This window comes from Bos taurus, chromosome X (assembly GCF_002263795.3).
Source record: "Bos taurus isolate L1 Dominette 01449 registration number 42190680 breed Hereford chromosome X, ARS-UCD2.0, whole genome shotgun sequence".
Lineage (NCBI taxonomy): Eukaryota > Metazoa > Chordata > Mammalia > Artiodactyla > Bovidae > Bos > Bos taurus.
The window spans coordinates 64,958,161-65,102,339 of NC_037357.1; the positions used below are offsets into that span (position 1 = coordinate 64,958,161).

Here is a 144,179-nt window from a genome sequence, read left to right on the forward strand (position 1 = left end):
CAATGGATAAGGGGTATGGGAACTTGGCAGCAAGCATTGGCCCAATAATGAAGCCCTTTACCAGTACTATCTATTCTAATAATGTTTCATCCCTTAAAGGACTCTATGCTCATTAGGACTTTTAGAATGTTTTGGCTTCCCATGCCTTTCAAGGTTGGGGAGTTGTGAACAATCACGTGTGTTAATTGCAAGAGTATGGATAAACATGTCAGGAAAGCTAGAAAACCAACAGAGGGGTTTGAATTGAAACACTCCTATCATGGCCATTAACTAAAGCCCTTAGTTGATTTTTTCCAGAGAAAGGTGGTCGGGGATAGCCCCCTGTTAATGTCAGAAGAGTTGGTGAAAGACACAAAATAGTAAGACAGACAGATTCTGGTTTTGGGGTAGATGCTCGAGCAGATTCAGGGGGTCCCTCAAGGCCTGATCCACCTTTGCCTGTCAGGCCTCCTCCACATGACCTTTGTCATGGGTGGGATCTCCCGTGGTGGCTCCCAGCACATGAGTTTTTCAATATCCATAAAAGAATTTACCATGGTTTTGATTGAGTTTGCATTGAATCTATAGGTGAAGTGTGGAAATAGTATTTTGACAATATTGAGTCTTCCTGTCCATGAACATGGAAAATCTCTAATTTGTTTTTTTTTTTTATCTTTGATTTTCTTTATCAGAATATTAAAGATTTCCTCATAGATCATGTTTATATTATGTTAGGTTTTTACATAAATATTTTATTTTGGGGGGAGGTAGAATAAATGATACTGTGTTTTCAATCTCAAATTCCACTTGTTCATTGTTGGGATTTTGGAAATAAATTGTGTATATTAATGTTATATTATGTCACCTTGCTATAATTGATTATTAGCTCCAGGAATATTTTGCAATTTATTTAAGATTTTTCTGTTGAGATGATCCTGTCACATAATAATACAAATAGTTTTAAATATTCCTTTTCATTCTGTATAATATTTATTTCCTTTCCTTATCTTATTGCATTAGCAAGGACTTCTAATATAATGCTGATAAGTGTTGCCGTGTACCTGATCTTAATAGGAAAGATTCAACTTTTTCACTATTTATGTATGTGGTTAGCTTCAGGTTTTGTTGACAAGCTTTAAAAAGTTGAAAAAGTTTCCCCTATATCCTGGCTTACTGAAGGTGTTTAATTTTATCATAAATGGGTGTTGGAATGTGTCAAATGCTTTTTCTACATCTATTGATATAATAGGGCTTCCTTCGTGGCTCAGCTGGTAAAGAATCCACCTGAAATGCAGGAGACCTGGGTTTGATCCCTAGACTGGGAAGATCCCCTGGAGAAGGGAATCACTACCTACTCCTGTCTTTTGGCCAAGAGTCAGACACGACTGAGCAACTTTCACATTGATATAATTACATGATTTTTCTTTTGTTTAGCCTGTTAATGTGATAGTTTCTTTTTGAATGTTAAACCAGCCTTTGATTTTAGGGATAAATACTGCTTTACATTGGTATATAATTATTTTTATGTATTTTTTGGATTTAATTAGCAAATACATTGTTGAGGATTTTTGCATCTAACTTTATGAGAGAGATCAGTCTGAGGTTTCCTTTTCTTGTAAAGTTTCTTCCTTTTGTTTTAATTGACTTATTTTTAACTGAAATATAATTGCTTTACAGTATTGTGTTCATTTCTAGCAAATATCAACATGAATCAGGCATAGGTTTACCCATGTCCCCTCCCACTTGAACATCGCTCCCTCCTCCCTCCCCATCCCACTCTCCAGGTTGTCAGTGAGCCCTGGTTTGAGTTCCTTGAGTCATATAGCAAATTCCCATCATCTATCTAGTTTACACATGGTAATTTATGTCTCCATGTAACTCTCTCCATACCTCTCACCCTCTCCTTCTTCCCACCATTAACCGTGACCATAAGTCTGTTTTCAATGTCTGTGTCTCCATTGCTGCTCTGCAAACAAGTTCATCAATACCATTTTTCTAGATTCCATATATATGTATTGAAAGTGAAGTGAAAGTGTTAGTCGCTTAGTTGTGTCTGACTCTGTGACCCCAAGGACTGTAGCCTGCCAGGCTCTTCTGTCCATGAAATTCTCCAGGCAAGAATACTGGAGAGGGTTGTCATTCCCTTCTACAACGGATCTTTCTGACCCAGGGATCAATTGTGGGTCTCCTGAACTTCAGGCAGATTCTTTATGCTCTGAACCACTGGGGATAATTATTTTATATATTTAATTGTATTTTATATGATAAATATAATATCATAGTATATGATAATTATTTTTTTAATCTTTCTGACTAATTTCACTGTGTATAATAGGCTCTACATTCATCAACCTCATTAAGACTGACTCAAATACCTTCTTTTGTGGCTGATTAATTTTCCATTGTATACATGTACAACAGCTTCTTTATCCATTCATCTGTCAGTGGACACCTAGGTTGCTTCCATGTTCTAGATATTGTGAATAGAGTTGCAATAAAAATTGGGATATTGCAATAAACATTTTTGCAATAAACATTGCAAAAACATGTGTCTTTCACAGTTTTGGCTCCCTCATAGTTTATGCCTAGTAGTGAGAGGGAAACAGGCAAGAAACCTAGGGGTCCCCAAACTGAGGAAATAGGCTGCAAGTGTCACACGTTTTTAAAACTCTTTCTTAAGTGGAAGGAGGAAACAAACTACAAGTGTCAGACTTTTTTCTCTTTCTGTATACAAAATTAAAAGGAGGCTTCTTTTAAAATTCTGTGTTGCTGTAACGACATCTGGTTCCACCTGAACTTAACTTTTCTCAAACCTTGAGCTAACCAATGCATTTTTCTTATGGAAATATTTTTCTTAAGCTATGCTAATGATCTATGTATTTACTTTAGACTCTGTCTTTGTTCAAGTCAGTTTAGTAAAGTTCAGTTGCTCAGTCGTGTCCGACTCTTTGTGACCCCATGAATCGCAGCGTGCCAGGCCTCCCTGTCTATCACCAACTCCCGGAGTTCACCCAGACTCACGTCCATCGAGTCAGTGATGCCATCCAGCCATCTCATCCTCTGTCGTCCCCTTCTCCTCCTGCCCCCAATCCCTCCCAGCATCAGAGTCTTTTCCAATGAATCAATTCTTCACATGAGGTGGCCAAAGTACTGGAGTTTCAGCTTTATCATCATTCCTTCCAAAGAAATCCCAGGGCTAATCTCCTTCAGAATGGACTGGTTGGATCTCCTTGCAGTCCAAGGGACTCTCAAGAGTCTTCTCCAACACCACAGTTCAAAAGCATCAATTCTTTCTTTCTTTCTTTCTTTTTTTAATTTTAAGCATCAATTCTTCGGTGCTCAGCTTTCTTCAGTTCAACTCTCACATCCATACATGACCTCTGGAAAAACCATAGCCTTGACTAGACTGACCTTTGTTGGCAAAGTAATGTCTCTGCTTTTCTATATGCTATCTAGGTTGGTCATAACTTTCCTTCCAAGGAGTAAGCATCTTTTAATTTCATGGCTGCAGTCACCATCTGCAGTGACTTTGGAGCCCAAAAAAATAAAGTCTGACACTGTTTCCACTGTTTCCCCATCTATTTCCCGTGAAGTGATGGGACCAGATGCCATGGTCTTAGTTTTCTGAATGTTGAGCTTTAAGCCAACTTTTTCACTCTCCTCTTTCACTTTCATCAAGAGGCTTTTTAGTTCTTCTTCACTTTCTGCCATAAGAGTGGTGTCATTTGCATATCTGTGTTTATTGATATTTCTCCTGGCAATCTTGATTCCAGCTTGTGCTTCTTCCAGCCTAGCGTTTCTCATGATGTACTCTGCATGTAAGTTAAATAAGCAGGGTGACAATATACAGCCTTGACGAACTCCTTTTCCTATTTGGAACCAGTCTGTTGTTCCATGTCCAGTTCTAACTGTTGCTTCCTGACCTGCATATAGATTTCTCAAGAGGCAGGTCAGGTGGTCTGATATTCCCATCTCACGTTAGTTCCACCTAATACTCAGAACTGATAACAGCTCAACAAACCATTATGTTTTACTCATGGAAGTGTTCTCTTAAGCTATATTAATGAAACTATGTATTTGCTCAGAAACGTGCCTTTCTTCAAGTTTCATAGCAATTGTTTTTTAGCCCGGGATGACTCACCTTTTGCCAACGCTATCTGAAAATGCATGTTGTGGGTGAGGGGCCTGGTGCCATTCTCTCAGTTTTGAGGCATTCCTTTCTCTAATTAGCAGCTTGCTAATAGGTATATAACTTCTTGCTGTAAAGTAGCAAGGAGGCACTCTTTCTGCCCCCTTCTGATGTCTATGTCAGAAGATTTCTCTATCTCTTTTACACTTATTAAAACTTTATTACACGAAAGCTCTGGGAGATCAAGCCTTGTCATTGGTCCCGGATAGAATTCCTCTCCTCTGGAGGCCAAGAATCCTGGCGTCATTTATGGCTCATAAGGGTAACCTGTCAGTAGTGGGATTGCTGGGCCTTGTGTTGGATTTATTCCTAGTTTTTAAGGAATCTCATACTTCTCTTCAGAGTAGCATCAACTGCATTACCACCAACAGTGCAAGAGGGTTCCCTTTTCTCCACACCCTCTCCAGAATTTATTGTTTGTAGATTTTTTGATGATGGTCATTCTGACCAATGTGAGGTTATATCTCATTGTAGATTTGCTTTGCATTTCTCTAATAATGAGCAGTGTTGAGAATCTTTTCATGTTTTTGCTAGCCATCTGCATGTCTTCTTTGGAGAAATGTTTAGATTTTTTTTGGCCAATTTTTGATTGGGTTGTTTGTTTTATTGGTATTGATTTGTATGAGCTGCTTGTATATTTTTGAAATTAATCCTTTGTCAGTTGTTTCATTTACTATTATGTTTTCCAATTCTGAGGGTTGTATTTTCACCTTGTTTATAGTTTCTTTTGTTGTGAAAAACATTTTAAATTTAATTAGATTTCACTTTTATATTTTTGTTTTATTTCCATTACTCTAGGAGGTAAATCATAGAGGATCTTGCTTTGATTTATGTCATACAGTGTTCTGCTATGTTTTCTTGTAGGAGTTTTACAGTTTCTATCTTACATTTAGGTCTTTAATCTATTGTGAGCTTGTCTTTGTATGGTGTTTGGAAGTGTTCTAATTTCATTCTTTTACATATAGCTGTCCAGTTTTCCCAGCATCATTTATTGAAAGACTCTTTGCCCCATTGTATATTACTGTTTCCTTTGTCAAAAATAAGGTATCTATAGGTGTGTGGGTTTATCCCTGGGCTTTCTATCTTGTTTCATTGGTCTCTGTTTTGTGTGTGTGTGTGTGTGTGTGTGTGTGTGTGTGTGTGTGTGCCATTACCATGCCTTCTTGATGGCTATAGCTTTGTAGTATAATCTGAAATCAGGAAGGTTGATTCCTCCAGCTCATTCTTTCTCAAGACTGCTTTGGCTATTTGGGGTCTTTGTGTTACCATATGAATTGTGATTTTTTGTTCTATTTCTGTGGAAAATGCCATTTGTAATTGATAGGGGTTGCACTGAACCTGTAGTTTACATTTAGTGATATAGTTATTTTAACAATATTGATTCTTTCAACACAGGAATATGGAATATCTCTCCATCTGTTTATGTTGTCTTTGATTTAATTTAGCAGTGTCATATAGTTTTCTATATACAGCTTTTTTTTTTCTCCTTAAATAGGTATATCCCTAGGTATTTCATTCTTTTTATTGCAATGGTAAATGGGATTGATTCCTTAATTTGTCTTTCTGATATTTCACTGTTAGTGTATAGGAATGCAATTGATTTCTGTTTATTTATTTTGTATCCTGTCGCTTTTCTAAATTCGTGGATTACCTCTATTAATTTTTTGATGGTATCTTTAGGCTTTTCTATGTACAATATCATGTCATTTGACAAACAGTGGGAGTTTTATTTATTCCTTTTCTATTTGGATTCCTTTTATTTATTTTTCATCTCTGATTGCCATAGCTAACTTGTCCAAAACTATTTTGACTAATAGTGGTGAGATTGGGCATCCTTTCTTGTTCCTGATCTTGGAATACTTTCTATTCTTCACCACAGAAAATAATGTTTTCAGTGTTTATCATCTGTGTCCTTTATTATGTTGAGGTTTGTTCCCTCTATGCCGATTTTTGAAGATTTTTAGCATAAGTCAGTGTTTAATTTTGTGGAAAGCTTTTTCTGCATCTGTTGAGATTATCATAAGGTTTTCATCTTTCAATTTTAACTATGGTGTACCACACTGATTGATTTCCTTATACTGATGAATCCTTGCATCCCTGTGATAAACCTGACTTGATCATGGGGTATGATATTTTTAATGTGCTGCTGAATTCTATTTGCTAGAATTTTGTTGAGTATTTTTGCATGTATGTTCAATATTGATCAGTTTAGTTCAGACACTCAGTCATGTCCGACTCTTTGCAACCCCATGAACCACAGCATACCAAGCCTCCCTATTGGCCTATAATTTTCTTTTTCTGTGTTATCTTTGTCTGGTTTTGATACCAGTGTGATGGTGGCCTCAAAAATGAGTTTGGAAATGTTCTTCCCTCTGCAATTATTTGGAAGAGTTGTCAAAGGATAAGGATTAGTTATTCTCTAATGTTTGATAGAATTCACCCTGGCCCTGGGCTTTAATTTTGGGGGAGATTCTTGGTCACTCTTTTGATTTCAGTGCTTGTAATTGTCTTGTTCATAATTTCTATTGCTTCCTGGTTCAGTCTGGGAAGACTGAAATTTTCTAAGCACCTGTTCATTTTTGCCAGATTGTCCTTGTTATTGATTTATAGTTGCTTGTAATAGTCTCATGATCCTTTATATTTCTGCTTTGTCTGTTGTAACCTATTCTTTTTCATTTCTAATTTTGTTGATTTAATTATTCTCCCTTTTTTTCTTGATGAGTCTGGCTAATGGTTTGTCAATTTTTGTTTATATTCTCAAAGAACCAGCTTCTAGTTTTATTCATCTTTTCTATTGTTTCCTTCACTTCTTTTTCAATTAGTTCTACTCTGAGCTTCATGAGTTCTTTCCTTGTACTAGTTTTTTTTTTTTTTTAATTTAAATTCTTTATACTGTTGTTTTAGGTGTAAGTTAGGTTGTCTATTCAATGTTTTTCTTGTTTCTTGAACTAGGATTGTATTGCTATAAACTTCCCTCTTAGACTTCTTTTGCTGCCTCTCGTAGGTTTTCAGTTGTCATGTTTTCATTGTCATCTGTTTCTAGGAATTTTTTGATATCCTTTTTTGATTTCTTCAATAACATGTTGATTACTTAGAAATTTATTGTTTAGTATCCATGTGTTTGTGTTTTTTACAGCTTTTTTGCCTGTAATTGATATCTAGTCTCATAGTGTTGTGTCAGAAAAGATGGTTGATACAATTTCAATTTTTTGAAAATCCTGAGAATTGATTTGTGACCCAAAATGTTGTCTATCCTGGAAAATGTTCCATGTTCACTTGAGAAGAAAGTGTATTCTTCTGCATTTGGGTGGGAAGTTCTGAAGATATCAATTAGTTCCATTTGGTCTAATGTTTCATTGAAGGATTGTGTTTCCTTATTAATTTTAAATTTTGATGATCTGTCCATTGGTGTAACTCGGGTGTTAATGTGCCCTACTATTACTGTGTTGTTGTCAATTTCCCCTTTATGTCTGTTAGTATTTTCCTTATGTATTGATGTACTCCTATGCTGAATGCCAGATATTTACAATTGTTATGTCTTCTTCTTAGATTGACCCCTTGATCATTATGTAGTGTCATTCTTTTTCTCTTGTAATATTTTTGTTTTAAAGTTTATTTTTTCTGAAATGAGAATTGCCTCTCCAGCTTTCTTTTGTTTTCCGTTTGCATGGAATATCTTTTTTCCATCCTTTTACTTTCAGTCTGTATGTGTCTCTAGGTCTGAAAAGGGTCTCTTGGAGACAGCATATGTTGGGTGTTTTTTTTTTTTTCCATTAAGCCAGTCTGTGTCTTTTGGTTAGAGGGTTTAATCCATTTATATTTAAAATAATTATTGATAAGTATGTTCCTATTTGCATTTTCTTTATTGTTTTAGGCTTGTTTTTGTAGGTCTTTCCTTTCTCTTGTGTTTATTGCCTATATAAGTCCCTTTGATATTCATTGTAAACCTGGTTTGTTGGTACTAAATTCTCTTACCTTTTGTTTTTTTTGTAAAGCTGTTGTTTTTTCCATCAATTTTGAATGAGATCCCTGTTGGATAGTGTAGTCTTTGTTGTAGACTTTTTTCTCTCAGTTCTTTCAATATATCCTTCCATTCCCTTCTGGCCTACAAGGTTTCTGCTAAATATAAGCTGTTAATTCTATGGGTTTTCCCTTCTATTTACTTGTTACTTTTCCCTTGCTTCTTTTAATATTATTTATTTGTGTTTAGTCTCTGCTAGCTTGATTAATATGTGTCTCGATGTGTTTCTCCTTTGCTTTATCCTTTATGGGACTCTGGTATTCTTTGACTTGATTGACTATTTCCTTTCCTATCTTGGGGAGGTCTTCAACTATAATCATTTCACAAATTTTCTCACTGCATCTTTTTCTCTTCTTCCTCTGGCATCCCAATAACTTGAATGTTGTTGTGTTTAAAGTTGTTCCAGAAATCTCTGAGGTTATTCTCAATTATTTTCATTCTTTTTCCTTTATTCTGTTCTTCAGCAATTATTCCCACCTTTCTATCTTCCAGCTGACTTATTCATTCTTCTGCTTCTGTTAATCTGTTATTGGTTCCTTATACAGTATCTGTAATTTCAGTAATTGTGTTGTTCATATCTGCTTATTTTTTCTTTATTTCTTATATGTTCTTAGTAATTATTTTAATTCTGTTGATTGCTATTTGTATTTTCTCCATTCTATTTTTGAGGTTTTTGAAACATTTTACTATCATTATTCTGAATTCTTTTCCAGACAGTTTGCCTATTTCCTCTTCAATTTTTTTTTTTTTTTTGGTCTTCTGTATTTCTAGTTTGTTCTTTCATTTGTGCAATACGTCTTTGCCTTTTCTTTTTTTTTATTTATTGTGTTTGTGGTCTCCTTTCTTCAGGCTTTAAGACCAAATTCCTTCTTTGTTTTGCTTTCTGCCCTTGGTGGGTAAAATTGGTCTAGTGGTCTGTGTAGGCTTCTGTTGCATGTGACTTCTGCTTGTGCTCTGGTGGGAGGAGGTAACTTGTGGTTGTTGTTGTGTTTTTTCCCTCTGTTGGGCAGGACTGTGTGAGGTGGTCATCCTATTAGCTGATGATTGAGTCTGTGTTTTTGTCTTATTTGTTGCTTGGGGGCATTCATCCTTTCCTGGGTGCTGCTAACAGTTGAGTGATGATGTGTCTTATATATAGGTGGAGGTCTTCATGGGAATTCTCACTAATTAACACTCCCTAGGGTTAGGAAATTTCTAGCAGTCTAGAGTCTTGTTGTCTGCACTCCAACTCCAAAAGGTCAGGGCCCAATCTCTGGCCAGGGAACTAATTTTCCACAGGTAGTTTGTTATGGCATTATATGAGATTAAAACAAGCATACTAAAACAAGAAATAAAATTCAAGCTCTAGACAAATGAAAATTACAAAATCAGCAAAATACTAAAAAAAAAAAAAAAAAAAAAAGAATATAAAGAATATATACACACAAAACCAAAACACTCCAAAAAGAAAAAAAAAAAGTAGAGAAGATTGACCTGGTGAGCAAAGGAAAACAAAAATAATATCAACCAGTTAAAAACAAAGTTAACTAAAGAACAAACTAGAAAGAATACCAAGGTCATGTGCCAAATGGGAAATGAAAGCAAAGCAGACTAATAACATGTTGAAAAAACGAGAGAAAAGAAAGAATATAAAAGCAAAGTTAAATAGATGTAGATAAAGGAGATATATATATATATATATATATATATATATATATATATATATGAATAACTATAGCAGGAAAAGATTAAGAAAAGCAAACAAAAGAATATATGTAGAAAAATAATAATGTTTTTAAAAAATTATAAAGGAAAAAAAAAAACCCTCAAAACCACAAAAGGGCTATGTAGAGACCGACTTATTTAACGGAAACAAAAAATGTGATTAACAAAGAAAAGGAAAAATTTTCAAAATCGTAAATAGATTTAATAGTAGTAATAAAATCAACAACCACAGCAACAGGAGGGAAAAAAGAAAAAAAAAATCCAGAGGCAACTACTGAACAAGTTAAAATATAAGAATAATAAAAGTTTTTTGTGTATATCAGCTGTCAGCATCTTTTCTCTCTCTCTGAGTCATGGTCCACTTCACCTCCTTAGAAGGCCCTCCAATACTGATCTGGTCTCTGGACCTGTTGTTGGGGCAGCTCAGACTATTATTGTGTGTTCTTGCCTGTGTGTTCTCCTAGTGTCCACATCTGTCAGTGCTAGTGTGTTTTCTTTTGTGGGACCTCTCATTGTCTTTTTATATATTCCATAGACAAAAGTCTGCCTAGTTGATCATGTGGATTTAATGTGAAGCTTCTACCACTGGTGGGAAGGCTTTGGTTTTTCTTCTTTAGCCACACTGCCCCTGGGTTTCAGTTATGGTTTTATCTCCACCTCAGTGTGTCAGTCATCTACAGGGGTTTGCTCCTGAAGCTGTCCTGGAGGACTTGAGTCTGCCTCAGTGAGGACTGGGTGTAGAGGTGATTCTGCTGCTTGGATCTCAGGGCCCCTGGCAGTACCAAGTGCTTAAGGGAGCCAGTGGCTAGGACAGCAGTAAATATGGTGCTCTTAGGGCTTTTCCTAGCCTCTGGCTGATCTGTCCCATTGGGGATTACACGAGGCGGTTGCACAGGAGCGTGGATCATGAGGATCCTGGCAATGCTGGATGCCCAGGGGTGCTGGCAGCAATTGTTACAGGAGGTATGGTGCTATTAAGGTTTTTTCCTAGCTTCTGACAGGCTTCCCTTGTGCCTGAGATGGTAAAAGCATCTGCCTGCAATGCAGGAGACCTGGGTTGGGAAGATACCCTGGGGAAGGAAATGGCAACCCACTCCAGTATTTTTGCCTGAAAAATTCCATGGACGGAGGAGCCTGGTAGGCTACAGTCCATGGGGTCGCAAAGAGTTGGAAACTACTGAGCAACTTTACTTTCTTTCTTTCTAGCTTCTGACAGCTCTGGCCTAGTGAGGACTGAGCATGGATGTGGCACAGCTGCTTGCATCATGGGAACTCTGGGGGCACCAAGCGTTCAGGGACACCAACTGCCTCAGTGATAAGAGCTCTGATCCTATTAGAGTCTTTTCCTAACCTCTGGCAGCTGGCAATCAGAGGGTCTCTTTGGTCCTTCTCTGATGCTTGGCCCATTAAGGCATTTATACAACCCCCTAGTTGGGGTCTTTCTCTGTTTCTTGGTGCCTCAGGCATTTGACAGCCCACCCTGGCAGGGTTCCTTCTCTGTTATTTTGTGTGTCAGGTGATTAAAGGGCCACCCTCTCTGGGGTCTTTCAGCTGTCTGGTGCTGACATGTGAGGAGAGAGACTACAGAGATGGCTCAGTCCCCTGTGTGTGACTCAGCACTGTCGCCCTGCCTCCAGGTTTGCCTGGCTTTCCTTCACAAGCATTTTCCACTGTGATCTCCTCCTTCAGATTCCCTTGGGATGTCTCCCCACAGTCAACAGCAGACCTTGCCCTGGGATTACTCTCATTCCTCTATGCTTCAGTTCCCAGTCACTATGCTTTCTAGGGAACTTAGTCTCTGTTCAGGTACATAAGGCAAGGATACTCTGTGTGATTCTCATTCCATTCAGACTGTCACAGATCAGCTGCTTTACTCTCCAACAGCGTCAAATGCTTCACCTCTGTCCCAAACATTTACTTCAATGTGGGGATCTGATCCCTGCTTCAGTTCCCCCACTCCTTAGGTGCAGATCCAGTCCTACTCACTCTCCTCTTTTCTGTTATCCTTTCTTTGTCCTACCGAGTTTTGCATTGTTCTATATATTCATTTCTCGTTGCCAGGTACTCCTGCCTGCTCTCAGCTGTTGTTCTGCAAGATCCTCTGTATCTGGAAGCATATTCTTGATGTATCTGTGGGCAGAGATGTACTGCATGTCCACGTACCCCTCTGCCATTTGGGTCTCCTGCCTTCTTTTGATGTTTATGTAATAGTGCCCTCATAAAGGTCTTCCCAGGTGGCTCAGTGTTAAAGAATCTGCCTGCCAATCAGGAGACATGGGTTCAGTCCAGGGAGAAGAAAATGGCAATCCACTCCACAGCCTGGTGGACTATAGTCCATGGGGTTGCAAAAGAGTCAGACATGACTTAGCAACTAAAAACAAACAAGCTCTCAGAGAATGACTTAGGAAGTATTTCCTCTGCTTCAAATGTCTGAAAGATATTGTTAAGAATAAGTAAAATTTATTAAATGTCTGGTAGAACTCAGCTATGAACCCATCTGATCCTGGTGTTTTCTTCTTTGAAAAGTTATTACTTACTGATTCTATTTCACTAATAACATAGGCCTGTCCATTCAAAGACTCCAACTATGATATTGGATTCATCTGCTTCTTGTTCAGTTCAGTTCAGCCACACAGTCCTGTCTGAATCTCTGTGACCCCATGAACTGCAGCACAGCAGGTTCCCTGTCCATCACCAACTTCCAGAGCTTGCTCAAACTCATGTCAATCAAGTTGGTGATGCCATCCAACCATCTCATCCTCTGCCATGCCCTTCTCCTCCTGCCTTCAAGTTTTCCCAGCATCAAAGTATTTTCCAATGAATCAGTTCTTCACATTAGGTGGCCAAAGTATTGGAGTTTCAGTTTTACTTTTTAAAAAGCTAAGGGGACAAGGGAAATTCTGAAAGGGGAGAGAGTTGTGGTGAGCACTCCAGGCAGGAGCAAGGGCTTTGAACCTAATTGCTTTTCTCATCAAATGTTTCATGTCAGACACCTTTGTTCAATCTGTGTTCTTGACCCACATATCACAACAGAACTCTTTCCATTCAGAATTAAGGGACTTGAACTCTCCTTAGAGGCTGAAGTGTGTCACTAAGAGCAAGTTGGTACAATATTGAATGCCATATGTGTTGAAAGAAAGCTAAGTGTGAAAAACTATGAGAATAATGAAGAGGCAGTGGTTAAGTCTAATTCAATACAGGCATACCTCAGTGATATTGCAAGTCCAGATCCAGACCACAGCAATATAATGAATATCATAATAAAGTGAGTCACACAATTATTTTTTGGTTTTCCAGTGCTTATAAAAGTTATGTTTAGACTATACTGTAGTCTGTTAAGTGGACAATAGCATTTGTTTAAAAAAGTGTACATACCTTAATTTAGAAAACTTTATTGCTAAAAACTCTGAACCATCATTTAAGCCTTCAGTAACTCACAACCGTTTTATATATGGACAATTTAAAAAAGAATTGCTAGAATTACCAAAATATGACACAGAGACATGAAGAGAGCAAAAGCTATTGGATAAAATGGCACCAATAGACTTACTCAATTCAGGATTGCCACAATTATTTATTTTGTAAAATATGTCTGCAAAGTGCAACAAAATAAGGTATGCTTATAACTTTTAAAAGTTTTTATATAGAAGATAACAGAGTGATTGAAAAAATGAGTATGTGAGTGTTGCATTGCTTTAGTTCATATTGATTGCACACATTTTCTCATTCTGAATGTTTGAAAATATATATAAACTAGAAGGTGCATATTTCTATATAAGACATTTTCTGGTTCTCTTTCTGGAATTTCTCTTGGTTTCTTAGTGTCCTTCCTAGTTGGTTCCTGCACATAAATGCTTAGCTCTTCCTGAGACATGGTGTATGATACCTGTCCCTTCAAGTTCGTGTTGGACAGGCACATGTCTGCAACCTTCCAAAGAATTTTGAAGGCCCCTCACATCCCCTAAATACAGGATTAGGTATTTTGAAATAGAATAACAAGACAGACCTCTATCTCCTCTGCCTACATTTCCTCCAAATTAGTTTTAAACAGGGTGATGATATTTAGGAAGGAGGAGCCACCTAACAAGAAGCACAAAGTAATTATTCTCTTCAACGTTGGGAAGTAATGAATTTGCTTTGAATGCTGTGTGTTGAGAGCAGGTTATCATCAAGGAGTTAAACTACTTTCCAAGTTGTTTTTAATGAAATTCTTGCCCTTGGGTTTAACAAATCTCCCTCTCTAATTGATGTTTTTTCATTGACCACTTGTGATCAACAATTTTACTTAAAATGTATAAAGTCTGGTTCTATTATTGCCACTAGGAGGTTTTGGTTTTTAATTACAAGCCAGGAAATCTAGAACCACTAGATCTTATAAAGAAAAAACTACAGACATTTTATTGCAAACTATGTATTAATGTATTCATCAAGAACCACTGTGCTGTGCTGTTTGCAGCAAGAAATACCATGAATTTTTTTTCACTTTAGTTTTTATTGTCCTATTCCACTTGTTTTATAGTGAAATTAGTGATTACATTTATTCTAGAAAGTTTTATAAGCAATTATCTGAGGATATAGATCCATGCAAACAAACTGTTGGGTGTAAGGCAATATGATGAGGAGGGCTTGAGGAGGAAATATATCAGGGGTTAGAAAAGTTTTCCATTAAGGGCTAAATAGAAAATATTTTAAGCTTTGCAAGCCATTTGAGCTCTGTCACAACTACTCTTATGATGTGAAATCAGCCATGAGCAACACATAAACGATAAGCGTGACTATTTTATGAGAACAGTTTAACTTACTTATGGACAAGAAATTTAAGTTTTATATAAATCTTATATGTTACAAACATATTTTTTAAGTATCCAATATAAGCAAATGTAAAAAAAAAAATTATTAGTTCACAGAAAAAGGAAATGGAACAGATTTGGCCCATGGGTCATAGTTTGCTAAATTCTAATTCTCAGGACCCTCTTGCCACTGCTTGAAAAGTACCTGACAGAATGGAAGTGAGCATTTATCTTTGCCTCAAGATGTAACCATATATATATCAGTCTTACAAAGGCATCAGTGTTGGTAAAATGTTGAAAATTTTTTATTTATTCAAATGAGATTTTCTGCATGACACCTCCCAATAGTAACTGTTCCAACAAACACCTTCGTATGAGGGAATTCTACCCAATGTTTTAATACAATGCATTGTGCTAGAGGTAAGAATGTATCACCAGAATGAGACCAGACTCCAAAAACTCATGCATTTGAATTGTTTCTCCATAAATCTCCACGGCATGGGAAGAGTTTAAGTGTAGATATAAATCATAAAAGGAGGGCAGTTTCTATAGTGTGGATTAGATGATCACAAACCACCCAAACATATATTAACATACCAGACATTTTGTCACCTGGAAAGAATCTTTGTCAAGTTTAGAGTCCACCTTATACTAAAATCTGATAATGAAATAAACTACTTCCAGATACATCAGTTTCTCACACTGGAAAGAAAATATAAGTATGGGGAACTCACTGATTGATTTTTAAAGGTTATATACCTCAAAAAGACTACTGTGTCATGGAATAAATAAATGTCTTTGGTTCTGAGCAACTATTTTGAAATAAATATTTTTAGGGAGGTTAAGTTTTCCTGTAATGATTTTTTTTAGGATTCTAAGAATGGCCAGAGAAGGTGAGTCTAAATATTTCATTCATATAATTTATCTATTAAAATAATAATTTGAAAATAATAAACAGAAGGAAATGTAGTAACTGCTTCTGAATTTCAAAATGTTTTGAGAAAAATGTAAACATAGTACTTTTGTTTAATGAGATAATTTCATTAATATTATTGGTGGCTCAGTGGTAACAAATCTGCTAGCCAATGCAGGAGATGCCAGTTCAATGTCTGGGTCAAGAAGATCCACTGGAAGAGGAAATTTCAACCCACTCCAGTATTATTGCGTAGAGAAACCCATATACAGAGGAGTCTGGTGGGCTACAGTCCACAGGGTCACAAAGAGTCAGACATGACTTAGTGACTAAATAACAACAGCAACAGCAACAATTATATCTATTTACCTACTTATGCATACAGGTAGCTACTATAAAAGAGGAAAATTGTGAAAATTGTCTATCTTTTAGAACTGACAATTTGTGTAAAGTATAATCAAAAATTTGGCCAACATTCAATATGGATTATAACAGAAGAAAAGCATTTTTCTGTGGTATTTAAGATCAATTACTAAGTCATTCTTGATGAACAGTTTCAACGTTGCCTATAAGTGCCTCAATAGACTTTTCACCCAGTGATAAATATTTTCAGTTGGACAGACATTTTCATACCTCCACAAATAATATTTGACATAACATATATAAGATTCCTGCTGAATATTAATGAAAGTGAAAGTCACTCAGTCGTGACCTACTCTTTGTGACCCCATGGACAATACAGTTGGTGGAATTCTCCAGGCCAGAATACTGGAGTGGGTAGCATTTCCTTTCTCCAGGGAATCTTCCCAACCCAGGGATCGAACCTCAGTTTCCCACATTGCAGGCAAATTCTTTACGAGCTGAACCACAAGGGAAGCTCAAGAATATTAACTTTAAAATAAATACTAGTCACAAAGTGAAGTGAAGTGAAAGTCACTCAGTCATGTCCGACTCTTTGTGACCCCATGGATGCGTCCATGGAATTCTCCAGGCCAGAATACTAGAGTGGATATCCTTTTCTTTCTCTAGGGGATCTTCCCAACCCAGGGATCAAACCCAAGTCTCCTGCATTGCAGGCTGATTCTTTACCAGCTGAGCCACAAGGGAAGACCTCTGGAGTGGGTAGCCTATTCCTTCTCCAGGGTATCTTCCCGACCCAGGAATTGAACTGAGGTCTCTGGCATTGCAGGCAGATTCTTTACCAACTGACCTATCAGGGAAGACACTAGTTACAAAGTTGTGTCCAACACTTTGTGACCCCATGGACTATAGCTTGCCAGACTCCTCTGTCTGCCATTACCTCCCTGAGTTTGCTCAAATTCATGTCCATTGAGTCAGTGACATTATCTAAACATTTTATCCTCTGGCATCCCCTTGTCCTTTTGCCTTCAGTCTTTCCCAGGATCAAGGTATTTTCCAATGAGTCATCTCATTACATCAGGTGACCAAAGTACTGGAGCTTCAGCTTCAGCAACAATCCTTCCAATGGATATTCAGGACTGATTTCCTTTAGGATGGACTGGTTGGATCTCTTTTCTGCCCCAGGGAGTTTCAAGACTCTTCTCCAAAACTACAGTTCAAAAGAATCAATTCTTGAGTTCTCAGCTTTCTTTTTAGCCTAACTCTCACATCCACATATGACTACTGAAAAAAATCAAAGCTTTGAGAAGACAGAACTTTGTCGGCAAAGTAAGATCTCTGTTTTTTAATATGCTGTCTAGGTTTGTTATAGCTTTTCTTCCAAGGACCAAGCATCTTTTAATTTCATGGCTGCACTCACCACCTGCAGTGATTTTGGAGCCCAAGAAAATAAAGTCTGTCACTGTTTCCATTGTTTTCCCACCTATTTTCCATGAAGTGATGGGATCAGATGCCATGATCTTAGATTTTTTTTTATCTTGATTTTTAATTCAGCTCTTTTACATTCATGAGAGGCTCTTCAGTTCCTCTTTGACTTCTGCCATAAGGGTGGTGTCATTTGCGTATGTGTGGTTTTTGATATTTCTCCTAGCAATCTTGATTCCAGCTTATGTTTCATCCAGCCTGGCATTTCTCATGATGTACTCTGCATATCAGTTAAATAAGCAGGATAACAATATACATCCTTGATGAGCTACTTTCCCAATTTGGAACCAGTCCATTGTTCCATGTCCAGTTCTAATTGTTGCTTATTGACCTGCATACAGATTAATTAGGAGGCAGGTAAGGCGATCTGGTATTCTCATCTCTTTAAGAATTTCCCACAGTTTTTTGTGATCTACACAATCAACGGCATAGTCAATAAAGTAGAAGTAGATGTTTTTCTGGAGCTCTCTTGTTTTTTTCTATGATCAAATGGACAACAGCAATTTGATCTCTGGTTCCTCTGTCTTTTCTAAAACCAGCTTGAAAGTCTGGAAGTTCATGGTTCATGTACTTTTGAAGCCTGGCTAGGAGAATTTTGAGCATTACTTTGTTAGGGTGTGAGATGAGTGCAATTGTGCAGTAGTTTGAACATTCTTTGGCATTGCCGTTCTTTGGGATTGGAATGAAAACTGACTTTTTCCAATCCTCTGGCCACTGCTGAGTTTCCCAAATTTGCTGGCATATTGAATGCAGCACTTTTTAACAGTATCATCTTTTAGGATTTGCAATAGCTCAACTGGAATTTCATCACATTTCCTAGCTTTGTTCTTAGTGATGCTTCCTAAGACCCATTTGACTCAAATTCCAGGATGTCTGGCTCCAGGTGAGTGATCACAACATCATGGTTATCTCAGTCATGAAAATCTTTTTTGTATAGTTCTTCTGTGTATTCTTGCCACCTCTTCTTAATATCTTCTGCTTCTGTTAGATCCATACCATTTCTGTCCTTTATTGTGCCCATCTTTGCATGAAATGTTCCCTTGGTATCTCTAATTTTCTTGAAGAGAACTCTAGTCTTTCCCATTCTATTGTTTTCCTCTAATTCTTTGCATTCATCACTGAGGAAGACTTTATCTCTCCTTGCTATTCTTTGGAACTCTGCATTCAAATGGCTATATCTTTCCTTTCCCCTTTGCCTTTAGCTTTTCTTCTTTTCTCAGCTATTTTTAAGGGCTCCTCAGACAACCATTTTGCCTTTCTTTTTATTGGTGTTTATGTTTGCAGTATTTCTTCCTTAAATGTTTGGTGAAATTTATGAAGAGAGTCATCTGCAACTGAGGTTTTCTTTGTGGGAAGTTTTATAACTGAAAACACACTTGTTTATTAGATATAAATGTATTCAGGAAATCTGTTTCTTCTTGAGTTGACTTTGTAGTCTGTGTCTTTCAAATAATTTTTATTTTCATTTACATTATCATATTAATGGTGTAATATTCTTTATATTATTTTCTTATTATGTTTTTTTTTTAATTTTTACAATGCTCTGGTCTCTGCCTCACAACAGTTTTCTTTTTAATGTAGCCATTTCTGTTTTATTTTTGATAATGTTAATATTTTATATATTTATACTTCATTTGACATGATCTGTGTTTAAAGTTAATTATTTTAGACAGTACTAATGAAAGTGTTAGTCTCTTAGTCCTATCTGACTCTTTGCAACCCCATGGGCTGTAGCCTCCCCAGCTCCTCTCTCCACAGGATTCTCCAGGCAAGAATGCTAGAGTGGGTTGCCATTCCATTCTCCAGGGGATCTTTCAAATGCAAGATGGAACCTGGGTGTCCTGCACTACAGACGGTTTCTTTACTGAATGAGCCACCAGGTAAGCCAATCTTATTTTTGATCCAATATGACAATCTCTGCATTTTAATTAAGTGCTTAGACCACTTACTTTGAATGCAATTATTATCACTGGTTTTAATTCTATCTTGTTACATTTGTTTCATCTGTTTTTACTTGTCTGCTTTTGGATTAAGTTTGTTTTATACTTTTATCTTTTTGTAAAGTTATTAATTACTTTCATTTTGTCACTTTAATGTTTTAGTGTTTCAGTTCAATTCAGTTCATTCGCTCAGTCATGTTGGAATCTTTGCAATCCCATGGACTGAAGCACAACAGACTTCCCTGTCCATCATCAGTTTCTGGAGCCTACTCAAACTCAAATCCATTGCACCAGTGATGCCATCCAACCATCTCATTCTCTGCTGTCCCCTTCTCCTCCTGCCTTCAATCTTTCCCAGCATCAGGGTCTTTTTCAGTGGGTCGGTTCTTTGCACTGGATGGCCAAAGTATTCGAGTTTCAGCTTCAGCATCAGTCCTTCCAAAGAACATTCAGGCTTTATTTAGTATTTGCATTAGAGTCGAACTTTAAATCCATCACATGGCCAGGGAGGCCTGGCGTGCTTCAGTCCATGGGGTTGCAAAGAGTCAGACAGGACCGAGTGACTGAACTTAAATTAAATTCATCACAGTTTATTTAAGTCATATTATCAGACATTCTGGCCTTCACTATTTCCTAGAGTTAGCTCAAATTCATGTCCATTGAGTTGGTGATGCTATCTAACCATCTCATGCTCTGCCACCCTCTTCTCTTGTTGCCTTCAATCTTTCTCAGAATCAGGGTCTTTTGCAATGAGTCACCTCTTCCCATCAGGTGGCCAAAGTACTGGAGCTTCAACTTCAGCCTCAGTCCTTTCAATGAATTTTCAGGGTTTATTTCCTTTAGGATTGACTGGTTTGATCTCTTTCTTATGCAAGGGACTCTCAAGCATCTCACCCCAATTCAAAGGCATTGATTATTCCAAGCGCTCAGACTTCTTTATGGTCCAAATCTCACATCCATACATGACTACTGGAAAAACCACAGATTTTACTATATGGGCCTTTGTTGGCAAAGTGATGCCTCTTGTTTTTTAATGTACTGCCTAGGTTTCTTATAGATTTCTTTCCAAGGAGCAAGTATCTGTTCTTTTTTTAAAAAAAAAAAAATTTTTTTAAAATATTTTAATTGAAGGACAATTGCTTTACAGTACTAATTCCATTTCTGCCATACATCAAAATGAATTAGCCATAAGGAACAAATGCCTTTTAATTCCATTGAAGCAGTTACAATTTGAAGTCATCTCAGAGCCCATGAAAATAAAATCTATCATTGCTTCCACATTTCCCCTTCTATTTGCTATGAGGTGATGAGACTGGATGCCATGGTGTTAGTTTTTTGAATGTTGAGTTTCAAGCCAACGATTTCACTCTCCTATTTCATGCTAATCAGGAGGCTCTTTAGTTCATCTTCACTTTCTCCTATTAGAGTGATATCATCTGCATATCTGAGGTTTTTAATATTTCTCCTGCAATCTTGATTTCAGCATGTGTTTCACCAAGCCGGGCATTATGCAGCAAGCATGTACTCTACATAAAAGTTTAATAAAAAGGTTCAAAAAATAAAGCCTTGTCATTCTCCTTTCCCAATCTTGAACCATTCAGTTCCATGTAAGGTTCTAACTATTCCTCCTTGAAATGCACACAGGTTTCTCAGGAGGCAGGTAAGGTGGTCTGGTATTTCCATCATTTGAATAATTTTTAACAATCTGTTATGATTCACACAGTCAAAGGCTTTAACATAGTCAATGAAGCAGAAGTAGAATTTTGTTTTCTATATTTCCCTTGCTTTCTCTATGACCCAATGTATGCTGTCAGTTTGACTTCTGGTATACTGTAAGTAAAGTCTGATGCTGTAAAGAACAATATTGCATAGGGACCTAGAATATTAGGTCCATGAATCAAGGTAAATTGGAAGTGGTCACAGTAGATGGCAAGAATGAACATCAACATTGTAGGAATCAGTGAACTAAAATGGACTGGAATAGGCATATTTAATTCAGATGACAATTATATCTACTTCTGTGGGCAAGAATCCCTTAGAAGAAATGAAGAGTAGGCCTGATAGTCAACAAAAAGGTCCAAAATGAAGTACTTGGGTTCAATCTCAAAAACAACAGAATGATTTCTGTTCATTTCTGAGGCAAACCATTCATTATCACAGTAATCCAAGTCTATGCCCCAACCAGTAGTGCTGAAGAAGCTGAACGGTTCTATGAAGACCTACAAGACCTTCTAGAATTAACACCCCAAAAAGATGTCATTTTAATTATAGGGGCCTGGAATGCAAAAGTAACAAGTCAAGAGATACTTGGAGTAACAGGAAAATTAGGGTTTGGAGTACAAAATGAAGCGGGGCAAAGGGTAACAGAGTTTTGCCAAGAGAATGCAGAGAAAATTTGGGAAATTCAGTAGTGGTCACAAGATTGAAAAAGATCAGTTTTCATTCCAATCCCAAAGAAAGGCAATGCCAAAGAATGTTCAAACTAAGGCACAATTGCACTCATCTCACATGCTAGCAAAATAATGCTCAAAATTCTCCAAGCCAGGCTTCAACGGTATATGAATCATGAACTTCCTGATGTACAAGCTGGATTTGGAAAAGGCAGAAGAAAAAGAGATCAAATTGCCAACATCCTTTAGATAATATAAAATGCAAGAGAGTTCCAGAAAACATCTACTTCTGCTTTATTAACTATGCCAAATCCAATAACTGTGTGGATCACGACAAACTGTGCAAAATTCTTAAAGAAATGGGAATACCAGACCACCTTAACTGCTTCCTGAGAAATCTGTATGTAGATTAAGAAGCAACAGTTAGAATCAGACATGGAACAGACTGGTTCCAAATTGGGAAAGGAGTATGTCAAGGCTCTAACAGAGTACATCACGTGAAATGCCCCGTTGGATGAAGCACAAGTTGAAATCAAGATTTCTGGGAGAAGTATCAATAACCTCAGATATGCAACTGACACCACCCTTATGGTAGAAAGCGAAGAATTTAAAACAGCCTCTTGATGAAAGTGAAAGAGGAGAGTGAAAAAGCTGGCTTAAAACTCTACATTCAAAAAACTAATATCATGGCATCCAGTCTGATCACTTCATTGCAAATTGATGGAAAAACAATGGAAACAGTGACAGACTTTATTTTTGGGGGCTCCAAAATGACTGCAAATAGTGAGTGCAGCCATGAAATGAAAAGACTCTTGGTCCTTGAAAAAAAAGCTATGACCAACCTAGACAGCATATTAAAAAGCAGAGACATTACTTTGCCAACCAATTTTTTTCTAGTCAAAGCTATGTTTTTTCCAGTAGTCATGTATGGATGTGAGAGTTGGACCATAAAGAAAGTTAAGTGCTGAAGAATTGATGCTTTTGAACTGTGGTGTTGGAGAATAGTTTTGAGAATCCCTTACACAGAAAGGAGATCAAACTAGTCCATCCTAAAGGAAATCAGTCCTGAACATTCATTGAAAGGACTGATGCTATAGCTGAAACTCCAATAATTTGACCATCTGATGTGAATAACTAATTCATTAGAAAAGACCCTGATGCTGGGAAAGTTTGAAGGCAAGAGGAAGAAGGGGGCTACAGAGAAAAAGATGGAAGATGTTATCCCTATTTGATGGACTAAAGTTTGAGTAAACTCCCTGAGTTGCTGATAGACAGGGAAGCCTGGCCTGCTGCAGTTCATGGGGTTGCACAGTCAAACACGACTAAGTGACTGAAATGACTGATATTATAACAACATTTGCAAATTGTTCTTCTAATTAAATCCTCCCAGTATTTTTGTCTTTTTAATTCTACATATGATGATTTCAAAGACATTAATTTGCCTTAAATATTCAATTAAATTTAAAGAAACATAAGTCAAAGAACATTTTTAACCATGTAGTTATACTTCAAATACAGTTTGTTGCTTGTGTATTATATATTTCTGTTGGTTTTATTTCCTTCTGCCTAACACACTTTCTTTAATATTTCTTTAAGTCTGTTACTGATCAATTTTTCAGGTTATATATGACTGAAACCTTTTTATTTCATCCTTATTTGTGAAATATATTTTTTAATTAATTTAATTTTTTAGTGAAGGATAATTGTCTTAAGGAATTTTGGTGTTTTCTGTCAAACCTCAACATGAATCAGCCATAGGTATACACATATGCCCTCCCTTTTGAAACTCCCTATCATCTCCCTCCCCATCCCATCCCTCTAGGTTGATACAGAGCCCCTGTATAAACAATACAGAGCAAATTCCCATTGGCTATCTATTTTACATATGGTAATGTAAGTTTCCATGTTATTCTTTCCATACATCTCATATTCCTCCTCTCTTCCCTTGTCTATAAGCCTATTCTCTATGCCTGTTTCTGTATTGCTTCCCTGTAAATACATTATTCAGTACCATTTTTCTAGATTCCGTATGTATGCATTAGAATATGGTGTTTATCTTTCTCTTTCTGATTCATTTCAGTCTGTATAATAGATTCATCTACCTCATTAGAACTGAATCAAATGTGTTCCTTTTTATGGGTGAGTAATATTCCATTGTGTATATGTACCACAATTTCTTTATCCATTCATCTGTCAGTGGACATCTAGGTTGCTTCCATGTTCTAACTATTGTAAATAGTTCTGCAGTGAACATTGGGATATATGTGTCTCTTTCAATTTTGGTTTCCTCAGAGTATATGCCTAGGAGTGGGATTGCTGGGTCATATGGTGGTTTTATTCCTAGCTTTTTAAGGAATCTCCATACCATCTTCCATAGTGGCTGTATCAGTTTACATTCCCATACACAGTGCAAGAGCATTCTCTTTTCTCCACACCATTTCCAGCATTTATTGTTTGTAGACTTTTTGATGAGGGCCATTCTGACGAGTGTGAGGTCATATTTCATTGTAGATTTGATTTGGATTTCTCTAATAATGAGTGATGTTGAGCTCTTTTCATGTGTTTGTGAGCTATCTATATGTATTCTTTGGAGAAATGTCTGTTTAGGTCTTTTTCCCACTTTTTGACTGGGTTGTTTGTTTTTCTGGTATTGAGTTGTATGTGCTGCTTGCGTATTTTGGAAATTCATCTTTTGCCAGTTATTTCAGTTGCTATTATTTTCTCCCTTTCTGAGGGTTGTCTTTTCACCTTGCTTATAGTTTCCTTTGCTATGCAAAAGCTTTTAAGTTTAATCAGATCCCATTTGTTTACTTTTGTTTTTATTTTCATTATTCTAGGAGGTGGATTAGAGAGGATTTTGCTTTGATTTCTGTCATCGAGTGTTCTGCAAACATTTCCCTCTAAAAGTTTTATAGTTTCTGGTCTTACATTTAGGTCTTTAATCCATTCTGAGTTTATCTTTGTGTATGGTGTTAGGAAGTATTCTAGTTACATTCTTTTATATGTAGCTGGCCAGTTTTCCCAGCACCATTTATTGAAGAGGTTATCTTCTTTGCCCCATTGTATATTCTTGCCTCCTTTGTCAAAAATAAGGTAGCCATAGGTGCATGAGTTTATTTCTGGGCTTTCTATCTTGTTCCATTTGTCTCTGTTTCTGTTTCTGTGCCAGTACTATACTGTTTTGATGACTTTGTAGTACAATCTGAAGTCAGGATGGTTGATTCCTCCAGCTCCATTCTTTCTCAAGACTGCTTTGGCTATTTGTGTGTGTGTGTGTGTGTGTGTGTGTGTTTCCGTATGAAAATGCAAGTGATATCTGTATTGATTTTGTATCCTGAAATTTTGCTAAATTCTTTGATTAAGTCTAGTAATTTTCTGATGCTATCTTTAGGGTTTTCTATGTACAGTATCATGTCATCTGCAAACAGTGAGAGCTTTAGTTTTTTCTGATCTAGATTCATTTTATTTCTTTTTTTTCTCTGATTGCTGTAGCTAAGGCTTCCAGAACTATGTTGAATAATAGTGGTGAAAGTGGAAGCCCTCGTCTTGCTCCTAATCTTAAGGAGAATGCTTACAGTTTTTCACCATTGAGAATAATGTTTGCTGTAGGCTTATTATATATGGCCTTTACTATGTTGAGGTAAGTTCCTTCTGTTCCCATTTCTTGAAAAGTTTTAATCATAAATGGGTGCTGAGTTTTGTCAAAGGCTTTTCTGCATCTATTGAGATTATCATATGGTTTTAATCTTTCGATTTGTTAATATGGTGTATCACATTGATTGATTTGCATATATTGAAGAATCCTTGCATTTCTGGAATAAACCCAAGTTGATCATGGTGAATGAGCTTTTTGATGTGTTGCTGATTTCTGTTTTCTAAGATTTTGTTGAGGATTTTTGGGTCTATGTTCATCTGTGATATTGGGCCATAGATTTCTTTTTTTGTGTGTTGTCTTTGTCTGGTTTTGGTGTCAGGGTAATGGTGGTCTCGTAGAGTGAAATTGGAAGTGTTCATTTCTCTGCAATTTTTTGAAAGGATTTTCAGAGGATACATATTAGCTGTTCTCTAAATATTTGATAAAATTCTCCCTGAAGCCAGCTGGTCCTGGGCATTTGTTTTTCAGGGGATTTTTGATCACAGTTTCAATTTCAGTAATTGAAGAATTTGGGATTTTTTAATTGGGATTTTCATAATTTCTATTTCTTCCTGGTTTAGTCCTGGAAGATTGAACTTTTCTAAGAATCTCTCCATTTCTTCTAGGTTATCTATTTTACTGCCATATAGTTGTTCATAACAGTTTCTTATAATCCTTTGTATTTCTGCATTGTCTACTGTGACTTCTCCTTTTTCATTTCTAATTTTGTTGATTTGATTCTTCTCTCTTATTTTCTTGATGAGCCTGGCAAAAGGTTTGTCAATTTTGTTTATTTTCTCAAAAAGCCAGCTTTTAGTTTTATTAATCTTTAGTGTTGTTTCTATCATTTCTTTTTCATTTAATTCTGCTCAGATCTTTATGATTTCTGTCTTTCTACTTATTTTTTTTTCTTCTTCATTTTTCAATTGCTTTAGGTGTAAAGTTAGGTTATCTATTTGATGCTTTTCTTGTTTCTTGAGGTAGGATTGTATTGCTGTAAACTTCCCTCTTAGAACTGCTTTTGCTAAATCCCATGTTTTGAATTGTCATGTTTTCATTGCCATTTGTTTCTAGATTTTTTTAAATTTCCATTTTGATTTATTTAGTAACCTTTGGTTATTTAAAAACATATTGTTTAATCTCATTATGTTTGGTGTTTTTTTTTTTACATTTTTTTCCTTGTAATTCATATCTAGTTTCATAGTGTTGTGGTCAGAAAAGATGCTTGATAAGATTTCAATTTTCTTAAATTTACTGAGATTTGATTTGTGACCCAAAATATGGTCTATCCTGGAGAATGTTCCATGTGCACTTGAGAAGAAGATGTATTCTTCTGCATTTGGATGGACTATCCTGAAGATATCAATGAGATCCATCTCATCTAATGTATCCTTTAAGACTTGTGTTTCATTATTAAATTTATGTTTTGATGATCAGTCCATTGGTGTGAGTGGGGTTTTAAAGCCTCCTGCTATTATAGTATCCTGCTATTATAGTGTTACTGTCAATTTCTCCTTTTATGTCTGTAAGTGCTTGTCTTATGTATTGAGGTGCTCTTGTGTTGGGTGCATATATATTTACAATTGTTATGTCTTCCTCTTGGATTGTTCCCTTGATCATTATGTAGTGTCCTTCCTTATTTCTTGTAATCTTTTTTATTTTAAGGTCTATTTTTTCTGATATGAGGATTGCTACACCAGCTTTCTTTTGCTTCCCATTTGTGAGGAATATATTTTCCCATTTTCTCACTTTCAGTTTATATGTGTCTTGAGGTCTGAAGTGGGTTTCTTGTAGACAGCATATATATGGGTCTTGTTTTTGTATCCATTCAGCCAGTCTGTGTCTTTTGGTTGAAGCACTTCATCCATTTACATTTCAAGTAATTATTGATATATATGTTCCTATTGCCATTTTCTTAATTGTTTTGGGTTGATTTTGTATATATTTTTCCTTCTCTTGTATTTCTTGTCTATAGAAGTCCCTTTAACATTTGTTGTAAAGCTGGTTTGGTGGTACTGAATTCTCTTAACTTTTGCTTGTTTTAAAATTTTTTTATTTCTCCATCAATTTGAATGAGATCTTTGATGGGTACAATAATCATGGTTGTAGATTTTTCCCTTTCAGTACTTTAAATATATCCTGCCATTCCCTTCTGGGCTGCAGAGTTTCTGCTGAAAGATCAGCTGTTAAGTGTATGGGGTTTCCCTTGTATGTTACTTGATTCTTCTCCCCTACTGCTTTTAATATTCTTTCTTTGTGTTTAGTCTTTTTTAGTTTGATTAGTATGTGTGTTGGCATAATTCTCTTTGGTTTTATCCTGTATGGGACTCTTTGTGCCTCTTGAACTTGACTGACTATTTCCTTTTCCATGTTGGGGGATTTTTCAACTATAATCTCTTTAAAAATTTTCTCATACCCTTTCTTTTTATTTCCCTCTTCTGGCACCCATATAATTCAAATGTTGGTGCATTTGATATGGTCCCAGAGGTGTTTGAGACTGTCCTCAGCTCTTTTCATTCTTTTTGCTTTATTCTGCTCTTCAGAAGTTATTTCCATCAGTTTATTTTCCATCCTACTGATTCATTCTTCTGCTTCAGATATTCTGCTATTGATTTCCTCTGGAGTATTTTTTTTTAATTTCAGTAATTATGTTGTTTGTCTCTGTTTGTTTATTATTTAATTCTTTTAAGGCTTTGTTAATTGATTCTTGCATTTTCTCCATTTTGTTCTCAAGGTTTTTGATCATCTTTACTATCATTAATTTGAATTCTTTTTCAGGTAGTTTGCCTATTTCCTCTTCATTTATTTGGAGTTCTGTCTTTCTTTCTTTCTTTTTTCTTTTTTTATTTTTTGACTTCTGTGTTTCTAATTTGTTCCTTCATTTGTGCAGTATTTCTCTGTCTTTTAATTATTATTATTATTTGAGTTATTGTGTTTGAGGTTTCCTTTTCCCAGGTTTCAAGGAAAGCTGGATTCTTTCCTTGAAGAAAGTTGAATTGTTTCTTCCTCTTGGATTCTGCCCTCCTAAGGTTGGTCCAGTGGTTTGTGTGAGCTTCATATATGATGTTATTTGTTCTCAGTTTTTGCCTGTTTGTTTTTCCTATGATGGGCAAGGCTGAGTGAGGTGGTAAGCCTGTCTGCTGATGATTGGATTTATATTTTTGTTTAGTTTGTTGTTTAGATGAGGTTTCCTGCACAGGGTTCTACTGGCGGTTGGGTGGTGCCAGCTATTGTATTTAAGTGGTTTCCTATGTGTGAGTTATCACTATTTGTTACTCCCTAGGGTTTGTTCTCTGATAGTCTCGGGTCTTGGAGTCATTGTTCCCACTTCAAAGGCTCAGGACATAATCTCTGTTCAAGAATGAAGATTCCACAAGTGGTTTGTTATGGCATTAAGTGAGATTAAAACAAATGTCCAAAAAGGATAAACCAAAGATGAACTCCAGAGAAATGGCAGTTACAAAATCAGGCAAATAATAAAAAATTATGGAATATATACATATACACCCATGAGCAAAGTGAAAACAATCCAACAAAGATAAAGTGCAGTAGATTGACTCAGCAAACAAAGGAAAGCAAAATTATATTTATCAGTTAAGAACAAAACTAACTTAAGCACAAACTGGCAAACAAAGCTAAAACAAGTTGCCGCATAGGGAATAAAGCAATGAAGACAAAACTAACAAATGTGTTGAGAGGAAAGGAAAGAAAGTAAAGACAGAAGAAACAGATATGCAAAGCTAAATAGAGGTAGATTAAGAATATTTATATACATTAAAAATTAACTGTAAGGGGAAAAGAACAATAGGAAAGGCAAACAAAAGAATAAATGTAGAAAATATAATAGGTTTAAAAAATTAAAATTATAAAAAAGAGAAAAGAATAAAAAATTGAAGAAGAAAGGAAAACTCCACAGAATTGCAAAAACCCAATGTAGAGTTAAAGGTTTATAACAACAGTAGAAACTGTCTGAATATGCACATATACATCCATAAGGAAAATCAATACAGTGCAACAAAATAAATTGCAATAGATTCAGCTGGCAAACAAATGAAATAAAAAATTATATCTACAAGTACAAAACTAATTAAAGCACAAACTGGAAAACAAAACTAAAGCAAGGTGTCAACTGGGGAATAAATTAATGAAAATAAAATAAGAAATATATAGAGAGGAAAGCAGTGAAAGAAAAGAAATAAAAAACAGATATGCAAGATTAGGTAGAGGTAGATAAAGAAGATTTATATACATTAAAGATTAACTGTAAAGGGAAAAGAACAATAAGAATAGCAAAAGAATAAATGTAGGAAAAATAATAATAGGTTTAAAAATTAAACATTAAAATTTTTAAAAAAAGAAAAAAAAAAAAAAAAAGGAAAACTCCACAGAACTGCAAAAGCCCAACATAGAGGCAGAGGTTTATGACAACAATAAAAATGTGACTGAGAAAGAGAAAAAAAAGCTCAAAAGCTTAATTGGATTTCTTAGTGCCAATAAAATTGAAAACTACAACAGAGGACGGGGAAAAAGAAAAAGAAAAAATCCAAAAGAATCTGGGAAACAAGTCAAAAAATAAGAATAATGAATTTTGTCTTGAGTCACTGCTGTCTGAGTCCTTTCCCTTGCTGGGAGTCACAGTCCACCTTACCTCCCTAAGATGCCCTCCAATGCTGTGCTGATCTCTGGACCTACTGTGGGAACAGCTCACATTCTTTTTGTTTGTTTGTTTGTTTTAATTAGAGGCTAATTATTTTACAATGTTGTAGTGGTTTTTGCCATACATTCACATGAATCAGCCATGGGCATACATGTGTTCTTCATCCTGACCCTCCCTCTCACCTCCCTCCCCATCCCATCTCTCAGTGTCATCCCAGTGACCAGCCCTGAGCACCCTGCCTCATGCATCGAACCTGGACTGGTGATCTATTTCACATATGATAATATACATGTTTCAGTGCTATTCTCTCAAATCATCCCTGTAAGCTAAGGGAGTTAGAGAAGGCGAGGTTCAGAAAAAGAATGAGACCTGAACTTTACAGGAACAGATCACCTTTAATGAGGTGAGAAGGGGCAGCAGTCGGATTAGTGAGCTGCTGCACTTATCCAAGAAAAGAGTAAGTATACATAGGCATGTATGTGGAAAGTTACTGTCTTAAGGTGGCCTGTTCTTCTCCAAGGTTGTTTGGAGTAGTTATCTCTTAAATGGCTGGGGCAAGGAATTTTGGAGATCACCCAGAGGCTGGACCAGCTGAGAGCTGGGCGTAATCAATCTTAATGTCCATTTTTTTTTTTCCTTCGGGTGAGAGAGTTCTTTGTTTTGCATAGAATGGTGGGGAGGACCTGGAGGGGAGTTTTAACTCCAGGCTATTTTGAGCCATGTAACTTTCCTTCATTCCAGACCCTAAGGAATATATAGAAAAAGAGAAATAGAGATGGGTGCCATTAATGTTCAGGGCTTCTTTGTGCTGATAAACGAGTGTCAAGGATTTGTGGTCTGGGAAGAAGGAAGTCTAAGGCTTGTAGTGTTGATTTTTTATTTTAGCCGTTAGGGTCTCAAGCAAAAGAACAGTCTTGACCTGGTCTCGGGAAATGGCTCAGATTCGGTCTTGAAGGAATCTCTGGAAAAGATTAAACAAACAAGGTCCAAAGATGAGTAGGAGGATGATAAAAATGAATGGTCCGAGAAGGGGTAAAAGTTATAAAAGTTTTTTTTTTTTTTTTTTTTTTTGTAGTCACAGGGTGAAGCTATAATCTTCAGTGTGTTTGAGCATGGATTTTTGACACTCAAGACCCAGATATCTGTCAGAAGTTGTTCAAAGAATAACTGTAGCCGTGAAACTGACAGGCTCATCCATTGCCAGTTGGGGCAGGTGGAAACCGTGAGAACTTTAGAGTTGTAGGGCCTGTATGAGAAAATTGATAAGTATTAGTCTGGCAAGCATTTCCATCATTAGCTGTATAATCTTTTTTAACTGGGTGATGTGTGTCCAAGGGGTGATTTTTTTTTTTTTTTTTTTTTTTGCAGTAGTAGGGGTCAGCAGAATTACTGTGTAGGGGCTTTGTCAGTTGGAGGTTAGATCTGAGTGGGACTGAAGTGTCATATAGACTTTGTCTCTTATTTGAAGGGATTGGTATGGAAGATTGGGGTGTGGTCGAGAGAGTAAGGTATCTATGTCAAAGGGCATCTCGTATCTGGGCAAGTAAAGGAAAAGGCAGGTGGGAAGGCAGTTCAGGACTGTCTTGGGAGTGGGGAAGACCCAAAGGTATTATGGGCCTCTCATACATGGCCTTGAATGGACTGATATTTAAGATTTTTTTTTTTTTTTGGTAAGGTCTGGAACTTTAAGAGAGCTAAAGGGAGGAGTTTAGTTCAGTCTTGATGAAGTTCGATCATTAATTTGGTCAGAGTTTCTTTTAGGACTTGGTTGGCTCTCTCAACTTTTTTGGAAGACTGAGGATGATAAGGAATGTGAATCCTCCAAGGAACTGGAAGGACTCATGCAATATTTTGGGTGATTAGGGATGTGAACATGGGCCCATTATCAGATTGGAGGGACGAAGGCATTCCAGACCTTGGGAGGATTTCAGTAAGAATAAGCTGAGCCACAGTAGGGGCTCGTTTGTTACTAGTCAGGAAACCTTTAATTTATCTAGAAAATGTATCTACAAAGACTAGGAGAAATTTAACCCTTTTTACAGGTGGCATATGGGTGAAATCTACCTGCCAGTCTTGTGTGGAAAGATGTTTGTGAATTTGGTGGGTGGAGAGAGGAGGGGGGCGAATGTTAGAATTAGGACTTGTCCATTGACAAATGGTATAAATTTGGGTCAGATTATTTAAATAAGTCATAACGTCCTTAGTCAGTTTAATAAAGTTCTGAAGAAAAGTGTCAAGTACTTTTGCAGAGGGGTGGAAAAGGGAATGTAAATATGAAAGTGATGTGTGGATGTTAGGCTCACCAATTTGGGCTATAGTAAAGACATGACTAACAGAGGTGGCTTGCTGCTTTGTTTCGTGATCTGTTATATAGTTATAGAAAGAGATAGGACTATGTCGCTGATGTCTCCAGCAATGTATTACAGAAGCTTGTTTTGGGAACTAAGCCACATAGAGGAGTTCAGAAATAAAAGAAACATTAAGAATAGGTGTTCCCTTCTGAGTCAGCAATCTCCTCTCTTTTCAGATTATAATGTTAGAATGTAATATGTTATAGATATATTTGGAGTCAGTGTAGATGTTTATCCTTTGGTCTTTGGCTAGGGTCATAGCTTGTGTAAGAGTTATCAGTTCAGCCTGTTGTGAGGATGTGTGAGTTGGGAGTGTGGCTGACTTGATGAGGAGAGGGGGATAACTTTGTTGGGCTGTCCCTGAACTATAGCGTATTGAGCCCCAGATGGGGCTTGTTTTTGGACAGTGTCATCTGTCAACCAGGATGGGACTTTGGGGTCAGTAAGGGGCTGATCAGTTATATGTTCAAAGGGATTAAGTGTCATACCTAAGGTCTGAACACAGTCATGAAATAGGTATTTTGTTTCTGGATCTGCTGTAGGGAGTAAGCTAGCAGGATTAAGAAGTTTACAAAGCATAAAAGAAAGGGATGGATCAAGGAGGTGTGTGTGGAGGATTTGCAGTCGAGCAGGGGGCAGAGAAAGGAAAGCCCGATGAGAAAGTAAATCTTTGAAGGAATGAGGTGAGCGTACACTTAAAGGAGCATTTGGGTTAGTTTTTGGGCTTCAAGTATTAAGAGGATGGTTGCAGCTATGTAGGAGACAGTCTGTTGTAGAGGACGTGGGTAATAAGCTGGAAGGGTTAAGGAGAGAACAGGGGGAGAATGAGAGCTGAGGGTTGAGGAGAGAGGCATGTAGGACCTGTACCCTGGAAGAGGGAAGGGAGAGGAAAGCCCGATGTGACAGTAAGTCTCAGAAGATGTGTAGAGCACAGACTGTTAAATGGGCATGTCTAGAGAGTTTATTTGCTTCGGGTAAAAGAGCTGTGATAGCAGCCATGGCCTGTATGCAGGGAGGCCACCCCTTGGTCACCATGTCAAGCTGTTTTGACAGATAGGCTATGGGAGCCCATGTGTCTCTGGCCTGCTGACATAAAAGTCTCAGGGCCTGTCCTTGGTTGGGATGGGCAAAGAGAAAGAATGATCTGGTGTGATCTGGCAGTGGAGAGTTGGCACTTGGAGGAGGCTCTGGGTGAGCTGGCGAATAAGATTGACCAGCAAGGAAGGGTTAAAGAGGGGCTAATCCAGACATCTTTAAGTTGCTTCATAGAGTGGCTTTGCAATAAGGGAGAAGTTAGGGATCCAGATACGGAAAAAGTTTAGGAGGCCAAGGATAGACAGGAGTTCTCTTTTTGTTTTTGGAAGTGTATGGTTAATTAAGGCCTGGATTCTATCTAGGGGAATAGTTTTTTGTTGGTGGAATATAGAGAGTAGGTGACATCTATCTGTACTACTTGGGCCTTGGATCAGGACACCCAATAACCCCAGGATCCCAGGGCCCCAAGGAGTTTGGCAGTATGTTGGAGGCAGAGATTTTGGGTTGGGCTACAAAGGAGGAGGTCATCTATGTATTATTGGAGGAGATGACTAGGGGCTAGGTCGAGTGTCTGTAGGTCCTTTTGTAAAGCCTGTCCAAAAAAGTGGGGGCTGTCTTTGAACCCCTGGGGGAGAACTGTCCATGTTAGTTGTTGGAAAACATGAGTCTCTGGGTCTTGCCAGGAGAAGGTGAAAAGGGGTTGGGAGAGGGTGTGGAGAGGGATGGTGAAAAAGGCATCTTTGAGATCTAAAACCGTGAAATCGGTTGCAGTCAGGGGTATGGCAGACAGAAGGGTGTAAGGGTTAGGGATTACTGAGAATGTTGGTGTGATGGCCTCATTGATTTTTCTCAGATCCTGGACCAGTCTCCAAGAGTTTTGTCCCTTCTTTACCGTCAGAATAAGGGTATTGTGTGGTGAATGGGTCGGAATTAAGACAGAGGCCTGAAGTCGACCGTCTATGATACGTTTAGGTATCTTGTGGGCCTCCGGGGTGAGAGAGTATTGTTGTTGGGTCATTATAGTTGAGGGGTCCTTTAGGGTAATGTGGACATGAGGATGATGTTTGGCTATGGATGGGTGATCAGTGTCCCAGACTTGGGGGTCTAAGGTGGGTAGATCCAAGGGAAGGTCAGGGGTGAGGAATAGGAATGGTCTAGGTGTCATCTTTTCCAGTGAGTCAAATCTTCCAATGAGGTGGCCAAAGTACTGGAGTTTCAGCTTCAGCATCATTCCCTCCAAAGAAATCCCAGGGCTGATCTCCTTCAGAATGGACTGATTGGATCTCCTTGCAGTCCAAGGGACTCTCAAGAGTCTTCTCCAACACCACAGTTCAAAAGCATCAATTCTCCGGCACTCAGCCTTCTTCACAATCCAACTCTCACATCCATACATGACCACAAGAAAAACCATAGCCTTGACTAGACGGATCTTTGTTGGCAAAGTAATGTCTCTGCTTTTCAATATGCTATCTAGGTTGGTCATAACTTTCCTTCTAAGGAGTAAGCATCTTTTAATTTCATGGCTGCAGTCACCATCTACAGTGATTTTGGAGCCCAAAAAAATAAAGTCTGAAACTCTTTCCACTGTTTCCCCATCTATTTCCCATGAAGTGATGGGCCCAGATGCCATAATCTTTGTTTTATGGATGTTGAGCTTTAAGCCAACTTTTTCACTCTCCACTTTCACTTTCATCAAGAGGTTTTTTAGTTCCTCTTCACTTTCTGCCATAAGGATGGTGTCATCTGCATACCTGAGGTTATTGATATTTCTCCCAGCAATCTTGATTCCAGCTTGTGTTTCTTCCAGTCCAGCGTTTCTCCTGATGTACTCTGCATATAAATTAAATAAGCAGGGTGATAATATACAGCCTTGATGTACTCCTTTTCCTATTTGGAACCAGTCTGCTGTTCCATGTCCAGTTCTAACTGTTGTTTCCTGACTTGCATACAGATTTCTCAAGAGGCAAGTCAGGTGATCTGGTATTCCCATCTCTTTCAGAATTTTCCACAGTTTATTGTGATCCACACAGTCAAAGGATTTGGCATAGTCAATCAAACAGAAATAGATGTATTTCTGGAACTCTCTTGCCTTTTCCATGATCCAGCAGATATTGGAAATTTGATCTCTGGTTCCTCTGCCTTTTCTAAAACCAGCTTGAACATCAGGAAGTTCACAGTTCACGTATTGCTGAAGCCTGTCTTAGAGAATTTTGAGCATTACTTTACTGGCATGTGAGATGAGTGCAATTGTGCTGTAGTTTGAGCATTCTTTGGCATTGCCTTTCTTTGGGATTGGAATGAAAACTGACCTTTTCCAGTCCTGTGGCCATTGCTGAGTTTTCCAAATTTGCTGGCATATTGAGTGCAACACTTTCACAGCATCATCTTTCAGGATTTGAAATAGCTCAACTGGAGTTCCATCACCTCCACTAGCTTTGTTTGTAGTGATGCTTTCTAAGGACCACTTGACTTCACATTTCAGGATGTCTGGATCTAAGTGAGTGATCACACCATCGTGATTATCTGGGTCATGAAGATATTTTTTGTACAGTTCTTCTGTGTATTCTTGCCACCTCTTCTTAATGTCTTCTGCTTCTTTTAGCTGGGAGGGTTTGGGGGCAGGAGGAGAAAGGGAAGACAGTGGATGAGATGGCTGGATGGCATCATTGACTTGATGGATGTGAGTCTGGGTGAATTCCAGGAGTTGGTGATGGACAGGGAGGCCTGGCATGCTGCGATTCATGGGGTCGCAAAGAGTCGGACACGACTGAGTGACTGAACTGAACTGAGGTGTCATCTGCAAGCTGAGTACAGAGACTGTATAGAGGGGGGTTATGATAATAAAGACCCCCAATTTGGATAACAAATCTCTCACTAGGAATGTCATCGGGCACTGAGGTATTATGAGGAATGAGTGTAAGAGCGTCGATTTTCTAAATTGACAAAGTAATGGAGGGTTGCTTTTGGGCTTTAAGGGAACTCCAGAGACCCCCTTGATTGTGAGTTTTGAGTCTTGAGTTGGGCCAGAGTAGGAAGTTAAAAGAGAGAAAGCAGCTCCAGTGTCTACTATAAAAGAGGTTTTTTTTTTTCTTTCTTTCTTTTTTTTGGCTACTACCCTGTCTACCTTGTCTGGGACAAGGGCCAGGGGGCTGGAACCTGGGCCCCATCATTGGAACAACTCTCGTAGGGTTGGGATGGGGTTTTGGGGAGAAGTGGGATCTCTCCAGTGGCACCAGGGCATCCCTGTGGACATTTCACTCTCCAGTTCTGGGAGGTGGGGACTTCCCCAGGGGTGTCAGGGCATCCCTGGGGACAGTCTACCCTCCAGTGCCCCCACTGACCACAGGTTGGGCATATGTTTGTGGGGGGCCACAGGTCTGGGCATGTCTTTGTCCAGTGTCCTGACTGGTTGCATTAGAAGCAGGGTCTGGGGGTGGGGGGTGTTAAGTTTCAGTCTGGGATGCCTTGGCCCAGGCTGATCTTAATTGTTGCCACCAAAAAGGCATATTTAGCTTTTCTTTCATGGTCTTTTTTTCTCTTAGCCTCTTCCTCTCTATTATTGAACATCTTGAAGGCTAATTCTAGAAGGTCTCTTTGGGGGGGTCTCAGTGCCTTTTTCTAGCTGGCATAGTTTCAGGGGCTGACTGGCTTATGAACTGGACATGTAGGTACAGAAATCTGGCGGGGGTGGAAATATCTAAATCAGTGTATTTTTGTACTGCCTCAGTAAGCCGTGAAAGAAAAAGGGCAGAATTTTTATCTCTTTTTTGAATTATTTCTCTAATCTTATCATAGTTAATATGAATGTGAGAGCTTTTTAGCTTTTTTGGTTTAGTAAACAGGTGATCATATATTGTAAGTACTGGATGTTGGCATTGCCTGATTGATATGTCCACTGCGGCTCAGTTAAAAGGACTGCATCATCAACCACCGGATTAGTCTTATCTTGGTTGTGGAGCTGATCAGCATGAGTCTGGGCTCCCTTTCATATCCGTTTCTTTTCATCAGGGGTTAAAGTGGCATTTAGGATGTAATAAAGATCATTCTACGTTAAATGATATGTTTGTGTAAGGCAGAGGATTTTTTTTTTTTTTTGTATCTAGCAGGATTTTCTGAAAAGGATCCCCCCCCCACCTTTTTTTTTTTTTCCCAATTTGGCTCATATCAGAAATTGATAAAGGCACACGAACCCATGTAGGGCCCTCCAGTCCCGCTACCTCTCTGAGAGAAAATGTGTTTGCTTTAGGTCTTGGCCGATGAAAAGGGGGTGAAAATCTCTTTTGGGGTTTTGGAGTCATCATTTTCTGTTTTGGAAGAGGAAGGGCTAGAGGATGGTGATCTCGCCTTGTCTGGAAGCTTTTTTGGGGAGAGGCGGTAGGGAGGAGGCTCATCTGTCTGGTCAAAATTTGGGCTAAGGGTTTAGGGGGTCTTTTAGGGGCTTTAGATTTGGATTTGTTTGTAATGGAGGAGGAGAGAGAGTAGAGGAGGATTTGATAGGTAGAACAGTCTTTGTAGAGAGAAGGACATCTTTTAAGGTCTCAGAAGACTTGAATATAAGGGACCTTCGACCATTTGCCATTCCATTTGAGGAAGTTAGTGAGATCTGATAAAATACTGAAATCAAAAGTCCCTAACTCAGACCAGTGGTTTTGGTTGTCTAATTGGTATTGAGGCCAGATCTGTATACAGAGTTGTTTTAAGCAGTTAGCTTTGAGTTCAGTAAGTAAGAGTGGTTGAGATTTTTGAGAACACAGGCCAAAGGGGATTCCTTTGGTATAGATTGGCCAGACCCCATAGTTGAAAGGAAAGCAGAGGCTCCTATTGGGAGCTCAAGCCATCACCTGTAGGAGTGATGAGAAGAGAGCTCTGTGTCAAGGTGGAGTGACCCCCACTATCGCCTACAGAGTGGCCCTAGGCCAAGGGTCCCTGGGACCTAGAGAGGACTGAGTTCTAGAGTGCCTCTAGAACACCGTTCAGATCTTACCTGAATCTAGGGGCTGGCTTGAGTGGAGTGTTGCATGTAAAGTGGTCGAATGGCAAAAGGCCTCTATCCTGGAGTTGGCTGGTCTTGTGGAAAAGAAAGTGTAGAGAAAAGAGGAAGAGAGAGAGAGAGAGTCCAATATTCTTTGGGTTACATGGAAAACCAATAAAGCCCTTACATAAGACTTGTACTGCTCACGAAGGCACAGAGCATCCATCCTCTTGAGGAGGTCTTGAAAGCCCAGGCGAGAAAGTGAGCTCAGCAGGCTTCCATGCTCCAAAGAGCTGCCCATAGAGAATGAGAAGGAACCTGAACCTCCCGGGCTTTGCCAACAAAAATGTGAGGTAAGGCAGTTAGAGAAGCTGAGGTTCAGAAAAAGAATGAGACCGGCACGTTACAGGAACAGATCACCTTTAATGAGGCAAGAAGGGGCAGCAGTCAGATTAATGAGCTGCTGCATTTATTCAAGAAGAGAGTAAGTATATATAGGCATGTATGTGGAAAGTTACTTTCTTAAGGGGGCCTGTTCTTTTCCAAGGTTGTTTGGAGTAGTTATCTCTTAAATGACTGTGGCAAGGAATTTTGGAGATCAGCCAGAGGCTGGACCAGCTAGGAGCTGGGCATAATCAACCTTAATGTCCCTTTTTTGTTTTTCTTCGGTTGAGAGAGTTCTTTGTTTTGCATAGAATGGTGGGGAGGACCTGGAGGGGAGTTTTAACTCCAGGCTATTTTTAGCCATGTAACTTTCCTTCAGTCCCACCCTCGCCTTCTCCCAGAGTCCAACTCAGATTTTAATCCGGTCCTACTCCTGTGTGTTCTTGCCCCCAATGTCCACAGTTATCAGAGCTAGTGTGTTTTCTTTTGTGGGAGCTTTCAGTGGCCTTTTATATGTTCCATAGATACAGAGTCTGATTAGTTAATCACGTGGATTTAATATGCAGCTTGTACAGCTGGTGGGAAGGTTTTGTGTCTTCTTCCTTAGCCACACTGCCCCTGGGTTTAAATTGTGGTTTTATTTCTACCTCTACATGTGGGTCGTCCACTGGGGTTTAGCTTCTGAGGCTGCCCTGGAGGGCTTGGTTTTGCCCCTGTAAGGGCCAGGTGTGAAGCTGGTGCAGCTGCTTGGGTCACAGGGGTTCTGGCAGCACCAGGTACTCAGGGGGGTTTGCGGCTAGGGAAGCAGGAAATATAGTGCTCTAGAAGGGCAATCCACTCCAGTGTTCTCTCCTGGAGAATCCCAGGGATGGGGGAGCCTGGTAGGCTGCCGTTTATGGGGTCACACAGAGTCGGACATGACTGAAGTGACTTAGCAGCAGCAGCAGCAAAAGGGTACAGAAACCAGTCTTGGCCAATATGCTCCAGTATTCTTGCATGAAAAACCCCCTTTCTGACAGAGAATCCAGGCAGGCCACAATTTTACAGGGTCACAAAGAGTCAGACATGACTAAAGCAACCCTGTGTGCATAGACACAAAACTTTTTTTGCCTTTAAGCTCTGCTCCATTGAGAATTGAGAGTGAAGATGGCACAGCTCCTTGGCTTGCAGGTACCCTGGCAGCGCCAACTGTGCAGGGACACGGACTTCCTCGGCCACAAAAATTATGGCCCTATCAAAGTCTTTTTTCCAGCATCTTGTAGCTGGCAATCAGAAGGCCTATTTGGGAAGTCTTTCTCCATAGCTCCACCCCTTCAATCTCTTAGAGGGCTCCCTTGCCTGGGGGTCCTTCTCTGTTTTTCGGCATGTCAGGTACATAGAAGGCCCCCTGGCTGGGGTCCTTTTCTGTAGATTGTCACATCAGGCATTTAAAGGGTCACCCTGGGTGAGGTCTTACTCTGTACTTCAGTGCATCAGGCGTTTGATGGACCAGTCTCTATTGTTCAGCTGTGTATGCTGGTGTATGGGGCGAGAGAGGCTATGGTGATGGCTCCACCCACTATGTGTGACTCAGCAGTATTGCCTTGCTTCCATGGCTGCCTGACTTTCCTCCACAGGCATTTCCCACCACCATCTCCTCCCTTACATCCCCTCAATCCATCTCTGCACAGTCAACATCAGCCCTTTCCCTGAGATTGCTCCATGATCCCTAAACTCCAGTTCCCAGCTGCTGCACCTTCCAGGAGACCAGAGTTCCTGTCTAGGCTATGTATGGCTGCAGCAAGGACTGTCATATTCTCATTCCATTTAGGCTACCACAGATCACTCTCAGCCTTAAATGTTTCTCCTCTTACTCAGACAGTTGCCCTGCTTTGGGGATCTGACCCCTACTTCAATTCTCCCACTCGCTGAAGGCAGGTCCAGTCCTACTAACACTCTTGTTTTTCCCCCTAGTTTCTTCCTCCTACCAAGTTTTGCGTGGTTCTGTATATTATTTTCCACTGGTCAAGTACTCCTGTCTGCTCTCAGCTGGTGTTCTGCATGCACATCTGTATCTGAAGGTGTATTCCTGATGTATCCTTGGAGAGAGATGTATTCCATGTCCACCAAAATATTTATTTTTCTCTTTCTGACTTACTTCAGTCTGTATAATAGGTTCTAGGTAGATTCAACCACCTCATTAAAACTGACTCAAATGCATTCCTTTATATGGCTGAGTAATATTCCATTGTGTTTTTGTACCACAACTTCTTTATCCATTCATTTGTTGATGGACATCTAGGTTATTTCCATGTTCTAGCTATCATAAATTGTGCTGCAATGAAGAATGGGATACATGTGGCTCTTTCAACTTTGGTTTCCTTAGGGTATATGCCTAAGAGTAGGATTTTTGGGTCACATTGTTGTTTTATTTTTTAAGGAATCTCCATACTGTCTTCCATAGTGGCTGTATCAATTTACATTCCCACCAACAGTACACACCCTCTCCAGCATTTATCATTTCTAGACTTTTTGATGATGATCATTCTGACTGGTGTGAAATGATATCTCATTGTAGTTTTGATTTACATTTATCTAATAATGAGTGATGTTGAGCATCTTTTCATGTGTTTATTAGCCATCTGTATGTCTTTTATTTGTGATAGATATTTTTGCTGGGTAAATAATTCCAGGCTGATATTTTTCCTTGCAGTATTTACAAGACTTTGCTCAACACTCTTTTATCTCACACACTGTTTTGAGGTTTATTTTAAATTTAGATATAGTTGATGTACAATATTATGCGTTAAAGGTGTACAACATAGTGAATCACAATTTTAAAGGTTATACTATACTTAGAGTTATTATCAAATATTGTCTCTATTCCCCATGGTGTATAATATATCCTTGTAGCTTATTTATTTTATATATCATATTTTGGACATCTTTATCCCCTAATTCTATCTTTCCTCTTCACTCTTCCTTCTCTCACCTGATAACCAAAATTTTTTTTCTCTATATCTCTTTTTGATATATTCAGTGGATCATTTATTTTTTTAGATTCCACATATAAGTGATATCGTATAGCATTTGTCTTTCAGGACCTGGCTTATTTTACTTAGTATAATATCCTCTAAGTCCATCCATATTGTTTCAAAGGGTGCATTTTCTTTCTTTTATGACCTAGTAAAATTCCTTTGTATATAAACACCACATCATCTATCCTTTCGTCTGTTACTGGACATTTAGCTTGCTACCATAACTTGGCAATTGTAAGTAATGCCAGTATGAACATTGAGGCAGATGTATTTTTTTTCAAGTTGATATTACCATTTCTTGATTACATACATAGGAGTGGAATTTTTGGGTCATTTGGTATTTCTAATTTTAGTTCTGAGAAACCACCATACTATTTTCCACAAGCAGCTGCATTAATTCACATTCCCACCAATAAGGTAGGAGGGCTTTATTCCCTTCACATATTTGTTGATATTTGGCTTCTGTGGTCTTCTTGATGATATCTATTCTACAAGCTGTGAGGTAATATCTCATTGTGATTTTACATAGCATTTCTCTGACAATACATGATGCTGAGCATCTTTTCATATGCCTATTGGCCATATGTATGTCTTCTTTGGAAAATAATCTATCTAGTCCATCTTCCCATTTTTTAGAAATGTTTTTTTTTTTTTTTTTGAATTGTATGAGCTTTTCATACATTTTAGATATTAACCCCTTGTTGGTCATAGCATTAAAAAATGTTTTCTCCTATTCAGTAGGTTGATTTTTATTTTGGTTGTTGATTTTCTTTGCTGTACCAAAATAGTTGCCTTAATGGATTCTGTTTGTTTATTTTTGCTCTTGTTTATTTTACTTTAGGAGATAGACTTGAAAAATAGTCCTATGATTTATGTCAAAGGGTGTTCTGCCTGTGCTTTGCTCTAGTTTTTATGGCTTCTAGTTTTCTGAGTTTCCTTTTGTATATGGTAAGAGAAAATGTAAAAATTTCATTATTTTACATGAAGCCATACAGTTTTCACAGCATCAGTTATTTAAGAGAGTGTGTTTTGTCCATTGTAGATTCTTGCTTCCTGTATTGCACATTAATTGACCATAAATGCATGGTTTTATTTCTAGGTTTTCACATTTATTTTTTATTTCTTTTAAGTAAAGCATAGTTGGTTTACAATGTTTCAGGTGTATAGCAAAGTAATTAAGTTTTATACATATATATATACATATGTGTATATATATATATATAAAACAAAATGTGACCATGGAACAGCATTCTCCATTATAGGTTATTACATGATACTGACTGTGTGGATCACAATGAACTGTGGAAAATTCTGAAAGAGAATGGAATACCAGACCACCTGACCTGCCTCTTGAGAAACCTGTATATAGGTCAGGAAGCAACAGTTAGAAATGGACATGGAACAACAGACTGGTTCCAAATAGGAAAAGGAATATGTCAAGGCTGTATATTGTCACCCTGCTTATTTAACTTATATGCAGAGTACTGAGAGAGTCACTTCCTAGACAGGTTGATAAGAAGTCTAGGGGTCCCCAAGGGGAGAGGGGTCTGGAATTCTCAAGGAGAAAGAAAGGACAAACTTTTTTTGTCCTTCTACGTTCCTTAGGATTATATAACAACAATGTATCCTTCTTGAGGATAGTCTTTGGAAAAAAACTTCTGTCTAATCCTGTTATATTAAGGTGTAAATTATGGGAGTAGGTCGAGTGAGGTCTTTACAACCTCCAGACATTCTTTTGATTCACTGTAACAACTAATTAGAGAGTACATAACTCCATTGTGAACACTAGCAAGGGGGAACTCTTTCTGCCCCCTTCTGATGCCCATGTCAGAAGCTTTCTCTATCTCCTTTATACTTTAATAAAACTTTATTACATCAAAGCTTTGAGCCATCAAGCCTCGTCTCTGGCACCAGACTGAATTCTTCTCCTCCGGAGGGCAAGAATCCCAGCATCTTTGCATCATTCAGCAACAACTTTTCTGTGCATCATGAGAAATGCTGGGCTGGAAGAAGCACAAGCTGGAATCAAGATTGCCAGAAGAAATATAAAGAACCTTAGATATGCAGATGATACCACCCTTATGGCCGAAAGTGAAGAGGAACTAAAAAGCCTCTTGATGAAAGTGAAAGTGGAGAGTTAAAGAGTTGGCTTAAAGCTCAACATTCAGAATATTAAGATCATGGCATCACTTCATGGGAAATAGATGGGGAAACAGTGGTAACAGTGTCAGACTTTATTTTTTTGGGCTCCAAAATCACTGTAGATGGTGATTGCAGCCATGAAATTAAAAGATGGTTACTCCTTGGAAGGAAAGTTATGACCAACCTAGATAGCATATTGAAAGCAGAGACATTACTTTGCCAACAAAGGTCTGTCTAGTCAAGGCTATGGTTTTCCATTGGTCATGTATGGATGTGACAGTTGGACTGTGAAGAAAGCTGAGCACCGACGAACTGATACTTTTGAACTGTGGTGTTGGAGAAGACTCTTGAGAGTCCCTTGGACTGCAAGGAGATCCAACCAGTCCATCCTAAAGGAGATAAGTCCTGAGTGTTCATTGAAAGGACTGATGCTGTAGCTGAAACTCCAATACTTTGTCCACCTCATGCGAAGAGTTGACTCAGTGGAAAAGACCCTGATGCTGGGAAGGATTGGGGGCAGGAGTAGAAGGGGACGACAGAGGATGAGATGGTTTGATGGCATCACCGACTTAATGGACATGAGTTTGGGTAACCTCCGGGAGTTCGTGATGGACAGGGAAGTCTGGCGTGCTGCAATTCATAGGTTTGCAAAGAGGCAGACACGACTGAGTGACTGAACTGAACTGAACTGAATATAGTTAAATATAGTTCCCATTGCTATACAGTATATTCTTGTTGCTTATCTATTTTATATATAGTAGTTTGTATCTGTTAATCACACACACCTAATTTGTCCCTTGCCACTTTCTTCTCCCCATTGGTAACCACAAGTTTGTTTTCCTTATCAGTCAGTCAGTTTTTGTTTTGCATATGTCCAAATAAATTCATTTGTATTATTTTTAGATTATACATATAATAAATATAGTATTTACTTCACTTAGTATGATAATTTCTAGGTACATCCATGTTGCTGCAAATGGAATCACTTTAGTATTTTTATGGCTTAGTCATATTCCACTGTATATATGTACCACATCTTTATCCATTAATGTGTCAGTGGACATTTAGGTTGCTTCAGTGTCTTGGCTATTTAAAATAGAGCTGCAATGAACATTGTGGTACATGCATATTTTTGAATTGTGTTCGTTTCTATGTATATGCCCAGAGGTGGGATTTCATGGTCATACGTTATCTCTACTTTGAGTTACCTAGAAGTTACCTTTTAGAAACCTCCATACTGTTCTCCATACTGTCTGTACCAATTTACATTCCCATCAAGAGTGTAAGAGGGTTCCTTTTTTTTTTTCCAGCCCATCTCCAGCATCTATTCTGATTGCTGTGAGGTGATATCTCAATGTAGTTTTAATTAGCATCTTTCTAATAATTAGCAGTTTTGAGCACTTTTCCATGTGCTAGTTGACCATCTATATGTCTTCTTTGGGGAAATGTCTATAAAAGTCTTCATCCCATTTTTTGATTTTTTTTCTTTTTATTTGAAATTGTGCTGTATGCATTTTTTGTATATTTTGGAAATTAATTTCTTGCTCGTCACAAGTCACATAGTTTGAAAGTATTTCTCCCATTCCATATGTTGTCTTTTCATTTTCTCAGTGGTTTCCTTTGGTGTGGAAAATATTTTAAGTTTAATTAGGTACCACTTGTTTATTTTTGCTATTGTTACCATTACTCAAGTTCAGTTCAGTTCAGTCACTCAGTCATGTCCGACTCTATGTGATCCCATGAACCACAGCACGCCAGGCCTCCCTGTCCATCACCAACTCCTGGAGTCCACCCAAACCCATGTCCATCGAATCGGTGATGCCATCCAACCATCTCATCCTCTGTTGTTCCCTTCTCCTCCTGCCCTCAATCTTTCCTAGCATCAGGGTCTTTTCAAATGAGTCAGGTCTTCTCATCAGGTGGCCAAAGTATTGGAGTTTCAGGTTCAACATCAGTCCCTCCAATGAATACCCGGGACTGATCTCCTTTAGGATGGACCTGTTGGATCTCCTTGCAGTCCAAGGGACTCTCAAGAGTCTTCTCCAATGCCACAGTTCAAAAGCATACCATTACTCAAGAGGTAGATCCAAAAAAATTTCTGTAATTTATGTCAAATTTATGCCTGTTTTCCTCTAGGAGTTTTATAGTATCCAAATTGAATTTAATTCTTTAATCATTTTGAGTTTATTTTTGTTTATGGTGCTATATGCTGTTATGATACTATTCTTTTACATGTAGCTATTCGATTTTCCCAGAACCACTTAGTGAAGAGACTGTCTCTTCTCTATTTTAATTATTGCCTCCTTTCTTGTCTAATTAACCACAAGTGCATGGGCTCATTTTTGTGTTTTCCATTCTGTTCTCTCGATCTATGTGTCTGTTTTCATGCATGTACCATAATGTTTTGATTACTGTAGCTTTGTAGTATAGACTAAAGTCAGAGAACTTGATTTCTCCAACTTCATTTTCCTTTCTCAAGATTGCTTTGGCTATTTGGGGTCTTTTTTGTTTCTATGCAAATTTAATTTTTTTGGTTCTGATTCTATGAAAAATGTCATTGGCAACTTGACAGAGATTGCATTGTATCTGCCTGACATTTTAAGGAGATTGATTCTTCCAATCTAAGAACATGGTGTATCTTTTCATTTGTTTGTGTCATCTTCAATTTCTTTCAACATTTTTTTATAGCTTTTGGAGTACAAGTCTTTTTCCTCTTTAAGTGTGTTTATTCATAGGTGTTGAGAGAGTTAACTTAGGTTGATAAAGAGCCCAAGCTTGAGGCCCCTTTAAGGAGTAGGTAAATATTCTTTCTTTTTCACATTCTTTTGCCTTAGACAAGTAGGCTTCATAGGCCTCAGTATCTCTTATTCAGGACATGGTTTTTTTTTGTTGTTGTTGTTCTTTGGATATATATTATGGGAGAAGGTCTGGATAAACACTTCCACAGCCTTGAGCTCTGGGCTAACATCTTCCTTCTGGCTAATCTCATGCTGATGTGATCCCAAGATATATGTTATGGGAAAGGGTCTAGGCAAAATTTTCACAGCCTTGAGGTGTTTTTTGTTTGTTTGTTTGTTTGTTTGTTTTTTAATCTAGTCTCAGCAGCTAGTTGAGAAGTATCTAAGTCCCACTTAAGGTAGTGAGGCGGATACTCTTTCTACCGGCTTCTGATGTCTATGTCAGAAGCGTTCTCTGTCCTGTCACTTTAAATAAAATTTTGTACACAAAGCTCTGAGTGACTGAGACTGTCTTTGGTCCTGGAGTTAAATCTTCTCCTTCAGAGACCATGAGTCCGGCTACATCATTCACCATAAGCTATCAGTGTTTACTCTTTTGGATACAATGGTGAACAGGATTATTTCCTTAATTTCTTTTTCAGATAGTCTGTTTTTAATGTATAGAAATTCAATATTTCTGTATATAATTTTGTATCCTGAAACTTTACCAAATTCATTGATTAGCACTAGTATACTGCTGATTGTCTTTATGATTTCTATGTATAATGTATCATCTGCAAACAGTAAACAGTCTTACTGCTTCCTTTACAATTTGGATTCCTTTTATTTCTTTTTCTTGTCTGATTCTGGTGTCTAGGACTTTCAAAACTATGTTGAAAAAAAGTAGTGGGAATTACCATCTTTGTCTTGTTCCTGATCTTGGAAGAGATGCTTTTAGCTTTTCACTGTCAAATTAGATGTTACCTGTATTTGTCATATACAGTCTTTATTATTTTAAGATATATTTATCGTATGTCTACTTTCTGAAGTTTTTTTATCATAAAAGAATCTTGAATTTTGTCAAAAATTTTTCTATATAAAATGAGATGATCATATGGCTTTTATTTTTTAATATGTTAATTTGGTGTATCACACTGGTTTATGGATACTGATTATTCCTTGCATGCAAGAGATAACTTCCATTTGAAAATTATATATAATCCTTTTAATGTATTGGATATATTTTTGAATGTATTTAATGTATCTAATTGTTGGATTTGACTTGCTAATAGTTTGCTGAGGATTTTTGTATTCATATTCATTAGTGATATTGGCATATAATTTTGTTATTTTGCTAATATTTCTCTGTTTTCGGTACCAGTATGATGCTGGCTAGATAGAATGAATTCAAAGAGTTCAGAAATATTTTATTCTCTTTAAATTTTAGGAATGGTTTGAGAAGGATAGGTGTTAACTCTTCTTTAAATGTTTGGTGGAATTCATCTCTGAAGCCATCTGGTCCTGGACTTTTGTTTATTGGTAGTTTTAGATTTACTGATTTAATTTCATTACTGGTAATTTTTGTGCTCATGTTTTCTATTTCTACCTGATTCAGTCTTGGAAAAATTTACATTTCTAAAAATCAGTCCACTTCTATGCTGTCTTTTTTTTTTTTTTGGATATAGTAATTCATAGTAGACTCTTGATCTTTTCTATTTCTGTGGTGTTGGTTATAAACCCTCCTTTTTCATTTCTGATTTTATAAATGTGGATCCTTTCTCTTTTAAGTTTCTCATTGAGCCTGACTAAATGTTCATCCATTTTGATTCTTTTTTTCAAAAAAACATGTCTTCATTTCATTGATATTTTCTATTGATTATTTGGTCTCTATTTAATTTATTTTTGCTCTGATCTTTATTATTCATCTCCTTCTACTATTTTTTTATTTTGTATCTTTTTCTTTTTCTTGTTCTTTTATGCATAAGGGTAGAATGTTTATTTGAGGGTTTCTTTTTTCCCCCTGTTTCCTGAGGTAAGCTTGCATTGTTAAAAACATCCCTTTAAAACTGCTTTTTCTATGTACCAAAGATTTTGGATTGTTGTGTTTTCATTTTTATATTTCTCTAAGACTTGTTTTTGAGGGGAGTGGCTTCCCTTGTGGCACAGTTGGTAAAGAATCTGCTTGCAATGCAGCAGACCTGCGTTCAATCCTTGGATTGGGAAGGTCCCCTGGAGAAGGGAAATATTATCAACTTCAGTATTCTGGCCTAGAGAATTCCATGGACTGTATACTCCATGGAATTGCAAAGAGTAGGACACAACTGAGTGACTTTCACTTTCAGGATTTTTTTAATTTCCTCTTTGATTTCTTCCATAATCTGTTTATTGTTCAGTACCATATTATTTAATCTTTATGTGTTTGTGTTTTTTTGCAGCTTTTTTCTAGTAGTTTATTTCTAGTTTTATAGCATTGTGGTTGAAAGAGATGCTTGACATAATTTCAGTTTTCTTAAATCTACCAAAGTGATGGCCTGGAATATGATCTATCCTGGTGAATATTTTATGCACACTTGAAAATAATGTGTATACTGCTCTTTCAGATAGAACACTCTATAAATCTATTAAGTTAATTTGGTCTAATGTGTTATTTAAGGTCAATGTTTCCTTATTGGTTTTTCTGTCTGGATGATCTGTCGATTGATATGAGTGGATTGTTAGTCTTTTATGATTATTGTGTTACTGTTAACTTTCTACTTTAAGTTTGTAAATATTTTTTATGTATTTATTGATTGGTGCTCCTCTTTTGGGTGCTATACATTTACAGTTATTATAAATTATTGGATTGATCTTTGATCATTATATAATCACTTTAGTCTCTTTAACAGCCTTTATTGTAAAGTCTATTTTGCCTAATATAAATATTGCTTCTCTAGTTTTTTCTGACTTCCATTTGCATGGAAAATCTTTTTTCCATTCCATCCCTTTCAATCTGTGTTTGTCTTTAGATTTGTAGTGAGACTATTGTAGGCAGTACTTATACATATCTTTTTTTAAAAATCCATTCAGTCACTCTGTCTTTTGATTGAGCATTTAGTTCACTTATATTTACAGTTGTTGTTGATATGTATGTCTTATTGCCATATCATTACTTGTTTGGGGGTTGTTTTCATAGATTTTTTTTTTTCCTTTTTTCTTCTTTTGCTCACTTTTGTTATTTGATGACTGTCTTTAGTGCTGTATTTGAATTCCTCTTTTTTGCTTGTGTATAAAGTAAAGATGCTTGGTTTTAGTTACTATGAGGCATGTATATTTGTGATTATTTAAAGTTGTTGATATCTTAATTTCAAATGCATTTTAACAACTCTTCATTTGTACTCTCCTCTCATCACAGTTATAGTTTTTGATATCATGTTTTATATATAGTTTTTTGTGTCCCTTAATTGCTTATTGTGGATACAAATGATTTTATTATTTTTGTCTTTTAAACTTCAAGTTTTGTGTGTGAATTATTTCTTCTTTACTGTATGTTTGCCTTTACAAGTGAATTCTTTTTATTTTGTATTTTATTTCTAGTTGTCGCCTTTTATTTTTTGCTTAGAGAATTTTGTTTAATATTTATTGTAAATTGGTTTTGGTAGTGCTGAACTCTTTTAGCTTTTGGTTTTTTGTAAAGCTTTTGATCTCTCTATTAAATCCAAATGATAGTCTTGCTGGTAGAATATTCTTGGATGTAGCTTTTGCCCTTTGATCAGTTTAAATATATTGTACCACTCTCTTCTCACTTGCAGAATTTTTGCTAAAATGTCAGCTGATAGCTTTATGGCAGTTCCCTGGTATGTTATTTGTTACTTTTCCCTTCCGGCTTTTAATATTCTCTCCTGAACTTTATTTTTTTCCATTTTAATTACAATGTGTCTTGATAAGTTCCTCTTTTATTTACTACTGCATGGGACTTTTTGTGTTTTTTAGACTTGGGTTACTCTTTTCATGTGTTAGAAAAGTTTTCAGTTATTATGTATTCAAATATGTTATTAATCCCTTTTTTTTGTCACTTCTCCTTCTGGGATCCATATAATGTAAATATTAGTGTGCATGATGTTGTCCCAGAAATTTTTTAACTGTCTTCATTCTTTTTCATTCTTTCTTTTTTCTTTTTTTGTTCAGCATCAGTGATTTCCACTATTCTGTGTTCCAGGTTACAGATTTATTCCTCTGTATCATTTAGTCTACTGCTGATTCCATCTAATGTATTTTTCATTGCAGTTATATTTATCATCTTTGGTTGTTTGTATTTTCTAACTATTTTTTAACAACTTCTAACTTCTTGCTCTGTACACCCATTCTTCTCTCTTTGATACTCTTCACAATCACTACCTTTAACTCCTTCTTGGATGGATTGCCTATCTCCAGACACTTAACTGGAATATGTTCCTCTGTTGCATCATTTTGCCTAAGCTGCTGTTTTCTTTTTTTTAATGCATCTAGTTGGTTAGAAATATTTCCTGACCTTGGAGAAGTGATCTGTTGTAGGATATGTCTTGTGCACCCCAGCAGCACACTCACCTGTCATCATCTGAGTTATATGTGTTAGGGATTCTCCCTGTGAGGGCTGTGGGAGGTCCTTCTGTTTTAGTGAACTCACTCTGTGGAGGTCTGAGTTGTTCTCTGTTCCAGTTGCTTGCCAGGCCCTGACTTGTATGGAGGCTGAAATCTACCTGTTAGTAGGACTGGGAAAAGTCAGCTGACTGCAGAACCCATGGTCTTTGGAGATTATACCAGCTCACTAGTAGGCAGAGTCATGGTCCAGAATATTCTAAGGCTGTTGATTATGCACTTGTGAGTGCAGCCTCATGCTGGGGTTAGTGATAGTTTACTGGTGGATAGAGTTGTATTCTGGAATCTGGCTATAAGACCCAGAGATCCAAGAGTGGGTGTTGGATCAATGTACTGGAGGTTCCTGGAACATTTAAGGACATGGTCTGTGGTGTCTTGAAGCGTGCTATAGACAGGGTCAGAGTTCAGATAGTCCCAGGTAGACTGCATCTGCAAGCTATTGGATTGTGGCTTTCTTGATATCTGATATCTGTCCTTCCATGGAAAGACTGGTCCAAAGGCAAAAGTAGCCTCCTTGCAAGGACCCAGAGAATTCTGGAGCTGGTGTCCATCCACTAGTTGTTGTAACTGGATCCTGGTCTCTCCAGTGGGTAGGGTCATGCCCAGGCATGGTTGTGGGCTCTGTAGGTCTTAAGGCAACCTATCTACAGATGGGTGGGATTGTGTCTCTGGTCAGTTTGTTGTCTGACTTGATGCATCCCAGCACTGGCACCTACAGTCTATTGGGTAGGTCCATGTCTTGGTGCTAATGAGCAAGAGGGAGGATTCCACAATGGTGCTTGTCAGCACTAGTGTCCACATGGTAGAAAGATATCCCTAAAATGACTTCCACTAGTGTGTATATTATGATGGTGAGCTGCAGCTGCCTCCTGTCTTTCTGAAGACTCTCCAATAACAGTAAGTAGATCTTACCTAGACTTCTCTCAAATTACTGCTTGTACTCTGGGTTCCAGGGCATGTGAGATTTTATATGCTCACTTTAAGAGTTAAATCCGTATTTCCCCTACTCTTCTGGGTCTCTCAATATAAGTGCTGCACACATTCAAAGCTAAAATAAATAAATTTATATTAAAAAAAAAAAAAAAAGCTAGATGCCCTGGTGGCTCATCTTCCCTGTGCAAGACATCCAGGGCTCAGATCTCTCAATCCTTTGGAAGAGCCTCTGTAATGCAATCATTTTCCAGTTTGTGTTCTGTCCATGCTTTCTTCCTGGAAGAAAAGCTATGATCAACCTAGACAGCATATTCAAAAGAAGAGACATTACTCTGCTGACAGAAGTCCATCTAGTCAAAGAAAGTGAAAAAGTGAAAGTGAGATTGCTCAGTTGTGTTCATCTCTTTGTGACCTCGTGGATTGTAGCCTACCAGGCTACTACATCCATGGGATTTTCCAGGCAAGAATACTGGGGTGGGGTGTCATTTCTTTTTCCAGGGGGTCTTCCCAACCCAGGGATCAAACCCAGGTTTCCCACATTGTAGGCAGACGCTTTACCGTCTGAGCCACCAGGGAAGTCCAGTAGTCATGTATGGATGTGAGAGTTGGACTATAAAGAAAGTTGAGTCCTGAAAATAGATGCTTTTGAACTATGATGTTGGAGAACACTCTTGAGAGTTCCCTGGACTGCAAGGAGATCAAACGTGTCAATCCTAAAGGAAATCAGTCCTGAATAGTCATTGGATGGACTGAAGCTGAAGCTGAAACTCCAATACTTTGGCCATCTGATATGAAAAACTGACTCCTCATAAAAGACCGTGATGCTGGGAAACATTGAAGGCAGGGGAAGAAGTGGACGACAGAGGATGAGATGGCTGGATGGCATCAGCGACTTGATGGACATGAGTTTGAGCAAGCTCCGGGAGTTGGTGATGGACAGGGAAGCCTGGCATGCTGCAGTCCATGGAGTCACAAAGAGTCAGACACAATTAAGCAACTGAATTGTCTGACTGAAGTGCTGTCCACCCAGTAGTACAGGACTTGACTATAATGTGAGTTCACCTTCCTACCCATTTTCTTGTAATCCCTTATTTATGTATTTAGCTGTAAAATATATTTGTGGTGGTTTCCTATATTTTTTCAGTGGTTGTTCTCCAAGTAGTTGTGATTTTTGTATGTCTGTGAGAGAAGGTAAACACAGGATCTTTATACTTTGCCATCTCTATTCATTCACATACAGTTTTTGATGAACAATTTGTTGTCATCTTATCTTTGTCCCTCTGTATGTAACTGATCTTCTCTACAACTAGTTAATGACGCTTCATAGTACTTCACCTGATGTCCCCTGAATTATAAGCCTTTCCACTCTTAATTAGTGGTAACAGAAACTATTTTAAGACTTGGGTGAGCTCCATGCAGAATTTTCTCTAATTCTTTTAAGTGTTTTTTTTTTTTTCTTGGCCTTGGGTAGTTTCCTTACACATGTTCATTGGTCAGTATTCAACTGAATACTTAACAAATAATGTCTATAGATCTCTAGATTTCTCTTTATGTACATGCCTATTTTCTCAATACTGTGAACTCTAGATATTTTGGCTTACAGATATTCCCCAATCCTTACCTTCATCTCAGATGAATTGTCAGTCTTGGTCTGGTTTTTCCTCCCTGTGTAGTATACTGGCAACTTTCTCCAGAAAGTAATCCAGGGCATTCATGGTATTATTTTGTTTGGTTTTGTAGTGTTTATAGGTATAAAGATTACCATGCTACTCCATCTTGGTGATATTTTTTATAAATTATCTTCTGCTTTCTTAAGATATTGAAAAACTAGACTGATAGTTGGTATCTAATATCAACAGAAGGGCAACTAAAATTTTTCCACATAAACCTTGGTGAACCATGGAGAGAAATAAAGATTTAGATTGTTAAAACAAAACTTATTAAAATTAAAATTTGAACTTTCAAAAGTTTTCCTTATATTTTGTGAAATATTTCACTGAATGAACAGTATCTCACTTGATAAGCACTAATAATCATAAAAATTCACAGGAGAATAGAGACTTCCAAAAGATGATATTATTCAGCACAGTGTTAATTAACTGACTCTATGGGTCATAGAATTTTCTTAGTCAATATTGTCAAATAGTTGTTGCTGAGAAGGTATTAAAGACACTTTGCTAATATTTCTTTATAAAGGTTAGAGTATTTTATTTTTCACTCTGAAATTACTTCCAGTATACAGCAAGCTACTATACTCATAGTGTCAATTGTGTAAAATTATATATAAAAGATACTGAAATCACTGACTATCTCTGGGGCACACTGTGCCATTCACATAAGTTTGTTTCAATACAAGGCAAATTAAGGCTTTCTTTTAACTAGAAATAACATTGACATCCACTCTTATTTAGGCATGCAGATAATATGAAAAAATTATCTTCTTAGTGACTAAGTTTTGTTAAACTGAATTTAAAACTTACCCCAACAAATTTGACATTTTGTTCTGCTGTGAAGAAAGCATGTAAAATGAGTCCATGTTTTAAAACAGCAAGGTAGCTTCCAGTGCAACAATTAACTAGTAACATATGCCACTGCTGCCAAAGAGAATTTTTAATACTGTTAAACATTAATGTAACATTTTTGCTTCTGTCACAATAAGGCAACCATGTGTGTTTGAAGCTGCTGGGAAACTAGGCATATGTTTACAAAGGAGAAGAAACAAAGAAAAGCAAATAGGCAAGTAATTCACATTTATAAAACTGGTATCTAAAGTCTAAATCTTAAAAAAATATTTAAGCAGTTTGATGGCTATATGAAAAGTTTTGATCTGGAAGTTCAGCAACTGTTTTTTAACTTTTTTAACTTTTACATAAATAAGTAGTTTTTGATTGTATTATAAGACATGTATTCATCTATCTAAATATGGAGTAAAAGAATGCAATTTTATCTAGAAACTTTGTTAATACTTTATAAAAAGAGGCTTACAGTGTTTGCTTAGAGCTGACCTTCACATATTCAGAAGGAAGCAGTGTGAGTGCTTCAAAAACTGCTTAAATTCAAGTGTAGTAGAACTACATTTTAGAGACTTCTTAGGAAACTCAATGATAAAATATATGAAGGAAAAAAAAAAATGTTAGTTTTAGGGAGGTTAATCTGTTTCCCAGTCACAAATGTTTACTTGACCCCTAGCATGGTGAAACAGTAGCTTTTGAATTGTTACCAATTTGTGTATGTAATTATAAGCCATTGCCTTATCCATTTGTGGCAATATGAATGAACCTTGAGGGCATTATGCTATGTGAAATAAGTCATACAGATAAAGAGAGATATTGTATAATCTCATTATTATGTAGAATCTTAAAAAGTTGAATTTGTATTAACAGTAGAATAGCAGTTGCCAGGGACTGGAATTTGGGGGTCATGGTCACAGATACTGGTGGTTGTTGTTATTGTTCAGTCAAATAGTCGTGTCCAACTCTTTGAAACCCTATGGACTGCAGCACACCAGGCTTTCCTGTCCTTCACCATCTCCTGGAGCTTGCTTAAACTCATGACTATTGAGTCAGTGATGCAATCCAACCACTTTATCCTCTGTTGTCCCCTTCAGAGTGTGGACACTGTTTAGAGGACACAGATTTTAGTTATAAAATAAGTCAGTTCTAGAGATATAATTAATATAATTATGATCTTGATTAATACTTATACATCTAAATCAAATCCCTTATGATTATACAGTGGAAGTGAGAAATATATTTAAGGGACAAGATCTGATAGAGTGCCTGATGAACTATGGATGGAGGTTCGTGACATTGTACAGGAGACAGGGAGCAAGACCATCCCCAAGAAAAAGAAATGAAAAAAAGCAAAATGACTCTCCAAGGAGGCCTTACAAATATCTGTGAAAAGAAGAGAAGCAAAAAGCAATGGAGAAAATAAAATATATACCCAATTGAATGCAGAGTTCCAAAGAATAGAAAGGAGAGACAAGAAAGCCTTCCTCAGTGATTAATGCAAAGAAATAGAGGAAAACAACAGAATGGAAAAGACTAGAGAGCTCTTCAAGAACATGAGAGATATCAAGGGAACGTTTCATGCAAAGATGGACTCAATACAGGACAAAAATGGTATGGACCTAACAGAAGCAGAAGATATTAAGAGGTGGCAAGAATACACAGAAGAAGTGCCAAAAAAGATCTTCATGACCCAGATAATCACAAAGGTGTGATCACTCACACTCATCTAGAGCCAGACATCCTGGAATGTGAAGTTAGGTGGGCCTTAGGAAGCATCACTACAAACAAAGCTAGTGGAGGGGATGGAATTCCACTTGAGCTATTTCAATTGCTGAAAGATGATGCTGTGAAAGTGATGCATTCAATATGTCAGCAAATTTGGAAAACTCAGCAGTGGCCACAGGACTGGAAAAGGTCAGTTTTCATTCCAATCCCAAAGAAAGGCAATGCCAAAGAATGCTCAAACAACCACACTATTGCACTCATTTCACACACCAGTAAAGTAATGCTCAAAATTCTCCAAGTCAGGCTTCAACAATACATGCACCATGAACTTCCATATGTTCAAGCTGGTTTTAGAAAAGACAGAGGAACCAGAGATCAAATTGTCAACATAGGCTGGATCATTGAATAAGCAAGAGAATTCCAGAAAAAAACATCTATTTCTGCTTTACTGACGATGACAAAGCCTTTGACTCTGTGGATCACAATAAACTGGAAAATTCTGAAAGAGATGGGAATACCAGACCACCTGACCCGCCTGTTGAGAAACCTGCATACAGGTCAGGAAGCAACAGTTAGCACTGGACATGGAACAACAGACTGGTTCCAAATAGGAAAAGGAGTTCGTCAAGCTTGTATATTGTCACCCTGCTTATTTAAAGTATATGCAGAGTACATCATGAGAAACACTGGACTGGAGGAAGCACAAGCTGGAATCAAGATTGCCAGGAGAAATATCAATAACTTCAGATATGCAGATGACACCACCCTTATGGCAGAAAGTGAAGAAGAACTAAAAAGCCTTTTAATGAAAGTGAAAGATAAGAGTGAAAAAGTTGGCTTAAAGCTCAGCATTCAGAAAACTAAGACCATGGCATCTTGTCCCATCACTTCATGGCAAATAGATGGGGAAACAGTGGAAACAGTGGCTGACTTTATTTTTCTGGGCTTCAGAATCACTGCGGTTGGTAATTGCATCCATGAAATTAAAAAATGCTTGCTCCTTGGAAGGAAAGTTTTGACCAAAATAGACAGCATATTAAAAAGCAGAGACATTACTTTGCCAACAAAGGTCCGTCTAGTCGAGGCTATGGTTTTTCCAGTGGTCATGTATGGATGTGAGAGTTGGACTATAAAGAAAGCTGAGAACTGAAGAATTGATGCTTTTGAACTGTGGTGTTGGAGAAGACTCTTGGGAGTCCCTTGGACTTCAAGGAGATCCAACCAGTCCATCCTAAAGAAGATCAGTCCTGGGTGTTCTTTGGAAGGACTGATGCTGAAGCTGAAACTCCAATACTTTGGCCACCTGATGCAAAGAGCTGACTCATTTGAAAAGACCCTGATGCTGGGAAAGATTGAGGGCCAGAGGAGAAGGGGGTGACAGAGGATGAGATGGTTGGATAGCATCACTGACACAATGGACATGGGTTTGGTTGGACTCTGGGAGTTGGTGATGGTCAGGGAGGCCTGGCATGCTGTGATTATATATATATATATATATATATATATATATATATATGGTAAAGAATGAGAAAGGCATTTCTTTCAGTGAATCTTACATTTTGGGCAATAAAGACAGGAAATAAGTGAATAAATGAAATAATTTCAGATAATGATGAACACTATGAAGGAAAAAAAGGCAAAGTATTACAGTTTGATTGCAGGCATTAAGAATAGATGGAGAGTCAGACAATACTAAACAATGTGACCAACTGGTCTAAGAATGTTCCAGGTTGAAGAAACAAGAAATACTTTTGAGACAGAAAAAATGAATAATATGTATTTTCATGTGCTTATTGGTTTCACATTACTTGTTCTCTAATTGCTTTATTTATGTTATTTTTGTTGTCACATGTTAATTGTAAGTTTTCTGAGAGTATGGATACTCTTTTATACGTTAAAGTTATACTATAGAACCTAAACTGTAATGTAATGCAGAAAAGAAATTTTAAATAAGTGCTTATTGAATAATTTTATTACTTAACAGAAGAAGGCAATGGCACCCCACTCCAGTACTCTTGCCGGGAAAATCCCATGGGCAAAGGAACCTGGTAGGCTGCAGTCCATGGGGTCACAAAGAGTCGGACACGACTGAGCGACTTCACTTTCACTTTCATGCATTGGAGAAGAAAATGACAACCCACTCCAGTGTTCTAGCCTGGAAAATCCCAGGGATGGGAGAGCCTGGTGGGCTGCTGTCTATGGGGTTGCACAGAGCCGGACACGACTGAAGCGACTTAGCAGCAGTAGCAGCAGCATTACTTAATAATGTTTTAGATAAAGCAAATATTTTCCTATTTTGCAATAAATAAAAGAACACCTGGAAAATTTCTTAATTGTCTATATTTAGAAAAGGTATTGTGGGTGGCTGCTACTGGCACATTTAGCGCCGGCGGCTACCCAACGTCTGAGGTCAGGGGCAGAAACTGGGAGGACCCCATGCCCAAGTGGAAGCAGCCAAGAGGAGTTAGGCCACGTCCGAGGTCAGGGGCAGCAACCGAGAGTGCCAGGCTGCGATGGCACAGGAACGGCCGAGGGGAGCTACCCCACATCCAAGGTCAGGGGCAGCAGCTGAGAGGTGCTACCCCACCTCCAAGGAGCAATTGCTGCACGGGTACAGGAGAGCGTAGAGAAGCTATTCCACGTTCAAGGTCAGAAGGGGTGGTGGTGAGGAGATAACCATCGTCCAAGATAAGGAGCAGTGGCTGCACTTTGCTGGAGCAGCTGTGAAGAGATACTCCACATCCAAGGTAAGAGAAACCCAAGTAAGATGGTAAGTGTTGCAAGAGGGCATCAGAGGGCAGGCACACTGAAACCATACTCACAGAAAACTAGTCAATCTAATCACACTAGGACCACAGCCTTGTCTAACTCAATGAAACTAAGCCATGCCCATGGAGCCACCCAAGACAGGCAGGTCATGGTGGAGAGGTCTGACAGAATGTGGTCCACTGGAGAAGGGAATGGCAAACCACTTCACTATTCTTGCTTTGAGAACACCATGAACAGTATGAAAAGGCAAAATGAAAGGATACTGAAAGAGGAACTCCCCAGGTGCCCAATATGCTACCAGAGATCAGTGGAGAAATAACTCCAGAAAGAATGAAGGGATGGAGCCAAAGCAAAAACAATACGCAGTTGTGGATGTGACTGGTAATAGAAGCAAGGTCTGATGCTGTAAAGAACAATATTGCATAGGAACCTGGAATGTCAGGTTCATGAATCAAGGCAAATTGGAAGTGGTCAAACAAGAGATGGCAAGAATGAACATCGACATTCTAGGAATCAGTGAACTAAAATAGACTGGAATGGGTGAATTTAACTCAGATGACCATTATATCTACTACTGCGGGCAGGAATCCCTCAGAAGAAATGGAGTAGCCATCATGGTCAAAAAAAGAGTTTCAAATGCAGTACTTGGATGCAATCTCAAAAAGGACAGAATAATCTCTGTTGATTTCCAAGACAAACCATTCAATATCACAGTAATCCAAGTCTGTGCCCCAACCAGTAATGCTGAAGAAGTTGAAGTTGAACAGTTCTATGAAGACCTACAAGATCTTTTAGAACTAACACCCAAAATAGATGTCCTTTTCATTATAGGGGACTGGAAGGCAAAAGTAGGAAGTCAAGAAACACTTGGAGTAACAGGCAAATTTGGCCTTGGAATACGGAATGAAGCAGGGCAAAGACTAATAGAGTTTTGCCAAGAAAATGCACTGGTCATAACAAACACCCTCTTCCAACAACACAAGAGAAGACTCTACACATGGACATCACCAGATGGTCAACATCAAAATCAGATTGATTATATTCTTTGCAGCCAAAGATGGAGAAGCTCTATACAGTCAGCAAAAACAAGACCAGGAACTGACTCTGGCTGAGACCATGAACTCATTTTCAAATTCAGACTGAAATTGAAGAAAGTAGGGAAAACCACTAGACCATTCAGGTATGACCTAAATCAAACCCCTTATGATTATACAGTGGAAGTGAGAAATAGATTTAAGGGACTAGATCTGATAGAGTGCCTGATGAACTGAGGTTCATGACATTGCACAGGAGACAGGGACCAAGACCATCCCCATTGAAAAGAAATGCAAAAAAGCAAAATGGCTGTCTGGGAAGGCCTTACAAATAGCTGTGAAAAGAAGAGAAGTGAAAAGCAAAGGAGAAGAGGAAAGATATAAGCATATGAATGCCGAGTTCCAAAGAATAGCAAAAAGAGATAAGAAAGCCTTCCTCCTAGAGGAGAACATAGGCAAAACACTCTCTGACATACATCACAGCAGGATCCTCTATGACCCACCTCCAAGAATATTGGAAATAAAAGCAAAAATAAACAAATGGGACCTAATTAAACTTAAAAGCTTCTGCACAACAAAGGAAACTATTAGCAAGGTGAAAAGACAGCCTTCAGAATGGGAGAAAATAATAGCAAATGAAGCAACCGACAAACAACTAATCTCAAAAATATACAAGCAACACCCACAGCTCAACTCCAGAAAAATAAATGACCCAATCAAAAAATGGTCCAAAGATCTAAATAGACATTTCTCCAAAGAAGACATACAGATGGCTAACAAACACATGAAAAGATGCTCAACATCACTCATTATCAGAGAAATGCAAATCAAAACCACTATGAGGTATCATTTCACACCAGTCAGAATGGCTGCGATCCAAAAGTCTACAAATAATAAATGCTGGAGAGGGTGTGGAGAAAAGGGAACCCTCTTACACTGTTGGTGGGAATGCAAACTAGTACAGCCACTATGGAGAACAGTGTGGAGATTCCTTAGAAAACTGGAAATAGAACTGCCTTATGATCCAGCAATCCCACTGCTGGGCATACACACTGAGGAAACCAGAAGGGAAAGAGACACGTGTACCCCAATGTTCATCGCAGCACTGTTTATAATAGCCAGGACATGGAAGCAACCTAGATGTCCATCAGCAGATGAATGGATAAGCAAGCTGTGGTACATATACACAATGGAGTATTACTCAGCCATTAAAAAGAATACATTTGAATCAGTTCTAATGAGGTGGATGAAACTGGAGCCTATTATACAGAGTGAAGTAAGCCAGAAGGAAAAACACCAATACAGTATACTAACGCATATATATGGAATTTAGAAAGATGGTAACGATAACCCTGTATACAAGACAGCAAAAGAGACACTGATGTATAGAACAGTCTTATGGACTCTGTTGGAGAGGGAGAGGGTGGGAAGATTTGGGAGAATGGCATTGAAACATGTAAAATATCATGTATGAAACGAGATGCCAGTCCAGGTTCAATGCACGATACTGGATGCTTGGGGCTGGTGCACTGGGACGACCCAGAGGGATGGTATGGGGAGGGAGGAGGGAGGAGGGTTCAGGATGGGGAACACATGTATACCTGTGGTGGATTCATTTTGATATTTGGCCAAACTAATACAATTATGTAAAGTTTAAAAATAAAATAAAATTAATTATAAAAAAAAGAAAAAGAAAAAAGAAAGCCTTCCTCAGTGGTCAATGCAAAGAAATAGAGGAAAACAACATAATGGGAAAGACTAGAGATCTCTTCAAGAAAATTAGAGATACCCAGGGAACATTTCATGCAAAGATGGGCTCAATAAAGGATAGAAATGGTATGGACCTAAATGAAGCAGAGGATATTAAGAAGAGGTGGCAGAAATACACAGAAGAACTGTACAAAAAAGATCCTCACGACCCAGAGAATTACGATGGTGTTATCACTGACATAGAGCCAGACATCCTGGAATTTGAAGTAAAGTGGGCCTTAGAAAGCATCACTATGAACAAAGCTAGTGGATGTGATGGAATTCCAGTCGAGCTATTTCAAATCCTGAAAGATGATGCTGTGAAAGTGCTGCACTCAATATGCCAGCACATTTGGAAAACTCAGCAGTGGCCACAGGACTGGAAAAGATGAGTTTTTATTCCAATCCCCAAGAAAGGCAATGCCAAAGAATGCTCAAACTACAGCACAATTGCACTCATCTCACACGCTTGTAAAGTAATGCTCAAATTTCTCCAAGCCAGGCTTCAGCAATACGTGAACCATAAACTTCCAATTGTTCAAGCTGGTTTTAAAAAAGGCAGAGGAACCAGAGACCAAATTGCCAACATCTGCTGGATCATGGAAAAAGCAAGAGAGTTCCAGAAATACATCTATTTCTGCCTTATTGACTATGCCAAAGCCTTTGACTGTGTGGATCACAATAAACTGTGGAAAATTCTGAAAGAGATGGGAATACCAGACCACCTGTCCTGCCTCTTGAGAAATTTGTATGCAGGTCAGGAAGCAACAGTTAGAACTGGACATGGAACAACAGACTGGTTCCAAATAGGAAAAGGAGTATGTCAAGGCTGTACATTGTCACCCTGCTTATTTAACTCTTATGCAGAATACATCATGAGAAATGCTGGGCTAGAAGAAGCACAAGCTGGAATCTAGATTGCCAGGAGAAATATCAATAAACTCAGATATGCAGATGACACCACCCTTATGGAAGAAAGTGAAGAGGAACTAAAAAGCCTCTTGGTGAAGGTGAAAGAGGAGAGTGAAAAAGTTGGCTTAAAGCTCAACATTCAGAAAACGAAGATCATCGCATCTCGTCCCATCACTTCATGGGAAATAGATGGGGAAACAGTGGAAACAGTGTCAGACTTTATTTTTTGGGGCTCCAAAATCACTGCAGATGGTGACTGCAGCTATGAAATTAAAAGGCGCTTACTCCTTGGAAGGAAAGTTATGACCAACCTAGATAGCATATTGAAAAGCAGAGACATTACTTTGCCAACAAAGGTCTGTCTAGTCAAGGCTATAGTTTTTCCAGTGGTCATGTATGGATGTGAGAGTTGGACTGTGAAGAAGGCTGAGCGCTGAAGAATTGATGCTTTTGAACTGTGGTGTTGGACAAGACTCTTGAGAGTCCCTTGGACTGCAAGGAAATTCAACCAGTCCATTCTGAAGGAGATTAGCCTTGGGATTTTTTTGGAAGGAATGATGCTAAAGCTGAAACTCCAGTACTTTGACCACCTCATGCGAAGAGTTGACTGATTGGAAAAGGCTCTGATTCTGGGAGGGATTGGCGGCAGGAGGAGAAGGGTAAGATAGAGGATGAGATGGCTGGATGGCATCACTGACTCGATGGACGTGAGTCTGAGTGAACTCCGGGAGTTGGTGATGGACAGGGAGGCCTGGCCTGCTGTGATTCATGGGTTCGCAAAGAGTCGGACACGTCTGAGTGACTGAACTGAACTGAACTGAGAAAAGGTAATTGCCTCTTTTCTTTATTCTTTGAATGTTTATTAAGCCATTGCTGCTGCTGCTAAGTTGCTTTAGTCGTGTCTGACTCTATGGGACCCCATAGACGGCAGCCCACCAGGCTCCCCTCTCCCTGGGATTCTCCAGGCAAGAATACTGGAGTGGGTTGTCATTTCCTTCTCCAATGCATGAAGGTGAAAAATGAAAGTGAAGTCGCTCGGTCCTGTCTGACTCTGAGCGACCCCATGGACTGCAGCCTACTGGGCTCCTCCATCCATGGGATTTTCCAGGCAAGAGTATTGGAGTGGGGTGCCATCGCCCTCTCCATTAAGCCATTACATCTTCTTTTATAGTTAAAAAATATCACTTAAGTGCCAAGACTATATCTACATACCATAAGACACTTCACTAAGATGTGAAAAAAAGACATATCAACAGAATGGGAGATATGGAGGAAAGGAATTCCCTCATATAACTATTACGAAGGGTCCCCAAAAGGCCTGTTTGCCTAAAATTTCACTTTTTCCCCACGGTGCTAAAAATTTGACATCAAAATTACTTTTCACCCATGGCTGATTCACGTTGATGTATGGCAAAAACCACCACAATATTTTAATGTAATTAGCCTCCAATTAAAATAAATAAAATTTTAAAAATTATTAGTTTTAAGAGAGTATTCTCTGTTAACATCAAATACTCTGAGAGGAAATTTACTGTCAATCAGTTACATTTTTGTATTAGTGTGCCAATACCTTTTCAAATAACAGCTGGCTATGAACAGTGTAAGTGCTTAGGAAATGAAACAGATGTGATTAAGAATGCAGAAAATGAACCACAACTTTCCCATTTTCCTCTTTGATTACTATAAGTAGAACTTTATAGTATTCTCTATTCCCAGATTTATGATTTATTTATAATAGTAATTTTCAATGGGTGGACAACAGCATCTCTTTGTAAGTTTAAAAGGTCTCTGGCCCTCCCAGCACATGTTGGGCTCCTAAGCAGCTACTGCAGAGGATTCAGGTCTCAGTCACTGAGGAGGAGGAGGCTCCCAGTCCCTGTGCACCATTCATCACCTTACTGGACACTGGTGAGGGAGTGAGAGCATCACCTCCATAGCCTTCAGAGAAGACAAAGGCATTGTCACCTCAGCTGCTGCTGCCATTTTCGCCTGCATCTGCTTGCTGAATTCTCAGTCATCCACCGTGAACCCTGTTTATAGTCCCTTGCAGTCCTGTGGCTCCTTATGGCAACCCAAAGAACATGGCTTATACAAGTTATCCCACAGCCTATCCAATTGCAGCCCCTGCTTACAATCCCAGCCTGTACCCTGCCACTAGCTCCCCTTATGCTCCAGCAACTCTGCTGATGAAATAGACCTGGCTAGAGAACTCATCTTCCTGTGCCACTGAAGGTACCTATTTCTACCTCCCAGTGGACACCAGGACCGAGAGCCAAACTTACCAAACATCCTCTGCAGCTTTCAGATATACAGAGGGGACACCATACAAGGTCCCACCAGCCCAGAGTAATACTGCCCTGATCCCCCTACTCCTCTTCACCCAATCCCTATCAGATGGTCATGCATCCAATCATAAGTGCCTACCCCTAGCAGAATCTGTATGTCCTGGGAGCCTAGGACACAAAGCTGGTGTATGCTGCCCAGGCTTATGTCATCCACTACACCATGGTCATCCAGCCTAACAGTACTCACTCTGCCATCTACCAGACACCAGTAAACCCTCCCAATACCAATGTCATGGCCATGGGCATGGTGGCTGGCACCACCGTGATGATGTCAACATGTACCCTGCTGACTGCATCACAGCACACAGCGATTGGGGCATACCCTGTCTTCATGCCAACATACAGGGCACAAGGGATCCTTGCATACAGCTATATATATGCCCCACACTGGTGAAGCCTGCAGCCCATCCAAATCTGGAGTCACACATTTGTATGCAGCTACTTATGGCAGAAAGTGAAGAGGAACTAAAATGCCTCTTGAAGAAGGTGAAAGAGGAGAGTGAAAAGTTGGCTTAAAGCTCAACATTCAGAAAATGAACATCATGGCATCTGGTCCCATCACTTCATGGGAAATAGATGGGGAAACAGTGGAAACAGTGTCAGACTTTATTTTTGGGGGCTCCAAAATCACTGCAGATGGTGACTGCAGCCATGAAATTAAAAGATGCTTACTCCTTGGAAGGAAAGTTATGACCAACCTAGATAGCATATTGAAAAGCAGAGATATTACTTTACCAACAAAGGTCCGTCTAGTCAAGGCTATGGTTTTTCCAGTGGTCATGTATGGATATGAGAGTTGGACTGTGAAGAAAGCTGAGTGCCGAAGAATTGATGCTTTTGAACTGTGGTGTTGGAGAAGACTCTTGAGAGTCCCTTGGACTGCAAGGAGATCCAACCAGTCTGTCCTAAAGGAGATCAGTCCTGGGTGTTCATTGGAAGGACTGATGCTGAAGCTGAAACTCCAATACTTTGGCCACCTCATGCGAAGAGTTGACTCATTGGAAAAGACCCTGATGCTGGGAGGGATTGGGGACAGGAGAAGGGGACGACAGGGGATGAGATGGCTGGATGGCATCACCGACTCGATGGACATGAGTTTGAGTGAACTCTGGGAATTGGTGATGGACAAGGAGGCCTGGCATGCTGTGATTCATGGGGTCACAAAGAGTTGGACATGACTGAGTGACTGAACTGAACTGAACTGAGCTCAAATCCTACACAGGTTCTGGAGCAGTACCACTTCTATTTGCAAGAGGAGACAACAGAAGTGTAAGTGTCATTTTGTGCATCTTTAATGGTTTTGGTTTTTAATTTTGGCTTTTGTAAAAGCTGCTTTTTCTAATCTCCTGCCTCTCCCCACTCTCCCCCTCTGAGGTGCTGCCCTCCCAATTCCACTCCCCCTCCTACTTGACCAGGCACATCCTCTCTCTTCTTCTTTCCTTCCCCAAGGCATCTAGTCCCTAGAAGCCTAGTTTAGCGGCAGGCAGAGAGTGGGGTCTCTTACAGTGGTTCACCTGAAGCCATGATTTACTTTGAAGAGCATAATGAATGTGACCCTCATGTCCAGCGTAGGAACTCAGCTGTTAAGCAGGGGGATTTTAATTTTTTTTTTTAATTTTTCTCAAGAAAGATTAGTTTAAGACATTGCCATATGCTGATACAAATGAAATATCTTCTGAGAACCATCACATCAGACCGGAACAAAACCATCTGATTTGATAGGAGTGTTAATAGTAGCTTAATAATACCCCAGATGAGAACCTAGGAAAACCAGATCCTTTCTTTGGGAGAACTTGGGGGGAGGTAAGGGGAACACTGTGGGAAGGCAGAGGGAAGAGGGTCGAGAGGCACATGCCTGCTGGCATTGGTTTGTAAGATCTCTGGTAGAATTGTCTTGGCCTGGACCCTCTAGTTTGCACAGTGATGTTAACTGACCTGGCACTTCTTCAGAAGGTGATTTTGACTCAGACCTGCCAAGCAGCTGCAAGATGGTGGGATCCCAGCCTCCCAAAGCTTTGGAGGCCAGCTGCCCTCTGTAATCCAGACCTTAGTCTTTGAGCCCTCATGGATACACTCTGATGAGGAGCTTGCTCCTGATTAGAGTGGAAACTTATGGCATTTCTCTCCTTTCCCTTTCTCAGTGCCATGGCTCACCCTGGGGCTCATTTGCCTATGGCACTGACAGACAGGCCAAGTTCTTAGTTACCTTGTGCCATTCACCACCAAAGTGAAGGAATCACATTCTAGGTGGGTGCTGGTGGCTCTGAAAGTCAGGATAGTGAAGGAAAAGCAATAACAATAAACATTTCATTGACTCATTGAACTGAAGGGATCTTAGTAATCATCTCAACCATTCCCCTATTTGAAATGAGAAAAAAGAGGCCCAGAAATGAGGAAAGGACTTCCCTAGACATTGCAGTAAGTTAGCATTAAATGCAGCCTTCCTGCCTGGAGCACATTGTCCAGGAAAATTTACCTAGGGATGGATTGACTTGGTTTTGTAAAAATGAAGTCAGCAGCGCCCACATCTGGTGAGCTCTGGAATGATCTCTGGGCTTTTGCTTCTGCTCTTTTCCTCCATGGATTTCAAAGGCACAGATTGAAGAGTGGGCGGAGGTCACATGGGGACAAATTGAAGGAACAGGAATTGCAAATGATGAAACAGCATTTGGAAATTCTGTGAAGACATCTGGAACTCTCATCCTATATCTGACTCCAGCTCTAGGAGAAGGTGGACTGGCTGAAAAGGAGCCCATGCTTTTAAGAAAGACAGTAGTCTCTCATGCTGAGAGGAGAGGAGAAGTAGACATGGTGTCTCCTGAGAGAATAGAATCCCTGAGACAGGAGGGCCTATTACTGTTAGCCAGGATCCCAACTGTCTAACACTGCCCACCCTGCACTCAGCACTTGGCTAGGCTGGCAGCCTCTTTGGGGGTGGAGGGCAGAAGAACATTTTACTGTACAAAATTGGATCATTGATATCATTTAGAATTTAAATAACTCTCTTCATTTTAAATCCACGCATCCCTATGCCTACTGCTCATATCTCCCTAAAGGAGGAAATAATCAGGAAATCCCTCTGCCAGAAGGACCTCAGAGGCTATATGGCTGTTGCTAGGGGTGCACAGCACAGCAACATCCTTGACTCAGGTTTTCTGTGGAAATACAGAACGAGTCAGGATAAGCCCCACTGTTCTAAGCAGTCTGCTTGGGAGTGCTAGAAAGGTTTCATTTTAAAACAATAAATAGTTTTCTGGTGTTAATCCTTTTTTTTTTTTTCAAATACCTCTTCCTACTCTCTGGTTTTATAAGGGTGGGTGACAGTTGTTTTAGATGATGTCATGCATGTTTAGAAAATTTCATAAGAATAATAATAATGATTATAAAAATGATAATAGGAAACCTTTGCATTCGTCATGTGCTTCATAGACTTCAGAGCACTTCACAGCCTGTAATTTACTGGCCTTGAGAGAAAGACAATGTCAGAGTTATTTCATCCATTTGATAAATGAGGAAACTGGTTCTATTTAATAGAAGGAAAAGAAACTTTCCCAAATGAGTATAATGCTGGTATCCCAACAGGCTTCCTTGAACCCTCATATCTCCAGATGAGCCAGGGCAGAACCACAGAGAGGAGGGAAAAGGAGACCTAGGAATGACCTTTTTACCTTTGTTCATTCTATATTAGTAAGTAAAAACTAACATCTAGTGCCTAACAGTTTTTCACAAAGCAGTTTCATATCTATCATCTGGTTTAACCTTGTGAAATATATTATTTTCTCATTTGATCCATGAGGAAACTGTGACTTGGAAAAGAAGAGTGACATACTCATAAGTGGCAGAGCCATTTGAATCTCATTCTATGGCCACTTTTCCTCCAGTTTGACTCCACACAAGGGCATGTGTACTGAAACATTGATGCTCTATACCTTCTCCTAGCCCTTGTATGTAATTTAAGATCAAAGACAGACTCAAAGGCAAAAACAAGGTGTGGAAAGGCTGTGGTCTGGAAAAGCACAGGCCCAGTACCCCTTTCACAGTCTGAACACTGGAGATCCAGTTCAGCTGCCCTTACCCTCTTGCTTTGAAGGACATCCTCAAGCCTTGCCAAACTTGGGGAGTCATTGCAGAAGGATTGAGCCCAGGAGAATAAGGCAGTAATGAGGCTGTGGCAGGATGAGCACACCTGGTATGATAAGATATGTCAGGAGTTACCATGGGTATCATCCAAAGATACTGGATGGTGCAGTCGTCAAGCTGGACAGAAGGTTAGAGCTTGAAAGGCCTTGTCATTTTAGGAAGGCCAGAAAGCCAGAGAGGACAAGGGGTATGCCCACATGACATAGCGAGCTGCAGCGTGGCACCAGCAAAGCCTGCTCTCCACCCCCACTCCACTGCCTCTCACTAGTACAACAAGCTTGGTGGGCAGGGTTAGGGGTACAGGTGGTTCCAGTCACCAGTCAACCCTCTTGGCTTCCCCCACTTCTACCTGCTTCCCTTTCCTTAGCTTGGGACCCAGGAAACTGGAGTCTGTAAGCTGCAGTGCCTCAAAGTGGTAAGTGCCTGAAGTTTAGTCTTTCTGCCACATTTTGGAAAAATGTATTTCATTTCTTCCCCATGGGACAGGGCAGTTGTTGCTCTTCCTCTTTCTCTCCTAGCAGTGACCCTAAAGTTCATATTGAAAAATAACACTCACTGGCCCAGAGTGTTTTGTCTATGTATGAAGTACTTTTACATTGATTGCCAAAATTCCCATTTTATAGATGGAAAAAAAAAAAGTCTCATAAGGCTTAAGAGACTTGCCAAATGTCACACAGCTCATCAGAGAAAGAACCAGGATTTAGACTCTTCAAATCCTCTGCTCTTCTGCTGGCACCCGCTGGGCCTAGGTGGCAAGCATAAAGAAGAAATGGGGTATTTGTCCCTAAACAGAGGAAGACTCCATTAACCTGGGTAATGCATTCTTCCCAGCTGAGTGGATTTTTATGAGGAGCCCTGGGAACCCAGAGATATTTCTAGCTGGCAACACCCAGAGGATGAGAATTTACAACAAAAGTCCTAGCTTGAGCAAAACACTTTTGGATCATGATGCCTAGGACTGATGACATGTTCCAGGGCAGCCCCAGGCACCTGTACATTGAAAGACCCATGTCCCTGGGAAGCCTGCATACATTTGCTTTCTGACCCTGGAGAGCCTATCTACTGTCCAGACCTAGCAAGTTGGGTCTGGACTTGGTATAGCCCTGAATGACCAAAAGCACATCTGAATCCAGTTCCTTGGCTTGTTTTTTCCATGACTGAAGACTAGAATCTAGAAAGACACTGTGCAGTCCTTCCTCCTCATCCCAACTCTTACTTGGTCACCCCAAGTGTTCCAAGTTTGAGGTAACCCATTCCCAGAGATCTGGGAGTATGTCTTCAGAGAGGATCATTGTTCCAAGTAGCTTTCAGAAATGAATAACATGGAGCATAGAAATAGTGCAGATCTTTTGGTCACCAAGTTCTGGTGTCCTCATTGTGCAGATTGGACTCAGCCAGAGGTCCAACAAGGCACTGGTTGAATCAGGCCTAGAGCCCTGCATGTCAGACCCTCAGCTCTGCTCTGTGGCCAGAGAGGGAGGCCTAGAGGGCATAGCTCTTAGCGTGGTCTTAGTCACAGCAGTGTGGCTAAATTAGTCACTGAGATGTCACTGTGGCATTTGCTCCTCAACTGCTTGGGAATCCAGAGGGGTAGGTTGGTAAGTGGAGGGGCAGGTAAGGAGCAGGCTCTGTGGTGGTGTCCAGCCCCAGGAGAATCCAGGCTAGACTTACCTCCAAAATCTGTATCACAGTGGAGACTCAGCTAGGCTAACATCGGATTCCACACACCTGAGACTCTGAGAACCCAGCCTCCTATGGGTGTGCCAGTTTGGTGGCAGGATTTGTCTTTTACCTGTCCACATTTCCCTCTAGAAAACTTGTTTCTGAAATTAGGCATGACATGGCTCTAAGGCCCAGCCTTTAAATCTGGCTGGCCAGTTTCAACATTCTATAACCAACCTTGCCTGAGTCAGTCTTGGGTCTCACTCCCTCACTTTCTCCAATGGGTATTTTCTATTTTGTGTGCTGCTGAGTTCAGCTCAGTGGCCAAGTGATTGGGACTAGCTGCCACAAAGTCAGAAAGGTAAACTAGAACACTTGCTTCCCTATGGCTCCATCTATAGGCCCTGGGTCTTCTTGCTGTGACAGTGGGGCCCTGTCCATGACAGTCCAGCTCATGGTAGAGGGTGCATTTTCATTTCTGAAGAGAACAGATATAACAGCTTTGCCAATAAGTACCAGCCCAGAGGACTTAAATGGGTGAAGTCATCCTTGGGCCTGACCCCAGCAAGACCAACATCTCCAGGCTCCAGCCTTCCTCCTCATGTCTGAGAGTCAGGGAAAGAGTGGGACGGGCCAAAAACCACCTTCTTGGGTCAGCCAGCTTATCTGGATCTGTGATGTACTTGCAGCTCTTACCCAAGGGGAAGGAAGGCCAGGCCTCTAGCAATGTGGAATTGCCTCTAGTGACCTTTAATTGCCCAAGGGCCTGTCTCCATCTCCTGACTAGAAGCCATCTGCATCTGTGTTCATATCACATGACTAAGAAACTTGTTTTTGCTGTATGTACAATCCCTGTTAGAGAGTATTGCATATGATTTTGTATTTCTTGAATCATTTTAATCTGTAGGTTGAAATTTGATTTTTTAAATTAATTTTATTTTATTTTTAAACTTTACATAATTGTATTAGTTTTTATTTTTAAATTTTATTGGAACTCATGTTTTTAAAAGAAAAATATTTAAAATAATAATTAGAAAACTTTGACTGGTATCTTTCAACTAGTTTGATCAAAGAACTTATAGATGTTTCAAAACACAGCCTGGAGTGTAAAGATTGAAAAGCTCTGTGACCTAACTTGTGTGTATGAGTGTAAATCCAGTTTAGTTTGGTCGTTTTAGATTATTTTGGGGTTTTGTTCCATTTTGCTTTGACAATCAGATAGTGATCACTCTAAGGGACTGAAGCCCAGAATTTGTAACTGTGATATTTGCTATAATCTGTAGAACATTCAATAACTATAAAAAACAGTTTCCAAAAACAAAGATTTTCTGATATTCAGAGAATCAAGAATTACTGTTTTAAGAACTCTCATGTATATATCTTCTTACTTAGGGGTCATTTCTTTATCATATAGACTTGGATAATCACTATGGACAAAATAAAGGAGTAAACTAATATGTGATGTAGTTTGCCTCAAGAGTACTTGGCATTTTAAATATTCTAGTCTAATAAGTGAAATCCACCTTCTTAAGCTTATTTTTCCACTCAGGAGTAATTCCTCTAGAGTTTTTTTTTTTTTTTTTGACACATTAAAATAAAATACAGTCATCTCCCTTATCCATAGGGGATATATTCCAAAACCCCTAATGGATGCCTGATATCATGGATAGTACAAAACCCTATATACACTATGTAGTTTTTTATACATAAATACCTATAATAAAGTTTAATTTATAAATTAGGCAGAGCAAAGGATTAAAAACAATAAATAATAAAATAGAACAACTATAATAATATACTATAATAAAAGTTATATGAATGTGGTGGCCCCTCTCTCTTTCAAAATATTTCATTGTACTGTTCTCAACATTCTGATAGTGATGTTAGATGAAAAAATGCCTACATGAGGTGAAATGAGCTGAATTATATAAGAATCATGTGGTAGTATTAGATGAATATTGACCTTCAGGTCTGTCAGAAGGATCATTTGCTTTGGGTTATCCTGGATCACCTAGACAATGTTGACAGTTGGATGTCAGGAGCAGAGGATTTGGATGACTGGGGATCTCAGGCAGGAAGGACTGTAGCAGTGTGAGATTTCATCACACTACTCACGATAGCATTCAATTTAAAACATATGAATGGTTTATTTCTAGAATTTCCCATTTAATTTAATATCTCTGAAAGATGTTTGACCATGGGGAACTGAAACTGTGGAAGGAGAAATTTCAGATTAGGAGGGACTGCCTTATATACACATACATTAAGAATAAGACACAATCTTAGCAAAAATTAGTTTATGCTCAGATTTTGGCTAATTGATTTATTGCAAAGGTCATAAAGCATATATATATTCTTAGTTTTTTGGATTGTACCATATACCTCTATAGCATTTTCAGCTAAATATCTGTATATTTTACTGTTCATATACATGGTGGAAACAGCATAGATGAAAAGAGTGAGACTCCACAGTAATAGGAATTTTTGCAATTCTAAGCAACAGATCTGCTTATAGCTTATCAGCTATAAATTCCTGGAGTTGGTAAGTCCAGGAATATATGATGTTGGAAAATATTCGACCCATGTTCTCAATAGTTCTCAATAGTGAATAATTTCCCTCTTCCTTTCAAGGTTAATCTGTCCTCTGTGCTGTCTTAACTGCCGGATTGATTCTCTCCACAAAATGATAACAAGCTTACAGGCATCTTTGACTTGTATTTCATTAGGTCAGGAGACCATTGGAAAGTGAACTTTCTATTTCCAGTAACTCAAGCAAATATAGCATTAATTCTGATGAGATAAACTTGAGTCATGTGCTTATCCCTGGTCCAATTATTGTGCCAAAAGGATAGAATATGAATATCCACCAAGTCTTGTTCATGTACTATAAATGTACCTAGAGAGATCAATAATAATAACTAAAACTATATTGACAATAGGTGTTAACTAATCTAATCCTTATGGCAACCCTATGGAGAGTGAGAAACTATTATTCTCATTTTATAGGGGTATGGAGTTGTTACAGGGGTTCAGTTCAGTTCAGCGGCTTAGTCATGTTCAACTCATTGTGACCCTCATGGACTGCAGCATGCCAGGCTTCCCTGTCCATTGCTAACACCCAGAGCTTGCTCAAACTCATGTCCATCAAGTCGGTGATGCCAGTCAACCATCTTGTCCTCTGTTGTCTCCTTCTCCTGTTTTCAATCTTTCCCAGCATCAGGGTCCTTTCCAATGACTCAGCTCTTTGCATCAGGTGGCCAAAGTACTGGAGCTTCAGCTTCAGCATCAGTCCTTTCAATGAATATTCAGGACCGAATTCCTTTAGGATTGACTGGTTTGATCTTGCAGTCCAAGGGACTGTTGAGAGTCTTCTCCAACACCACAGTTCAAAAGCATCAATTCTTCAGTGCTCAGCTTTCTTTATTGCCCAACTCTCACATCCATACATAACTACTGGAAAAACCATAAGCTTGACTATACAGACCTTTGCTGGCAAAGTAATGTCTCTGCTTTTTAATATGCCATCTAGGTTTGTCATAGCTTTTCTTCCAAGGATCAAGCATCTTTTAATTTCATGGCTGCAGTCACCATCTGCAGTGATTTTGGAGCCCAAGAAAATAAAGTATGTCTCTGTTTCCATTGTTTCCCCATCAATTTGCCATGAAGGGATAGGGCTGGATGCCATGATCTTCGATTTTTGACTGTTGAGTTTTAAGCCAGCTTTTTCGACCTTCTCTTTCACTTTCATCAATAGGCTCTTTAGTTCCTCTTCACTTTCTGCCATAAGAGTGGTGTCATCTGCATATCTGAGGTTATTGATATTTCTCCCTGAAATCTTGACTCCAGCTTATGCTTCATCCAGCCTGGCATTTTGCATGATGTACTCTGCAGGTAAATTAAATAATAAAGGTGGCAATATACAGCCTTGACATACTCCTTTCCCAATTTGGAACAAGTCTATTGTTCCATGTCTGGTTCTAACTGTTGCTTCTTGACCTGCATACAGGTTTCTCAGGAGGCAGGTGAGGTTTCCTTGTATTTCCACTTCTTGAAGAATTTTCCACAGTTCATTGTGATCCACACAGTCAAAGGCTTTGGCATAGTCAATAAAACAGAAATAGATGTATTTCTGGAACTCTCTTGCTTTTTCCATGATCCAGCAGATATTGGAAATTTGATCTCTGGTTCCTCTGCCTTTTCTAAAACCAACTTGAACATCAGGAAGTTCACAGTTCACGTATTGCTGAAGCCTGGCTTGGAGAATTTTGAGCATTACCTTACTAGTATGAAGGCCACATGAGTTATATTTTAACTCCCAGCATATTCTTTCCTTCATGGCTGAAAGTATAATAAAGCTGGCTTGGATTCAGTTTCAGCACCTTCACCTTGGAGCGGTGTTGGTCCCCTGATCCTCGCTTTTCACTGAATTCTTGTGTCTTTTTTCTCATTCTCTCGCCATATCACACTTTCAGAAACCCTGCTTGTCAAGCCGGTCTCAAGAGGCAGAAGACCTAAACAAACATTTCTTCAAAGAAAACATACAAATGTCTAATAAACACACGGAAAGACGCTCAACATCACTCATTATTAGACAAATGAAAATGAAAACTACAATGAGGTATCACGTCACACCAGTCAGAATGGCCATCATCAAAAGTCTACAAACAATAAATACTGAAGAAGGTGTGAAGAAAAGGGAACACTCTTACACTTTTGGTGGGAATGTAAGTTGATTCAGCCACTATGGAGAATAGTATGGAGATTCCTTAAAAAACTAGGAATGTGACCCCATAGACAGCAGCCCACCAGGCTCCCCCATCCCTGGGATTCTCCAGGCAAGAACACTGGAGTGGGTTGCCATTTCCTTCTCCAATGCATGAAAGTGAAAAGTGAAAGTGAAGTCACTCAGTCAGTCGTGTCCGACTCTTAGCAACCCCATGGACTGCAGCCTACCAGGCTCCTCCATCCATGGGATTTTCCAGGCAAGAGTACTGGAGTGGGGTGTCATTGCCTTCTCCAGCTTCTATGTTGGGTGCATATATATTTATAATTGTTTTATCTTCTTCTTAGATTGATTCATCGATCATTATGTAGTGTCCTTCTTTGTCTCTTTTAGCTGTCTAAATTTTAAATTCTATTTTATCTGATATGAGCATTGCTACTCTTTTGATTTCTGTTTGCATGGAATATCTTTTTCCAGTCCCTCACTTTCAGTCTGTATGTGTCTCTTGGTCTTAAGTGAGTCTCTTGTGGAAAGCATACATAGGGGTCTTGTTTTTTTATCCATTTAGCCACTCTTTCTTTGGAGCACTTAGTTCATTTTCATATAAGGTAATGATTTGTATGTATGATCTTATTACCATTTTATTTATTTTTTAATAAGCCTTTTCTTTCTCTTGTGCTTCCTGTCTAGAGAAGTTCTTTTAACATTTATTGTGAAGCTGATTCGGTGGTGCTGAATTCTATCAACTTTTGCTTGTCTGTAAAGGTTGATTTCTGCTTCGAAGCTGGATGAGATCCTTGTTGGATAGAGTAATCTTGGTTATATATTTTTTTCTTTTCATCCCTTTAAGTATATCCTGCCACTTCCTTCTGGCTTGTAGAGCTTCTGTTGAAAGAGGAGCTGTTAGACGTATGGAATCCCCATTGTATAGTATTTGTTGCTTTCCCTGTTTTTAGTGTTTTTCTTAGTGTTTAATTTTTTGTTTGTTTAATTAATATGTGTCTTGGCATATTTCTCCTTGGACTTATCCTATATGGAATGCTTTGAGTCTCCTGGACTTGAGCGGCTATTTCCTGTCCCATTTTAGGGAAGTTTTAAATTATAATATCCTCAAATATTTTCTCATGCCATTTCCTTTTGTCTTTTCTGGGACTCTATGGTTCTAATGTTGTTATGCTTAGTATTGTCCCAAAGATCTCTAAGACTATCATCATTTATTTTTATTATTTTCTCTTTATTCTTTTCTGCTTCAGTTATTTCCACCATTTTACCTTTCAGTTCACTTATCCATTCTTCTGCCTCAGTTACTCTATTGGTTCCCTCATGTATTTTTTTTTTAAATCTCAGTTATTGTGTTGTTCATTATTTATTGTCTATTTCTTTAAAGTCCTTGTTTAACATTTGTTGCATCTTCTCAATCTATATCTCTAGTCTATTTTTCTGTGCCTCCATTTTATTTTCAATATTTTGGATCATCTTTACTATCATTATTCTGAATGCTTTTTCATGTACACTGCCTAATTCCTCTTCATTTGTTTGGTCTTGTGAGTTTTTACCATCTTCCTTCATCTCTTGCATGTTTCACTGTATTTTTATTTTGTTTAATTTTATGGGTTTGGGGTTTCCTTTCTGCAGGCTGGAAGTTTGTATTTACTTATTTGTGGATTCTGTCCCCTGTGAGTGGGGTTGGACCAGTGCTTTGTGAAGGTTTCCTGGTTTGGGGATTTGGCCTGTGTTCTGGCAGATGCAGATGGATCTTGTCTCTCTGAAGGGCAGTGTCATGTCCAGTAGTGTGTTTTGTGATGTCTATCAGTTTGATACAGCTTTGTATAGCCTGCCAGTGTGCAAGGTTGTCTTCCTGTTTTGCTGAAGACTTGGCGTGGGTTGTCCAACCCTGGAGCTTGGTGACCTTTGGATGAGACTTGGTCTTAGTGTTGTGATGGAGGCTTTTGGGAGTGCTCTCATCAATTAATTTTCCATAGGGTCAGGATTTCTCTGGTGTTTCAAAGTCCTGGGCTTGGGTCTTCTACCTCGACTTCAGGCCCAATTCATTTCTGCAGTACCAGGACCTCACAAATCATGCAGCATAGAAGACAAAACCCAAAGACTATTAGTGAAAAGAACACTCACTAGCCAAGAACACCTAGAGAAATTGACACAAAAATCTTCCAGTATTTCTAGGAAGGTCTCTGAACTTATTGTGGGCAGTGTGGAATCCATGCAGTCTCAGATATGGACTTATTCCAGATTTTACTTGCTCCCAAAGCCCACAGTTCCCTGTACTGTCCCAGTCTCAGGCTAATTGTGGTTATTTAATCTTCTGCACCTGCTGCTGTTTAAGCTAATTCCTTTTCTCTTTTTCGGTTACACAGCCCCTGGTTTCTGCTTTGGTTTTGGGCCTAGCTCTCTTTATATTCCACTCTCTGGTGACTGTTACCTATCCAGACATGAGGGGGGTGAAGGCTGAGGCTTATTAGGGGTCACTTACTCAGTCAGGCTCGGAAGAGTGAGGGGCTTGGTAGCCACAATTGGGATGTATCGAGGAGTGCCTGGGCTGGTAGAGACCTACTGATTTTGTTACAGTCTGAGGCAGGCTGTGCACTCTCCCAGAGGAATTGGCCACAGTCATAGGTCCCTAGGAAGAGTCAAGCTGCTTGGGCTTCCATCAAAATGTGGGCAGCAAGCTGTGCTTGATCACAGCTGGGTGATAAATGACACTTCTGGGGTTAGGACTGCATCTGTGACATTTTGCCTGCTGCCTTTGGCACTTTCCCTGGCTTTGGCTATGGCTATGGCTTATGTTTATCATTCTGGAATCATAAACTGCCCCGACATCTAATTCTGTCTGCTTGGGCTCCAACCAGTTTTCAGTTTTGAAGGCCACAGTTGGGTATATAGCCTCTGTCTGTGAATATGTGTAATTAGAGTGTACTGGGCAAAAATGACCTCTTGCAAAACTAGGAGGCCCAATATTTCCCCTGTATTCCCTATGCTGTTACTGTAGCCCACTCAGACTATCGTCATGGTAGCCTATCCCAGTCCTCTCTCTGGGATCCAACATCCATGCCTGAACCTAAGTATGCCACCCCCGTCTTCTTTTGTGGGCACAGGCATGAGAACTGATTCTTGGCAGGAAAGTGGTGTTCAGCACTGATCTCTGGTGAATTCTCTATGTTTTTCTTTCTGAGCACTGGTTATTACCCTCTCCTCTGAGGTTCTGAAACTCCCCCTGTCTTGGCTTGTGAGGCGGTTTCCAAGTGTGAGAAAACTTTTCATTCTTCACAACTCCCTCCCCAAAATGCAGATCTTAATCCTGAAATCCTTTGTCTCTCTTTTTAACTTTATATTTTGCCCTACCTCATTCTAAAGAGATTGACTTGCCTTTTTGGAAGTTTGGAGTCTTCTGCTAGTGTACAGAAGTTTTTCTGTAGGAGTTGCTCCATATTAAGATGGATTTTTGATGTATTTTTTGGGAAAGAATGTGATTTCCCTGTCTTATTCCTCCACAGTCTTTTCTGTCTCTATCCCCAATTCTATTTTTAAAAGAGGTTTTTAACCTACCTTATTATCCAATATTCATACTACACATATACTCCATTTTATTTGAGAAAAATTATTTCTCTCTCCTTCACTGTAAAAAATATTGGATACATACCACAAAGTGTTTGTGGGAACCAAGTGGTTTACAGACAATTGTACTCCAGGAGACAATGCTCATTTGACTCTCTTTCTTAAATTATTCTTTAAAATCCACTGTTTTAGAGAAATGCAAATCAAAACAACAAGGAGGTACCACTTCACGCCAGTCAGAATGGCTGCGAACCAAAAGTCTACAAACAATAAATGCTGGAGAGGATGTGGAGAAAAGGGAACCCTCTTACACTGTTGGTGGGAATGCAAACTAGTACAGCCACTACAAAGAACAGTGTCGAGATTCCTTAAAAAACTGGACATAGAACTGCCTTATGACCCAGCAATCCCACTGCTGGGCATAAACACCAAGGAAACCAGAATTGAAAGAGACACGTGTACCCCTATGTTCACCGCAGCACTGTTTATAATAGCCTGGACATGGAAGCAACCTAGATGCCCATCAGCAGATGAATGGATAAGAAAGCTGTGGTACATATACACAATGGAGTATTACTCAGCCATTAAAAGGAATGCATTTGAATCAGTTCTAATGAGGTGGATGAAACTGGAGCCTATTATATAGAGTGAAGTAAATCAGAAAGAAAAACACCAATACAGTATACTAACACATATATATGGAATTTAGAAAGATGGTAACGATAACTCTGTATGCTAGACAGCAAAAGATACACAGATATATAGAACAGTCTTTTGAACTCTGTGGGAGAGGGAGAGGGTGGGATGATTTGGGAGAATGGCATTGAAACATATATAATATTACATAAGAAATGGATTGCCAGTCCAGGTTCAATGCAGGATACAGGATGCTTGGGGCTGTTGCACTGGGGTGACCCAGAGGGATGGTATGGGCAGGGAGGTGGGAGGGGTGTTTAGGGTTGGGAACACGTGTACACCCATGGTGAATTCATGTTGATATATGGCAAAACCAATACAATATAGTAAAGTTAAAAGATGGCGGAGGAGTAGGACGGGGAGAACACTTTCTCCCCCACAAATTCATGAAAAGAACATTTAAACACCGAGTAAATTCCACAAAACAACTTCTGAAAACCAGCAGAGGACATCAGGCACCCAGAAAAGCAACCCAAGTCTTCAAAAGGAGAGAGAAGAAATACAGCTCCACTCACCAGAACACCGACACAAGCTTCCCTAACCAAGAAACCTTGACAAGCCACGTGTACAAACCCACACAGAGCGAGGAAACGCCACAATAAAGAGAACTCCACAAACTGCCAGAATATAGAAAGGACACCCCAAATTCAGCAATTTAAACAAGATGAAGAGATAGAGGAATACCCAGCAGATAAAGGAACAGGATAAAAGCCCACCAAACCAAACAAAAGAGGAAGAGATAGGGAATCTACCTGATAAAGAATTCTGAATAATGATAGTGAAATTGATCCAAAACCTTGAAATCAAAATGGAATCACAGATAAATAGCTTGGAGACAAAGATTGAGAAGATGCAAGGAAGGTTTAACAAGGACCTAGAAGAAATAAAAGAGAGTCAATATAAAATGAATAATGCAGTAAATGAAATTAAAAACACTCTGGAGGCAAAAAATAGTAGAATAATAGAGGCAGAAGATAGGATTAGTGAATTAGAAGATAGAATGGTAGAAATAAATGAATCAGAGAGGATAAAAGAAAAACGAATTAAAAGAAATGAGGACAATCTCAGAGACCTCCAGGACAATATTAAACACTACAACATTCGAATCATAGGGGTCCCAGAAGAAGAAGACAAAAAGAAAGACCATGAGAAAATACTTGAGGAGATAATAGTTGAAAACTTCCCTAAAATGGGGAAGAAAATAATCACTCAAGTCCAAGAAACCCAGAGAGTCCCACACAGGATAAACCCAAGGCGAAACACCCCAAGACACATATTAATCAAATTAACAAAGATCAAACACAAAGAACAAATATTAAAAGCAGCAAGGGAAAAGCAACAAATAACACACAAGGGAATTCCCATTAGGATAACAGCTGATCTTTCAATAGAAACTCTTCAAGCCAGGAGGGAATGGCAAGACATACTTAAAGTGATGAAAGAAAATAACCTCCAGCCCAGATTATTGTACCCAGCAAGGATCTCATTCAAATATGAAGGAGAAATCAAAAGCTTCTCAGACAAGCAAAGGCTGAGAGAATTCAGCACCACCAAACCAGCTCTCCAACAAATACTAAAGGATATTCTCTAGACAGGAAACACAAAAACAGTGTATAAACTCAAACCCAAAACAATAAAGTAAATAGCAATGGGATCATACTTATCAGTAATTACCTTAAATGTAAATGTGTTGAATGCCCCAACCAAAAGACAAAGACTGGCTGAATGGATACAAAAATAAGACCCCTATATATGTTGTCTACAAGAGACCCACCTCAAAACAGGAGACACATACAGACTGAAAGTGAAGGGCTGGAAAAAGATTTTCCATGCAAATAGGGACCAAAAGAAAGCAGGAGTAGCAATACTTATATCAGATAAAATAGACTTTAAAACAAAGGCTGTGAAAAGAGACAAAGACGGTCACCACCTAATGATCAAAGGATCAATCCAAGAAGAAGATATAACAATTATAAATATATATGCACCCAACACGGGAGCACTACAATATGTAAGACAAATGCTAACAAGTATGAAAGGAGAAATTAACAATAACACAATAATAGTGGGAGACTTTAATACACCACCCACACCTACGGATAGATCAACTAAACAAAAAATTAACAAGGAAACACAAACGTTAAATGATACATTAGACCAGTTAGACCTAATTGATATCTACAGGACATTTCATCCCAAAACAATGAACTTCACCTTTTTCTCAAGCGCACATGGAACGTTCTCCAGGATAGATCACATCTTGGGCCATAAATGTTGCCTTGGTAAATTCAAAAAAATAGAAATCATTCCAATCATCTTTTCTGACCACAATGCAGTAAGATTAGATCTCAATTACAGGAGAAAAACTATTAAAAATTCCAAAATATGGAGGATGAACAACACTCTGCTGAATAACCAACAAATCACAGAAGAAATCAAAAAAGAAATCAAAATTTGCATAGAAACTAATGAAAATGAAAACACAACAACTCAAAACCTGTGGGACACATTAAAAGCAGTCCTAAGGGGAAACTTCATAGCAATACAGGCATACCTAAAGAAATAAGAAAAAAGTCAAATAAATAACCTAACCCTACACCTAAAGCAACTAGAAAAGGAAGAAATGAAGAACCCCAGGGTTAGTAGAAGGAAATAAATCTTTAAAATTAGGGCAGAAATAAATGCAAAAGAAACAAAGGAGACCATAGCAAAAATCAACAAAGCCAAAAGCTGGTTCTTTGAGAGGATAAATAAAGTTGACAAACCATTAGCCAGACTCATCAAGAAACAAAGGGAGAAAAATCAAATCAATAAAATTAGAAATGAAAATGGACAGATCACAACAGACAACACAGAAATACAAAGGATCATAAGAGACTACTATCAACAATTATATGCCAATAAAATGGACAACGTGGAAGAAATGGACAAATTCTTAGAAAAGTACAACTTTCCAAAACTGGACCAGGAAGAAATAGAAAATCTTAACAGACCCATCACAAGCACGGAAATTGAAACTGTAATCAAAAATCTTCCAGCAAACAAAAGCCCAGGTCCAGACAGCTTCACAGCTGAATTCTACCAAAAATTTAGAGAAGAGCTAACACCTATCCTGCTCAAACTCTTCCAGAATATTGCAGAGGAAGGTAAACTTCCAAACTCATTCTATGAGGCCACCATCACCCTAATACCAAAACCTGACAAAGATCCCACAAAAAAAGAAAACTACAGGCCAATATCACTGATGAACATAGATGCAAAAATCCTTAACAAAATTCTAGCAATCAGAATCCAACAACACATTAAAAAGATCATACAACATGAGCAAGTGGGCTTTATCCCAGGGATGCAAGGATTCTTCAATATCCGCAAATCAATCAATGTAATACACCACATTAACAAATTGAAAAACAAAAACCATATGATTATCTCAATAGATGCAGAGAAAGCCTTCGACAAAATTCAACACCCATTTATGATAACTCTCCAGAAAGCAGGAATAGAAGGAACATACCTCAGCATAATAAAAGCTATATATGAAAAACCCACAGCAAACATTATCCTCAGTGGTGAAAAATTGAAAGCATTTCTTCTAAAGTCAGTAACAAGACAAGGGTGCCCACTTTCACCATTACTATTCAACATAGCTTTGGAAGTTTTGGCCACAGCAATCAGAGCAGAAAAAGAAATAAAAGCAATCCAAATTGGAAAAGAAGAAGTAAAACTCTCACTGTTTGCAGATGACATGATCCTGTACATAGAAAACCCTAAAGACTCCACCAGAAAATTACTAGAACTAATCAATGATTATAGTAAAGTTTCAGGATATAAAATCAACACACAGAAATCCCTTGCATTCCTATACACTAATAATGAGAAAACAGAAAGAGAAATTAAGGAAACAATTCCATTCACCATTGCAACCGAAAGAATAAAATACTTAGGAATATATCTACCTAGAGAAACTAAAGACCTATATATAGAAAACTATAAAACATTGGTGAAAGAAATTAAAGAGGACACTAATGGATGGAGAAATATACCATGTTCATGGATTGGAAGAACCAATATAGTGAAAATGAGTATACTACCCAAAGCAATTTATAGATTCAATGCAATCCCTATCAAGCTACCAATGGTATTCTTCACAGAGCTAGAACAAATAATTTCACAATTTGTATGGAAATACAAAAAACCTCGAATACCCAAAGCTATCTTGAGAAAGAAGAATGGAGCTGGAGGAATCAACCTACCTGACTTCAGGCTCTATTACAAAGCCACAGTCATCAAGACAGTATGGTACTGGCACAAAGACAGAAATATTTATCAATGGAACAAAACAGAAAGCCCAGAGATAAATCCACGCACATATGGACACCTTATCTTTGACAAAGGAGGCAAGAATATACAATGGATTAAAGACCATCTGTTTAACAAGTGGTGCTGGGAAAACTGGTCAACCACTTGTAAAAGAATGAAACTAGAACACTTTCTAACACCTTACACAAAAATAAACTCAAAATGGATTAAAGATCTAAACGTAAGACCAGAAACTTTAAAACTCCTAGAGGAGAACATAGGCAAAACACTCTCCGACATACATCACAGAAGGATCCTCTATGACCCACCTCCAAGAATATTGGAAATAAAAGCAAAAATAAACAAATGGGACCTAATTAAACTTAAAAGCTTCTGCACAACAAAGGAAACTATTAGCAAGGTGAAAAGGCAGCCTTCAGAATGGGAGAATATAATAGCAAATGAAGCAACGGACAAACAATTAATCTCAAAAATATACAAGCAACTCCTACAGCTCAACTCCAGAAAAATAAATGACCCAATCAAAAAATGGGCCAAAGAACTAAATAGACATTTCTCCAAAGAAGACATTCAGATGGCTTACAAACACATGAAAAGATGCTCAACATCACTCATTATCAGAGAAATGCAAATCAAATCCACTATGAGGTACCATTTCACGCCAGTCAGAATGGCTGCGATCCAAAAGTGTACAAGCAATAAACGCTGGAGAGGGTGTGGAGAAAAGGGAACTCTCTTACACTGTTGGTGGGAATGCAAACTAGTACAGCCACTATGGAGAACAGTGTGGAGATTCCTTAAAAAACTAGAAATAGAACTGCCTTATGATCCAGCAATCCCACTGCTGGGCATACACACTGAGGAAACCAGAAGGGAAAGAGACACGTGTACCCCAATGTTCATCGCAGCACTGTTTATAATAGCCAGGACATGGAAGCAACCTAGATGCCCATCGCAGATGAATGGATAAGAAAGCTGTGGTACATATACACAATGGAGTATTACTCAGCCATTAAAAAGAATACATTTGAATCAGTTCTAATGAGATGGATGAAACTGGAACCTATTATACAGAGTGAAGCAAGCCAGAAAGAAAAACACCAATACAGTATACTAACGCATATATATGGAATTTAGAAAGATGGTAACAATAACCCTGTGTAGGAGACAGCAAAAGAAACACCGATGTATAGATCAGTCTTATGGACTCTGTTGGAGAGGGAGAGGGTGGGGAGTTTTGGGAGAATAGCATTGAAACATGTATAATATCATGTATGAAACGACTTCCCAGTCCAGGTTCAATGCACGGTACTGGATGCTTGGGGCTGGTGCACTGGGAAGACCCAGAGGGAGGGTATGGGGAGGGAGGAGGGAGGAGGGTTCAGGATGGGGAACACATGTATACCTGTGGCGGATTCATTTTGATATTTGGCAAAACTAATACAATTATGTAAAGTTTAAAAATAAATTAAAATTAGAAAAAAAAAGTATTATTGAGACAAAATAATATAACACATGCAAGTATTTTTTTACATTTTCTTAAATTTATTTTTAGTTGAAGGATAATTACTTTACAATATTGTGTTAGTTTCTGCCATATATTAATATGAATTAGCCATAGGCATACAAATGTCCCCTCCCTCTTGAACCTCCCTCCCACCTCCCAGCCTATCACACTCTCTAGTAGTCACAGAGCACCAGGTTTGAGCTCCCTGTGTCATACAACAAAGTCTCACCAACTATCTGTTTTACATATGGTAATGTTTCAATGGTACTTTCTCTATTTGTCCCACCCTATTTTTAAAATAACCAAACCCAGAGTAGATGCTCAGTTACGTTTAATAAACAAAACGTATCTTCATCGTGATTAATGATAAAATTCTCCTGAACTCCAGAACTGTATGTTCAAATACTTACTGGAATCTATATTTGAATTTCACACACTAATCTCAAAGTAAGTAGAGCCAAAGGCACACAATATAGTAAAAGTGTGTTTGTGTGTTTGTGTGTGTGTGTGTTCAGTCACTCAGTTGTGTCTGACTCTTTGCAACCCTATGGACTGTACCTCACCATGCTCCTCTGTCCATGGAATTTTCCAGGCAAGAACAGTGGAGCCAGTTGCTATTTCCTACTCCATGGAATCTTCCCAACAAGGGATAGAACCTGCATCACTTGTGTCTCCTGCATTTGTAAATGGATTCTTCACCACTGCAACATCTGGTAAGCCCAGAAGTCTGTCTTTTGCACAGTAATCACCTAAATATTTGAAGACAGTCATTATTTCTATTTGAATTATTCTGGGTTAAAAATAGCTCATTTAATATTTTTGTCTCGTGTTTTCTAAACACTTAACAGTTTTTTTTTTTTCAAATTTCTTTATATTTTTTACAAATGTATTTTTAATTATAAGATAATTGCTTTGCAATGTTGTGTTTGTTTCTGCTGTACCACAGCATGAATCAGTCATAAGTATACATATATCCCCTCCATCTTGAGCCTACCTCCCACCCCTTCAGGTTATCACAGAGCACTGGGCTGAGCTCCCTATGTTATACACCAACCTCCCACTAGCTATCTATTTTACATATGGCAATGTATATATCTCAATGCTACTTTCTCATTTTGTCCCACCCTCTCCTTTCTCTAGTGTGTCTACAAGTCCATTTTCTACATTTGCTTCTCTATTCCTCCTGTGGAAATAGGTTCATCAGTACCGTTTTTCTAGATTTCATATATATGCTTTAATATACAAAATTTCTTTTTGTATTTTACTTAAATTCACTCTGGACAAGATTCTCTAGGTTCATCCACCTCAGTTCAACTGACTTAACATTTATTTTTAAATGCTCAGACTAAGTGTTTCTTTTTTCATTAAATTATTCCTGATCCTATGGCATCTGCTAACTGATACATAAATTAGTAACCACATTTCTTATACTATATAGGAAGTTTTGCCTTTCTGAAAATTTTCAGAAAATTGCCTTTCTGAAAAATCCTAAGCTTCTTGAGCATAACAACTATTTCTTTTTATTGCATTCCTAGGTGTTAGTATAGATCTTGGTACAGAGTAAGGACTAACCAAAGCCTTTTTGAATAAATAAATAATTTCACAGAGGAGAGGAATTTTGGATTATGGGTTAAAAAAGATGTAGAGAAGAGTAAAAATGCGATTGCAAAGTCATCAGAGTGTTCAAGTACAAAGTACTTAAAGGAGTGGTAGAGGCAAGTGAACAGCCCTTTTTTTTTTTTTTACTGGATAAGAGAATGTATTTAGGAATAAATTGTAAAATGAATATAAAAATATTTTCTTAATTTAATAGAGAGCTCTAATCATTCTATAAACAGCAGTCACAAATAAATTGAGATGGGAAAATGATATTATTAATACTATCAAAACAAAATTCCATCATTAATTTGGAGATATCGGAGACAAGGGTTTACAGAAGATGATATAGATGGTGATATCAGTTAGAAGAGTATTGCAGTGGTCCAGGCAGGAGACCACAAAGTCTCAAAATAAGGTGATTCTCTTAAAACAAAGTGGGGTCAGGAAAAAGTTTAGAAGGAAGAGAAAAAAAAAAAAAAAAGATGATAGAAATTAAGATGCCCGATAGAGAATCCATATGGGCAATAAATAAAGATGTTTAGTTTTAGAAATACTTTGATTGAGGTACCTAGTGTTAAGACCTATAAAACAAAATATTTCACATGTACATTATATACCAAATTGAAGTTTGAAAATGTATTTGGCCTAGAGATATAGGTTTGAAAATAGATTGCTTATGTTAGTAATGATGGTTGAAACAATAAGAATGTAAGAGAGGGACTTGAACTCCCCAGAACTGTGATCGTGTGCACGAGCATCACGGGTCTGTGGCCTAAGCAAAGGGCAGCTGAGCCCACGGGGCGGGGATGGGCTAGCTGCTGCCAGGGCCGGGAGTCAAGACATGTTTGAAGCTCTGGTGATGGCAGATGTGCGGTTTCATGGGGAAGGGTACCAGAAAGGCTAAGAAGAAGGAAGCAGTTTGGATATGATTGAAGGAAGACACCCAGCACATTACATGGAGCTAAAATCAGATCTGAGCAAAACGATAAAAGTCAGAGTCCTTGACTGGGGTGATTCATAAGGAAAAGATGTTTGTAGATTGTGTTTAAAGACATGATTAAAGGCAAGACAATGAGGGGAATACATTGTTTTGCAGGAATAGTTCCAGCTTGGCTAGTGAAAGGGCCCCATTCTCCAATGTGCACTCTAGTCATCTCCCTTTCTCTCTGCCCTGGGGCCCCTGCACACAAGGCTGTCCTTTGTTAGTTCCTGCCTGCTCTATTGTCTGGACATGGTCCTGGAAGAACCTTTGCATGGCTGCTTGTCTCTGGTCCAGGGTCCAGGCCTATGACTCATGGGTTCTTGACACCTGGCAGGCCTGGCTGGATCTAGACCTGGGTTGGCTCTGCATAGAATAAAAACCATTGTCACCCCTCAGTCTTCAGTCAGCACTCAGAGGGACTTTTTGTTTTGTTTTAATGAGGACAGGGTTGACATGGAAGGAGTTAAAGGGAAGGAGTGATTGCACTGTGGCATGTACTGATCCTTGAAATGTGCCAGTGCCTTATTACCTGCTCCTTGTGTTTTGTTTAGTCCCACGAGGTGGGCTTTTTCACATTTTATAAATGAGGAAACTGAAAAGAGACAAAGAAGGGCACTACATAATGATCAAAGGATCAATCTAAGAAGAAGATAAAACAATTATAAATATATATGCACCCAACACAGGAGCATCACAATACATAAGGCAAATGCTAACAAGTATGAAAAGGGAAATTAACAGTAACACAATAATAATGGGAGACTTTAATACCCCACTCACACCTATGGATAGACCAACTAAACAGAAAATTAGCAAAGAAATGCAAACTTTAAATGTATACCGGTGGCAGATTCATGTTGATATATGGCAAAACCAATACAATATTGTAAAGTTAAAAAATAAAATAAAATTTAAAAAAAGGAACAGAAAAAAAAAGAAGTGATGCTTGCACTAATAAAGCAATGCACAAGATACAAAAAAAATAAAAAATAAAATAAAATATATGATACAATGGACCAGTTAGACCTAACAATGAATTTCACCTTTTTCTCAAGTGCACATGGAACTTTCTCCAGGATAGATCACATCCTGGGCCATAAATCTAGCCTTGGTAAATTCAAAATAAATAAATAAATAAATAAATAAAATAAAATCATTCCAAGCATCTTTTCTGATCACAAAGACATAAGATTAGATGTCAACTACAGGAAAAAAAAATATTAAAAATACAAACATATGGAAGTTAAACAACAGGCTTCCAAATAACCAACAAATCACAGAAGAAATTTAAAAAAAAATCAAAATAGGCATAGAAACAAATGAAAACACAACAACCCAAAACCTATGGGATTCAGTAAATGCAGTGCTAATGGGAACATTCATAGCAATACAAGCTTACCTCAAGAAACAAGATAAAAATCAAATAAATAAACTAACTCTACACCTAAAGCACCTAGAAAAGAAAAAAATGAAGAACCCCGGTGTTAGTAGAAGAAACGAAATCATAAAAAATAGGGCAGATAAATGAAAAATAAAGGAGACTATAGCTAAAATCAACAAAGCAAAAAGCTGGTTCTTTAAGAAGATAAATAAAATAGACAAACCATTAGCCAGACTCATAAAGAAACAAAGGGAGAAGATTCAAATCAACAAAATTAGAAATGAAAATGGAGAAACCACAACAGACAACACAGAAATAAAAAGGATCATAAGAGACAACTACCAGCAACTATAAGCAAATAAGATGGACAACTTGGAAGAACTGGATAAATTCATAGAAAAGTATAACTTAACAAAAGTGAACCAGGAAGAAAGAGTAAATCTTAACAGACCCATCAAAAGCACAGAAATCAAAACTGTAAGCAGAAGTCTTCCAGCAAATAAAAAGCCCAGGACCAGATGGCTTCACAGGTGGACGCTACCAAAAATTTAGAGAAGAGCTAACACCAATCCTACTCAAATTCTTCCAGAAAATTGCAGAGGAAGGCAAATTTCCAAACTCATTCTATGAGACCACCATCACCCTAATACCAAAACCAGACAAGGATGCCACAAAAAAAAAGAAAACTACAGGCCAATATCACTGATGAACATAGATACAAAAATCCTTAACAAAATTCTGGCAAACAGAATTCAACAACATATTAAAAAGATCGTATATCATGACCAAGTGTGCTTTATCCCAGGGAGGCAATGATTCTTCAATATTCTCAAATCAATCAATGTGATACACCACATTAACAAATTGAAAGATAAAAATCATATGATTATCTCAATAGATGCACAGAAAGCCTTAGACAAAATTCTACATCCATTTATCATAAAAGCCCTCCAGAAAGCAAGATTGGAAGGAACATACCTCAACATAATAAAAACCATATATGATAAGCCCACAGCAAACATTGTCCTCAATGGTTAAAAATTGAAAGCATTTCCCTTAAAGTCAGGAACAAGACAAGGGTGCCCACTCTCACCACTACTATTCAACATAGTTTTGGAAGTTTTAGCCACAGCAATAAGAGAAGAAAAAGAAATAAAAGGAATCCAGATTGCAAAAGAAGAAATAAAACTCTCACTGTTTGCAGATAACATGATCCTCTACATAGGAAACCCTAAAGACTTCACCATAAAATTACTAGAGCTAGTCAATGAATGTAGTAAATTTTCAGGGTATAAAACCAACACACAGAAATCCCTTGCATTCCTATACACTAACAATGAGAAAACAGAGAAATTAAGGAAACAATTCCATTCACCATTGTAATAAAAAGAATAAAATACTTAGGAATAAATCTACCTAAAGAAACAACAACAACAAAAAAAACCCTATATATAGAAAATTATAAAACACTGATGAAAGACATCAAAGATGACACAAATAAATTGAGAAATATACCATGTTCATGGATTGGAAGAATCAATATAGTGAAAATGACTATACTACCTAAAGCAATCTATAGATTCAATGCAATCCCTGTCAAGCTACCTATGGTATTTTTCAGAGAACTAGAAAAATAATTCCGTAATCTGTATGGAAATACAAAAATCCTCAGATAGCCAAAGCAATCTTGAGAAAGAAGAATGGAACTGGATGAATCCACCTGCTTGACTTTAGGCTACACTACAAAGCTACAGTCATCAAGACAATATGATACTGGCACAAAGACAGAAATTTAGATCAATGAAACAAACTAGAATGCCCGGAGATAAATCCATGCACCTATGAACATCTTATCTTTGACAAACGAGTCAAGAATACACAATAAAGAAAAGACAAGCTCTTTTACAAGTGGTACTGGGAAAACTGATCAACCACTTGTAAAATAATTAAACTAGAACACTTTCTAACACCATACACACACACACACACACAAAAAAAAAAAAAAAAAACCTCAAAATGGATTAATGGTCTAAATGTAAGACCAGAAACTATAAAACTCCTAGGGGAAAACATAAACAAAACACTCTCTGACATAAATCACAGCAGGATCCTCCATGATCCACCTCCCAGAGTAATGGAAATAAAAGAAAAAAATAAACAAATGGGATCTAAATAAACTTAAAAGCTTTACCCAACACAGGAATATATAAGCAAGGCAAAAAGGCAGCCTTCAGAATGGAAGAAAACAATAGCAAATGAAGCAACTGACAAATAATTCAAAAATCTCAAAAATATAAAATCAGCTCCTACAGTTCAATTCCAGAAAATTAAATGACCCAATCAAAAAATGGGCTAAAGAACTAAACAGACAATTCTCCAAAGAAGACATACAGATGGCTAACAAACATATGATAAGGTGCTCAACATCACTAATTATCAGAGAAATGCAAATCAACCACAATGAGATACCATCTCTTGCTGGTGAGAATGGTTGCTATCAAAATGTCTACAAACAATAAATTCTGGACATGGAACAGAGAAAAAGAACCCTCTTACACTGTTGGTGGGAATGCAAACTAGTACATCCACTATGGGGAACAGTGTGGAGATTCCTTCAGTTCAGTTCAGTTCGGTCACTCAGCCGTGTCTGACTCTTTGCGACCCCATGAATCGCAGCATGCCAGGCCTCCCTGTCCATCACCAACTCCCGGAGTTCACTCAAACTCATGTCCATTGAGTCAGTAATGCCATCCAGCCATCTCATCCTCTGTCGTCCCCTTTTCCTCCTGCCCTCAATCCCTCCCAGCATCAGAGTCTTTTCCAATGAGTCAACTCTTTGCATGAGGTGGCCAAAGTACTGGAGTTTCAGCTTTAGCGTCATTCCTTCCAAAGAACAACCAGGACTGATCTCCTTTAGGATGGACTGGTTGGATCTCCTTGCAGTCCAAGAGACTCTCAAGAGTCTTCTCCAACATCACAGTTAAAAAAAGCATCAATTCTTCAGTGCTCAGCTTTCTTCACAGTCCAACTCTCACATCCATACATGATTACTGGAAAAACCATAGCCTTGACTAGACGGACATTTGTTAGCAAATAATGTCTCTGCTTTTGAATATACTATCTAGGTTGGTCATAACTTTCCTTCCAAGGAGTAAGCGTCTTTTAATTTCATGGTTGCAATCATCATGTGGAGTGATTTTGGAGCCCAGAATAGTAAAGTCTCACACTGTTTCTGCTGTTTCCCCATCTATTTGCCATGACGTGATGGGACCAGATGACATAATCCTAGTTTTATTAATGTTGAGCTTTAAGCCAACTTTTTCACTTTCCTCTTTCACTTTCATCAAGAGGCTTTTTAGTTCCTCTTCACTTTCTGCGATAAGGGTGGTATCTTCTTCATATCTGAGGTTATTGATATTTCTCCAGGCAATCTTTATTCCAGCTTGTGCTTCTTCCAGCCCAGCGTTTCTCATGATGTACTCTGCATATAAGTTAAATAAGCAGGGTGACAATATACAGCCTTGACGTAGTCCTTTTCTTTTTTGGAACCAGTCTGTTGTTCCATGTTCAGGTCTAACTGTTGCTTCCTTAAAAATCTGGAAATAGAATTGCCATACAACCCAGCAATCCCACTGCTGGACATACACACTGAGGAAAACAGAAATGAAACAGATACGTGTACACCAATGTTCATTGCAACACTGTTTAGAATAGCCAGGTCATGGAAGCAACTAGATGTCCATCGGCAAATGAATGAATAAGAAAGTTTTGGTACATAAAAATAATGAAATTTTACTCAGCTATTAAAAAGAATACATTTGAATCAGTTCAAATGAAGTGGATGAAACTGGAGCCTATTATACAGAGTGAAATAAGTCAGAAAGAAAAACATCAATACAGTATATTAACACATATATATGGAATTTAGAAAGATGGTAACAATGACCCTATATGTGAGACAGGAAAAGAGAGAGATGTAAAAACAGACTTTTTGACTCTGTGGGAGAAGATGACGGTGGGGTGATTTGAGAGAATATAATTTAAACATGTATATATCATATCTGAAACAGATTACCAGTCCAGGTTTGATGCATGAGACAGTTTTCAGGACTGGTGCATTGGGATGACCCTGAAGGATGGTATGGGGACAGAGGTGGGAGAGGGGTTCAGGATGGAATACACATGTACATCCATGGCTGATTCATGTCAGTGTATGGCAAAAAATCACTAAAATATTATAAAGTAGTTCAGTTCCATTGCTCAGTTGTGTCCGACTCTTTGGGACCCCATGAATCGCAGCACGCCAGGCCTCCCTGTTCATCACCAACTCCCGGAGTTCACTCAGACTCACGTCCATCGAGTCAGTGATGCCATACAGCTATCTCATCTTCTGTCGTCCCCTTCTCCTCCTGCCCCCAATCCCTCCCAGAATCACAGTCTTTTCCAATGAGTCAACTCTTTGCATGAGGTGGCCAAAGTACTGGAGTTTCAGCTTTAGCATCATTCCTCCCAAAGAAATCCCAGGGCTGATCTCCTTCAGAATGGACTGGTTGAATATCCTTGCAGTCCAAGGGACCCTCAGGAGTCTTCTCCAACACCACAGCTCAGCCTACAATTAAAATAAATAAATTTATTAAAAATAAATAAATAAACAAGGAAACTAAGGGTCAAGAGACTGCCTGATCCAAGGGCCACAGGCAGCAGAGCTGGGACTCCAGCCACAGCTCTGGCTATTAGCACATCTTCTGGTGAGATGGGATGGTTCTCGGACACAAACTTGCACCCATGGGCTCAGGGTCTCTGCTGTGCTCTATGATGTTCTGTGGCCATGGACGTGGACATCTGTTGAGAGGAGGAGAGGCCAGCCGACCCCTAGGGAACTGGGATGTGCTCTTTCCATGTCCCTGGGTGGAGAGGTGGGACTCTGCAGTTAAAAATGGTCCTGAAAGGAGATCTGAAGGCCACCGCTTCGTGTGCAGACATATTCGTGCCTCACTGCAGTCTTCCTTTTAGTGTAACCTCTCCTATCTTCTGTCCGGACTTAAAAGGCCCCATCTTTACTCAGTGACATACTGGCAGGCAAGTTCCCCCGAGATTCTTGGATCCCAGGATATCTCTGCACCTGACTACCTGCATCCAGGCCCCATGGACACCCTGGCCTGAGGCCTCTGCCCAACTGTTCCTGGCCCAGAGAGAGAACTGGAAGGCCTGAGTGAGATTAGCACAGGGATAGCTGTGAGTCCACTCCAGATTTTAAAATCCTTCTTGATTCCAAGGAGGCAGGAACAGCTTCTAGTGGCTGCAGGACAAGACCTCGGCTCCATCCTACTTGGCTGTCTCAATATGTTTCTCTTTGTGTTCCTGTCCTCCAGCCCGTTCTCCATTCTGGGCAGTCTGGGATGGGTACACTGCCTCAGCTGAGCTTCATCACAGAGAGCATCGGTGCTCATCTCCAGACACTGGAGTGGTGGGACTTTTGTTGTCATTTTCCTGCGTGGAATTTTGTATTTCCTAAGCTAACTGCTTGGATAATGTATTATTTTTATAATTGTAGAAAAGTAAAATGTATTTAAAACCAAAAAAAAATAATAATATAGAACAGTTATGAGGGTCAGATCAGATCAGATCAGGTCAGTCGCTCAGTTGTGTCCGACTCTTTGCGACCCCATGAATCGCAGCACGCCAGGCCTCCCTGTCCATCACCAACTCCGAGTTCACTTAGACTCATGTCCATCAAGTCAGTGATGCCATCCAGCCATCTCATCCTCTGTCGTCCCCTTCTCCTCTTGCCCCCAATCCCTCCCAGCATCAGAGTCTTTTCCAATGAGTCAACTCTTCGCATGAGGTGGCCAAAGTACTGGAGTTTCAGCTTTAGCATCATTCCTTCCAAAGAAATCCCAAGGCTCATCTCCTTCATAATGGACTGGTTGGATCTCCTTGCAGTCCAAGGGACTATCAAGAGTCTTCTCCAACACCACAGTTCAAAAGCATCAATTCTTCGGCGCTCAGCCTTCTTCACAGTCCAACTCTCACATCCATAAATGACCACAGGAAAAATCATAGCCCTGACTAGATGAAACTTTGTTGGCAAAGTAATGTCTATGCTTTTCAATATGCCATCTAGGTTGGTCATAACTTTCCTTCCAAGGAGTAAGCGTCTTTTAATTTCATGGCTGCAGTCACCATCTGCAGTGATTTTGGAGCCCAGAAAAATAAAGTCTGACACTGTTTCCACTGTTTCCCCATCTATTTCCCATGAAGTGATGGGGCTGGATGCCATGATCTTTGTTTTCTGAATGTTGAGCTTTAAGCCAACTTTTTCACTCTCCACTTTCACCTTCATCAAGAGGCTTTTTAGTTCCTCTTCACTTTCTGCCATAAGGGTGGTGTCATCTGCATATCTGAGGTTATTGATATTTCTCCCAGCAATCTTGATTCCAGCTTGTGTTTCTTCCTGTCCAGCGTTTCTCATGATGTGTTCTGCATATAATTTAAATAAGCAGGGTGACAATATACAGTCTTGACATACTCCTTTTCCTATTTGGAACCAGTCTGTTGTTCCATGCCCAGTTCTAACTGTTATATAGTGTATAAATAGAAAAATGGACCTAATATTAGGGCTTGGAGAATGCCCATATTTAGGATTTGGGGATAAAAAGGGTAAGCCAATGAAAACTGAAAAGAACCATCAGAGAGTTTGGTGTCACTTTGCATTATGCAAACTGCAGATATTTCATTGTCTTAAGGCATAGCTCTTGCTCTAACAATGTTGGTAAAAATCATGTATTTAGGGCTTAGTTTTTAACAATCCTATCATTATGCACAAAATTGGCTACATTTTCTCTAGTAGGTTAAGAATATATTTCCCCTATGTATACATTCATCTTTCCACTCCCTTACTATTTTTCATGCCACCATTTTTTTCCCCCTCTGAATTATTTTCCTAGAGGAGACAACTATTTTTTTTGAAGGCAAACAAGTATAGCATTTTTGCTTAATTATCCTATTCACCAGATAAATAGAAGCATCTCTCTTTATTTTAAAAATATTTAAGATAGTATTTTCTTTTTCTAAATAATTCTTGAAAAAAATTTGCAGATATGTAGGCTTTGAAGTAAGTGTGAAGTAAGTAAATAGGCTTAGACACAGTTTCCCAAAGTCAAGTCCAAGAAACATCAGTTTATTCAATTGCTAATTATGTTCTGCAACAAAAGTCTTCTTAGCTAAATAGATTGGGAAATCTACATGCAGCACACTCTCCAGGGCTTTCAATGTGTGGACACCAGAATAAGTACTTACCTACTTTTGCTGGCTTTTATAATCTTATTTACTTCTCCAGGGGTTTTACTTTGTAGGAAAAAATAGGTCTCCCTCCTTGATTTTTACTATTTTAGAAAGCATACTTCTGCATTGTTTTACAAGTCAAAGTTGATTTTAAATAAAAGTGTAAGTATGGTTTATTTCCTTATACAGTTCTTCAGGGCTTATGATTATGTGGGAAAATGTTCATTTTTTTTTTTTTTTTTACTCTTTGAAGATTAGAATTATCCATAAAATTGCAGAACAATTACCATAAAGTACCTTTTATATTCAAAAGTAATTTTATTTTCACCCAGTGGGATGGCATAGTGTGGGAAATAAATAAAACTTGTTGCTTATACACTTCTAAATGCTTTGGTTTGGTTCCAGAGGATCTATCTAAGGGAGGACTTGAGATTTTAGGAAGACACAGATTCCTATTACTCGAAAAACAGTGGCAACAGCCACTGTATTATTTCTCCCTATCCTCTATTTTAGTAACCTCTTTGTGGGTGAAACAAAATGAAAATTATATGAGTAAATAGTATATTTATTTGCTTGAAATAATATTAGTTTTTCCTTAAAAGTGTGCTACAACTATAAATGATTAGGATACCTTGATAGTATACAAATTAAGGTATCACATACAGAATTTTCATTATTGCTATTTTGTCTATGGACCTCTTTAAGATGGGCTGAAGTGAAACAAACAAAAAAAATAACAGTTACATTTTTATTTCTTACAGATTGTTATGTTGATAGACACACCTTATGCTTTATGCCCCCAAAGGATAAAACTGAGAGCAATGGATGAAAGAGGAAGACAGAATACAATTCAACATTTAAAAAAAAAGCAATTCTCTAATAGTCAGCAGTGTCCATGTACTATGTATGGGTTGGTGAGTTCTTCCCAGTTATTTAAGGAATTCATGTAAAGGCTGAGTTATCACTTGTTAAGAATATCAATGCATTAAGCACAAATAGCCTTTAAGGTTTTTTTTATATATATATAACATATATTAATATATGGGATCCTAAGATTTATAAATTATTTTTAATATAAATTTATTTATTTTAATTGGAGGTTAATTACTTTACAATATTGTATTGGTTTTGCCATACATCAACATGAATCCACCACAGGTATACATGTGTTCCCCATCCTGAACCCCCCTCCCACCTCCCTCCCCATACCATCCCTCTGGGTAGTCCCAGTGCACCAGCCACAAGCAACCAGTATCATGCATCAAACTTGGACTGGTGATTCACTTCATATAGGATATTAAACATGTTTCAATGCCATTCTCCCAAATCATCCCACCCTCTCCCTCTCCCACAGAGTCCAAAAGACTGTTCTATACATCTGTGTCTCTTTTGCTCTCTCACATACGGGGTTATCGTGACCATCTTTCTAAATTCCATATATATGCATTAGTATACTGTATTGGTGTTTTTCTTTCTGGTTTACTTCACTCTGTATAATAGGCTCCAGGTTCATCCACCTCATTAGAACTGATTCAAATCTATTCCTTTTAATGGCTGAGTAACACTCCATTGTGTATATGTACCACAGCTTTCTTATCAATTAATCTGCTGATGGGCATCTAGGTTGCTTCCATGTCCTGGCTACTATAAACAGTGCTGCGATGAACAATGGGGTACAAGTGTCTCTTTCAATTCTGGTTTCCTCAGTGTGTATGCCCAGCAGTGGGATTGCGGGGTCATAAGGCAGTTCTATTTCCAGTTTTTAAAGGAATCTCCACACTGTTCTCCATAGTGGCTGTACTAGTTTGCATTCCCACCAACAGTGTAAGAGGGTTCCCTTTTCTCCACACCCTCTCAATCATTTATTGCTTGTAGACTTTTGGATGGTAGCCTTTCTGACTGGCGTGAAATGGTACCTCATTGTGGTTTTGATTTACATTTCTCTGATAATGAGTGATGCTGAGCATCTTTTCATATGTTTGTAGCCATCTGTATGTCTTATTTGGAGAAATGTCTGTTTAGTTCTTTGGCCCATTTTTTTGATTGTGTCATTTATTTTTCTCGAATTGAGCTGCAGTGGTTGCTTGTATATTTTTGAGATTAGTTGTTTGTCAGTTGCTTCATTTGCTATTATTTTCTCCCATTCTGAAGGCTGTCTTTTCACCTTGCTTATAGTTTCCTTTGTTGTGCAGAAGCTTTTAAGTTTAATTAGGTCCCATTTGTTTATTTTTGTTTGCTTTCATTTCCAATATTCTGGGAGGTGGGTCATATAGGATCCTGCTGTGATTTGTGTTGGAGAGTGCATAAACTCTCCAACTATAAAACTTTCCTCAGTTTCTGGTCTTATGTTTAGATCTTTAATCCATTTTGAGTTTATATTTGTGTACGGTGTTAGAAAGTGTTCTAGTTTCATTCTTTTACAAGTGGTTGCCCAGTTTTCCCAGCATCACTTGTTGAAGAGATTGTCTTTAATCCATTGTGTATTTCTCAAGTGCACACAGAACCTTCTCCAGGACAGATCACATCCTGGGACATAAATTTAGGCTTGGAAAATTAAAAAAAAAAAAAATCAAATCTTTCCAAGCATCTTTTCTGACCACAATGCAGTAAGATTAGATCTCAATTACAGGAGAAAAACTATTAAAAATTCCAACATATGGAGGATGAACAACACGCTGCTGAATAACCAACAAATCACAGAAGAAATCAAAAAATAAATCAAAGTATTGATAGAAATGAATTAAAATGAAAACACAACAACCCCAAACCTGTGGGACACTGTAAAAGCAGTGCTAAGGGGAAAGTTCATAGCAATACAGGCATACCTCAAGAAACAAGAAAAAAGTCAAATAAATAACCTAACTCTACACCTAAAGCAACTAGAAAAGGAAGAAATGAAGAACCCCAGGGTTAGTAGAAGGAAAGAAATCTTAAAAATTAGGGCAGAAATAAATGCAAAAGAAAAGAAACCATAGCAAAAATCAACAAAGCCAAAAGCTGGTTCTTTGTAAGGATAAATAAAATTGACAAACCATTAGCTAGACTCATCAAGAAACAAAGGGAGAAAAGTCAAATCAATAAAATTAGAAATGAAAATGGAGAGATCACAACAGACAACACAGAAATACAAAGGATCATAAGAGACTACTATCAACAATTATATGCCAATAAAATGGACAATGTGGAAGAAATGGACAAATTCTTAGAAAAGTACAACTTTCCAAAACTGGACCAGGAAGAAATAGAAAATCTTAACAGACCCATCACAAGCACGGAAATTGAAACTGTAATCAAAAATCTTCCAGCAAACAAAAGCCCAGGTCCAGACAGCTTCACAGCTGAATTCTACCAAATATTTAGAGAAAAGCTAACACCTATCCTAATTGCAGAGGAAGGTAAACTTCCAAACTTCATATGAGGCCACCATCACCCTAATACCAAAACCTGACAAAGATGCCACAAAAAGAAAACTACAGGCCAATATCACTGATGAACATAATTGCAGAAATCCTTAACAAAATTCTAGCAGTCAGAATCCAACAACACATTAAAAAGATCATACACCATGACCAAGTGGGCTTTATCCCAGGGATGCAAGGATTCTTCAATATCTGCAAATCAATGTAATACACCACATTAACAAATTGAAAAATAAAAGCCATATGATTATCTCAATAGATGCAGAGAAAGCCTTTGCCAAAATTCAACATTCATTTATGATAAAAAAAAATCTCCAGAAAGCAGGAATAGAAGGAGCATACCCTGAGAAGATAACTGGAAATGGAGGAATCAACCTGCCTGACTTCAGGCTCTACTACAAAGCCACAGTCATCAAGACAGTATGGTATTGGCACAAAGACAGAAGTATAGATCAATGGAACAAAATACAAAGCCCAGAGATAAATCCATGCACCTATGGACACCTTATCTTTGACGAAGGAGGCAGGAATACACAAGATGTATAAATTAAAATTATTACTAGCAGCATTAGCTATATTCTCCTAAATATATTTTGTATGTTTTATTTGAAAAAGTAATACATACACAGAATATAAAATGTCATATATATATATTTATATATGTTTCTATGAATAACTTTTTGTCACATGTGTATTTAATCATATGAATTAATTAAACTTTGAATATATTTCAGTTTTATAGCAGTTTCAGGTTCACAGAAATATCAAGCAGAAGGTAAAGAGACATCACACATACTCCTTGCTAATCTGTGGAGTTGTGCAATTGTCACTACAATCAAGTTTGAGGACACGTATTTCACCCCCCAAATTTCTCTCAGGCTCATTTGAAATCAATTCCAACTCCCATTTCCAATCCAGTTACTGTTCTGCTTCAGTGTCTAAAGATTTGCCTTTTATAGAAATTTTATGTAAATAAGGTCATGCAAGAAACATTCTTTTGTATGTCTTCTTTCAATTTCAATATATTTCTAAGTTTCACCTATATTGTACATATACTAGTAGTTTGCTTCCTTTTTATTGCTAAACAGTATTCCACTATATAAAATCACATTTTGTTTATCCAAATTTTGAATTATGTCCATTTTACAGCTATTATGAAAAATGCTTCCATGAATATACAAGATTTTGCATTAGTATATGTTCTTATTTATTAGCATATGGTTGACTTACAAAATTAAATTAGTTTTAATTATATAACATAGTGGTTCAATATTTTTATAGATTATGTTACATTTAAAGTTATTGCAAAATAATGGCTATATTCCATTTGCTATACTATCAACCTTGTATCTTACTTATCTTACACATAGTAGGTTGTTCCTCTTAATTCCATATTCCTCTTTTAACGGTCTCCCATTCCTCTTCCACTAGTTTGTCCTCTATATGTGTGGGTCTCTTTCTGTTTTGTAATATTTCTTGATTTGTTTCTCTTCATAAATTTCTCATATAGTTGAAAAATTACAATATTTGTAATTTTTGTTTGACAGATTTCACTAAGCAAAATACTCTCAAGGTCAATCCATTTTATTTCAAATTCCTCACATATGCAGATGATACCACTCTAATGGCAGAAAGGGAAGAGGAACTAAAGAGCCTCTTGATAAGGGTGAAAGAGGAGAATGAAAAAGCTGGTTTTAAACACAACATTCAAAAAAATAAGATTATGGCATCTGGTTCCATCACTTCATGACAAATAGAAGGGGGAAAAGTGGAAGCAGTAATAGGTTTTATTTGCTTGGGCTGCAAAATCATTATAGATGGTGACAGCAGCCATGAAATTAAAAGACGGTTGCTCAATGGAAGACAAGTTATGACAAGCCTAGGCAGTATATTAAAAGGCATAGACATTACTTTGCCAACGAAGGTCCGTCTAGTCAAAGCTATGGTTTTGCCAATCGTCATGTATGGATGGGAGAGTTGGACCATAAAAAAGGCTGAGCACTGAAGAATTGATGCTTTCTAAGTGTGGTGTTGAAGAAGACCCTTGAGAGTCCCTTGGACAGAAAGAGGGTCAAACCATTCACTCCTAAAGGAAATCAGTCCTGATTATTCATTGGAAGGACTGATGCTGAAGTTGAAGCTCCAATACTTTGGCTGCCTGATGTGAAGAGCCAGCTCATTAGAAAATACCCTGGTGCTGAGAGAGATTGAAGGCAGGAGAAGAAGGGGGTGACAGAGGGTGATATGGTTAGATGGTATCACCAACTCAATGGACAAGAGTTTGAGCCAATTCTGCGAGATGGTGAAGGACAGGGAATCCTGGCGTGCTGCAGTCCATGGGGTCACAAAGAGTTGAACGCGACTGAGCAACTGAATAACAGCAACAATGATGGTTCTACTTTTAGTTCTTTCAAAGAACCTACATATTTTTTTGTGTGACCTCACCAATTTACGTTCACACCAACAGTGTACTGGGGTTTCCTTTCTCCACGTCCTCATCAACACTTGTTATCTGTGGTCATACTGAGGATTGCTATTCTACTAGGTGTGAGGTGATATCTCATTTTGATTTTAATTTGCACTTCCTGGTGATATTCAGTGCTGAAGATCTTTTCATGTGCTTTTTGGCCAGCCATTGTATGTCTTCCTTAGAAAACGTCTGTTGAAATCTTCTGTCAATTTTTAATAGTTACTTAAAATTATGAATTGTATGTTGTTGTTCAGTTGCTCAGTTTTGTCCAGCTCTTTGCATATTGTATGAGCTCTTTATATATTTTGGATATTAACTCCCTGATAGACATATCATTTGCACATGTTTTCTCTTATTCAGTAGGTTGTCTTTTCATTAGATGCATTTTATTTATTTTGTTTTTGTTTCCTTTGTCCAAAGAGGAAGATCAAAAAATATTGCTGACTTATGACAGAATTCTGTCTATACTTTTGCCTGGGAGTTTTATGGTTTTTAGTCTTACATTTAGGTTTTTAATCCATTTTTAGTTTCTTTTTGTATGTGATGTAAGTAAATGTTATAATTTCATTCTTTTACATGTAGTTGTTGAGTTTTCTCAGCACTACTTATTGAAGAGACTTTTTTCCCCATTGTATACTTTTGTTTCCTTTATCATATTAATCTATAAGTGCATGAGTTTACTTCTGGGGTCTCTGTTCTTTTCAGTTGATTCATATTTCTGTTTTTGTGCCAGGGCCATAATGCTTTATTTACTATAGCTTGTAATATCGTCTGAAATTAAGTAGCATGACACTTTTTTTCCCTCCAGATTGCTTAGGCTATTCATCATCTTTGTGATGCCATAAAAGTTTTAGGACTATTTGATCTAGTTCTTTGGAACAAATTGCATTAAACCTGTAGATTGTATAGTATCTGTGTTTTAATATTAATTCTTATAATCCATGAGTATGGGATATCTTTCCATTTCTTTGAATCTTCCCCAGTTTACTTCATCAATATTTTATAGTTTTCAGAGTATAGGTTTTTTGTTTCCTTGGTTTTTATTACTAGGTGTTTTATTCTTCTTGATGCAACTTTAAACAAAGTTGTGTACTTCCTTTCTCTTTCTGAAAGTTCATTATTCTATAGAAAATGAATAGATTTCTGTATGAATCTTGTATCCTGAAACTTAACTTAATTCATTCATTAATTCTGGTAGATTTTTGGTGGTGACTTTAAGGTCTTCTATAATATAGCATCATGTAATTTGCAAATATGGACAGTTTCACTTCTTCCCTTGAATACATCTTCTTATTTTGGAGGGTATGTACTTTGGAATATAATTGATGAATCACATGTCAAATTTATGAATAACTTTTTAAGGTATTGCCAAATAATTTCTGAAAAGGAGTGTTCTACTTTTAATTTTCACCAGCAATATATGTGCATTTCAGTTTCTCAATTTGCCTTATAATATATAGTTAGTCTTTTGGATCACAGTCCTTCTAGTGAGTTTGTAGATATATCTCTTTGTGATTTTTAATTTGTATTTCCTAGAACAAGTATGTTGAGTATCTTTTTATGCAATTATTATCCATTCATATAGTTTCTTTGATGAAGTCTGTTTCAAATGTTTTGAACATTATATTAAGTATTTTAAAGATTTTATTTTTAACACTTTATTTTACAATAAAATTTCATGGAAAGTATATAAATTTTCCATAACTGCCCCTGCTCTTACAAACATTTACTTTCCTCCATTTTCAACATATCCCTCCATAGTTGTAGATTTTTTTTATGATTGATAAACCTATACTGATACACCATTTTCACCCAAAGTCCACAGATAGTGTTAGGTTTCATTCTTGGTGTTGTACATTCTAAGACTCTGGACAAACTTTTAATGGAGTGTATTCATCCTAATATTCAATAGCATCATACAGAGAATTTCCACTGTTTTAAAAATCTTCTGTTCCACCTATTCATCATGCTTGCCCTATCCCTATCTCCTGGAAAGCATTTGTCTTTTTTATGCTTTCATTTTTTTGCATTTTTCAGATGTAATATTTTGTATTAATACAATGTGAAGCTTTTTTCTGATTAGCTTCTTTCACTAAGTACTATGCATTGATACTTCTATATCTTTTCATGGCTTGAAAGTCAAATTCCTTTTAGTGCTAAATAATATTCTATTTTCTGGATGTTTCACAGTTTATTTATCCATTCATCTTCTGGAGAACATGTTGGTTTCTTCCTAGTTTGGGAAATTTTAAATAAGGCTGCTGTAAACATTTTGCTCAGGTTTTGTGTGAACATAAGTTTTCAGCTCCTTTGGGTAAATACCAAAGAGAGTGATAGCTGGATCATATGGCTAGAGTATATTTAGTGTTGTAAGAAACCATCAAACTGTCTTCTGAAGAACTGTGTGATTTTGCATCCCCACACACAATGAATGATAATTCCTGTTACTCTACATCCTAGTCAACTTTTGAAGTCATTAGTGTTCCTCATTTTGACTATTCTCATAAATGGTTAGTGGTATTTTGTTATCATTTAATTGACATTTCACTGATGACAAATGATCATCATACATCATGGCAAACATCCTCTTCCAACAACATGAGACAACTCTACACATGGACATCATCAGATGGTCAATAGCAAAAGCAGATATATTAAATGTTTTGCAACTGAAGATGGAAAAACTCTATAAAGTCAGCAAAAACAAGACTGGGAGATGACTGTGGCTCAGATCATGAACTCCTTATTGCCAAATTCAGACTGAAATTGAAGAAAGTAGGAAAAGCCACTAGACTATTTGGTATGACCTAAATCAAACCCTTATGAATATGCAGTGGAAGTGACAAGTAGATTCAAGAGACTAGATCTGCTGCCCAGAGTGCCTGAAGAACTATGGACAGAAGTTCAAGACATTATACAGGAGGCAGTGATCAAGACCATCCCCAAGAAAAGGAAATGTAAAAAGGCAAAATGATTGTCTGAAGAGGCCTTACAAATAGCTGAGTAAAGAACAGAAGCTAAACGAAAAGGAGACAAGGAAGCATATCCATCTGAATGCAGAGTTTCAAAGAATAGCAAGGAGAATGAAAATGAAAACACAACAACCCAAAACCTATGGGACTCAGTAAAATCAGTGCTAATTGGTTCATAGCAAGACAAGCCTACATCAAGAAATAGGAGAGAAATCAAATAAATAACCTAACTCTACAACTAAAGCAACTAGAAAAAGAAGAGTTGGACTGAAGAAAGCTGAGTGCTGAAGAATTGATGCTTTTGAACTGTTGTGTTGGAGAAGACTCTTGAGAGTCCCTTGGACTGCAAGGAAATCCAACCAGTCCATTCTAAAGGAGATCAACCCTGGGTGTTCATTGGAAGGACTGATGCTAAAGCTGAAACTCCAGTACTTTGGCCACCTCATGCGAATATTTGACTCATTGGAAAAGACTCTGATGCTGGGAGGTATTGGGGAAAGGAGGAGAAGGGGACGACAGAGGATGAGATGGTTGGATGGCATCACTGACTCTATGTACATGAGTCTGGGTGAACTCCGGGAGTTGGTAATGGACAGAGAGGCCTGGCGTGCTGCAATTCATGGGGGCACAAAGAGTAGGACACATCTGAGCGACTGAACTGAATTGAACTGAACTGAACTCCTTGTAGTCTAGGACTGGGAATAGGACCTTGTTCTTCTGGCCAGTCTCTCTTAGTTAACATCAAAATAAGGGGCTGCTTGGAGCCTCATAACTGGAGTATGGCTCCAAGGGACCTCAGAAAGGCCCTCTCAAGGAGAGAGGTAGGACACTGAGGCACAACTAAAAAGACATGTGAGATCAACCACTGCTCAAATTGACAAGTGAGACACCCAAGAATGTAATGGGTGCAAGGCTTTCCATTGACACCAGTCACAATACAGCTTTTGGAGGAAAAATGTCCAACATGAGAGATTAAGAGAGGGTAAGTGTCTCCTGTATCAATTAAAAAATCAATTTTCTTACCTGTCATGTCAGGCACTACCTGGGGCTCCTCATTGGAGATAGATGTCTCATTGAGTGGAGATACCAGAATCCCTAGACCAACAGAGCTCGTTATGGCAATCTTGGGCCTGGTGGCCAGTTGACTTGTGTTTGTAAAATTCCCCCTTGTCAGTCCTACCTCCAGATGGATAGTTGGAGTTTCTTGGTAGCTGGACTTTCTTGCTGCCCTTGGGTTTCCCGGAGATCAAAAGGCATGTCTGACAGCAATGGCTATCAGTTTTGCATGAGTGCTGGCCTGTCTTTTCTCACATTGGGATTCTCTCTTCCTCCTGAGCTTGGTCTCAATTATTAAACACCTCAAAGGCCACATCAAAGAAGTGGGGCACAGGCATTTATAGGCCAAACTGTAACTTTTGGAGTTTCCACCTAATACCAAAGGTGGACTGGCTAATAATATGCTGTGCCAGCAGGGACTGACCTTCAGAAGTGGAGGGATCTATATTGGTATGTTTCTTAAGTGCCTTCACAAACCATCTATGAATTTTCTTTTTCTTCTTGGGTTACTCCTTTAACCTTTTCACTTTTTCACCCCTTCTGAAACACATTGGATCATGTGCTTCCTGGCTTTTATTCCCTCCCTACTGTTATAATTCCAAAAGGGTTCGTGATTTGGGACTGTATCCTCACCTATAACAAAATATTCTGCTTGGTCTCTGGCAAGCTGGTCAGTGTGAACCCTGTGCTGCTATCCAGATTTTCTGTTTTTTTTCTCAGGAGTAGAGCAGGTAGGTATAACTACTTGGACATCCTTCCAAGTTAAATCATAGACCAGAATGAGAGCATGGAACACTTCAGCAAACTTACTAGAGTCTTCAGAAAATCAACCCAGTTTCTGTTTGCATTGGGATAAGTCAGTTAAAGAGAAAGGCACATGTTGCCATTTGTCTCTTCCCTTGTTCTTTACTCACTAAGTCGTGTGAGACTCTGTGACTCCATGGGCTGCAGCACACCAGGCCTCCCAGAAGCTCTGGAGAAGTGGGAATGTCATCATGAGTAGGAGAAGCTGGGTTTCTGTCCTGAGAGATGGGAGAGCTTAGAGCTTAGATGGGAGAGCTGTCCAACATCTAAAATGTTGGGAGAGTTTTCTAGTTCCCCAAGTTTTGAATTATAATAGCCAGATAGGGTAGGATTTTCATAAAGGACCATGAAGCCTGAACATAGGTAGTCTCACTCCACCTTCCCATCCTGTGGCAATAAAGATCCAATTGCAGAATGGTATTATAATTTAGAAAACTGTTTTCAGGCCATTTTTCTCCAACTTATACAAAGGCCAGGCACTTCTATAATAGATTTAAATTTCTTTTTTAACCTTCCAATTAAAAAAAAAATCCAATTCTTAAGGATACACTCCGGAAATGTTTGTTCTGGCTTGGTGGGAGATCTTTCCATGTTGAGCAACCTACAACTGAGAACAAGAGAGTGCTCCAAGAATGAAATCCAGTGTCCTAGAAACATTTACCAGGAATCTCAAACCTAAAGGGATTCAGGTTCTCCCCCAAATTCCCTTTGAACCTGATGGGGTTTCAAGCATCCTCTACTCTCACATCAATTTCTGGCCAGGCACTTGTGGCCCCTGTGATACATTATGCAGGACACCCAGCCCAGCATGGCCAAAGAAGGGCCTTTGAATCAGTATATACCAGTTGCCAGGACTTTCCTCAGTAGGGACTCCTTGTCTATAGAGTTTATGTCCTATGATAAGTTTCCATATGCAACTGTGCATCTATAAGGTATATGTCTGGGTATCAGCCAGATAGGCTGTCCATAACAGTATGTAGGCTGACAAGGCCCAAAGTTAATAGGGTCTGATGGATGCAAAGAACCCTTGGAGAAATTGGAGTTGGGCACTATGAAATATGGCACCAGATTCAAGGCTCAAGGTCAGCCTTCCAAGAAAGTCTCATAGTAGATTTCTGGGCATTTAATGAGGTGAGAGACTAGACAGCAGGAGAACCCAAAATCCTTTTCTCTATCTTGCTGACAACTAAGATAGAATTGGGAATCATCTGATGAATTCATCTAATACAGACAGAACAAATTTGACAGTGGCAGGGACAGAGTTTAGAAATGGTATCTAAGAAATCTTTCCCTAAAAGGGTGTAGAGATAAGAATTGAGAAAGAGAGCTTGTTGTGCAAGTAAAGTGGGAAAGAAAAGTGTAATGGAATGTTCCACATGGAACAGTGAGAGAGGTAGAGCAAGAGTAAGAGAATGAGAGAGAGAGAGAGACTCCTTGACCAAATGCATGATAGGAAATTGCATTTCCATCATTTCCCAGAGGACAGTGTCAACTGTCCCCCAAGTTATTTGAATCTGCCTGACCTGGAGAATTTCCCTGCCACCTCCATTGTTGTTGGGGGGAGCCATAATGCTGCAAGGAGACAGAGATTATGTGCTGTGTGTCTTGAAAAACAAACAACAACAACAAAAAAAAAAGCAAAGGGGAGAGCCAGAGAAAGAAAGCAAGAGCAAAAGTCAGGGGCTTTAAACTGCAGGTGGGCAAAGTCCCTGGTTTACCTTGGCTTCCCAAATTCTCAGGCTTTGGCACCACTCTGAATTTTATTTTAAATTATCTGTGTTATAGTATAACAACTTTAAAAGATTAAAGATTATACTTTGGCTTATAAATCATTTTACTATGTAAATTTTCACTCTTCATATATAACATGCACAAAGAGAAGAAATTTCTTATAAACTGATCTCCTAAATAGTGTATAAATTTCTTAGTTTCAAATGGTTGATAATCTTTGATGTTTCTGCATGCTGTGCACTGGAGAAGTATGCAGACATTTTAATATGATGGAAAATACTAATTTTTCTTTAAAAAATTGGCAGCAATATGAGTCAAAAACATGATAAAAGATCATAATCTATTTCTAAATGTTTTGCATTTTAATATGGTTAAAGTTAAGGCATTAAGTGATTTTAGATATTTCCCCTTGAGCTACAATCGTTCAGTCGTGTCAAACTTTTTGCGACCCCATGAACTATCAGGCTCCATCAGGCTGACTATCAGGCAGCCTATCAGGCTCCGCCGTCCATGGGATTTTACAGGCAAGAGTGCTAGAGTGGATTGCCATTTCCTTCTCCAGGGGATCTTCCCAACCGAGGAGTCGAACCCTGGTCTCCTGCAGTGCAGGCAGAGGCTTTACTGTCTGATCCACCAGAGAGAGCATCTTTAATCCTTCCCCTTGAGCTACATAGTTCTTTTCATATGTAATTATTATCTGAGTGTGTTAAATAATGCTATGGTTCCCACAGCTGTATACACATCTATAAATCATTAATGAGGCAGTTAACTGAAGCAAAACTATAAGAGATTTTCATTGCCCATCAGAGTCCTGCTTTAATTGACTTCTAATTATTTACAATTAATTTTTCCTTTTGTATTAATGATTGCAAATAATTTAGGATTCTCTCATTCACCCAGAAATTAGAAGTTGTCTACTCATCAAAAGTTTTTCTTTTCTTTTTTTTTTTTTTGTCTTCTATGTAACAAAATTTTCAGTGACCACTATGGAGCCTGAGGAGATATTTTTTACTAGATTAAACCCCATCTCACTTTCCATTCATACCCTCGCTATTTGTCTCCCTCCCACCTAAAATGGGAAAATAAAATTTTGGGGAGTCCAGAAAGGGAAAGAAAACTCTTTTGCCCCCAAATGGGATAAGGATAATGAGCCCAGTGATAGATACTTTGGGAAAAACATTTACTGATTATGGTTTGAAGGACTGTCTTTATTTCATTTTATTTATAATTGGAGGGTAATTACACTGTTATTTTGAATTCTGTCATACAGCAACACAAATCAGCCATAAGTATACTTAAATCCCCTCACTCTTGAACTTCCTTCCCCTCTTCCACCCCGTTTTACCCTTCTAGGTTGTCACAGAGAACTGATTTGAGTTCCTTGTGTCATATAGCAAATTCCCACTCGCTATCTATTTTATGTATGATAATGTATATGTTTCTTTTTTTTTTTAATGTTCAACTTACTTTTTTTTTTTTTAATTCTGAGGCTACTTTTATTTTTTTTTAATTTTTTTTCCAACTACAATTTTATTTTATTTTTAAACTTTACAAAATTGTATTAGTTTTGCCAAATATAAAAATGAATCCACCACATGTGTTCCTCATCCTGAACCCTCCTCCCTCCTCCCTCCCCATACCATCCCTCTGCATCGTCCCAGTGCACTAGCCCCAAGCATCCAGTATCGTGCATTGAACCTGGACTGGCAACTCATTTCATACATGACATTTTACATGTTTCAATGCCATTCTCCCAAATCTTCCCACACTCTCCCTCTCCCACAAAGTCCATAAGACTGTTCTATACATCAGTGTCTCTTTTGCTGTCTCGTACACAGGGTTATTGTTACCATCTTTCTAAATTCCATATATATGCGTTAGTATACTGTATTGGTGTTTTTCTTTCTGGTTTACTTCATTCTGTATAATAGGCTCCAGTTTCATCCACCTCATTAGAACTCATTCAAATGTATTCTTTTTAATGGCTGAGTAATACTCCATTGTGTATACGTCCCATAGCTTTCTTATCCATTCATCTGCTGATGGACATCTAGGTTGCTTCCATGTCCTAGCTATTATAAACAGTGCTGCAATGAACATTGGGGTACACGTATCTCTTTCCCTTCTGGTTTCTTCAGTGTGTATGCCCAGCAGTGGGATTGTTGGATCATAAGGCAGTTCTATTTCCAGTTTTTTTAAGGAATCTCCACACTGTTCTCCATAGTGGCTGTACTAGTTTGCATTCCCACCAACAGTATAAGAGAGTTCCCTTTTCTCCACACCCTCTCCAGCATTTATTACTTGTAGACTTTTGGATCGCAGCCATTCTGCCTGGTGTGAAATGGTACCTTTTAGTGGTTTTGATGTGCATTTCTCTGATAATGAGTGATGTTGAGCATCTTTTCATGTGTTTGTTAGCCATCTGTATATATATATATTCTTTGGAGAAATGTCTATTTAGTTCTATGGCCCATTTTTTGATTGGGTCATTTATTTTTCTGGTCATTCCAAGCATCTTTTCTGACCACAATGCAGTAAGATTAGATCTCAATTGCAGGAGAAAAACTATTAAAAATTCCAACATATGGAGGCTGAAAAACATGCTGCTGAATAACCAACAAATTACAGAAGAAATCAAAAAAGAAGTCAAAATTTGCATAGAAATGAATGAAAATGAAAACACAACAACCCAAAACCTGTGGGACACTGTAAAACAGTCCTCAGGGGAAAGTTCATAGCAATATAGGCATACCTCAAGAAACAAGAAAAAAGTCAAATAAATAACCTAACCCTACACCTAAAGCAACTAGAAAAGGAAGAAATAAAGAACCCCAGAGTTAGTAGAAGGAAAAAATCTTAAAAATTAGAACAGAAATAAATGCAAAAGAAACAAAAGAGACCATAGCAAAAATCAACAAAGCCAAAAGCTTGTTCTTTGAAAGGATAAATAAAATTGACAAACCATTAGCCAGACTCATCAAGAAACAAAGGGAGAAAAATCAAATCAATAAAATTAGAAATGAAAATGGACAGATCACAACAGACAACACAGAAATACAAAGGATCATAAGAGACTACTATCAACAATTATATGCCAATAAAATGGACAACGTGGAAGAAATGGACAAATTCTTAGAAATGTACAACTTTCCAAAACTGGACCAGGAAGAAATAGAAAATCTTAACAGACCCATCACAAGCACGGAAATTGAAACTGTAATCAGAAACCTTCCAGCAAACAAAAGCCCAGGTCCAGATGGCTTCACAGCTGAATTCTACCAAAAATTTAGAGAAGAGCTAACACCTATCCTGCTCGAACTCTTCCAGAAAATTGCAGAGGAAGGTAAACTTCAAAACTCATTCTATGAGGCCACCATCACCCTAATACCAAAACCTGACAAAGATCCCACAAAAAAAGAAAACTACTGGCCAATATCACTGATGAACATAGATGCAAAAATCCTTAACAAAATTCTAGCAATCAGAATCCAACAACACATTAAAAAGATCATACACCATGACCAAGTGGGCTTTATCCCAGGGATGCAAGGATTCTTCAATATCCACAAATCGATCAATGTAATACACCACATTAACAAATTGAAAAATAAAAGCCATATGATTATCTCAACAGATGCAGAGAAAGCCTTTGACAAAATTCAACACCCATTTATGATGAAAACTCTCCAGAAAGCAGGAATAGAAGGAACATACCTCAGCATAATAAAAGCTATATATGACAAACCCACAGCAAACATTATCCTCAATGGTGAAAAATTGAAAGCATTTCCTCTAAAGTCAGGAACAAGACAAGGGTGCCCACTTTCACCATTACTATTCAACATAGTTTTGGAAGTTTTGGCCACAGCAATCAGAGCAGAAAAAGAAATAAAAGGAATCCAAATTGGAAAAGAAGAAGTAAAACTCTCACTATTTGCAGATGACATGATCCTCTACATAGAAAACCCTAAAGACTCCACCAGAAAATTACTAGAACTAATCAATGATTATAGTAAAGTTGCAGGATATAAAATCAACACACAGAAATCCCTTGCATTCCTATACACTAATAATGAGAAAACAGAAAGAGAAATTAAGAAAACAATTTCATTCATCATTGCAATGGAAAGAATAAAATACTTAGGAATATATCTACCTAAAGAAACTAAAGACCTATATATAGAAAACTATAAAACACTGGTGAAAGAAATCAAAGAGGACACTAATAGATGGAGAAATATACCATGTTCATGGATTGGAAGAATCAATATAGTGAAAATGAGTATACTACCCAAAGCAATTTATAGATTCAATGCAATCCCTATCAAGCTACCAACAGTATTCTTCACAGAGCTAGAACAAATGATTTCACAATTTGTATGGAAATACAAAAAACCTTGAATAGCCAAAGCGATCTTGAGAAAGAAGAATGTATATGTTTCAATGCAACTCTCTCAAATCATTCCACACTCTTCCCCAAATTTGTCCACAAATCTGTTCTCTGTCTGTGTCTTCATTGGTGCCTGCAAATAGGTTCATCAGTACCATTTTTCTAGATTCTGTGTATATGTGTTAATATACAATATTAGTTTTTCTGTTTTTTTACTTACTTCACTTTGTATAATAAGCTCTAGGTTAATTGACCTAATTAGAACTGACTCAACTGCATTCCTTTTTATAGCTGAGTAATATTCCATTGTATATGCATACAGTTTATTTTTCCATTCATCAGTCAATGGACATCTAGGTTGCTTACATCTTCTAGCTATTGTAAATAATTCTTCAATGAACATTGTTGTACAGGTTTCTTTTTGAATTATGTTTTTTTTCCTGCACTGTAGTGGGATTATTGAATCCTATAATCTCCATATCGTTTCCATAGTGGTTGTATCAATTTACATTCCCACCAACAATGCAAGAGGACTCCCTTTCCTCTACAACCTATTCAGCATTTATCATTGGTAGAATTTTGATGATGGTCATTCTGACCAGTGCAAAGTGATACCACCTTATAGTTTTGATTTACATTTATCAGAGACCAAATTTCCAACATCTGCTGGATCATTGAAAAAGCAAGAGAGTTCCAGAAAATATCTGTTTCTGCTTTATTGACTATGCCAAAGCCTTTGACTGTGTGGATCACAATAAACAGTGGAAAATTCTGAAAGAGATGGGAATACTAGACCACCTGACCTGCCTCTTGAGAAATTTGTATGCAGGTCAGGAAGCAACAGTTAGAACTGAACATGGAACAACAGACTGGTTCCAAATAGGAAAAGGGATACGTCAAGGCTATATATTGTCACCCTGCTTATTTAACTTCTATGCAGAGTACATCATGAGAAACGCTGGGCTGGAAGAAGCACAAGCTGGAATGAAGATTGCCTGGAGAAATATCAATAACCTCAGATATGCAGATGACACCAGCCTTCTGGCAGAAAGTGAATAGGAACTAAAAAGCCTCTTAATGAAGGTGAAAGAGGAGAGTGAAAAAGTTGGCTTAAAACTCAACATTCAGAAAACAAAGATCATGGCATCTGGTCCCATCACTTCATGGGAAATAGATGGTGAAAGATTGGAAACAGTGTCAGACTTTATTTTTTTAAGCTCCAAAATCACTGCAAATGGTGATTGCAGCCATGATATTAAAAGACGCTTACTCCTTGGAAGAAAAGTTATGAACAACCTAGATAGCATATTGAAAAGCAGAGACATTACTTTGCCAACAAATTACCGTCTAGTCAAGGCTATGGTTTTTCCTGTGGTCATGTATGGATGTGAGAGTTGGACTGTGAAGAAAGCTGAGTGCTGAAGAATTGATGCTTTTGAACTGTGGTGTTGGAGAAGACTCTTGAGAGTCCCTTGTACTGCAAGGAAATCCAACCAGTCCATTCTGAAGGAGATGAGCCCTGTGATTTCTTTGGAAGGAATGATGCTAAAGCTCAAAGTCCAGTGCTTTGGCCACTTCATGCGAAGAGTTGACTCATTGGAAAAGACTCTGATGCTGGGAGGGATTGGGGGCAGAAGGAGAAGGGGATGACAGAGGATGAGATGGCTGGATGGCATCACTGACTGGATGGAGGTGAGTCTGAGTGAACTCTGGGTGTTGGTGATGGACAGGGTGCCCTGGCATGCTGTGATGCATGTGATCGCAAAAAGTCAGACACGACTGAGCGACTGAACTGAACTGAATAATGAGTGACGTTGAGCATCTTTTCATGTGTTTATTAGCCATTGCTATGCCTTCTTTGAAAAAATGTGCTTAGGTATTCTTCCAACTTTTTGATTGGGTTGTTGGTTTTTCTAATATTGAGCTGCATGAGCTGCTAATACATGTTGGAGATTAACCCTTTTGTAATTTGTCTCATTTGATATCATTTATTCCCATTCTGAGGGTTGTTTTCTTACCTTGTTTACAGTTTTCTTTGATGAGCAAAAACTTTTAGGTTTAATTAGGTCTTACTTTATTTTTGTTTTTATTTTCATCATTCTATGAGGTGGATCAAAGAGGATCTTGCTGTGATTTATGTCAAGGAGGGTGCTGCCTATGTTTGCCTCTAGGAGATCTATAGTTTCTGGCCTTACATTTAATTATTTAGTGCAGTTTGAGTTTATTTTTGTGTAGGTTGTTAGCAAGTGTTCTACCTTCATTCTTTTACATGTAACTATCCAGGTTTCTCAGCATCACTTATTGAAGAGGCTGTCTTATTCTCCATTACATATTCTAGCCTCTTTTTTTCAAAAATGTTTCCCATAGGTCCATGAGTTCATCTCTGGGCCATCTATCTTGTTCCATTGGTCTATATTTCTGTTTTTGTGTCAGTTCCATACTGTCTTGATGACTGTAGCTTTGTAGTATAGTCTGAAGTCATGGAGGTTGATTTCTCCAGCTCTGTTTTTATTTCTTTAGATTGTTTTGGCTACTCAGGGTCTTCTTGGATTGATCCCTTCTTCATCATGTAGTATCCATCCTTATCTGTTTTACATCATTTTCTTTTAGATTCCACATATAAGGGATGTCATAAGGTATTTCTACTTCTCTGTCTGATTTGCTTCACCCCATATACCACTTTCTAGGCCCATCCCTGTTGCTGCACATGGCATTATTTCATTCTATTTAATTACTGAGTAATATTTCATTGTATATACTTACCACATCTTCTTTATGCATTCCTCTACCAATGGATATTTAGGTTGCTTCCATGTCTTGGCTATTATAAATAGTATGCAACAATGAACACTGAGTGCATGTATCCTCTTGGATCATGTTTTTCACCAGATATATGCAAAGAAGTGGGATTTCAGTATCTTATGGTAACTCTATTTTTAGATTTTTTAAAGGAATCTCCATACTGTTCTTCACAGTGACACGACAAATTTACTTCCTGTCCAAAAGTGTAAGATGGTTCTTTCTTCTGACACTCTCTCCAGCTTTTATTGTTTGTAGATTTTTTGATGAAAGCCATTTTGGCTGATGTGAGGTGATATATTATTGTAATTTTGATTTGCATTTCTCTACTAATTAGCTATGATGAACATCTTTTTGTGTGCCTATTGGCCATCTGTATTTCTTCTTTGGAGAAATGTCTATTCAGGCTTTCTGCTCATCTTTTGAGTGTTATTTTGATGTTGTTAAGCGGGAGTTGGTACTGGACAGGGAGGCCTGGCGTGCTGCGATTCATGGGGTTGCAAAGAGTCGGAAACGACTGAGCGACTGAACTGAACTGAAGCATCTTAAATTGTAAATTTTGGAGATTAATCCCTTACCTGTCACATCATTTGCAAATATTTTCTCCCAATCTGTGTGTTGTCTTTTCATTTCATTTAGTGTTTCCTTTGCTGTGCAAAAACTTTTGAGTTTAATAGGTCTCATTTGTTTATTTTTGCTTTTATTTCCATTATTCTGGGAGATGGATCAAAATATGTTGCTGTGATTTATGTCAGAGTGTGTTTAGCCTGTTTTCCACTAAGAGCATTATAGTGTCTGGTCTCAGATTTAGGTCTTCAATTCATTTTTAACTTTTTTTTTTTCTGAATTTTATTTTATTTTTTTTTTAAATTTTATTTTATTTTTAAACTTTACATAATTGTATTAGTTTTGCCAAATATAAAAATGAATCCGCCACAGGTATACATGTGTTCCCCATCCTGAACCCTCCTCCCTCCCCATACCATCCCTCTGGGTCGTCCCAGTGCACTAGCCCCAAGCATCCAGTATCGTGCATTGAACCTGGACTGGCAACTCCTTTCTTACATGATATTTTACATGTTTCAATGCCATTCTCCCAAATCTTCCCACCCTCTCCCTCTCCCACAGAGTCCATAAGACTGTTCTATACATCAGTGTCTCTTTTGCTGTCTCGTACACTGGGTTATTGTTACCATCTTTCTAAATTCCATATATATGCGTTAGTATACTGTATTGATGTTTTTCCTTCTGGCTTACTTCACTCTGTATAATAGGCTCCAGTTTCATCCACCTCATTAGAAGTGATTCAAATGTATTCTTTTTAATGGCTGAGTAATACTCCATTGTGTATATGTACTATAAATGACCCAATCAAAAAATGGGCCAAAGAACTAAATAGACATTTCTCCAAAGAAGACATACAGATGGCTAACAAACACATGAAAAGATGCTCAACATCACTCATTATCAGAGAAATGCAAATCAAATCCACTACGAGGTACCATTTCACACCAGTCAGATGACTGCGATCCAAAAGTCTACAAATAATAAATGCTGGAGAGGGTGTGGAGAAAAGGGAACCCTCTTACACTGTTGGTAGGAATGCAAACTAGTACAGCCACTATGGAGAACAGTGTGGAGATTCCTTAGAAAACTGGAAATAGAACTGCCTTATGATCCAGCAATCCCACTGCTGGGCATACACACTGAGGAAACCAGAAGGGAAAGAGACACGTGTACCCCAATGTTCATCGCAGCACTGTTTATAATAGCCAGGACATGGAAGCAACCTAGATGGCCATCAGCAGATGAATGGATAAGAAAGCTATGGTACATTTTTAACTTTTTTGTATTTGGAGTTAAAGAATGATTTAATTTCATTTTTTTTTTTCAATTTGAATGTCCAGTGTTCCCAGCACCATTTGTTGAAGAGACTCTCTTTCTAACATTCTGTAGTCTTGCTTGTTTTGTCATAGATTAATTAACCATAGGTGCATGGGCTTATTTTTGGCTTTTATATCCTGTTCCATTTATGTATACTTCTATTTTTGTGTAGTGCTGGAAAATTCTGAAAGAGATGGGAATACCAGACCACCTTACCTGCCTCTTGAGAAACATGCATGCAGGTCAGGAAGCAACAATTAGAACTGGACATGGAACAACAGACTGGTTCCAAATAGGAAAAGGAGGACGTCAAGGCTGTATATTGTCACCTTGCTTATTTAACTTCTATGCAGAGTACATCATGAGAAATGCTGGGCTGGAAGAAGCACAAGCTGGAATCAAGATTGCTGGGAGAAATATTAATAACCTCAGAAATGCAGATGCCACCACCCTTATGGCAGAAAGTGAAGAGGAACTAAAAAGCCTCTTGATGAAAGTGAAAGAGGAGAGTGAAAAAGTTGGCTTAAAACTCAACATTCAGAAAATGAAGATCATGGCATCTTGTCCCATCACTTCTAGGCAAATAGATGGGGAAACAGTGGAAGCAGTGTCAGACTTTAATTTTTTGGGCTCCAAAATCACAGCAGATGGTGATTGCAGCCATGAAATTAAAAGACGCTTACTCTTTGGAAGGAAAGTTACTACCAACCCAGATAGCATACTCAAAAGCAGAGATATTACTTTGCAAAGAAAGGTCCGTCTAGTCAAGGCTATAGTTTTTCCTGTGGTCATGTATGGATGTGACAGTTGGACTGTGAAGAAATCTGAATGCCGAAGAACTGATGCTTTTGAACTGTGGTGTTGGAGAAGACTCTTGAGAGTCCCTTGGACTGCAAAGGGATCCAATCAGTCCATGCTAAAGGAGATCAGTCCTGGGTGTTCATTGGAAGGACTGATGCTGAAGCTGAAACTCCAAGACTTTGGCCACCTCATGCGAAGAGTTGACTCATTGGAAAAGCCCCTGATGCTGAGAGGGATTAGGGGCAGGAGGAAAAGGGGACGACAGAGGATGAGATGGCTTGATGGCATCACCGACTCGATGGACATGAATTTGAGTGAACTCTGGGAGTTGGTGATTAACAGAGAGGCCTGGCATGCTATGATTCATGGTGTTGCAATGAGTTGGACACGACTGAGTGACTGAACTGAATTGAACTGAACTGTACTGTTTTGATGACTGTAACTTTGTAATATAGGTTGAAGTCTGTGACTTTATCCAGCTCCATTTTTCTTTCTCAATATTGAGTTGGTTATTCAGTGTCTTTTATGTCAACATACAAATTCTGAGATTTTTTTGTTGTTGTTCTGATTTTTTGAAAACTTCCATTGGTAATTTGATAAGGGTTGCATTGTATTTGCATATTTCCTCCAGTAGTATAGTCATTTTAACAATTTTTATTCTTCCTATCCAAGAACATGGTATATTTGTCCATCTGTTTATGTCTTCTTTAATTTCTTTCTTTAATATCTTATAGTTTTTGAAGCAAAGTGTCTTTTGTCTCCTTAGGGAGGCTCATTTCTAAGTGTTTTATTCTTTTTGATGTGATGGTAAATGGAATTGTTTTCTGAATTTCTCTTTCTGATCTTTTGTCATTGGTGTATAGAGATGTAACATATTTATGTTTATTAATTTTTTAATTTGCAACTTTTTTAAATTAATTGATGAGTTCTAGTAGCTTTTTGGTGGCATCTTTAGGATCTTCTATGTAGAATATCACATCTTCTGCAAAGAGTGACAGTTTAATTTCTTCATTTCCAATTTGAATTCCTTTTTCTTCTTTTTATTCTCTGATTGCTGTATCTAGGGCTTCCAAAATTATGTTGAATAAAAATGGTGGATGTGGATATTCTTGTCTTGTTCCTCATCTCAGAGTGAATGTTTTCACCATTGAGTATGATACTAGCTAGAAGTTTGTTGTATATGGCCTTTATCACATTGAGGCATTCATCCTCCGTAACCACTTTCTGGAGAGTTTTTTTTTTTTTTTTTTTTTTTTTTAATAGTAAATGGGTGGTGGACGTTTGTTGTATATGGCCTTTATCACATTGAGGCATTCATCCTCCATAACCACTTTCTGGAGAGGTTTTTTTTTTTTTTTTTTTTTTTTTTTTTTAATAATAAATGGGTGGTGGACTTTGTCAAAAGCTGTTTCTACTTCTATTGAGATTATCATATTGTCTTTATTCCTCAATATCCTGACGTGGTGTATCACATTGATTGTTTTGTGGATGTTGAAATATCCTTGCCTCTGTGGTATGAATCCCACTTGATCACGGTGTATGATCTTTTTAATGTATTGTCCAATATGGATTGCTATTATTTTGTTGAGGACTTCTGCATCTATATTCATCAATGATATTGGTCTGTAATTTTCTTTTTTGTGTGTGGTATCTTGGTATCAGGGTGATGGTGGCCTCATAAAATGAGTTTGGAAATTTTCTTTATATAATTTTTTTGGAACAGTTTCAGAATTATAGGTGTTAACTCTTCCCTAAATATTTGATAAAATTCACCTGTGAAGTCATCAGGTTAATCACTGTTTCAATTTCCGTGCTTGTGATTGGTCTGTTCATTTTTCTTATTTCTTCTGGGTTCAGTTTAGGGGGACTATACCTTTCTAAGAATTTTTCTCATTTTGTCCAAGTTTTTTATTGTATTGGCATGCAGTTGTTCATAATAGTCTCTTACGACCCTTGGTATTTCTGTGGAGTCAGTTGTAATTTTCCTTTTTCATTTTTAATTTTATTGATTTGGTTAATCTCTCCTTTTCCATGATGAATCTAGCTAAGAGTGTATCAATTTTGTTTTTTTTCTTTTTAAGGAATCAGCTTTTAGTTTCATTGCTCTTTGCAACTGTTTTCTTTATTTCATTTATTTCTTCTCTGATCTTTATTCTTTCTTTCTTTCTACTAACGTTAGGTTTTGCTTGTTCTTCTTTCTCTGGTTGTTTTAGGTATAAGATTAGGTACTTTAATTTAGATTTTCTTGTTTTCTTCTTGGATTGATCCACTGATCATTATGTACTATCCTTATTTGTTTCTTATAACAGTCTTCATTTTAAAGTCTATTTTGTCTGATATGATTATTGTTATTCAAACTTTCTTATGATTTCCAATTCAGTGGAATAGGTTCTCCCATCCCCTTTCTTTCAGTATATAAATGTCCCTAGGTATGAGACGGGTCTCTTCTAAATAACATGTATATGAGTCTTATTTTTGTACCCACCTAGCCAGTCTATCCCTTTTATTTGGTGCATTTAATCCATTTACACTTAAGGTAAGATGTACGGTCCTATTACCATATTCTTAATTGTTTGAAGTTTATTTTTTGTAGATTTTTTTTTCTTGCTCTTGTGTTTCCTTGCCTAGAGAAGTTCCTTTAGCATTTGTTGCAAAGCTGGTTTAGTGATGCTGAATTCTGTTAGCTTTTGCTCATCTTTAAAGCTTTTGATTGCTCCATTAAATCTTAGTGAGGGTCTTACTGGGTACAGTATTCCTGATTGTAGGTTCTTCCCTTTAATAGCATTGAATATATCATGCCATTACCTTCTGGCTTATAGAATTTCTGTTGAGAAATGACCTTTAACTGTATGAGGATTTCCTTGAATGTTACTTGGTGCTTTTTCCTTTGCTGCTTATACACCTTCTTTGTGTTTAATTTCTGTCAGTTGATTACTATATGTCTCAGTATGTTTCTCCTTGGGTTTATCATGTATGGGACTCTCTGAACTTGAGTCAATATTTCCTCCCCCATATTAGGGAAATTTTCAACTATAATGTCTTCAAAATTTTCTCAGAACTTTTCTTTTTCTCTTCTTCTGGGATCCCTATAATGTTGGTTCATTTACTATTGTCCCAGTAGTCTCCGAGACTATCCTTAATTGTTTTCATTCTTTTCTCTTTATTTTGCTTTTCAGTTTATTTCCACCATTCTATCTTCCAGCTCACTTATCTGTTCTGCCTCAGTTATTTTGCTATTGTTTTCTTCCAGAGTATTTTTAATTTTAGTAATTTTGTTGTTCATCATTGTTTGTTTATACTTTACTTCTTCTAGGTATTTGTTAAATGTGTTAAATGATTTTTTCATTTTCTCCATTCTAATTTTTGAGATTTATGTTTCATCTTTAATATCATTTCTCTAAATTATTTTTCAGATTGTTTGCCTATTTCCTTTTCATTTATTTGATCTTGTGGGTTTTTACCTTGTTCCTTCATCTGCTCCATATTTCTCTTTTTATTTTGTCTAACTTAATATGCTTGAAATCTCCTTTCCCCAGACTATAAGGTCAAGCAAGTTTTCTCTTGCTTTTGGTGTCTGCCCCATGGGTGGGGTTGGTACAGTGGCCTCTGTAGGCTTCATGTTGGAAAGGACTTGTGCCTGCATTATAGTGGGAGGAAGTAAGCTTCTTTTACCTCTGATGGGTGGGTTTTGTTTTGTTTTGTTTTGTTTGTTTATGGACTTCTGTGGGAAGCCTGTCTGCTGATGATTGGGTTTTTGTTGTTGATTGGGTTTTTGTTGTTGTTGTTGTTGTTGTTTGAGTGAGGTGTCCTGTAGTAGGTGCTGCCAGTAGTTTAATGGTGCTGGATCTTGGATACAGGTGGTGCCCTTCTTGGAAGTTCTCACTAATAAATATTCTCTGAGGCCAGGCGTTCTCTGGTAGTATATTGTCCTGGACTCAGCGCTCTCACCCCAGAGGCTCAAGCTCAATCTATCACCAAGGAACCAAGATACCTTAAGCCATTTGTTATAGCAATAAAGGTGATTAAAACAAGCAAACCAAAACAAGAAACAAATAACGACCCCAAGACAAATGGTAAATGCAAAACCAGACAAATAAAAACAAAAATAAAGGAACATGCACACACACGAAACCAAAACAATTCACAGAAAACAAAGTATACAAGACAGTAACCTGGAGAGAAAAGAAAGCCAAAAATAATATCAATAATTAAAAGAAAACTATCTAAAAGTGAAAAGTGAAAGTGTTAATCACTCAGTCATGTCTGACTCTTTGCAACTCCATGATCTATAGCCTGCCATACCCCTCTGTCCATGGAATTCCCCAGGAAAGAATATTGGAGTAAGTAGCCATTCCCTTCTCAAGATGATCTTTCCAACCCAGGGATCAAACCCGGGTCTCTCACATTGCAGGCAGATTCTTTACCATCTAAACCACTATGGAAGCCCTTTTAAAACTAAAACAGAAAACAAGACCAAAGCAGAGTGCCAACTGAAGAATAAAGCAAAGAACACACACACACACACACAGACAGACACAAACACAAAAAATCAAAGTTAAATTAAAAAATATTTTTATATACTAGATGAAAATAACAAGAAGAAAAGAACAACAACCAAAACAAGGGAAAAAAAAAAAAAAGAGAGAACATAGTACTAAAGAAAGCCAACATAAATGTAGAAATATTTAAATGAAATAAAAAGTATGATTTACAGACAACACAGAAATACAAAGGATCATAAGAGACTACTATCAACAATTATATGCCAATAAAATGAACAATGTGGAAGAAATGGACAAATTCTTAGAAAAGTACAACTTTCCAAAACTGGACCAGGAAGAAATAGAAAATCTTAAGAGACCCATCACAAGCACCGAAATTGAAACTGTAATCAGAAACCTTCCAGCAAACAAAAGCCCAGGTCCAGATGGCTTCACAGCTGAATTCTACCAAAAATTTAGAGAAGAGCTAACACCTATCCTACTCAAACTCTTCCAGAAAATTGCAGAGGAAGGTAAACTTCAAAACTCATTCTATGAGGCCACCATCACCCTAATACCAAAACCTGACAAAGATCCCACAAAAAAAGAAAACTACTGGCCAATATCACTGATGAACATAGATGCAAAAATCCTTAACAAAATTCTAGCAATCAGAATCCAACAACACATTAAAAAGATCATACACCATGACCAAGTGGGCTTTATCCCAGGGATGCAAGGATTCTTCAGTATCCACAAATCGATCAATGTAATACACCACATTAACAAATTGAAAAATAAAACCCATATGATTATCTCAATAGATGCAGAGAAAGCCTTTGACAAAATTCAACACCCATTTATGATGAAAACTCTCCAGAAAGCAGGAATAGAAGGAACATACCTCAGCATAATAAAAGCTATATATGACAAACCCACAGCAAACATTATCCTCAATGGTGAAAAATTGAAAGCATTTCCTCTAAAGTCAGGAACAAGACAAGGGTGCCCACTTTCACCATTACTATTCAACATAGTTTTGGAAGTTTTGGCCACAGCAATCAGAGCAGAAAAAGAAATAAAAGCAATCCAAATTGGAAAAGAAGAAGTAAAACTCTCACTATTTGCAGATGACATGATCCTCTACATAGAAAACCCTAAAGACTCCACCAGAAAATTACTAGAACTAATCAATGATTATAGTAAAGTTGCAGGATATAAAATCAACACACAGAAATCCCTTGCATTCCTATACACTAATAATGAGAAAACAGAAAGAGAAATTAAGGAAACAATTCCATTCACCATTGCAACCGAAAGAATAAAATACTTAGGAATATTATCTACCTAAAGAAACTAAAGACCTATATATAGAAAACTATAAAACACTGGTGAAAGAAATCAAAGAGGACACTAATAAATAGAGAAATATACCATGTTCATGGATTGGAAGAATCAGTATAGTGAAAATGAGTATACTACCCAAAGCAATTTATATATTCAATGCAATCCCTATCAAGCTACCAATGGTATTCTTCACAGAGCTAGAACAAATAATTTCACAATTTGTATGGAAATACAAAAATCCTCGATTAGCCAAAGCTATCTTGAGAAAGAAGAATGGAACTGGAGGAATCAACCTACCTGACTTCAGGCTCTATTACAAAGCCACAGTCATCAAGACAGTATGGTACTGGCACAAAGACAAAAATATAGATCAATGGAACAAAATAGAAAGCCCAGAGATAAATCCACGCACATATGGACACCTTATCTTTGACAAAGGAGGCAAGAATATTCAATGGATTAAAGACAATCTGTTTAACAAGTGGTGCTGGGAAAACTGGTCAACCACTTGTAAAAGAATGAAACTAGAACACTTTCTAACACCTTACACAAAAATAAACTCAAAATGGATTAAAGATCTAAACATAAGACCAGAAACTATAAAACTCCTAGAGGAGAACATAGGCAAAACACTCTCTGACATACATCACAGCAGGATCCTCTATGACCCACCTCCCGAATATTGGGGGAAAAAAAAGCAAAAATAAACAAATGGGACCTAATTAAACTTAAAAGCTTCTGCACAACAAAGTAAACTATTAGCAAGGTGAAAAGACAGCCTTTGGAATGGGAGAATATAATAGCAAGTGAAGCAACTGACAAACAACTAATCTCAAAAATATAGAAGCAACTCCTACAGCTCAACTCCAGAAAAATAAATGATCCAATCAAAAAATGGGCCAAAGAACTAAATAGTCATTTCTCCAAAGAAGATATACAGATGGCTAACAAACACATGAAAAGATGCTCAACATCACTCATTATCAGAGAAATGCACATCAAAACCACTATGAGGTACCATTTCACACCAGTCAGAACGGCTGCGAACCAAAAGTCTACAAGCAATAAATGCTGGAGAGGGTGTGGAGTAAATGGAACCCTCTTACACGGTTGGTGGGAATGCAAACTAGTACAGCCACTATGGAGAACAGTGTGGAGATTCCTTAAAAAACTGGAAATAGAACTGCCTTATGATCCAGCAATCCCACTGCTGGGCATACACACTGAGGAAACCAGAAGGGAAAGAGACACGTGTACCCCAATGTTCATCGCAGCACTGTTTATAATAGCCAAGATATGGAAGCAACCTAGATGCCCATCAGCAGATGCATGGATAAGAAAGCAATGGTACATATACACAATGGAGTATTACTCAGCCATTAAAAAGAATACATTTGAATCAGTTCTAATGAGGTGGATGAAACTGGAGCCTATTATACAGAGTGAAGTAAGCCAGAAAGAACAACACCAATACAGTATACTAATGCATATATATGGAATTTAGGAAGATGGTAACAATAACCCTGCATACGAGACAGCAAAAGAGACACTGATGTATAGAACAGTCTTATGGACTCTGTGGGAGAGGGAGAGGGTGGGAAGATTTGGGAGAATGGCATTGAAATATGTATAATATCATATATGAAATGAGTCGCCAGTCCAGGTTTGATGCATGATACTGGATGCTTGGGCCTGGTGCACTGGGACGACGCAGAGGGATGGTATGGGGAGGGAGGAGGTAGGCGGGTTCAGGATGGGGAACACATGTATACCTGTGGCAGATTCATTTCGATAGTTTAAAAATAAAATAAAATTAAAAAATAAAAAAAAGAAAATAGAGGGAATGAGAAGGAAAAAAAATAAAAAATAAAATATTTCTCAAAAGCCTAAATAAAGATGATAATAATAATATTAATAATAACAAACAACCACAGCAACATAGAGGAAACAAAGAGAAAAAAATCCAGACAAAACCAACTACAGAATGAATCAAAATATAAGAAGAATAATAAATTATTTTTCTCAGGTCTCAGCTTTCAGTGTACTTTCCCCTGCTATAAGTGAAAGCCTCCCACCTCCCTAGGAGGCCCTCTAAAACTCAGGAGGTGGGGCTGGTCTCTGGACCTGCCATGGGGACAGTTTAGACTCTAATCTAGCCTTGCTTTTGCTTGTCCTTGCCTCCAACGTCCACAGATGCCAAAGTTATGGCATCCCCCCCACCATGGGATGACTTATTGCCTTTTTATATATTCCATGGATACAGTGTTTATTTAATTGATTATGTGGATTTGATCTGCAGCTTATACAGCTTGTGGAAAGATTTTTGATTCTCTTCTTTAACTACTCTGCCCCTGGAGCTCAATTGTGGTTTTATCCCCACCTCTGCATGTGGGTCATCCACAGGAGTTTTCTCCTGAGGCTGCCCTGGAGGTCTTGAGTCTGCCCTAGTGAGGGTCTCACATGGGGGTGGCTCAGCTGCTTGGATTGTGGGAACCCTAGGGGCTCTAAGTGTGCAGGGATGCCGGCCACCATGGACTTAAGACATATTGCACATTTAGATTTTCTTTTCTAGCCTCTGACTACTCTGCCCAGTGAGGACTGAGCACGGAGGTAGCAAGGCTTCTTGATTCACAGAGACCCCAGTGGTGACAGGCATGCAGTGAAACCAATAGCCATGGGCGCAGAAGATATGGCACTATTAGAATCCTTTTCTAGCCTCTGAAGCTGTCAAAAGAAGGACCTTGACTGCTCATTTTCTATTGCTCAGCACAACATACACTCAAAGGGCATCCCTCACTCGATCTTCTCTATTGGCCAGCTGCCCACAGCAGCATTTGGGGAGACAAACCTAGACAGCACATTAAAAAGCAGAGACATCACTTTGCCAATAGAGCTGCACATAGTCAAAGCAATGGTTTTCCCTTTAGTCATATATGGATTTGAGACCTGGACCATAAAGAAGGCTGAGCACTGAAGGAGTGATGCTTTTAAATTGTGCTGCTACTGCTAAGTTGCATCAGTCGTGTCCAACTCTGTGCAACCCCATAGATGGCAGCCCACCAGGCCCCACCGTCCCTGGGATTCTCCAGGCAAGAACACTGGAGTGGGTTGCCATTTCCTTCCCCAATGCTCAAAAGTGAAAAGTGAAAGGGAAGTCGCTCAGTCGTGTCCCACTCTTAGCGACCCCATGGACTGCAGCCCACCAGGCTCCTCCATCCATGGGATTTTCCAGGCAAGAGTACTGGAGTGGGGTGCCATTGCCTTCTCCGGATTTAAATTGTGATGCTGGTGAATACTCTTGAGAGTACCTTGGACTGCAGGGAGATCAAACCAGTCAATCCTAAAAGAAATCAACCCTGAATGTTCATTGAAAGGACTGATGCTGAAGCTAAATTTCCAATACTTTAGCCACTAGATATGAAGAGCTAACTTATTGGAAAGACCTTGATACTGGGAAAGATTGAAGAAAAAGAAGGTGTCAGCATCAGAAAATGAGATGATTAGATAGTATACCCAACTCAATGGACATGAATTTGAGCAAACTTGGAGATACTGGAGGACAGGAGCTGGCATGCTGCAGTCCATAGGTTGAAAACAGCTGTACAGGACTTAGCAACTAAAGAACAACAACAAATAAATGAAATCTTATTCCTAAGTTTCTACCCATTTAAAATAAACTACTCAGTTGCTTCCCAACAAAATGGTGATTCCCACTTTATTGTCCCCAGCAGCTCTAGAATTCTCTTAGAAAATCTGATTAGTTGGACTTCCTCTTAGTTTAAGGATAGTGACTATTAACACAGATACAATTTCCTATGAAATTCTTGTGAACTATTTTCCTACATAAACATCAGCATTTAACAACCATCATGAATATCCAGATAGAGAGTTGTCTCTTTCCATTTTTTTTTTTTTTGTATAATTTGCAATTCAGTTTAAAAAGAGTAAATATTTGAAACAACAGCAGTTTTCCTTCACTGGAGAAACATAAAAATATCACATTAAGTGGAACTGCTCTAGAAATATAAAACTGAAATAGATGGTCTTTGTCATTATTTCCCCGAAATTTCCAATTTTGTATCTTTCACTTGGACTCAGTAGTTTCTCTGTCTGCCGTATATGCATACTTATTTCCTTGTAAACTTCTCAGTATATATTTTTTTCTTTTACTAAGAGTAATAGCTATCATTATTACATTTTTTCATGGTAATATTATTTTAACAGAGACTTATGTACTAAATAATTTTTCCTTCCTTCATTGATCCTTAACTCATTCTTGCTCCTTGGACCACATTCCTTAATATGCTAAAGCACATATGTTCTTTTCTAAAATAAATTTATTTTCAATTGGAGAATAATTGTTTTAAAATGTGTTAGTTTCTGCCGTACATCAACATAAATCAGTGAAAGGTATACATATGTTCCTCCCTCTTGAAAATCCCTGCCAACTTCTATCCCACCCCTTGCCTGTAGATTTTTACAGATCACCAGTTGGAGTTCCCTGTATTATACAGCAAATTTCCACTTGCTCTCTATTCTACATATGGTAATATATATCTTTCAGTGGAACTCTCTCAAATCATCCCAGCCTATTCTTCCCCCACTGTGTCCACCAGTCTGTTCTATGTCTGTGTCTTCACTGCTGCCCTGCAAATATGTTCATCAGTACCATTTCTCTAGATTCTGTATATGTGTTAATATACAATATTGTTTTTTCTCTTTCTGACTTACTTCACTTTGTATAATAGGCTCTAGGCTCATCAACCTCATTAGAACTAACTCAAAGGTGTTCCTTTTTATGGCTGAATAATATTCCATTGTATATATGTATACATATATATATGTATATATATATATACATATGGAATATTATGGAATATATATTACCACAGCTTCTTTATCCATTCATCTGTTGATGGACATCTAGGTTGCTTCCATGTCCTAGCTGTTGTAAATAATTCTGCAATGAAGATTGTTGTACAAGTGTGTTTTTTTTTTTTCCAAAATTTTATTTTATTTTATTTTTTAAAATTTTATTTTATTTTTAAAATTTACATAATTGTATTAGTTTTGCCAAGTATCAAAATGAATCCACCACAGGTATACATGTGTTCCCCATCCTGAACCCTCCTCCCTCCTCCCTCCCAATACCATCCCTCTGGGTCGTCCCAGTGCTCTAGCCCCAAGCATCCAGTATTGTGCACCGAACCTGGACTGGCATCTTGTTTCATACATGATATTTTACATGTTTCAATTTTGGTTTCCTGGGGTATATGCCCAGTAGTGAGATTGTTGGAGATTGATGGATCATTTTATTCCTAATATTTTAAGGAATCTCCATACTGTTCTCCATAGTGGCTGTATCAATTCACATTCCCACCAACAATGCAAGAGTGTTCCCTTTTATCCACACCCTTTCCAGCATTTACTGTTAGTAAGTTTTTGATAATGGCCATTATGACTGGTGTGAAATGATACCTCACTGTAGTTTTAATTTGCCTCTCTCTAATAATGAACAATATTGAGTGTCTTTTCATATGTTTATTAACTGTCTGTATGAATTATTTGGAGAAATGTATTTAGGTCTTCTGCCCTCTTTTTGATTGGGTTGTTGGATTTTCTGCTACTGAGCTGCATGAGCTGCTTATATATTTTGGAGATTAATCCTTTGTCAGTTGTTTAATTTGTTTTCATTTAATCCAATTTTGAGGGTTGTCCTTTCACCTTTTTACAGTTTCCTTTGCTGAGCAAAGTTTTTAAGTTTAATTAGGTCTTACTTCTTTATTTTTGTTTTTATTTCCATTATTCTAGGAGGTGGATCATAGAGGACCTTACTGAGATTTATGTTAAGGAATGTGCTGTCTATGTTTGTCTCTAGGAGCTTTATAGTTTCTGGCCTAACATTAAAGTATGTGATGTATTTTGAGTTTATTTTTTGTGTATGGTGTTAGAAGGTATTCTAGTTTTCACTCTTTTACATGTAGCTCTCCAGTTTTTTTCCAGGACCACTTATTGAAATGGCTGTTTTTTTCTCCATTGTATATTCTTCTATCCTTTATTATAGATAAGGTACCCATAGGCCAATAGGTTCATCTCTGGGCTTTCTATCCTGTTCCATTGGTCTATAATTCTGTTTTTGTGTGGCACCATACTGTCTTGATGACTGCAGTTTTGTAGTATAGTCTGAAGTCAAGATGGTTGATTCCTTTAGCTCAATTTTATTTCTCTATATTGCTTTGGCTATTCAGGTTCTTTTATGTTTTCATACAAATTATGCAATTTTTTCTGATATTGTGAAAAATGTTATTGATTATTTGACAGACATTGCATTGAATCTATAGATTGCTTTGGGTAATATGGTCATTTCCACAATATTGATTCTTCCAGTCCAAGAATATGGTGTGTCTCTCCATCTGCTTCTGTCATCTTTCATTCCTTTCATCACTGGCATATTCTTTTCTACACACAGCTCTTTTGTCTACTTAGGTTAGTTTATTCCTAAGTATTTCATTATTTTTGTTGCAACCGTGAATGGGATTAATTCCTTGATTTCTGTTTCTGCATTTTCGTTGTCAATGGACGGGAATATAATGAGCTTCTTTATATTAATTTTATATTCTGTGAGTTTACTATATTCATTGAGTAGCCATAGTAATTTCCTGGTGGCATCTTTAGGGTTTTCTATGTATAGTATCATATTATCTGAAAACAGTGACAGTTGTACTTCTTCTTTCTATCTGAATTCCTTTTGTTTCATTTTATTCTCATTTCTGTGGCAGCTGCTGCAGCTGCTGCTGCTGCTACTAAGTCTCTTCAGTCGTGTCCAAATCTGTGCGACCCCACAGATGGCAGCCCACCAGGCTCCCCCGTCGCTGGGATTCTCCAGGCAAGAACACTGGAGTGGGTTGCCATTTCCTTCTCCAATGCATGAAGTGAAAACTCAAAGTGAAGTCACTCAGTCATGTCCAACTCTGTGAGACCTCATAGACGGCAGCCCACCAGGCTCCTCTGTCCATGGGATTTTCCAGACAAGAGTACTGGAGTGGGGTGCCATTGCCTTCTCTGATTTCTGTGGCTAGTACTTCCAAAACTATGTTGAGTAATAGTGGCAAGATTGGGTGCCTTTGTCTTATCTCTTATCATAGAGGAAATGCTTTCAGTTTTTCACCATGAAGACTAATGCTTGCTGTGGGTTTGTTATGTATGGCCTTTATTATGTTGAGGTATGATCCTTCCATGCCTACATTTTCGACTTTTTATTATAAATGAGTGTTGAATTTTGTCAACAGTCTTCTCTGAATCTATTGAGATGATCTTAGGTTTTATCTTTCAATTTATTAATATGGTATATCACTTTGATCGATTTGTGTATTTTGAAGAATCCTACATTCTCAGACAAAGCCCACTTGATCATGATATATAATTATTTTAATGTGTTGTTAGATTATGTTTCCTAGAATTTTGTTGAGTATTTTTTCATCTATGGTCATCAGTGATAATAGCTTTCCTTGTCTTTTCTGTGGCATCTTTGTCTGATTTTGATATAAGGGTGATGTTGGCCTCATAGAATATGCGCAGATTTTTCCTTCCTCTGCAATTTTCTGAAAATATTTGAGTGGTATAGGCATTAGCTCTTCCCTAAACTTTTGGTAGAGTCATGTGTGAAACCATCAGGTCCAGGACTTCTGCTGGTTATAAGATATTTCATTACAGTTTTGATTTACGTGCTTGTGATTGGTCTGTTCATATTTTCTATTTCTTCCTGTGTCAGTTTGGGAAGGTCATAATTTTTTAAGAATTTGTCCATTTCATCCAGGTTGTCCATTTTAGAGGCATATAGTTGCTGATAGTAGTCTCTTATGTTCCTTTTAATTTCTACATTATCTGTTGCAACTTCTCCTTTTTCATTTCCAATTTTATTGATTTGAGTCTTCTACCTTTTTGTCTTCATGAGACTGGATAATGGTTTGTCATTTTGTTTATCTCCTCAAGGCTTTCAGTTTTATTTATCTTTGCTAGTGTCTCCATTTCTTTTTCATTTATTCCTGCTCTGATCTTTATGATGGTTCCCTTCTACTAATTTTGAAGGGGTTGGAGGGTGGGGGTGAAGGCGAGGTTGTTCTTTTTCTAGTTGCTGCTGTCACTCCTTTCTAGTGTATTTTTAAAGTTATTGTGTTGTTCATTGCTGATTGTCTCTTCTTTATTTCTTCTAGGTCCTTGTTAAAAATCTGTTGTATCTTCTCAATTCCCATTTATTAGGTTGTTTAGTTGATGCTTTCTTTTCTTGAAGTAGGATTCTATTGCTATAAACTTCCCTCTTAGCACTGCTTTTATTCATCCCATAGGTTTGGAATTGCCATATTTTCATTTTCATTTGCTTTTAGGTATCTTTTATTTCTTCTTTGCTTTCTTTAGTGACCTCTTGGTTATTTAGAAATGTGTTGTTTATCCTCTTTGCATTCATTTTTTGTAGTTTTTTTTTTTTCTGTGTAGTTCATACCTAATCTTACAGCATCCTTGTCAAAAATATGCTTGAAATGATTTCTTTTTATTTTTTTTAATTTACCAAAGCTTGAGTTGTGACCCAAGATGTGATCTCTCCTGAAGAATGTTCTATTTGCACTTGCAAACAAAAATTAAGTGTTGTTTTTGTATAGAATGCCTTGTAGATATTAATCAGGTCCAACTGGTCCAATGTATCCTTTAGAGCTTGTGTTTTGTTGTTTATTTTCTGTCTGGATGATCTTTTCATTGGTCTTAAAGTTCCCCTCTATTATTATGATACTGCTGATTTCCTCTTTAATTGGTGTTACAAATGGCCTTGTGTATTGATTTGCTCCTATGTTGGGTGCATATATAATAGTTGTATCTTATTCTTGGATTAATCCTCTGATGATTATATAGTGTCCTTCCTTGTCTCTTTTGTGGTTTCATATAAATTTTAGAACACTTTTTTTGTTCTGTGAAAAATGATGAGTTTTTAAATAGAAACTATGTTAAATCTCTAGATTGTTTTGGGTGGTATGGACATTTTTTTAAGCTCATTGCTTTATTTAACTGTGCCAGGTCTTTTTTTTTTTTTTTCCCTTAATTTATTTATTTTAATTAGAAGCTAATTACTTTACAAAATTGTATTGGTTTTGCCACACATCAACATGAATCCACCATGGGTGTACATGTGTTCCCCATCTTGAACCCCCCTCCCACCTCCTTCCCCATAGCATCCCTCTGGGTCATCCCAGTGCACCAGCCCCAAGCATCCTGTATCTTGCATCAAACCTGGACTGGCAATTCGTTTCTTAAATGATATTATACATGTTTCAATGCCATTTTCCCAAATCATCTCCCCCTCCCTCTCCCACAGAGTCCAAAAGAGTTCTACATTTTCTAATACCATACACAAAAATAAACTCAAAATGGATTAAAGATCTAAACATAAGACCAGAAACTATAAAATTCTTGGTAACACAGGCAAAACACTCTCCGACATACATCACAGCAGGATCCTCTATGACCCACCTCCCAGAATATTGGAAATAAAAGCAAAAATAAACAAATGAGATCTAATTAAAATTAAAAGCTTCTGCACAACAAAGGAAACTATAAGCAAGGTGAAAAGACAGCCTTCAGAATGGGGGGAAATAATAGCAAATGAAACAACTGACAAACAACTAATCTCAAAAATATACAAGCAACTCCTGCAGCTCAATTCCAGAAAAATAAATGACCCAATCAAAAAATGGGCCAAAGAACTAAATAGACATTTCTCTAAAGAAGACATAGAGATGGCTAACAAACACATGAAAAGATGCTCAACATCACTCATTGTCAGAGAAATGCAAATCAAAACCACAATGAGGTACCATTTCATGCCAGTCAGAATTGCTGTGATGCAAAAGTCTATAAGCAATAAATGCTGGAGAGGGTGTGGAGAAAAGGGAACCCTCTTACACTGTTGGTGGGAATGCAAACTAGTACAGCCACTCTGGAGAACAGTGTGGACATTACTTAAAAAACTGGAAATAGAACTGCCATACGACCCAGCAATCCCACTGCTGGGCATACACACTGAGGAAACCAGAATTCAAAGAGACACATGTACCCCAATGTTCATCGCAGCACTGTTTATAGTAGCCAAGACATGAAAGCAACCTAGATGCCCATCAGCAGATGCATGGATAAGAAAGCTGTGGTACATATACACAATGGAGTATTACTCAGCCATTAAAAAGAATACATTTGAATCAGTTCTAATGAGGTGGATGAAACTGGCGCCGATTATACAGAGTGAAGTAAGCCAGAAAGAAAAATACCAATGCAGTATACTAACACATATATATGGAATTTAGAAAGATGGTAACGATAACCCTGTATGTGAGACAGCAAAAGAGACACAGATGTGCCAGGTCTTAGTTGTGGCATTCAGAATATTGAGTCTTAGCTGCAGCAGGAGGGATCTTTGGTGGTGGCAAGAGGGATCTAGCTCCCTGACCAGGGATTAACCCCAGGCCCTCTGTATTGGGAGCATGGAGACTTTAGCTACTGGACCACCAGGGAAGTTTTTAGTATGGACATTTTAACAATGTTACTTCTTCTAATACAAGACCATTGAATATCTTTCCATTTATTTTTAGCATCCTCACTTTCCTTCATGAATGCTTTCTAGTTTCCAGAATATAGATCTTTTACATCCTTGGTTAAACTTATTCCTAGGGTTTGTTTTTGTTGTTGTTTACTTTACAATATTGTATTGGCTTTGCTATACATTGGCATGAATCCACCATGGATTCATGTCTCGAACACATGGGTGTACATGTTTTCCCCATCCTGAATTCCCCTCCTACCTTCCTCCCCATCCCATCCCTCTGGGTCATCCCAGTGCACCAGCCCCGAGTACCCTGTATCATGCATCGAACCTGGACTGGAGATTTGTTTCACATATGATAATTTACATGTTCCAATGGCATTCTTCCATATCATCCCTCCCTCGCCCACTCCCACAGAGTCCAAAGACTGTTCTCTATATCTGTGTCTCTTTTGCTATCTTGCATACAGGGTTATTGTTACCATCTTTCTAAATTCCATATATATGCATTAGTACACTGTATTGATGTTTTATTTCTGTCTTACTTTACTCTATACAATAGGTTCCAGTTTCATCCACATTATTAGAACTGATTCAAATGTATTCTTTTTGATGGCTGATTAATATTCCATTGTATATATTTTTCTAAATGTAATTTCAAATGGGATTTTCTAAAATTTTTCATATTTGATATTTTAGTATTAGTGTATAGAAATGCAAGATTTCTGCATATTAATCTTGCATCCTCCTATCTTGATGAATTAATTTGTTTGTTCTAATCATTTTTGAGTGGAGTCTATAGGATTCCCAATATAAAGTGTCATGTCATCTGCAAATAGTGACAGTTTTACCTTTTCCCTTCTAATTTAGATACCATTTATTTATGTTTCCTTTCTGATTTCTATGTCTATGACTTCCAATACTATGTTAAATAAAATTGGCAAGACCCTTGCCTTGTCTTTGAATTTAGAGGGAAGACTTTCAGCTTTTCATGGATGAGTATTATGTTAGCTGTTGGGTTTTGGAGAAGGGCATGACAACCCATTTCACAGTATTCTTGCCTGGAGAATTCCATTAACAGAGGAACCTGGTGGGCTACAGTCCATGGTGTTGCAAGGAGTCATACATAACTGAAGCAACTTGGCATGCACACAGCATGTGGGTTTGTCTTAAGTGGCATTTATTATGTGGAGATGTGTTATCTTCTATGCCCACTTTGATGAGAGTTTTTATCATGAATGAATGTTGAATTTTATCAAATACTTTTTGAGTGAAAATTGAAATGATCATGTGATTTTGATCCTTCGTTTTGTTAATGTGCTGTATCACATTGATTGCTTTCCAAATGTTGAATCCTGTCTGTGATCCTTGAGTAAATAGAACTTGATCATGATATATGCATTTTTGTGTATTGTTTGATTTAGTTTGCTAATGTTTTGTTGATTTTTGAATGTATATTCATCAATGATACCAGCTTGCAATTTTTTTATAGTGTTATTTTTTTCTGGTTTTGGTACCAGAGCAATGAATGTCTTCTAGAATGAATTTTTGAAATCACTTAAGAAAGATAGGTACAATTTTTTTCTTTATATATTTGATAGAATTCCCTTGTGAAGCTGCCCTGTTCTGGACTTTTGTCTGATGGAAAAAGTTTTATTACAAATTCAACTTTACTTCTAGTGATAGGTTGGTTCAAGTTGTCTTTTTTCTTGATTTAGTTTTTGAAGATTATATGTTTCTAGAAATTTGTTAATTTCTTCTAGACTGTCAAATTTGTTAGCATATTTGTTAGCATAATACTCATGATTTTTTGTATTTCTCTGGTTTCTGGTGTCAGTTTTTGTTTCTCCTCTTTCATTTCTTATTTTGTTTATATGGACCTTTGTTCCTCTTAGTGAGTCTGGCTATATCTTCAGCAATGTTATCTTTTCAAAAAACCAGCCTTTGGTTTCCTTGATTTTTTCTATTACTTTGGGTGTTGAAGTGTTTCTGAAATAGGGCAACAAATGTTTGTTTCTGAACTTGTCATCTGAAAGCAGTGTTTCTGGTGGTCTTTCTTTATAGGAATGACAGAAATATATTTGGCAGATGAATAGCTGCATAACAGGTATCAGGGGGTATATTAATTTGCTCAAGCAATGAGGCCGCATCTGGTAAGATAGCTGCACTTGGAGTCATCACATGGTTAAGCTTATGATAATTTGCTGTGTTTCTACAAGATTAATCTGCCTTCTTCACAGGCAACATAGGTCAACCAAATGTAGAGGTGTTGAAGGAATTGTTGGGGGAAAAAGTTGAAAAAGTTCAAGCACCTTTCAAGTCTCTGATGGTGGCACTAATCTCTGCAGTCCCTTTAGGACTGTAGTATTGATTTTCTTTTAAATTTTCTTTAGAGTCATTTATAATTATTTCTACTTGGCCTTCCCCACTGTATAACCATCACATGTCAGGAAGTCAACACTATGGAGATTATGCCAGTTGCTATTATGTCAAATTATTTTTTTAAATTTGTTTCAATGTATAGATGATGTGTAATATTATATAGTTTCAGATGTGGGGATCAATTGAGGTGTCATGCTTTTATGATCTTATGATTCTAGTTAGGCTTTTTCTCACTTGACCTTGACACTTCCACTATGTAGATTAAGTATTATTTTAGTTGACTTTTCATCTATTTTCCTTTTAGGAACATCAAGATCAACTAGCCAATGTCACATATCTCTATTAGTCAAACTACTGTGATTGCTGCTTTGACTCTAATATACAACCAAACTTTTTCCCTTTTCTAAGCTTCTGTCCTGCAACACTAAACACAGGTTCTCTGTCAATAAAATTAATAAATTTATAATAAATTTGTGATGTTAATAAATTTGTCTTGATTAAGTTTTAATGGTTTTTTCATCACTGTCTACATCTTGAATATCAATAATCTCCAGACTTCCATCCATACCAGTGTAGTTATTTTGGAGGAAAATATACCTCTTATGGGCAACATTTTTACCTCACTTTTCATAGCCTTCTTGGACTTAAAAATAGCTATAGATAACAAAGAAGGATTTTGTGGATGGGTTATGAGAAGAATCCTCATTGTGTTGCAAGGCAACTAATTCAGTAGAATCAATAATAGTTTCCTCTGGAAAAGCAGGATTAATCTCCTTAGGCAGGGATGGAATAGCTGCTTCCACTGACAGCGAGGTTTAACCAGAATTTAGGGGGTCAGTGCCCTTAGCTTCATCAGTCTCTTTCCATACATCCCAGCTTTAAAGATCCCATTCCTTTCCAGGCAATGCCCTCACTTTACCTGCACACAACTTGAGAATGAAGATTAAATTTGTGCTATAATTTAGCTACTCAGAGGATGACAGTGGATTTGATTTTCAGCAATCTAAGTGCTATTTTTAGAGAAGATAAAAATTTCTTTTGAATAGACATAAGAATTTTAATGTCAGGTATGAGGTGTTTGAGTTGTAAGTTAGAATTCATGAGCTCAACCTTTTCTTTCCTCACTTTATCCAATACAATTAGGAACAGCCATTCAATCTCACTATAATCATAAATTTGGTAAAATGTTATAATGTGTCAAATGTATGATCACTCTGAAAACAATTTTAATTAGTAATATCTGACTGGGGTTTCCCTGGTGGCTCAGAGGATAAAGAATCTGCCTGCAATGTGGGAGACCTGGGTTCGATCCCTGAGTTGGGAAGATTCTCTGGAGGAGGGCATGACAACCTATTCCAGTATTCTCACCTGGAGAATCCCCATGGACAGAGGAGCAAGGCGGCTATAGTCTATGGGGTTGCAAAGAGTCAGACATGACTGAGTGACAAAGCACAGCACAATTGTAGTGTTTTGTTTATCTCTATTGTCACATCATGCCAAAGACAGTGCTGTCTTCACTACTGAAAAGAGTCATTAGTGCCTTTAAATCTAATAAAATTAGACAATATCAGAAATCCAAGAATCAAATCAGAAAACTCATTTTTATATCTGTGTTATATATCCATATATTTTTATCTGTATATCTTCCTAGAAGGAAAGAGAGGCTTAAGAAATTGGCCCAAAAAATTAGTGGAAGTTGCAAGCTCCAAATCTGCAGGACAGGCTGGCAGGCTGGCAATTCTGGCAGCCATTAATGTTGCAGGGTTGAGCCCAAAGACATTCTGCAGGCAAAAATCCTTCTTCCTTAGAAGATCATAGTCTTTCTTAAAGCTTTCAAAATGATTGAATTAGGTCCATCTACACTGTCGGGGTAATCTGCTTTATTTAAAGTCCATTAATTTAATATTAGTCATACTTAAAAAATACCTTCATGGCAACATCTAGACTGGTGTTTGACCAAACAGATAGGTACCACCGTTTAACTAAATTGGCAAATAAAAGTAACCATCACAAAGCTTTAGAAAGGAAGAAAGACTAAGGAGAAGAATGGGTTTTCATAAATTAAAAAAAATACCAATGCTTACTAATGACTCTAAGTCTCAAAATTTAAAGGTCTACAGGCTTCAGTGATCCAGGTCCAAACTAAAAGATAGCTTCTTGGTGGGCTATAGGTATTCCTTGAACAACTACAATTATAAACTGTATTTAACTCCAACTTGTTAGCCACAAAATGGCACTAGACATTAAAATGCCACCTTAATATTATTTTGACAAGGGTGTAAGAGACATTATATTTACAGAAATGTGCAAAACTATGCATTTATGACATCATTTGATCCCTGATATTTACTTCAATTTAATATGAGACAGCTATGGGGGGAGTGAAGTGTAGATAAAAAAATATATTATGATGTGTAGATAATTTTCAAGGTTGCATTATAGGTACATATGCTTTTCCATTATTATTCTCTTTACTTTGTATGTATTTGAATTTTTTTTTTTCATATTTAATGGTCTTCTTCACCTCCTTAAAGAAGAAAGTAAACTACTCTTACTGTATGTCTTTGCTAAAGTTAGCCTCTCTGCCAGAAATCTCTAATATCCAGCCCTCTTTAATGCGCTAACTTCTAGTTGTGGTTTAAAGTGCAGGATTTGATGCATATGTCACCTCCTTTGGGAAGCCTTCCCTGACAAAAGATACTATGCTAGGTTAAGTGCCTGTGTTCTGTATTCCCAGCAGAAAATATTCCTTTATATTTAGCTATTGATTTAGCTCCCACCCTCCAATTCTGCCTACTAAACTGTGAATTCCTTGAGGAGAGGGATTTATTATCGTGGTATAAAGCAAAGTGCTCGGCACATGGTAGATATTCAAAGAGTTTTGAATAAAAGAATCAACATACTAGGAATCTATACTGATGTAATTGTTATAATTGCTAAGATTGCCAAAGGAAACAAAAATCAAAATGCCTGCCTTCAAAAAGTTTACAACATAGTGAGGGAATACATGGATGTGAAAATACATAAATATATAATTGCAATACATGAGATAAATGTTAGTTGAAGATATTTAAGATTTGGATGTGCTGAAAACACAGTAGGTTTCACAAAACCTACTGAAGTCAGTGGGTTTTGTGAAATGTTCAATGTGTCATCATGTACATATGTATAAATAATATGGATTTTTAGGAATCAACATTTAATTATATCACTTGACCTAGCAACTGACATTAGTATGATGGATATATGGACAAGATGGACAAGTTTTGGTGGGAAAGTCTGGTTTGTAACATTTCAGAGTAAGGAACAGAATCTCAAGATTATAAATGTGAGTAAAGTAAATTACTACACTGTGGTTTTATTTAGTATACTTCTTTAGATTTTATTTGTTTTTCTACCCTTCCTCATTCCTATTCCCTCATCCTCATGTCCGTGCTTTGATGCTCTAGATTATTTTTCCATTTTTATGTAAAAAATATTTAGATCCAAATTAAGCCTTCTTCCATGGCTTAATTTGGATCTAAGAATTAAACTTTCTGAATAATAAATGGTATTTAGTTTTCATGAGATATTTTCTTGTTTTTTATTTTCACCATGTATATATATTTATGTTCCAATTAGAACACAAATAATTTAAAACAACAACCATAAAGTGCAATTTCTAACAAAGTAACTTCAGATGTCTTGGAAATGAGAAGTAGGTTTTTCTGGCATTGCTCCTGTCATTCTATTTAGGCAATTGCTTTCTTTGCCAACATATGCAACAGTGAAAACACTTCACCTATATCACATTTTAACCTCATGTTAAGTTAGCTGTGGGGCTTCCTTGGTGGCAGAATGGTAAAGAATCTGCCTGGAATGCAGGATACATGGGTTCAGTCTCTGACTTGGGAAGATCCTCTGGAGAAAGGAATGGCAACCTACTCCAGTATTCTTGCCTGGAGAATCCAGTGGACAGAGGAACCTGGCAGGCTATAGCCCATGGGGTCACAAAGAGTAGGACATGACTGAGTGATTAACACTTTCACTTAAGTTAGCTATAATAAGCAATGGATACTAGAACTTCAAATTCTAAGTCACATTTTTAATATTGATGCCTTAAAAGGAAAACATTGTGTTAGAGATTTAGAAAAAACTTAATTGTGAAAAATACATTTCTTTTCCTGAATAAATTCAATTTTATTGCATGATTTTAGCTAATATGTAAATTATAATCATATATATTTATAGATATATCAGTAAATTATTAAAAAAGCAAATAATTTTGCTGTAGATACAATTCAATGCTGTAGATACAATGATCAAGATTCAATCTCGATCATTAAATATAATTGTTCACAGGAGTGTTTTCAAGGTTCAGAGAATTACTTTTAATGAAAACCTTGTGAGTGATTAGCAGATATCATGGCCTTTAAAAAAAAAGATTTCTTATTGGAGTTTTATTAAGTAATTATATCCACACATCTATAATATTTTTGTCTGTATGGCAAAGTTAGATTATGTTTTATTTAAATATTTGAAAGCTAACAATTCTCTACCTCCACTTTATAACTGTCAAAGTGGCTAGAGCCAGAGGAACCTAAGATTATTCGACTGTCAGAATATGAATACAGAGTTCCAAAGAATAGCAAGGAGAGATAAGCCTTCTTAAGCGAACAATGCAAAAAATACAGGGAAGCAATAGAATAGGAAAGATTAGAAAGCTCTTAAAGAAAATTAGAGATACCAAGGAAACATTTTATGCAAAGATGGGCACAATAGTGGACAGACAAGGTATGGACCAAACAGAAGCATAAGATATTAAGAAGAGATGGCAACAATACACAAAAGAATTATACAAAAAAGATCTTAATGATCCAGATAACCACAATGTTGTGATCGCTCACCTAGAGCCAGACATCCTGGAGTGCAAAGTCAAGTCAGCCTTAGGAAGCATCACTACAAACAAAGTTAGTGGAGGTGATGGAATTCCAGCTGAGCTATTTCAAGTTCTAAAAGATGATGCTGTGGGGGGAGGAACTAAGATGGTGGAGGAGTAGGATGGGGACAACACTTTCTCCCCCACAAATTCATCAAAAGAACATTTAAATGCCGAGTAAATTCCACAAAACAACTTCTGAAAGCCGGCAGAGGACATCAGGCACCCAGAAAAGCAGCCCAAGTCTTCGAAAGGAGGTAGGGAAAAATATAAAAGACAAAAAAAGGGACAAAAGAGGGAGGGACGGAGTTCCGTCCTGGGAAGGGAGTCTTAAAAAGAGAGAAGTTTCCAAACACCAGGAAACCGTCTCACTGCCGAATCTGTGCTGAGCCTTGGAAGCACAGAGGGCAACATAACAGGGAGGAAAAATAAATAATTAAAACCTGCACATTGCGAGCCCTATGGTAACTCCCCCAGTGGAGAAGCAGCGCAGACACCTGCATACGCCATTAGCAAGCGGGGGCTGGGCAGGGAGGCGCGGCGCGGGCTGCATCACAAGAATCTGGCCTGAACACCCCGAGCACTATCTGAGCGAAATAATTTGGGCTAGCAAACCAGACTGTGGGATATCTACCACGCGAAAAGCCAGCCCTAACCTATGACACCGCCAGGCCTGCACACAGAATAAAGGACTGAACAGAGATAGCCGGCGACAGACCATCCCCCTCCGGTGATAGGCAGCCAGAGTCGGAAGGGGACAATCGCAGCCCCAGAGAGACATTATCAATAAAACTGTAAGCAGGCTTCTTTGCTAACTAAAACTTCTTGGGGGTCTGGACAGTCAACATCTGCCTGAGAAGGTGTGCCGGTGCACAACTAGATAACTGAGCAGCTGGGAGGCAATAAGTCGCAGCAATCCCGAGCGCAAAACACCTCATCACCTGAGCTGCTCGGATCTGGGAAGGGCACAAAATGCAGGCCCAACTGAGAGTCTGCACCTCT

At 37.9% G+C, this 144,179-nt stretch overlaps 1 pseudogene; it reads left to right on the forward strand.

Moving 5' to 3' along the window:
- Positions 1-10,799: 10,799 nt before the first annotated feature.
- LOC781764 (protein FAM168A-like) lies at positions 10,800-65,668 on the forward strand (annotated as a pseudogene).
- Positions 65,669-144,179: the final 78,511 nt, after the last annotated feature.